The sequence below is a fragment of the Coregonus lavaretus genome, assembly GCF_964263955.1.
Source record: "Coregonus lavaretus genome assembly, chromosome: 27".
Taxonomy (NCBI): domain Eukaryota; kingdom Metazoa; phylum Chordata; class Actinopteri; order Salmoniformes; family Salmonidae; genus Coregonus; species Coregonus lavaretus.
Window position 1 is genome coordinate 19,906,962 of NC_140014.1, and position 144,179 is coordinate 20,051,140.

Sequence of the window (144,179 nt, forward strand, 5' to 3'; positions counted from 1 at the left end):
TATCTATTTTTTTTTTATTGATAATGAGCCTAGTTTAGCCAAGGTGAAAACACTAAGCTATATAGTAGAGGTCTTCACGGATCTATCCAACCAGGTCTGATCCCACATTTTGTAATTAACCCTCGGATCCCGGGTCGGATCCCGCTCGGTGGACACCGACCTCGGATCTGTGTGAAAATATGTGAAATACAGACCGGATCCGAAATTATATTTGAAGAGTTTAATTAAAACAGCATCAACGCAAATTTCACACCTTTACATTTTATTCTCTTAAATGATTGCTCATCAAACCAAATGGATCAAAATATAATTTTGTGACAAAACGGCATATTCGCAAGAAAACGGCATATTCGCTTTCTGAAAACGAGCCACTTGTGGGAGAGGAGGAGGACGCAGCGGAAAAGAGTGATAGCCTAGGCCAGAGTTCCCCAACTGGCGGCCCGCGGGCCAAATTCGGTTTTATTTGCCCCCCCAAAAAAGTTTTCTCAGCAAAAAAAATTACAATAAAAAGTAACATTTTGGAATTTTCATTGTTGTACATAAAACACTGTAAAAACACCAGGAAATCAGCTCCAAGTGATTTTAATTTAGGAAATCTGTTCCCAAGTATTTCAACGCATAATAGAGAGAAATATGTGACCATATAGAAATAATAATAATTAATAATAATTGATTGGATTTATATAGCACTTTTCTAAAAACTGATGTACTCAAAGCGCTTTACATAGGTCACCTCATCCACCATCAATGTGTTGCACCCACCTCAGTGAAGCACGGCGACCAATTTTGTGCCAGAACGCACACCACACATCACCTATCAGGTGGAGAGGTGAGGAGTGATATATACCAATTAGGAATGAGGGGGATGATTAGGTGGCAATGATGGAATGTGGCCAGGTTGGGAATTTATCCATGACACAGGGGTGAACACCTTTAATCTTACAATAACTGCTATGGGATTTTGAATGACCACAGAGAGTCAGGACACTTGTTTTAACGTCCCATCCAAAAGACAGCACCCTACGCAGAGCAATGTCCCCAAATGTAATCAAGGTTTGAAATGATTGTGTTTTAGTCAATTAGATCTGTTTAGGCTTCTTGTGGTCAATTTCCAGTCTAAAAATATTTGTTTTATTATGTTCCGGCCCCCCGACCATCCGCTCAAAAAAAATTTGTCTCGCGGCTGAATCTAGTTGATGATCCCTGGCCTAGGCTATATAAAGTGAGTTTCTGAAACATCGAGTCGTTCTTTGCTGGTGTGAAAAAGAAACTGAATGAAACTGAATGAAACTGAATGAAACTGAATGAAACTGAATGAAACTGAATGAAAGAGAGTACAGGATAGTCTGTATTGCAAATCGTCTGTATTGGCCTCATTTATGCACAATGTGGATACGGAGGGGGAAAAGATTGCCCATATTTTCAAGACCTGAGCTATTTAATATAATTGTTTTATTTATTCAATTTACTAGTTTATTTAGGCTACTTCATTTATTTGTTTAGACTTGGCCTACTTAGTAAGCTATTTTGCTATTTTATTTGGGCTATTTTCTTTATTTAAAAGAACAGTTTGTTAACAAATGTTGAATGACTCGAGTCAAGTGTGATATTTGTCAGCATAAAGCTGAGTGACTCATATGTTTCATTCAAAATAAATAAATTATAGGCCTACTATAATACAGAGTTACTGACACATACTTTCTGATCATCTGTAATAAAGAAAATGTTTGACCAAGTGTGCGTGTGCGGTAGAATGATAGCCATAGGCTTATCTACAGAAAATATTGTAGGATGCAAATGTATTGATTGTGTAAGGCATGGATAGGTAAAATAAATGTCAGAACAACTTCTCCCTTCAATGATGAATCTTTAATTAACTCTCTGAACGGTAGGCCTACACAGACGTGGCGTGGATGACTTTTCAAACTCGCATCCAAACCAATCTCAGGCTGTATAGGCTAATTCTGCAAAGGATACACTATCTATCTACATTTAGAACAATACATATTAGGTTATTATAATGAGATTGACCTGAGTTATAGAAACAGCCTACCAAAATATGTCTAACACTGTCTTAACACACAGTTCTCGCTGACTGTAGCCTATTTAGCGTCCTAAAATCACCACATAAAAATCCTGTAATCTTAAAAATGTGTTCAACAGAAACAAAATTAACAGATCTCTGAAAACCTCTAAATATTCTACATCGAATTATAGTAGTGTTGTCATAGCGGGAATAGGCTTCTAACCTAGACCTACAAATCCCAATTGTTGGAAATGACACAGGAATGCAGATGGTAGACTCCATCCTTCCGTAGGAAGCTTGCTGGTCAAACAGGCAATAGTCTACCTTTAGTAAAAATCTATGTTTATCAAAACAGTTTATCAAAACTATGTAATAGGCTAGTGTTAATGTTGTTAGTGCTAATGTTGCACAGTAAAATAATAGGCCTACAGAATATTAGGTTACAGACAAAAGTGAATTAACTATTCGCTGCTATTTCTCAAAACCTCATAATGTTCTCCATCTAACTACAGGTATGTCATTATGAAAATACTAAACTGTAGACCACAAATCAATTATTTTAGATACAACCGAAAATGCATGTTAAAGTTCACTGCCAGACAAATCCAAACTATTTTACTGGCTTGCACAGTAAGAAAGCAATTAACTTTATTTTAAATACTGTTGCATACACATAAAACCCAAGTGTTTTTAAGACTAGCTCATTATCTCATCGACCCACTGTCATTCTCCCTGCTTTCACCGGTGGGTTTCACTACCTGCTAACTCCAGAGAGGGTTAACAGAACAGAGTGGGGCTGTGAGGGAGGATGAGGACTCTCCATGCCCCATACAGTAGTGCCCAGGGGGGATACATACTGTGGTGTGTACATGTTGCTGTTACAGTACAAATAGGTTTTCTGTCTTAGACATGGCAGTGTTGTGCCACATGGTCAGATATGTGACACAATGTAAAAATATGAGGGAGCTGTTCTGGTATACACTGAGTGTACAAAACATTAGGAACACCTTCCTAATATTGAGTTGCATCGCCTTTTGCCCTCAGAACAGCCTCAATTCGTGCATGGACTCTACAAGGTGTTGAAAGCATTCCACAGGGATGCTGGCCCATGTTGACTCCAATGCTTCCCACAGTTGTGTCAAGTTGGCTGGATGTACTTTGGGTGGTGGACCATTCTTGATACACATGGGAAACTGTTGAGCGTGAAAAACCCAGCAGCTTTGCAGTTCTTGACACGAACCAATGCGCCTGGCACCTACTACCATACCCCATTCAAAGGCACTTAAATGTTTTTGTCTTGCACATTCACCCACTGAATGGAACACATACAAAATCCATGTCTCAATTGTCTCAAGGCTTAAAAATCCTTCTTTAACCTGGCTCCTCCATTTCATCTACACTGATTGAAGTGGATTTAACAGGTGACATCAGTAAGTGATCATAGCTTTCATCTGGATTCACCTGGTCAGTCTATGTCATGTATACTCTGTGTGAATATATTTTTTGTTTTAATGACCAGATCCTGTCGGGGTCAGGTAAGAATTTGACGGATCCAATTCTGTTTAGATCTCAATTTCAGGATTCGAGAAGACCTCTATTACATAGTCCCTTGCGGAATGACATTTCAGAGTGGCCTTCGCTTAAAAAACGAGAATAGTACTGTTTGTCCATTTCGTGAAGTATACACTTCCTCAAAATAGTCCGAATTAATCTAAGGTTGCAGTCCAAATTCAAAGTAGACAGCCCTCGGCCCTAAACCCTCAGCCCTTGAATTACGTTTTACATCGTCACATCCAAGTGTACCTTAAATGTCCCTTGACCAAGCGAGGGAGAGTGATGATCGGAGAGGCAACGTCCTTGGTGGAAATCTTGAAATTGAGATTAAAAACAACAAACCTAAAACTATTAATGTACCTAGCAAGCTAACGTAGCTAGCTAGCTACAGTTACCCATAGCTGGCTAGCAAGTTTTTATAGTTTGGTCATTTATTCCAATACATTTCAGAATTCCCCAAAAAATGTTTATGAAGCTAGATACATTTTATAGGGTCCTCACTACAAGAATAAGTCAATTTGCCAATGCTAAAATCAATGTAATCTATATATACACTACAAGTCAAAAGTTTGGACACACCTACTCATTCAAGGGTTTTTCTTAATTTTTACTATTTTTTACATTGTAGAATAATAGTGATAACATAAAAACTATGAAATAACACATATGGAACCATGTAGTAACCAAAAAAGTGTTAAACAAATCAAAATATGTTTTATATTTTAGATTCTTCAAATAGCCACCCTTTGCCTTGATGACAGCTTTGCACACTCTTGGCATTCTCACAACCAGCTTCATGAGGTAGTCACCTGGAATGCATTTCAATTAACAGGTGTGCATTCTTAAAAGTTAATTTGTGGAATTTATTTCCTTCTTAATGTATTTTAGCCAATCAGTTGTGTTGTGACAAGGTAGGGGGGGTATACAGAAGATAGCCCTATTTGGTAAAATACCAAGTCCATATTATGGCAACAACAGCTCAAATAAGCAAAGAGAAACAACAGTCCATAATTACTTTAAGACATGAAGGTCAGTCAATACGGAACATTTCAAGGACTTTGAAAGTTTCTTCAAGTGCAGTCGCAAAAACCATCAAGCGCTATGATGAAACTGGCTCTCATGAGGATCGCCACAGGAATGGAAGACCCAGAGTTACCTCTGCTGCAGAGGATAAGTTCATTAGAGTTACCAGCCTCTGGAATTGCAGCCCAAATAAAAGCTTCACTGAGTTCAAGTAACAGACACATCTCAACATCAACTGTTCAGAAAAGACTGTGTGAATCAGGCCTTCATGGATGAATTGCTGCAAAGAAACCATTACTAAAGGGCCAAGAAACACGAGCAATGGACAATAGACCGGTGGAAATTAGTCCAAATGTAAGATTTTTGTGTCCAACCGCCGTGGCTTTGTGAGACGCCGTGTGGGTGAATGGATGATCTCTGCATGTGTATTTCCCACCGTAAAGCATGGAGGAAGAGGTGTTATGGTGTGGGGTTGCTTTGCTGGTGACACTGTCTGTGATTTATTTAGAATTTAAGGCACACTTAACCAGCATGGCTACCACAGCATTCTGCAGCGATACACCATTCCATCTGGTTTGGGCTTAGTGGGACTATCATTTGTTTTTCAACAGGACAATGACCCAACACACCTCCAGGCTGTGTAAGGGCTATTTGACCAAGTGGGAGAGTGATGAAGTGCTGCATCAGATGACCTGGCCTCCACAATCCCCCGACCTCAACCCAACTGAGATGGTTTGGGATGAGTTGGACCGCAGAGTGAAAGAAAAGCTGCCAAAAAGTGCTCAGCATATGTGGGAACTCCTTCAAGGCTGTTGGAAAAGCATTCCAGGTGAAGCTGGTTTAGAGAATGCCAATAGTGTGCAAAGCTGTCATCAAGGCAAAGGGTGGCTATTTGAAGAATCTCAAATATAAAATATATTTGGATTTGTTTAACACTTTTTTTGGTTACTACATGATTCCATATGTGTTATTTCATAGTTTTGATGTCTTCACTATTATTCTACAATGTAGAAAATAGTAAAAATAACGAAAAACCCTTGAATGAGTAGGTGTGTCCTAACTTTTGACTGGTACTGTATATATTTTTTTTGCAAGCTAGCTTCATAATTTTGTCTGACATGTCGAAAATGCAGCCATGTTGATTAAATTTGACACTTCGCGGCCACCAGAGTATGACATGTGACTACAGTTTCCATTGAATTGTGGGTCATATAACCCCACAAATTCTTCACTCGCTCCCTCATGCTAAATCGAGGGCCGAGGGGGCAACGTTAGTGAATTGGACCTCCACTTAAGATCGCAATCAAAACTAGTCTGGGTAGCCAATGCAATAATCTGGGTAGCCATTCTGTTAGAGAAGTAATGTAAGCCCATTACTTCTCTAACAGAAACGCTATTATGAACATCTCCCTTTGAGCCAATATACCAGTCATCTTCAAACTCCTTATGCATCAATAAATGAATGAAATATATATATGAATAATTTTTATTCAGTAAAGGTCCCATTCATAATTATAAGAGAGCAAATCTGTGCACAAGGACTCATTTATCCTTTGCTGAATCCAGTATTAAACCCCAGTAGATTATTTCTTAACACTTGTTGAGTTTTAGTGAGTAGCACTGTTTTCTGTTCATGAGCACAAGCAGGGAAACAGATTCTCACCAGGAGTCATAGTGGGCTGAAAACGATTCAATAACCTTTGGTGCTTGCCGACAAGGAACATAAACAAATGAAATATTGTGCGTTACGAGACCTTTTCTGGCCCAATATCTGATATGCCGTCGTAACGTAAACAATGTGAATAAAAACAACTGTAGCTAAGTGAAAGCGGCCTGTCCTCTGTGTGAGTATCATTGAGTCCAGGACCCTGACTGTATGACATGAAGCCGGGGCCCCCAGGGGCCATCAGGGACCCCGCTCTGAGCTACAGCAGTGGACTCTCAAGAGACCCAGCATGTTTCAAAAGCACCGAATATCCAGTCTTAAGGAGTTATCTTTAACGGTAGCTACGTTTTACTGAACAGCTCAAGACAATACACATGACTAGGGCCTATAGCCAACATGTCTTAACTCTGGCGAGCTAAACAGCTAACAGGGGATGTTGTAGGCTACTTTGTAAACAGTATTGTAAACGGTATTGTAAAAAATATGACCTACCTCATATTGACTTGACCCCCGTGTATACTGGTCATTGGCACTACTACTCTAGGTCTCCACTGGTCACTGCACTGTCTTTCTATTAAAATAGAAAACAGCATGAAAATGTGAAACATTTTTAAAACTATGCATTTGTCATTAAGTTAAAAAATATAAAAGAAAAGTAAAAGTGGAAAGAACATTTCGTTCAACGGGACAGTCAGGGTTATATTGAGAATACGTACCTATTGCGTAACAAAATGAGCGTACCAGCCGAACGATTAAGGGATATCTAAATTCAAATCCTCCCTCCGTTCGCTACTTGTGACTGGGTGGCGTCCATGTCAGTCAAGAGGAAGGGGTGCTGCTAATTTCTATATGCCTGTAATGTCAATTTGGGTCTCAGATTGCATCCCCGTGTTTTGGTGTTAGGGCATCCTCACTCCTCTCCAAACGCAGAAGACAGACATACGCGCACTGTGGATGTCATAGGACGCTGCGTGAGAGTAGCCTAATATTATTTTAATTTAAACGACACTGAAAGTACACGTACCTACTGGCATTGAAGCTTTATTTTTTTCCTGATGATGGCCTATTGACAGTGGAAGGTAACCTACCGGAGAGACCAGACCAGGAGCATCCGTGCACTTTTCCGCGGTAGCATATTCTAGACTGGGCTATATGCTGCCTAGTCTGCTGTAGTGAAAGCACTGACAGCGCAAGGCACCAACAACTTTTCTAATTCATTTTTCAACGTCAACTTTTAAATTCTGGAATAACATCCAACGGACCTCGCGGATTTCATGTGGCGATTCACTTGACAGAAGAAAATAGTCTGCTTACATTTTTTAACATACCGAACTTGTTGGGCTCATCATCAGTTTTGAAATATGTTCAGTAAGTGTTTGGTCGCGTTCTTGAATTTCTCAATTCTGGTGCGTGTGTTGATGGCTCATGAATGTATGCCATGTGATATCCGGACGTGTCTGCCGAAAGGCTGCGAGAGCGGCCGGACTCTGGCCAAGGACCCGTGCGGATGCTGCGACCAATGTAGCCGGCTGGAGTGGGAACCGTGCGGCGGCCAGGACTGGGAACTAGGCTACTGCGCCTTGGGACTAACCTGCGCGGCTGTCAGCCAAACGGGAGCTGTAACGCTCCCTGATATAGGAGTTTGTAAAGGTGGGTAGCCTATCTCTAAAATAAGACTTTTATCACTTTACAGTAGTCCCAATTAAATGTTGGTATTGTTTCCCATTCTGAAATGTGAGCATAACCTAGAGTGGCACAATCATCTTTATTTTATATTAAGGCTACTAGGCAATTATTTCTTATTGATTGATGGAAGAATATGAGGTTTGGCTTTGAGGTTCCAACAACACGATTATTCATCAAGATCACTCTCAGCTCAGGGCATAAAAGTTTCATCTCCATAGTAAGTGATTATTGTCATTTGGCTTGAGTACACCACAGTGTGCCAGCCAGTTCATGATTCCATTGACTGTGCTGTGTTGACATTGGGCTGGTTGGACCAGGTTTCAAGGTTTAAGTAGCTCTTGACTGCCAACAAAGGACATCTCATGTTAGATAGACTGTTCACTTTCCCCATTTAAACTCCAGCTCTCTTCGCTTGCAGGCATGACAATAGGTTTGGCAACAGCTTTGGCACCATGCCTCCACGTCAGTCTTACTAGAGTTCAGGCTTTACTGCCAGAGCCCAACCTGACATCTCTAAAAAGTCATTGAATTGAGATTAAACAAAATGACAATTTTCATTTGTCTGATTTAAAAAGCATGGGCGGTCTAACAATGGGAAATGTGTTGACTGTAACTGTGTGTGTACACTTCAAGTACTCTGTCTTAATTTGATCCTGAAACAGATTGGCTGTCCTTGTAGAAAGTGTTTTGCTGTGATGTGGTTGCACAATCAATGGGCTTGTGATGTGCCTCTGAGGGCTCCGTTGGGGTCAAGGCAAAATTGCAAAGGTCTCACCAGCAGGTTTTCATTGGCAGATTTTTTCTGAATGACCTAACCATGAATCACACTGTAGTGTCCCCGCCTTCCCTTCTATCAGACCCATGTCCTATACCAGTTGTATACTAACAGTCTATTAAGCTGTTGTGCACATGATATCCCTGGCTCCCAGGAAAATTATACTCCAGAGGATGGCTCTCTAAATCTCTTATAGGGCCTCTAGGGTACCCATCCATCACCATTGTGTGTGTGTGTGTGCGTGCAGGCGTGCGGGCACGTGCATGTGTTCTAGCCAAGATTAGCTCTTCACACAGTTGGTGAGGGAGGACAGAAGTTGCCCCCTGAGAGAGGTGGGCATGGGGCATGGTCAGGATCACATCAAACACCCTGCAAGTCAGTCCCTCACCAGGTCTCTGTCCAGACTGAAATAAAGTGATTGCATGGGGCTGACATTACCAGAGGTGAGAGAAAGCAGTCCCACGTTGGGGCCGGATCTACATGACACTGCCTTCCATCATCACTCTGTGGGGTCTGGAGGTCCGGGGGTCTACAACCCCAGGGTGTCCCAGGAGACAGTGACCCTGATTGGGCTTTATTTAAAGGTTGTGCTCGGAGGCCTTAATCCCCCTCCATACCCCCAGCTACTTCCTCTGTCAAATTAACAACTTTGAATGGGTCTAAAAGTGAATGGCTTCCATGATTAGGTCGTGCCTCTGGTCCCTTAGCGGCGGGCCCCAGCGCATGCACGCGACCCCCCAGCAGAGTTGGCTGGGTGCGGGTGTAACAGATGTTAATCGTACTCTCCTTGCTTTGTGTTTAGTTCAAAGAAATCACCCCAGCCAGTGGTCCCAGTTTAACGTTATTTATTATCTGTGATTAAATAGGAAACAGCACGTTAGTTGTGCAGGGCTTAATGATGTTGATGGCTGTCGATGGTAAAATCTGTAGCATGAAAACAATTGTGTTAGCAGTGAGCTTATGTGACCATTACGTCGGTGCATGCTTAGCTAACACACTTATATACAGCGATCATATACGTCGCTCTGTATAAGAGTGTCTGCTAAATGATGTAAATGTAAATATACCAAAGCACATCCCAGAAAGCCCCTCAATCGCTAACAGGTACCATATACCCACACGTATGAATCACGAATGTACAGCAAACTTGTACACATTGTAAAATATAAAAATAGAATACAGTATTCAGAACGTGACCTACCCCTTGCATCACATTTTCATACTGGGGAGACCTGACGTTCACGATCTCCCCCTATCTGCTAGTGGGGCCAATAACAGCACGCCTTATTGTCATCGTAATTGAACCAACCAATAAGAGTGCTTGAACATTAAATACACATTTCATTAGAGGCAAGTGGAAACATAAACACCTCCCTCTGTGTTTGCAGGGCCCACACAGGGCCCAGGTTGATCCGGGATTTCCCTCCCAAGCTAGGGGTAGTGTCTTAAAGTGATTTGGTCGCAATCAGGAGTAGGGGGTAAATGTTTCCGCTCTCTGATCCCTGCTCCTATACTCCTCTGCTCCTTGTTCTGGGTGGTCAATATGGAAGGGTGATGGAGTTCGAAGGAAGTAGACCAAGTCTTCAGGTGACATCTGTAGTAGACACATGTGTACAGTGTATGAGAAAATAATTGGTACAAATGATATTGAACAGAATTCAAAATATCCAGTAAGTGCATACTGTACATCAAGTACGGTCATTTTGAAGGACAGTTTTCACGTTAAAGTGGTTGTTTATTGTCATGACAGCTGTGATTAGGGAAAGTTGCCTGTGAATCCGAACACGTAGATAAGTAACTTCACCCCCAAAGGGTATAGCACCACTTGAGTGATATCAATGTTTAGCCAGGGTGTTTTTGTTTTAGCTGTCTCGCTGTGTTAGTGCCCCCTCTTCTCTCTTCAAAGCTCCCACCTTCTCCAGAGCACTTCCATACCACCTCACAGAATGTCTGTCCTCAAGAGCACAGACTGGACACTGCGTCTTGTCCAGTCCAGTACTCCTTCACATGCTGTCCACTTCCCTCTTCCTCTAGCATTATCTAATGTTTCAAAGACTTCCTTTTTAGCTCGCTATCAGCCACAGGGTCTCAGAGGTCAACTTTCCCATCGCAGCTCCGGATGCCAAGACAAGCAGTCTCCATGGCTGAGAGGACTCCCCCAGAGACCCAGCTGTGATCCAAGCCCTGGCCAGTCAGAGCATGACCAGGCCAGGCGAGCTGAGTGGGGTCATATCACAGCCAGGGGTTCAACCTAATCATTAGCTACAGTAATTAGAGGTTCACCCCCCCCCCCATCCTCTCATTATGCTTTGTCAACCTCCTGCCTCCTACTCCTGGAGGTCCCATTTAGTACCCCACAGACTCAGACACCCAGATTCAATGGCCGCCGCGTAAAAATACTCTCCCAGGCACAGGAAGGCCCAGAGATGGAAAAAAGGTGGAGGTGCGGATCATTTAGAAGTGACAGGAAATAAGAAGGAGAGTTTTGGCGAGGCAGGAGAGGTCTGTTTGAAAAGCCTGCTTGTCCTTTCTCTCTACCAGCCAGCTGGTCTACCCAAGCTGCCTGATAGACAGAGGAGTTTTCTATGAGATGACATTTCAAGCCAAAGTTAATATGGGTAGTGGGTACCTCTTCCTCCCCCCTCTACTCTCCCCAATGTCACAGCTGGTTTAGCTCATAGGGACAATGACTGTCTGCCACCCAAGATTCACCTTGCTCTCTTTCAACTCTGGAAATAATCATTTTTAGAGTCTCCAGACCGAGAAATATTATGTTTGGCCACATTCACACTTTGAGCTCCAGAATTAACATATCAGAGAGAGACATGGGTTAGTCTGGGTGACCACTATAGGCTACATACGGACCTCTACTTCAAGGACCACTTCTGAAAGGAATAGAAGTTCATCCCTGCTTTCCCTCAACATCTAATACCACAATTCTCTGTCTCTTATTAATAAATTAACGAAGTGATTTTTCTTAAGTATTTTCTTCAAAGCCAGCCAAGACGTTCCATCCATACACCATCATAGTTAACCAAGATGGCGTAGCAGTGCGGTCGTGTTTTCTGTAGTGTCCTCATGTAAATAGACTGTTTTTTTTTGTTGTTGTCTTTTTCGTACATATTTCTCAATCTCACGTTCCATCCTTTAACTAAATATACTTTCCTGCAACCCGCCTCACCCAATGTGGAACGGATTATATTATTTCTTTATAAAGCACATTTTTATCTAGAACATCCGGCTGAAACTAGCCAGCTAGCCAGCTAACTAGCTACTTGCTATTAGCCACCGTTAGCTGTCTTCACCATTGTCCGTGGCCTGCACTACCTACCAGCCAGCTCTAGCCTGGACAATTATCGGCCAGTCTGCACATCGCACTATCGAGCCAGAGCATATCGGATTTTCTGCTGGAATCACTGGACCTTAACACCAGATCTTCGCAACTAGCTAGCTGCAACCAAATGGCTGTTGTTGTTGTTGTTGGCTAATCACCACTGTCCCGAAGCAAGCCCCAGTAAGCCTTGAGCCAGCCTCGAGCCAGGCCCATCTCCCGGCTATCTACCTCTCTATCAACCGGACGGGACCTCCTAGTGTTGACACGGAGCCCCGCCGATCCACCACGACTGGTCTGCCGACGTAATCGTCTGATGTGGTTTCAACAGGCTTCCCGTTGCGACGACCACGAAAATCCATCTGCTAGCCCCGGCCCGCTAGCACGCGCAATCAACAGCCGTGCCTCCTGCTCGTCTGTGGTGTAGCAGCCTACGAACTGCTCCCGGACTTACCTATTGCTGTTCACTGGACCTTATGATCACTCAGCTACACAGCTAATGCCTGCTGGACTGTTCCTTTACACGGTACCCCATCCTGTTTATCTGTTTAGCCTCAGCTCAAACTTTCGTCGCCATTACCAGCTGTTGTCTTAGCTCTCTCGAATAACACCTGGGATTGCTTTATGCCTCTCTCCCATCTCAATATGCCTTGCCTATTGCTGTTTCGGTTAGTTCTTACTGTACTTTTTCACTGTAGAGCCCCCAGTCCCGCTCAACCTACCTCAGATAGCTCCTTTGTCTCACCCCCAACACACACGGAGACCGGCTCAATCGGTGCCTGCAGTGATGCTATCTCTTTTATCGTTACCCAACGCTTAGGTTTACCTCCACTGTACTCATATCCTTCCATATCCTTGTCTGTACATAATGCCCTGAATCTATTCTACAACGCCCAGAAATCTGCCCCTTTTATTCTCTGTACCCAACGCACTAGAAGACCAGTTCTTAAAGCCTTTAGCCATATCCTTATTCTATTCCTCCTCTGTTCCTCTGGTGATGTAGAGGTTAACCCAGACACTGTAGCCCCCAGGATCACTCCTACTCCCCAGGCGCTATCATTTGTTGACTTCTGTAACCGCAAAAGCCTTGGTTTCTTGCATGTTAACATCAGAAGCCTCCTCCCTAAGTTTGAGTTATTCACTGCATTAGCACACTCTGCCAACCCTGATGTTCTAGCAGTGTCTGAATACTGGCTTAGGAAGGCCACCAAAGATTCAGAAATGTCCATTCCCAACTACAACATTTTCCGTCTAGATAGCACTGCCAAAGGGAGTTGCAATCTACTGTAGCGATAGCCTGCAGTGCTCTATCATACTATCCAGGTCTGTGCCCAAACAGTTTGAGCTTCTACTTCTAAAAATCCACTTTTCCAGAAATAAGTCTCTCACTGTTGCCGCTTGCTACAGACCCCCCTCAGCCCCCAGCTGTGCCCTGGACACCATATGTGAATTGATTGCCCCCATCTATCCTCAGAGTTCGTATTGCTTGGTGACCTAAACTGGGATATGCTTAACACCCCGGCCGTCCTACAATCTAAACTAGATGCCCACAATCTCACACAAATTATCAAGGAACCTACCAGGTACAACCCTAAATCCATTAACAATGGCACCCTCATAGATATCATCCTGACTAATTTACCCTCTAAATACACCTCCACTGTCTTCAACCAGGATCTCAGCGATCACTGCCTCATTGCGTGCGTCCGTAATGGGTCCGCGGTCAAACGACCACCCCTCATCACTGTCAAACGCTCCCTAAAACACTTCAGCAAGCAGGCCTTTCTAATTGACCTGGCCCGGGTATCCTGGATGGATATTGACCTCATTCCATCAGTAGAGGATGCCTGGTTGTTCTTTAAAAGTGCTTTCCTCTCCATCTTAAATAAGCATGCCCCATTCCAAAAATTCAGAACTAAGAACAGATATAGCCCCTGGTTCACCCCAGACTTGACTGCCCTTGACTAGCATAAAAACATCCTGTGACGTACTGCATTAGCATCGAACAGCCCCCGCGATATGCAACTTTTCAGGGAAGTCAGGAAGTAAAATACACAATCAGTTAGGAAAGCAAAAAAGCTTTTTCAAACAGAAATGTGCATCCTGTAGCACTAACTCCAAAAAGTTTTGGGACACTGTAAAGTCCATGGAGAATAAGAGCACCTCCTCCCAGCTGCCCACTGCACTGAGGCTAGGAAACACTGTCACTACCGATAAATCTACGATAATCGAAAATTTCAACAAGCATTTTGCTACGGCTGGCCATGCTTTCCACCTGGCTACCCCTACCCCGGACAACAGCTCTGCACCCTCCACTGCAACTTGCCCATGCCCCCCCCCCCCCCCCCCCGCTTCTCCTTCACCCAAATTCAGATAGCTGATGTTCTGAAAGAGCTGCAAAATCTGGACCCCTACAAATCAGCTGGGCTAGACAATCTAGACCCTTTCTTTCTAAAATTAGCCGAAGAAATTGTCGCAACCCCTATTACCAGCCTGTTCAACCTCTCTTTTGTATCGTCTGAGATCCCCAGAGATTGGAAATCTGCCGCTGTCATCCCCCTCTTCAAAGGGGGTGACACTCTAGATCCAAACTGTTACAGATCTATATCCATCCTGCCCTACCTTTCGAAAGTATTTGAAAGCCAAGTTAACAAACAGATCACCGACCATTTCGAATCCCACCGTACCTTCTGCGCTATGCAATCTGGTTTCCGAGCTGGTCATGGGTGCACCTCAGCCACGCTCAATGTCCTAAACAATATTATAACCGCGATCGATAAAAGACAGTACTGTGCAGCCGTCTTCATCGACCTGGCCAAGGCTTTCGACTCCGTCAATCACCTCATTCTTATTGTCAGACTAAATAGCCTTGTTTTCTCAAATGACTGCCTTTGCCTGGTTCACCAAATACTTCTCAGATAGAGTTCAATGTGTCAAATCGGAGGGCCTGTTGTCTGGACCTATGGCAGTCTCTATGGGGGTGCCACAGGGTTCAATTCTCGGGCCGACTCTATTCTCTGTGTATATCAATGATGTCGCTCTTGCTGCTGGTGACTCTTAGATCCACCTCTACGCAGGCGACACCATTTTGTATACATCTGGCCCTTCATTGGACACTGTGTCAACAAACCTCCAAACGAGCTTCAATGCCATACAGCACTCCTTCCGTAGCCTCCAACTGCTCTTAAACGCTAGTAAAACTAAATGCATGCTCTTCAATCGAACGCTGCTTGCACCCGCCCGCCCGACTAGAATCACTACTCTCGGCGGGTCTGACTTAGAATATGTGGACAACTACAAATACCTAGGTGTCTGGTTAGACCGTAAACTCTCCTTCCAGACTCACATTAAGCATCTCCAATCCAAAGTTAAATCTAGAATCGGCTTCCTATTTCACAACAAAGCCTCCTTCACTCATGTTGCCAAACATGCCCTCGTAAAACTGACTATCCTACCGATCCTTGACTTCGGCGAAGTCATTTACAAAATAGGCTCCAACACTCTACTCAGCAAACTGGATGCAGTCTATCACAGTGCCATCCGTTTTGTCACCAAAGCCCCATATACTACCCACCATTGTGACCTGTACGCTCTCGTTGGCTGGCCCTCACTACATATTCGTCGCCAACTTACCGATCACTGCACCTGTACACAGCCCATCTGTAATTAGCCCACCCAACTACCTCATCCCCATATTGTTATTTATTTTGCTCATTTGCACCCCAGGATCTCTATTTGCACATCATCTTCTGCACATCTATCATTCCAGTGTTAATACTAAATTGTAATTATTTTGCACTATGGCCTATTTATTGCCTTACCTCCATAACTTACTACATTTGCACACACTGTATATAGATTATCTATTGTGTTATTGACTGTACGTTTTTATTTATCCCATATGTAACTCTGTGTTGTTGTTGTTTTTATCGCACTGCTTTGCTTTATCTTGGCCAGGTCGCAGTTGTAAATGAGAACTTGTTCTCAACTGGCTTACCTGGTTAAATAAAGGTGAACTAATTGTTTAAAAAATAATTGTATTTAATGAATCATCACCGCATTGTCTCCTGGCCCCTAGCAGAGTATGAAAGCAAGGCCTCCCTTTCTGAAAGGAAAGAATGAAAAGTACACCCACACTGATTACTGCACAGGCACTCATTTTCTACAACAGTTGTAAACGTGTCTGTGAGAGAAGCCAGAGTATTTTGATAAGCAGTAATCAAGTCTCTACATTGTTGATTGAGGCCCAGGTGCTAAGCCTTTGGAGGGAGAGGAGAGGAGAGGAGCAGAGCGCTGTGGCGTGTTCTGTTTGAGCCTGTTTACTCTGTGGCAGGCAGCACTGCATCAGGCATGAACAGAGCCACCCTGTGGGGGTCCCTGAGGAGCAGAGAGGGGGGCTCGCCCCAGCAGCTGACGTGGTGGGTCTTCTGATCCCAGGGGTTTGGTGGTAATTAAGCCACATGGTGATAGGGGCCCTGTCTCCCCTCCGTCCTCCACCCACCATTGTCATTAGATGTGTTTGTGTAGAGCTCAGCCTGGAGAAGCTGGGTCGTTCCACGGAATGAGTCCCTTTTGGGTAGTGAATTATAAAAAATGTATTTCACATATGTCACGACTTCCTCCGAAGCTGCATACTCTCCTTGTTCGGGCAGGCTTCAGTGTTCGTCGTCACCGGCCTTCTAGCCACTGCCGCTCCTCATCTCATCATTCCATTTGTTTTGTCTTGTTTTTACACACACCTGGTTCATATCCCCTCATCAGTCCCTGTATAAGTGTTCCCTCTGCCCCCCATGTCTTTGTGTGTGATTGTTTCATGTGGAGGTGTCGATAGCTCGGTGAAGCTTTATGTACTGTTATCGGCGGGATATTCACCCGTGTGTTTTTTTTCCTCCAGTGCACCGTTATACCGCACTGTATTTGTTCTACGCATTGCTGCAAACCGCTGTATTGGCTGAATAAACAATTTATTCTGTGATCTTCCCCTCCTGCGCCTGACTCCGTCCAAATCACCCGCTACAACATCATTTTTACATTCTGTCATGATGAGCACATGTTCACCTTAATAAAAAACACGTTTTCCCATCTCAAGAGGTTAAATAAATAAAATACTATTGTAAGTGACTATTAAGTGCCAAATAAAGTAACAGGGTTGACCGTAACAGGGTTGACGATTTCATTTTAAATCATTCATAAATCCCCTTGTGACAGGGGGAATGGAAGCTTGTTGTGGCAACAGGGAGGGGCAACTGAATGAAGTTTCAGCAAATTATATATATTTGTAACATTACTAGCCTGTCTATCTATGGGTAACAAGGTTGACGTGTTAGACTCGACCCACTCAGTTTTCCACCACAAAACACCAGAAAAGGGCCAAAAAGAATAGAACCAGCTAACCTACTTTTACACCATGATTTGACTATCAGATGTTCAATGTTTCTTTTGTAGAAAATAATAATTAAAATGAATAGTTTCACTATATTAGAATGAGAGTTCAGTTCATGTAACATGGTTGACCTGAAAATGAGGGAAAGGCGCTTTTTAAAAAACCTTAAAATGAAACACTAATCACAAGGTTTGGCATAGGCCATGGTGTAGGTGGTGGCACACAGACAGCAGAGGAGGAATCAGGACAGCCAGCAGAGGGGAACCCTGGGAGGGACCTTCGCTGTGGAACAAAAGCAAACACATCAGCTCAACTGCAGTGGCATGGCACGATATGCAGGACAGGAACAGATCAGGGAGGGATGGCTGATGCAGCCCAGGCCCCACTACACTGCACTGCATCGCTCTGATGATGCTTCTCTTCTTCTTCTCTCCTCTAATATCACATCTCCTCTTCTCCACAGTTCTGCCTGACAGCCCAGAGGCTGGGTTGGAGGATGAGCGCTGCCCCCTGCAGACGGGCTGTGACAGAGCGGGGGCCATGTGTGTGTGTGACTCCCGTCAATCCTGCCTGGGCTCCTTCTCCTACCCTGACATGGAATCCTGCATGAGGGCCAGCAAGACAGGTGAGTCTCCCACAACTAGCAGTCAGGAGCAAAGAATGCAATTCATTGAACGTTGCTAATCCATACCAGATGTTGAACGCTGGTGACTAACGCTAGTAACATATCTTAGTGATGACACACATGCTCAGGCTTTGTCTGAGGGTGCCCCAGCGTGGATCTGTGTAGTGCCATTGTCAGTGACTCACGATGACTGACTATGTCCTGTCTCCCCTTCTCTTTCTTTTAGAGAGCCGTAGACATGAGCACCGGGACAGGCACAGGGAGAAGTTTGTGGGCCCCTCCAACCCAGCCTGCATGTTTTCTGGGTGCAACCTGACAGCACAGGGCTGTGTGTGTGAGTCCCAGAGCTGCCACCACCACTTCGCCTACATCAACCGCAGCCAGTGCCAGGAGGCTGCAGGTAACCTTGAACTAACCCAAAACTAACCCAAAACTAACCAACAACTGCTCAAGTCATGTTGCAGAAAGGGGGCTGATATAATAGCTGATACAGTGAACAAAAACAGAGCTGACCTTTTTTATCCTACAAAATTATTGTATCGCTGTCTTTTACGCGATCTCTATTTGAGTTGATCTTAGCGTATTAAGCATATGCGGTAATAGTGAAAGGTATGTACCCTAATATTTACATAGAGTAATGTGCTACCTGACTCATACAGTACAGCGAGTCAGCACAACCTGTGAAAAATCACAGAGGTGTAGTAGACAACCAGTCAGTCTATTTCAAAGTCCTTTCCATGCCAACACTGAGACAGACAGAGAGGCAGAGAGAGGTTCCATTATGAGGAGAATCCACTGTGGAAATATGAAGTGTTAGAAATCTACTTACACAGTGTTCAGGCTGTAAAGTGTAACAGTATAGTGTGTTGGCTGAATGCTGTCCCTGTCCAGTGTTAAAACACTGAGTGAGGAGGAAGATGGAACTCCACAGAGCTCAGGTACCAGAGTGACTATTATGGGCTGTTTGTTTAAATGTGTTTCATAGAGAGGCCAAGGGTAAGTATCCATGTAGCTGCCTCTCTGACTGGCACTTCTAAGTGAGAATTGTTATTGAGGTGGGTTCTATTTCGCCCCTTTGACAGAACTGTGAGAGAGATGCATAAAGCCAATATGGCAGCTCTCTCTGTATGTATGAAGAACATTGGTCTCATTGAAAAAGTGCCAGTGAGTGAACTCAGATACTCTCTCTCTCTCGTTGTGTTAGTGGGAAGATCTCATTATCTGCTTTATAATAATGCACAACCACATTGTGCCAGAAAGCTCGACTCACGTCAGTTTACTGAGGACTGGAGCACATTTGTTCGGCTTAGTAGGCCCAATTCAAGACATGTTTTTATTCTTATATTTTTTATTCATATTTTTATTATACTTTTTTTACTCTGCATCATTGGAAAGGGCTCATAAGCAAACATTTCACGGTATAGTCGCATGTGACAAATACAATTTGATTTGATTTGACTAGATTCAGAACTAAAAAGTTTGTTTTAGATTTGATTATATTTGTGCTTTCATTCCTTTTTTTTATTTGATAGTTCAGTTGGAAAATGACAAAAATCTGTTGTTGCAAATCTGTATCATTCCTGATAATATAATGATGTATGGGGTAGAGCAGCCAGTGTAGCTGTAGTATGGTAGCCGGCGACGTGCCATAGAGGCCTATCTGAGGTTATTAGATCTACAAAGAAATGCTGGGGTTGTTACAGAGCATTTACAGTCCCTTGGCTGTGTATTTGGATATTTCTCCTAAGCCAAATTTGTTCAGTAAATCCCTCTAGACATGTGGGAAACAGTGCTCATATTGTATTGTTGAGCGAGAGTGTCATCACCCTCTCCTGTGTCACTATGAAAAATATACACTAGTCGTCTGCTGCATTTCGCAACTTCTTGTCGTCAAACGCGGCCAAGAGAGGATGACAGCGTGAAATTAAAACACTGAAAACAGTAAACAACAATTTTCAGCAGCTTATGGGTTTTCACCACTCCACACACACCCTTCCGACAGCCCATAATTAAGTAAGGGGTGTTTGCGTGTGTGTGTGTGTGTGTGTGTGTGTGTGTGTGTGTGTGTGTGTGTGTGTGTGTGTGTGTGTGTGTGTGTTCAGGGCAGTCATAATTAACTTGTTTTGTTTGACTGGCTTGGTGGAGATCTTGCTGTCTGTCGTCAGTGCTTTTATTATGATAAGTAACCCTGGTTGCAGTGCTCCTGCTAGCATAGTGGCAGGTTGTTTAGAGGGGCCATTGGCCTACCCATCTCATCAAGTAGTGATTTAGCTCTGGGTGAATGTGTCCCTTAGCACGTGATGTCTACGTATAATATAAGCTCTGGTTTGGCTGCATGAGAGTTACAGTGATTCCAACCCCTCTTCACACACAGTTGAAGAAGAATGCTGACCTTGTTGCCAGTACTTTAAGTACTTTTTCCGCCCTGTATTTGAACATAGCATCCCCTGTCGTTGCTTGGGGCATGTACATTTACACATGGTAGTGGTTTAGGACTGGCTCTTAATGCTCAGAGAGTAGCGTAGCCTTCTGAGGCCAGCCGACCGTCCTGACTAGTGTTCCTGTTTACTGTTTGTTTGAAGACTTGGGGCACAAACCTCATTTGCTACTTCACTTTCTGCAGCACTTGATCACCAACAGCCATCTCTTAGTATCTGTAAAGGCTCTCTATATATGTACTTTAGGTATGCTGACGCACGGCGGTCAATGTCATGATGGGAGCTGTTAGGTGACATTGACACAGGCACCATGGAGGAAGGAGGAAGTATTAGACAGAATCTGAGGATTGATCAGATTAGGCGAAGAGGAAGAGGCCAGGCCAGGCAGCCAGCTAGGGAGCCGGCTAGGGGAAGTCAGGGAAGCCATCTTGACAAGTTATTTGTGTCAAGTGCAGGAAATGGCCTGGGGTCTGTGCTTAGTTCTCCGGCCCTGTGTGTGCTTTTATGGCTTTGATTAATGATAAGGCTTTGAGCTGCTGTGCGCAAGGAGTTTCCCGATGTGGCCTTCAGAAGAGGGGCTTGTTCTGTAGCTCTTAATACTTTGATTTGATTCATGTTGCTGATATGACCTAATGTTGTAATGGCCTACAGAGAGCAGCTCTGGGAAAATGGAAGGTGGATTTTGCACAACTACTGTATATCACGTTACATCAATGTACTTTAAACTCCCAACCATGCGCTGGTCCTCATGGCTAACCTCAGAAGGTTAATATGGTTGAAATGCAATTACATATATACTGACACACTGTTTTGAAGTCACCATGCCTCCATGTTGGTACTCCTCCTCCATTGTTAAAAATATATTGGAAGCTAAAGAAATGCATTTATTAATGTAAACATTAATTTTTGCCAGATTTATTATATTACAGACACCATCATTCATAAGTTAAAATTATATTATGTGAGCTAAACATAAAGAATATATACAGTGGGGAAAAAAAGTATTTAGTCAGCCACCAATTGTGCAAGTTCTCCCACTTAAAAAGATGAGAGAGGCCTGTAATTTTCATCATAGGTACACGTCAACTATGACAGACAAAATGAGGAAAAAAAATCCAGAAAATCACATTGTAGGATTTTTAATGAATTGATTTGCAAATTATGGTGGAAAATAAGTATTTGGTCAATAACAAAAGTTTCTCAATGCTTTGTTATATACCCTTTGTTGGCAATGACACAGGTCAAACGTTTTCTGTAAGTCTTCACAAGGTTATCACACACTGTTGCTGGTATTTTAGTCCATTCCTCCATGCAGGTCTCGTCTATAGCAGTGATGTTTTGGGGCTGTCGCTGGGCAACACAGACTTTCAACTCCCTCCAAAGATTTTCTATGGGGTTGAGATCTGGAGACTGGCTAGGGCACTCCAGGACCTTGAAATGCTTCTTACGAAGCCACTCCTTCGTTGCCCGGGCGGTGTGTTTGGGATCATTGTCATGCTGAAAGACCCAGCCACGTTTCATCTTCAATGCCCTTGCTGATGGAAAAAGGTTTTCACTCAAAATCTCACGATACATGGCCCCATTCATTCTTTCCTTTACATGGATCAGTCGTCCTGGTCCCTTTGCAGAAAAACAGACCCAAATCATGTTGTTTCCACCCCCATGCTTCACAGTAGGTATGGTGTTCTTTGGATGCAACTCAGCATTCTTTGTCCTCCAAACACGACGAGTTGAGTTTTTACCAAAAAGTTATATTTTGGTTTCATCTGACCATATGACATTCTCCCAATCCTCTTCTGGATCATCCAAATGCACTCTAGCAAACTTCAGACGGGCCTGGACATGTACTGGCTTAAGCAGGGGGACACGTCTTGCACTGCAGGATTTGAGTCCCTGGCGGCGTAGTGTGTTACTGATGGTAGGCTTTGTTACTTTGGTCCCAGCTCTCTGCCGGTCATTCACTAGGTCCCCCCGTGTGGTTCTGGGATTTTTGCTCACCGTTCTTGTGATAATTTTGACCCCAAGGGGTGAGATCTTGCGTGGAGCTCCAGATCGAGGGAGATTATCAGTGGTCTTGTATGTCTTCCATTTCCTAATAATTGCTCCCACAGTTGATTTCTTCAAACCAAGCTGCTTACCTATTGCAGATTCAGTCTTCCCAGCCTGGTGCAGGTCTACAATTTTGTTTATGGTGTCCTTTGACAGCTCTTTGGTCTTGGCCATAGTGGAGTTTGGAGTGTGACTGTTTGAGGTTGTGGACATGTGTCTTTTATACTGATAACAAGTTCAAACAGGTGCCATTAATACAGGTAACGAGTGGAGGACAGAGGAGCCTCTTAAAGAAGAAGTTACAGGTCTGTGAGAGCCAGAAATCTTGCTTGTTTGTAGGTGACCAAATACTTATTTTCCACCATAATTTGCAAATAAATTCATAAAAAATCCTACAATGTGATTTTCTGAAAAAAAAAATCTCAATTTGTCTGTAATAGTTGACGTGTACCTATGATGAAAATTACAGGCCTCTCTCATCTTTTTAAGTGGGAGAACTTGCACAATTGGTGGCTGACTAAATACTTTTTTTCCCCACTGTATATATATATATATATATATATATATATATATATATATATATATATATATATATATATATATATATATATATAGCACCAGTCAAAAGTTTAGACACACCTACTCATTCCAGGGTTTTTCTTTATTTTTGTACTATTTTCTACATTGTAGAATAATAGTGAAGATATCAGAACTGTGAAATAACACATATGGAATCATGTAGTAATCAAAATATATTTTATATTTGAGATTCTTCAAAGTAGCCACCCTTTGCCTTGATGACAGCTTTGCACACTCTTGGCATTCTCTCAACCAGCTTCACGAGGAATGCTTTTCCAACAGTCTTGAAGGAGTTCCCACATATGCTGAGCACTTGTTGGCTGCTTTTCCTTCACTCTGCGGTCCAACTCATCCCAAACCATCTCAATTGAGTTGAGGTCGGGTAATTGTGGAGGCCAGGTCATCTGATGCAGCACTCCATCACTCTCCTTGGTCAAATTGCCCTTACACATCCTGGAGGTTTGTTTTGGGTCATTGTCCTGTTGAAAAACAAATGATAGTCCCACTAAGCGCAAACCAGATGGGATGGCGTATCGCTGCAGAATGCTGTGGTAGCCATGCTGGTTAAGTGTAGCTTGAATTCTAAATAAATCACAGACAGTGTCACCAGCAAAGCACCCCCACACCATCACACCTCCTCCTCCATGCTTCACGGTGAGAACCACACATGCAGAGATCATCCGTTCACCTACTCTGTGTCTCACAAAGACACTGTGGTTGGAACCAAAAAATCTCAAATTTGGACTCATCAAATCAAATCAAATTGTATTTGCCACATGCGCTGAATACAACAGGTGTAGACATTACAGTGAAATGCTTACTTACAAGCCCTTAACCAACAAAGCAAATAATTAAAGAGCAGCAGTAAAATAAAATAACAGTAGGGAGGTTACTGTATATACAGGGGGTACCGGTACAGAGTCAATGTGCGAGGGCACTGGTTAGTCGAGGTAATTGAGGTAATATGTACATGTGGGTAGAGTTAAAGTAACTATGCATAAATAATAAACAGAGTAGCAGCAGCGTAAAAGAGGGTGTTGGGGTGGGGTGGGGGGGGGGGGCAATGCAAATAGTCCGGGTAGCCATGATTAGCTGTTCAGGAGTCTCATGGCTCATCAGACCAAAGGACAGATTTCCACCGGTCTAATGTCCATTGCTTGTGTTTCTTGGCCCAAGCAAGTCTCTTCTTATTATTGGTGTCCTTTAGTGTTGGTTTCTTTGCAGCAATTCGACCATGAAGGCCTGATTCACGCAGTCTCCTCTGAACAGTTGATGTTGAGATCTGTCTGTTACTTGACTTCAGTGAAGCATTTATTTGGGCTGCAATCTGAGGTGCAGTTAACTCTAATGAACTTATCCTCTGCAGCAGAGGTAACTCTGGGTCTTCCTTTCCTGTGGCGGTCCTCATGAGAGCCATTTTCATCATGGCGCTTGAAGGTTTTTGCGACTGCACTTGAAGAAACGTTCAAAGTTCTTGACATTTTGTGGATTGACTGACCTTCATGTCTTAAAGTAATGATGGACTGTCGTTTCTCTTTGCTTATTTTAAAAAATCCAGAAAAACGCATGTCAAAAATGTTATAAATTGATTTGCATTTTAATGAGGGAAATAAGTATTTGACACCCTCTCAATCAGAAAGATTTCTGGCTCCCAGGTCTCTTTTATACAGGTAACGAGCTGAAATTAGGAGCACACTCTTAAAGGGAGTGCTCCTAATCTCAGCTTGTTACCTGTATAAAAGACACCTGCCACAGAAGCAATCAATCAATCAGATTCCAAACTATCCACCATGGCCAAGACCAAAGAGCTCTCCAAGGATGTCAGGGACAAGATTGTAGACCTACACAAGGCTGGAATGGGCTACAAGACCATCGCCAAGCAGCTTGGTGAGAAGGTAACAACAGTTGGTGCAAATGGAAGAAACACAAAATAACTGTCAATCTCCCTTGGCCTGGGGCTCCATGCAAGATCTCACCTCGTGGAGTTGCAATGATCATGAGAACGGAGAGGAATCAGCCCAAAACTACACGAGAGGATCTTGTCAATGATCTCAAGGCAGCTGGGACCATAGTCACCAAGAAAACAATTGGTAACACACTACGCCGTGATGGACTGAAATCCTGCAGCTCCCGCAAGCTCCCCCTGCTCAAGAAAGCACATATACAGGCCCGTCTGAAGTTTGCCAATGAACATCTGAATGATTCAGAGGAGAACTGGGTGGAAGTGTTGTGGTCAGATGAGACCAAAATGGAGCTCTTTGGTATCAACTCAACTCGCCGTGTTTGGAGGAGGAGGAATGCTGCCTATGACCCCAAGAACACCATCCCCACCATCAAACATAGAGGTGGAAACATTATTCTTTGGGGGTGTTTTTCTGCTAAGGAGACAGGACAACTTTACCGCATCAAAGGGACGATGGACGGGGCCATGTACCATCAAATCTTGGGTGAGAACCTCCTTCCCTCAGCCAGGGCATTGAAAATGGGTCGTGGATGGGTATTCCAGCATGACAATGACCCAAAACACACAGCCAAGGCAACAAAGGAGTGGCTCAAGAAGAAGCACATTAAGGTCCTGGAGTGGCCTAGCCAGTCTCCAGACCTTAATCCCATAGAAAATCTGTGGAGGGAGCTGAAGGTTCGAGTTGCCAAACGTCAGCCTCGAAACCTTAATGACTTAGTGAAGATCTGCAAAGAGGAGTGGAACAACATCCCTCCTGAGATGTGTGCAAACCTGGTGGCCAACTACAAGAAATGTCTGTCCTCTGTGATTGCCAACAAGGGTTTTGCCACCAAGTACTAAGTCATGTTTTGCAGAGGGGTCAAATACTTATTTCCCTCATTAAAATGCAAATCAATTTATAACATTTTTGACATGCGTTTTTCTGGATTTTGTCTCTCACTGTTCAAATAAACCTACCATTAAAATTATAGACTGATCATTTCTTTGTCAGTGGGCAAACGTACAAAATCAGCAGGGGATCAAATACTTTTTTCCCCTCACTGTACATGATTCCATATGTGTTATTTCATAGTTCTGATGTCTTCACTATTATTCTACAATGTAGAACATAGTAAAAAATTAAGAAAAACCCTTGAATGAGTAAGTGTGTCCAAACTTTTGACTGGTAATGTATATAAAACCATTTCCGTTAAAGTATCATTTTTAGAGAGTACTAATGTTACTGTCCCCACTACAACAACAAAATACTTAAATACATGTAATTTTGTTCTTGAAACATTTAATTGAAATTCTGTAGAATTCCATTAATTCCTATTGAGGGCTGCTCCTTCTGAGGAGTGCCAATATGGCTGACTGGTGGCTTCAAAGCCTCTCATTGGCCAATACATAGCATTAGCAATCTGGTGTTTGTATACATCATTGGTGAAATGGGGCAGTATTAAAGTTTAGTATAAGCGTATGAGTACTTTTTAAAAGGGAGGAAGTGGAGGGAGGAAAAAGGGAGGAATTGGAGTTGATGCGGTTCAGACACGGGAGCCGTGCCCACCATGATGCCATGGTACAAACGAAGCTGCGCACTACAGAGTTGGCCCACCTGTAGCACCACACTCCCTGCCGCCCGGCTCTTTCCCCTGAAAGCATCATTAGTTCTACTTGGCTGCAGCATCTTTGTGGTATCGCTATTACTTGCCAGTCCAGACTGCCAGCAGCTGGCAGAGGTGCTAGACTTCTCCTCGCTCTGTGTTTGTGTGTCATTTGTGGAAACTACGGCCCCTGTCGTGCCCAGTGAGCCTGCTCATGTCCAAGTGTGTGTGTTGTGTGTGTTTGGGTGTGTGTGTGTGTGGGGGTGGGTGTGTGTGTGTGTCTCACCGCATTGATTTCAGAGGGGAAACAAAACACAGCTTGTGTGACGTCTCAGACAAAGAGCGTCCCCGCTAGGCGAGGTGGGATCACTGTCTCAGCCTGTCAGTCCTCTCACTGCTCCCAGTCACCTAACTGATAGCCCTGATCACCAGACACCACAACTCTTCCCAAGACCCAGCCTCAACCCACGAGCCCTGCCCTGCTCCAGCCATCAAGCCCTGCCCCAACCCAAGCCCCAGCCCCTGCCCCCAGCCTCAGATCCATCCCTGCCCTCCTGCCCTTGCCCCAGCTCTCCACCTCTAGCCCGGCCACAAACTGGGCAGCTGCAGAGTGTAACAGCCCAAATAATGTTTTATGTTCAGTGTCTTCTAAGGCTGATCCAGAGACCGTTAACTCTGTTTGAAGCTCCCCTCATGGCCCCTTTGTTCCTGTTTCATACAACTTGGACCATACTTGTGCCATCCTTCCACTCCCATGCATTCTGTGCCAGCTCATTTGTAGACAATGGCCCATTGAAAAGAATCAGTCCCCTTTTCTCAGACATTGTTCAGCCCTTTCAGCATCATAAAAGCTCAGCCTCTCACTCACTTTCCCTGGCCCAATCTCATTGGAGATCTGACAATACGGGGAAGGGTATGTGTTGAGCTACTCTGAGCAGAGAACACTCGACCCGCAGCTGCAGCTCTGCTGCCTGGGACACCAGGATCCCATTTTTCAGCGTGAGAGAGCGAGGAGCTGTGAGGTCTGTGTGTGTTTTTGAGTGTGGATGGTGGGCTGCTGCTGCTCTCCCTCCTAACTGCTCTAACCAGAGTGTGAGGTTCAGACATCTTTGTTTCTCTCTCCTGTGACCCTGTGCCTTTTGCCACCTCCCAGACTTAGTTCTTTAACATAGAGAACAACGCAGACGTTTTCAGACCCCTCCGCCAGTGGGCACGTGGCCAGACCTCCACAGCTTTTGTGAGAGAGAGACAGGCCTGATGTGTCCCTTTGCGGACAAACTGTATAAAACCTGAGGACGGACCAGAAGCCCATGTACTAAGACAGCTTTGTTCTCTGCTGACTTGCTTCCAAAGTCAGTCACTGAACAGAACTCACATTGTGTGCTTTTTCCATGAGTAAACTCAGGCTGTCAACACAGCCTCCTCTGCCTACCAGAGCTGCTGTAGTCAGACAAATACTGTGCATCTGTGCCCTCTGTAGAAAAAAAGCTCATTTACAAATAGTTATTTTTTCTTGAATGGGCTTCTGAGATGCCAGAAATATGCATTGTTTACAATAGCCCATTATGTGGTAATAAACCAATTTCTGGATTCCACCTCAAGCCCGGCTTCCGGTTGTGTGTGTGTGTGTGTGCGTCTGCGTGTGTGTGTGTTTGTGCGTGTGTGTGTATTAAGGCTTTGCTAGGGAGTTGCTAGGTTTTCCATACTATCTCACCACCCCAACAAGAGAACATTTTGGCCATTCTACAGACTGAATTGATCAAGCATGCCAAATTAGGCCTTTGTGTTTTTGTTTTGAGCTGGAGAATAGCAACCATTGTGATACAGAGATTGCTCTAGTGACCACTGACTCTCTAATTACCCTATTGGTGCTTCTAAATAGAACACAAACGTGCTGAAATCTATCCTCCAGTGAGTTTACCATGCTGTTTCCAAGCTTTGTGTCTGCCCATTGTACTCATAAATGTATCCTTTAGAAAATTATATTAATTGGACCTCCAAAGTTTGGAGCATTTCCACGAATGGATACAATATCATTCATTTGAATGACAATAGTATGTCTGCCAGCTGGTTTTCCCAGCGTACTCCAGTCCACCCATTGTTAGAAGTGAATAAGCAATCTGTTTTCTTTGACTGGAGCACATACAATACACTGAAAGTTTTATTCAATGCAAACATTGCACAACATTTAATTCATGGTTTAAAAAGTGTTCATATGCAAATCACTCTGTTGGACAGCAGTACACGTACACACACTCACACATAGACACACTCTTCACATACGCTGCTGCTACTCTGTTTATTATCTATCCTGATTGCCTAGTCACTTTTACCCCTACCTACAATTACCTCAACTACCTCGTACCCCTGCACATTGACTCGGTACTGGTACTCCTTGTATATAGCCTCATTATTGTTATTTTATTGTGTTACTATTTCCTTGTTTGTTTTTTTGCTAATCTTTTCTTACTTTTTAACTCTGCATTGTTGGAAAAGTAAGCATTTCACGGTAAAGTCTACACCTGTTGTATTCGGCACATGTGACAAATACAATTTGATATGATTTGATTTGACACTGACTTAGAAATAAAACCTCTGAAAATCAGCCTGTCTAACTGAAGTTTATTTAACTCAAATGCAGGGATTAGGCCAAAAACCGTTAAAAGTGTTTTTGCTCGCCTTAATTCAGCGGAATTTTCCACCTTCTCTATGACACTATTCAGTAACAAAGTTTATCAATGCGAGCTTTGTGCCTGCCCCCACTGTTCACAGGTTCCTATAGCAAACCGTACAGTACAGATACCTCACGCTAAAGGTATTTTAGGATCCAAAAAGTTGGATTCGGAACCAAATGGCCTGAGGACCACCAGACCCGGATCCGAACGGACCCGAGGACAATCAGACCTGGATCCGAACGGACCCAATATATTTTTTTAAAGGGGGACTCGGCCCCGAACGGACCAGAAAACAATCAGAACCAAACCCGAATGCACCCAACAATAACCAGACCTAGGCCCGACCCATAACCTAACTGGTCCGTTTCTAGACCAGACCCAATTGGACCCGTGTGACAATTGTTTTTATGTTTATCAGCGAAGTTGCTCTTTTGGTTAAGAAATATACAGTGAGGGAAAAAAGTATTTGATCCCCTGCTGATTTTGTACGTTTGCCCACTGACAAAGAAATTATCAGTCTATAATTTGAATGGTAGATTTATTTGAACAGTGAGAGACAGAATAACAACAAAAAAATCCAGAAAAACGCATGTAAAAAATGTTATAAATTGATTAGCATTTTACTGAGGGAAATAAGTATTTGACCCCCTCTCAATCAGAAAGATTTCTGGCTCCCAGGTGTCTTTTATACAGGTAACGAGCTGAGATTAGGAGCACACTCTTAAAGGGGGTGCTCCTAATCTCAGTTTGTTACCTGTATAAAAGACACCTGTCCACAGAAGCAATCAATCAATCAGATTCCAAACTCTCCACCATGGCCAAGACCAAAGAGCTCTCCAAGGATGTCAGGGACAAGATTGTAGACCTACACAGGGCTGGAAAGGGCTACAAGTCCATCGCCAAGCAGCTCGGTGAGAAGGTGACAACAGTTGGTGCGATTATTCGCAAATGGAAGAAACACAAAAGAACTGTCAATCTCCCTCGGCCTGGGGCTCCATGCAAGATCTCACCTCGTGGAGTTGCAATGATCATGAAAACGGTGAACTACAGCCCAGAACTACACGCAAGGATCTTGTCAATGATCTCAAAGCAGCTGGGACCATAGTCACCAAGAAAACAATTGGTAACACACTACGCCGTGAAGGACTGAAATCTTGCAGCGCCTGCAAGGTCCCCCTGCTCAAGAGAGCACATATACAGGGCCATCTGAAGTTTGCCAATGAACATCTGAATGATTCAGAGGAGAACTGGGTGAAAGTGTTGTGGTCAGATGAGACCAAAATTGAGCTCTTTGGCATCAACTCAACTTGCCGTGTTTGGAGGAGGAGGAATTCTGCCTATGACCTCAAGAACACCATCCCCACCGTCAAACATAAAGGTGGAAACATTAAGCTTTGGGGGTGTTTTTCTGCTAAGGGGACAGGACAACTTCACCGCATCAAAGGGACGATGGACGGGGCCATGTACCATCAAATCTTGGGTGAGAACCTCCTTCCCTCAGCCAGGGCATTGAAAATGGGTCGTGGATGGGTATTCCAGCATGACAATGACCCAAAACACACAGCCAAGGCAACAAAGGAGTGGCTCAAGAAGAAGCACATTAAGGTCCTGGAGTGGCCTAGCCAGTCTCCGGACCTTAATCGCATAGAAAATCTGTGGAGGGAGCTGAAGGTTCGAGTTGCCAAACGTCAGCCTTGAAACCTTAATGACTTGGAGAAGATCTGCAAAGAGTAGTGGAACAAAATCCCTCCTGAGATGAGTGAAAACCTGGTGGCCAACTAAAAGAAACGTCTGACCTCTGTGATTGCCAACAAGGGTTTTGCCACCAAGTACTAAGTCATGTTTTGCAGAGGGGTCAAATACTTATTTCCCTCATTAAAATGCAAATCAATTTATAACATTTTTGACATGCATTATTCTGGATTTTTTTGTTGTTACTCTGTCTCTCACTGTTCAAATAAACCTACCATTAAAATTATAGACTGATCATGTCTTTGTCAGTGGGCAAACTTACAAAATCAGCAGGGGATCAAATACTTTTTTCCCTCACTGTATCTTTATATGTTGGCTAGGCCTTCTACACTGAAAAAATATATTAATGCAACATGTAAAGTGTTGGTCCCATGTTTCATGAGCTGAATAAAAGATCCCAGAAATGTTCCATTCGCACAAAAAGCTTATTTCTCTCAAAAGTTGTACAATTTGTTTCCGTTCTTGTTAGTGAACATTTCTCCTTTGCCAAGATAATCCATCCACCAGAAAGGTGTGGCATATCAAGAAGCTGATTAAACAGCAGGATCATTACACAGGTGCACCTTGTGCTGGGGACAATAAAAGGCCACTGTAAAATGTGCCGTTTTGTCACACAACACAATGCCACAGATATCTCAAGTTTTGAGGGAGCATGCAATTGGCATGCTGACTGCAGGAATGTCCACCAGTACTGTTGCCAAAGAATTTAATGTTCATTTCTCTACCAACGCCATTTTAGAGAATTTGGCAGTACGTCCAACCGGCCTCACAACCGCAGACCACGTGTAACCACACCAGCCCAGGACCTCCACATCCGGCTTCTTTACCTGCGGGATTGTCTGAGACCAGCCACCCGGACAGCTGATGAAACTGAATAGTATTTCTGTCTGTAATAAAGCCCTTTTGTGGGGAAAAACTGGCTCCCCAGTGTGTGGGCATGGCTCCCAAGTGGGTGGGCCTATGCCCTCCCAGGCCCACCCATGGCTGCGCCCCTGCCCAGTCATGTGAAATCCATTGATTAGGGCCTAATGAATTTATTTCAACTGGCTGATTTTCTTACTTGAACTGTAACACAGTGAAATTGTTGCATGTTGCGTTTATATTTTTGTTCAGTATATAAGTCAATAAATTCCCCTTATTAGCGTAAAATAAATATGCTATAGGCTATGCAGAGCCTTGGTCGGATCCATTCAGGTCCACTCTGATCTATCAGCTGTAGTTACATAGACCCGATGACAGTCAAACAGGACCCGACCCGTACCTAAGGGAAAAGCTAGAATTTTTGACCCGGACGGCTCAGTTCCCGGGTCGGGTCTGGGGTATTCGGCTCGGGTGGACCTGTGAAGACCTCTACCTCAAACTCCTGCACTATTTATTCAGAGAAGGAAAAATCCAACACCTTCATCCTCAATTTCATCTGTCAGATATTCCCCTACCCCAAATATGATTCTCTTGCTCAAGTCACAACTTAATGTTTCAACCTTTCTGGGTAAGGCAAACTTCAGACGATTATCATGACGGGGAGCATTGGGTCGGACCGATATGTTCAACCTCAGAGGGTTTGACCACTGAAAGTAATACTTGAGGCATTGGCTGTATGTGGAGTTGGACTGTGCCCTGGGCTCCAGACCCTCCATTTGTCATTTCAGTTTCCCATCTGGTGGGAAAAACCTCAGGGATCTTCTTACAGGTGCTCAAATGTTAGGGATGAGACACATCCTCTGCTAGAGTCGTGTTGCACCAGGGAACCGCCAAAAGTCTGGGAAGGACATCAACAAACCAGCTTCTGGACGATCCATGAACCCCAAGCTTTTTCAACCCATTTTATTCTCTCTCCACCAAAACCATAATGCATGCAGAGATTGTCAAGTATTCCTCTCATATTCAATCATAGCCATTACATTTCCCTCTCTTATGAGGCAATAAGATATTTATCAGCTTCATGGCGTTCCCTTTCCTAAAGGCCCAAGAAAATACATGAAATAGAAACATAATTACCCATTTTCTCCACAGTCATCAATCATACACTGCTTTATTCCACCCTTCCACTCTCTCTCCCCCAGTCCTCCGTAACAGCCATAGATCTACACTCTAGCCTAGTCCTAGTAGGAGATCTGTGAAATGACTTAGCCATTGACAATTATAGGACAGGATGTGAGTCTGCAGCACCCAATCCCTTGATTCTGTATACATTACAGTGACATGGTAGAACCAATAAACAGTGGTTAAGGATTGGGTAAGCCAAGCTTTGTAAGGTAGCTACTGTTCTTCGACAATATGAGTACAGAGGGGCACTCCAGTCCACTTTTATTTTCCTGAATGGTGTCCAAAGTACACCCCTGAGCCCCTGCACCCCCTAACCAGGGTATCAGGACCATTATGTTGGCTCTGGCATCTGAATAGACAAGCTCTTCCTGCTATGCTAAGTTTAGTGTGATTTCTAAAATAAGGCTCAAGGCAGGAGAAAAAGGCCAGTGTTGAACATGGCCTTGTATTAATGGGTGGTGAGATGGAGAGGCTGTTTGGATTGAGAGCTGGATCCAGTGGGCAGGCAGGGATCAGGGCAGGCATTAGACAGGATGTGCTGAGAGGTTTGTCGTGTCTAGAGCCGAGCGTAGCTCTCACTCTCCGTCCTAACAGGATGCTGTAAAGCTGCCACGGAGTGAAGGGGATCTGAAGACTGTACTGAGCTGTGAACTCAGCCCCCAGCCTGCAACATGAGCACCACTGTTCCACACTGTTCCACTAACACTAGCATGCAGGCCAGGGAGACCCACTCCTCTACCCCCTTTTTCCCTGCCGCCCTGCGAACAGTGTGGGCACTGTTGTAGCCTGGAGCCGGGTGGAAGGTGGTGTTACAGTATGCCTTAGTGAAGGTTGTTATTGTATGTGACTGACTCGGTGTGTGTGTATTTCAGAGGAGCTGAAGTGTGCCGGGATCACATGCCCTGCTATGCCCGTGCCTTCCTGCCCTGAGGGCTCGGTTCTGAGCAAGAGCTACACTCCCCCTGCTGGCTGCTGCCCCACCGTGCCCCCCCAGTGCACCTGTGATCTCCGCGCTTGCCACAAGCCCCGGTGCCCCTCCGGCCAGAAGCCTGTGCCACTCAGCCAGGCCACCGGCGAACCAGGGGACTGCTGCGACGTGTTCGAGTGCCTGAAAGGTAACGTATATAAACCTAGCAAGCCATAAATTGGTGTAGGCTTCTTTGTTTTCTTGCTGAGAGAAGTGGTGCTGGTGTGAAATGTAATGCCTTTGCGGAGGTAATTATTTCAATCAGAAAACAATTTTCCCCCAAAGTCCCAGTTGACTAAATGTCCTGTGATGAAAAGGAGAGTTGGTAATTAGATGGTAATTACGGTTGGGTTGTTTATCAGCCTCTCCGCCACTGCAGAGTGTGACGACGGTTCATATATTTTTTTCAGGGGTATATCTGCAAATAATCATAATGAGCCTCGTTATGCAGATTGTGTCTGTGGAGTGTGTTCGCAACTGGTGTGTGGGTGTGTGTTTGTATGTGTGTTTGTTTGTGAGAGAGAGAGAGAGAGAGAGAGAGAGAGAGAGAGAGAGAGAGAGAGAGAGAGAGAGAGAGAGAGAGAGAGAGAGAGAGAGAGAGAGAGAGAGAGAGAGAGAGAGAGAGAGAGAGAGAGAGAGAGAGAGAGAGAGAGAGAGAGAGAGAGAGAGAAAGCGAGAGCAGATGTTGGTAGTGCGGCCAGGTCACTCTCCTCCTCCAACAGCCCAGAGTTAGACTTCACATTCACAGCAGCTAGCCAGTCAGGGAGGCACAGAGTCAGGGAGAGAGGGAGTTAGTCAGGGAGGGAGGCAGGAAGGGGACCTGAACCTGGCTGTTTACTCTGCGCTCCCAGCAAATATTTGCTGTTTTACCAACAGAACAAATTCCCATTCTGGCCCCTCTGTGTCCATAAATGTGTGCCGTGTCCCGGAATGAATGGACTTAATGAGTGCAGTGACCAGAAAAGTGCTTAGGCTACCAATATGCTCAACAGAAGTGCAGTGTCAAAGAGTTCCTGTCTGGTCACACGTCCAAAAGGAAAAGGTTCAACAGTTCATTGATGGGAATGCTTTTTATGTGCTCCAGTCTGCCAGGGGGAGTGTAATCGAGTCAGGCAGGCCGTCGAGGGCTGAATGGCGGCTGCAGAGGCTAGGGGATCAGTGTTTTGATAACAAGTGTCTGCTGCTCTTTGGATCCGGACTTGACACCCTTTGTGCCTGCCCTACTGGCGGTTAGCCCTGCATGACTGCGCCCACATCAGAAAGCACACAGAGAGGGACTGGGGATGAAGACATGGCACCTACCCCCTAGTATCCCCCCTAGTCTCCCACAAGAACTCCTCAGAAAATATGTTGGGTCACTCACAAACACCAAACCCCATCCACAAAACACACTATTATTAACAAAGTTTTGGATTCCTATAATATTTTTCAGTGAAACACATAATAGTACCCAACTGTCAGTGACCTTAGGTATTGAGCACATGTTATTATAGACCAGAGGTTGGCTTTTGGTGGGTATTTGGTCAGTGTACAGACTAATGTGACAATGGGCCTGACCTGTGTGTTTTGCCCATGTTTGACGAGAGACCGTTTCCAGCTCTGGCTGAAGAATGAGTCTGAGTGGCTGGGCAGGAGCTTGCATGGTCTTCCTGACCTGATGTTATGTGACATTACAGATGGTCCCAAATGACCATGCTAACAGCAGCCTACTGTTTATCATCCCTTTGACAAGCAAACAGTCTGGACTCGCGTGTAGCATGGATTTAGGTCAGGACAGGACACTCACTGGAGTTTAACCACGACTTGATGTAGACTAGTATGGTACATGCTTTCCAAGAACTTTAAAGCTGTAAACTGAGAAAAATCCCCTCAGAATTCTTGTTTATAATTTGGGTTTTGCATTTTTGTTTGCTGGGAAAGAGAAGTTACACCATGTCGGTTTGTAATGAATGTTTTAGGGTGGGCCAGTGTCAGGGTTTTATGGCACGTTCAGCCCCAGCCACTATCCCATCCTCAATTTGGATAGTACTGGAAATCAGAAAGCATGAATGGAATTTAGTGTCCCTGCCACAAGTTTGTTTTAGGGATTACCATTAACAAATACTGCGGAAATCACATGTGAACATCCTGTCATGTGACTTCCTATTGTTTCCCAAGCGTTAAAAATGTTTCCATGCCTTTTGATTTCTTCCTGGCAAAGTATTTATTGCATTTTCTCTGCTTGGTTATGCTTCACGCAAGGCAGGCAGGCAGGCAGAGAGACAGACAGACAGACAGACAGACAGACAGACAGACAGACAGACAGACAGACAGACAGACAGACAGAGAGAGAGAGAGAGAGAGAGAGAGAGAGAGAATGAGAGAGAGAGAGAGAGAGAGAGAGAGAGAGAGAGAGAGAGAACAAATCCTCACTTTACTTTCAACTCAGTTGGCCCACCTGCTTTGTATTAGAGTGCAGGGCTGGTCCAGGAAGCAGGGAGAAAGGTGAGGGGTCAGAACAGCACTCTACCAGGGTATGGTATACAGATGCTGCCTCCCCCCATGGAAACCTTAATGGGGATAGCTACATCTGTTAGCATCTGGGCACCCTTGACTGCCAGAGCCAGACTTCTCCTGTGTGTGGTGCTGGTACCTCTCCCTCTGCTCCGCCATATATTAAACCATGGCCAGGGTCTACTTACGTAACCATTCTCCTGCAGTAACCTAATGGTCATGGTTTTAATGAGAAGCTAATGTGGTCTTTCAAGATCCTGAGTCACTGAGTCATAGGCATAGCCAATGACAGTGTCATAGACAAATGGTTTATCTGGTAATCCAATAAAATGACATATGGCAATCACTGAAATTATGGAACTTCATGGCGATAAAGCTGTCTTTGATTAACAAAATACTAAATAGATAGAGTGCTTTTCCTTTACCACTCTCTTTCTCACACACATACAAACAGCCACTCTCTCGGGGTGTTACAGGAGCATCGCGTGCAGTGGCTGGACGGTAGTGTCTGCGAGGCGGCTGCTCAGGGCTTGTTATGGGTCTCTAATGATCCGTACAGTAGTCATTGTTCTGTGGGTTGGCGCTTGGAGACAGACAGCGGAGGTTTCCGGTACTTACGCTGGCTTTACATCGCCTGTCTGCTGTCTGCAGCTCAGCTCTCAAGACTACACTGTGCCAGCCCATTGCTGTTTTCTTTTACAGAGCACTGGGCTGAGCTGAGCTACGCTGCGAGTGCCGCCTCCACCAAGACTCCACAGATCTCTGCTAAATTCCACCTAATGGAGCTGGCTTCATTGTCTAATGCTGTTGGAGCCCAGTCCCCAGGGCTCTCGGCTCAAGTGCCTAGCTCAGCACGACTATACACAAATACACTTCTGTTCCATCCACAGCTAGCTACACTGTAATTATTGCTTCTGAGTTAATGCACGGATACAGAAGCAACAAACTCATTCTGACCTGGGGTGGATAAGCTATTTAATACATACCAAATGGGATGGTTTAGCATAGTATGGTCATTCACAGCCGTGAATGTATGTTAGCCATCAAGAGCCCCACATGTCGTTCAGGTTGACAGCGTCTGTTTCCCCTTCCACTTTTCCCAGTTTCCCCCAAGTGTGTCCACAACGGGAAGGAGTTTTCCGAGGGGGAGGTGTACCGTATGGACCCGTGCTGGCTCTGCCAGTGTCGAGGAGGGATATCCTTCTGCTCCAAAGCGGAATGTGCGGAACTGGACTGTGAGAACTTCTACATCCCAGAGGGAGAATGCTGCCCCGTATGCATAGGTACACACATCATTTTAAAGTTATACAACAGTATCTATTACAGATAGATAAATAGATGGTTTTATAGATATGTTAAATTTTGTATGACATGACTAGATTGGTGGAGGTGAGCTGGCACAGTCCGGGAGGCCGTTTGTCATTAGTGTTGCTCTGAGTGTGGCCAGACAGGCAGGGAGGCTAGCAGGGAGGTTAGCAGGGAGGCTAGTAGGGAGGCAGGCAGACGTACGGAGCAGACAGGGCTGTAATACATTCCCCCAGGGCTCCCAACACGCTGTACAATATCCTTACCTTAATGGCTTCCGTTTACATCCAGCTGGACTCAACACTCATTAACATGCTTCACATACAAGGACCGGTCAAAAGAATGAGCAATGGGTAGGAGGTCAGGAACATGAACCTCCTTTGAGTGAGTGCTTTGGCTTCATTATATCTGGTTGCCTTAATGGAGGGAGACCCCTTTTGTACCTGACCTCGACACTAAAACACATGCCCTCAGAGGCAGGTAAAAACACTGGTACCTGCGGTTGGAGCTGTTAAAAGGCTTCAGTTTGGGCAGCGCATATGGCCAACAAATGACGGTCTCGTGAAGCATAGTGGTGGTGGTGGAGAGATTTGGCTGTTTGTGTTTTTGTAATTGATCAGACACAAGAGAGGGAGGGAGACTGAGGGAGGTTATTGGAGGTCAGTGTTGGAGGTACACCTGGAATGTTCAGCCCCTGAGATTTTGGGGAATGCTTTCATCTTGTGTCCCTGCTTGGCCATGGAAAGCTCCAGTCATTGATGAGGCCATTGTCAGTGTTACTGTGCTAAGCTGGGGATGGTATCTGGTTCGTGGTCGTTATTAAGAGCAACCTAAGCTGCACACCTGTTCTAATCCATTTGTAGACAGGTCAAGTCACCTACAGCCCTAAAAGTGCTTAAAGGCTGTGTGTGAAGGCATCACAATTTGTATTTTTAGGCTTGCTATTGATAGTGTGAGAGATGGATGGAGAGAGAAAGAAAGGGATGGATTGAGAGGAAAGCAGTATAATCACACACAGATTGAGGAATCACAGCAGCCAAATCTCTGCTGGAATCAAATCGGGCAAATAGGACTCTGTCTTTAGGGAGACCCACTCCTTCACCACACACACAAACACACACACACACACACACCTCAGCCATGAGGTGGTCATTCAAAAATCCTGTTAAACACTATTATTGCACACAGAGTGAGTCCATGCAACTTATTATGTGACTTGTTAAGCACATTTTTACTCCTTAATGTATTTAGGCTTGCCATAACAATGGGGTTGAATACTTATTGACTCAAGACATTTCAGCTTTTCATTTGTAATTAATTAGATTTTTATTCTACGAAAAACATAATTCCACTTTGACATTATGGGGTATTGTGTGTAGACCAGTGACCCAAAAATTTCAATTTAATCCATTTCAAATGTAGGCTGTAACACAACAAAATGTGGAAAAAGTCAAGGGGTGTGAATACTTTCTGAAGGCACTGTAATGCTCTTGCTATGGAGTGAAATATATGGCGCTGAACCCTGAACTGTTCTTTGGCCTTTGGGGGCACGGATGAAACTGTATCTGTGTAACATGCACGTGGCTGAGGTTAACTCCTCTTAAGGGAAATTACTGGACACTGCAGAGACAGGAAATTAGATATGTATGTCTCGGTGTGCTTTTAATGAACTCATCTCTCTCCAATATGACATGCTCTTCCATCCAGCTCTATTACGTACCACACAGCATTTACAAGTAAGGATGGTATACCAAACAGCACAGTATAGTTGCCACACTTCTCTCCTTCTGATCCCAGCCTCTGTCTGTCTCCCTCTCTGTGTCCAGATGTGGAGCTACTGTCTATGGACAGCACGGAGGCCAGCTGCTGGCTGAACAACAAACTGCGTGGCCACGAGGAACAGTGGAAGGAGGATGATTGCACCTTCTGTCAGTGTGTGGATGGAGAGCCCCACTGTACCGCCATGGCCTGCAAACAGAGCTGTCAGAACCCCGTCAAGATCCCTGGAGAATGCTGCCCCTTCTGCGAGGGTACGTATGGAGATACACACACACAATAATAGCTGTATGCACATACTGTACCTGATCACATACAGCCTGTAGCAGGGAGTACAGTTGGCTTATAGCTGCCTTACACATACAACTGACAAAAACTGACTGGCTAAGTTGAAGTAGTTGGAGATTTAAGTCTGAAAATAGCAAAGAACAGGTCAAACGTAATGCTAAATATGTTCTAGGCATAGCCCACATAGTCATAAGAAGTCAATTTCCTCACAAGGAAATATCTCACGTCACGCTTCTTCTGAAGTAGCCTTATATTGCATGTATAGCCAATGGACATACCAAACGTTTTGATGGAAGATTGAATTTTCTGTTCATGTAGCCTAATAGTGCAGGAAAGACTGTTACATGAACTCACAGTTTTAATCTAATTACAATGTCTAATTCAATGTTTCTGATGTATTGTATAAGGTTCAGGGGCACCACCATCAATCGCATCTGGCATTCCATTGAACTCTTCATATAGCCAACAAAGTGTTTCTGTCAAAGCTGATAACATAAACAACTTGCAACTCACCAGCTGAATTTCAGGAAAACACCCCCATTAATGCCACACCCTCACATGTCAATGTAGCTACATCCGATGTATAACAAGTCAATGTACATCTGGCAATTGACGTCTTCATCGGTAAATGGAACTGTTCCTACTGCGTTGGACCAAACTATAAAAGAATTTGTGTTTGACAATACAGTCAGTTTGAGCTTGGAACCTGACTGGTGGAACTGAACTGTAGGATAGTCTCTCCCCCTGAAGCTATGTGGAGGCCATGTTGGCGGCTCATTAAAGGGGAGGCCACGGAGCATTCTTCAGCTGCAGGCTCCTTTGTGATTTTTTATTGGCCCAGCCCGCAATATGAGACCCACCTGCATGAGGCATGGTTTAGACTGAGGGCTTAAAGCCGATTTATGGTAATTCCGGAGTCTGTATTGGCCGTACAGTTTTCACTGTGATGCGGCCTCTGCAGAAGTCAGGGCATTCATATTTATTGCGCTTCGCGGAGCAGAGCATAGCTGTTGTGAAGGAAGTTGTCAACCAATCATGTCAATGCGGAGCTATACGGTGCTCTCCGCATTGTTACAAAATTTGGGAGGCTCACGGTGATGCGGTACGGAGCTTGATTTGGCCTCCGCAAGCCTCCAGAGGCTCTGCAATTGCGTCACAACTTCCATACGGAGCCTCCGGACTGCATTGCCGGATCAAGCTTAATTGGAGTGCATCACTGTTTTTTCGTTTGGAGCTATTCCCGCTGAACGTGGCAGGATAATGGAGGGGGCCCCCAACTAGACCCCCACCTAGCTTCCCCTGGTTGTGGCTTGTACATGTGTGACTCAGGCCAGCATTACACCTCGTCCCTGGTGGGCTCCAGTGATGATGTGGCCCTCTGGGTCTGTCCAGTGCCAGCCTCTGACTCACCAGACTCCCACACAGGGGCTTCTCTGTTAGGGCTAGAGCCAAGCCAAGCCGTGCTCCTGCACTCCTCCAGGTCGTTTAGACAACATGTGAGATGCTCATTCATCAAAGCCCTATGATAGAGAGCACCTATATCTGGTGTAATGGCCCTGCATTTATCTCTAATCACAGCTCTCTCTCTCAGATGGGAGCAACGTGAACACTGAACCATTTATGTTGGCATGGAGATGGATGTGTAATATTATGTGTCTAACTATACTGTTCTATACTCTTTACTCTCTACTCTCATAAAAGCCTCATTTGAGAATAGCATGACATGTCTCTGAGTGTTATAGGTTTCACAGAGGCAAGTATAGTATGACATGTATAGAGAGTTATAGCAGCATCATATGAAGGTTATAACCTGCTTTTCTGTCCCACAGAGCCTTCGTATGAGACAGTGAGCCCTATGCTGTGTCCTCGTCTGGAGAACTGCACTTTCTCAGGGAAGGACTGCCCCTACGGCTTCCAGCAGGACAACAACGGCTGCCTGCTCTGCCAGTGCCTCAACCGTGAGTCTCACACCAGACACAAAGAGTTAAACACAGATACATAAACACACATATACAGTGCCTTGCAAAAGTATTCATCCCCTGTGGCGTTTTTCCTATTTTGTTGCATTACAAGCTGTAATTTAAATGGATTTTTATTTGAATTTCATGTAATGGACATACACATAAAGTGGTGTGTGCATACAGTGAGGGAAAAAAGTATTTGATCCCTTGCTGATTTTGTAAGTTTGCCCACTGACAAAGACATGATCAGTCTATAATTTTAATGGTAGGTTTATTTGAACAGTGAGAGACAGAATAACAACAACAAAATCCAGAAAAATGCATGTCAAAAATGTTATACATTGATTTGCATTTTGATGAGGGAAATAAGTATTTGACCCCCTCTCAATCAGAAAGATTTCTGGCTCCCAGGTGTCTTTTATACAGGTAACGAGCTGAGATTAGGAGCACACTCTTAAAGGGAGTGCTCCTAATCTCAGTTTGTTACCTGTATAAAAGACACCTGTCCACAGAAGCAATCAATCAATCAGATTCCAAACTCTCCACCATGGCCAAGACCAAAGAGCTCTCCAAGGATGTCAGGGACAAGATTGTAGACCTACACAAGGCTGGAATGGGCTACAAGACCATCGCCAAGCAGCTTGGTGAGAAGGTGACAACAGTTGGTGCGTTTATTCGCAAATGGAAGAAACACAAAATAACTGTCAATCTCCCTCGGCCTGGGGCTCCATGCAAGATCTCACCTCGTGGAGTTGCAATAATCATGAGAACGGTATCAGCCCAGAACTACACGGGAGGATCTTGTCAATGATCTCAAGGCAGCTGGGACCATAGTCACCAAGAAAACAATTGGTAACACACTACGCCATGAAATACTGAAATCCTGCAGCGCCCGCAAGGTCCCTCTGCTCAAGAAAGCACATATACAGGGCCGTCTGAAGTTTGCCAATGAACATCTGAATGATTCAGAGGAGAACTGGGTGAAAGTGTTGTGGTCAGATGAGACCAAAATCGAGCTCTTTGGCATCAACTCAACTCGCCGTGTTGGGAGGAGGAGGAATGCTGCCTATGACCCCAAGAACACCATCCCCACCGTCAAACATGGAGGTGGAAACATTATGCTTTGGTGGTGTTTTTCTGCTAAGGGGACAGGACAACTTCACCGCATCAAAGGGACGATGGACGGGGCCATGTACCATCAAATCTTCGGTGAGAACCTCCTTCCCTCAGCCAGGGCATTGAAAATGGGTCGTGGATGGGTATTCCAGCATGACAATGACCCAAAACACACGGCCAAGGCAACAAAGGAGTGGCTCTAGAAGAAGCACATTAAGGTCCTGGAGTGGCCTAGCCAGTCTCCAGACCTTAATCCCATAGAAAATCTGTGGAGGGAGCTGAAGGTTCGAGTTGCCAAACGTCAGCCTCGAAACCTTAATGACTTGGAGAAGATCTGCAAAGAGGAGTGGAACAAAATCCCTCCTGAGATGTGTGCAAACCTGGTGGCCAACTACAAGAAACGTCTGACCTCTGTGATTGCCAACAAGGGTTTTGCCACCAAGTACTAAGTCATGTTTTGCAGAGGGGTCAAATACTTATTTCCCTCATTAAAATGCAAATCAATTTATAACATTTTTGACATGCGTTTTTCTGGATTTTTTTGTTGTTATTCTGTCTCTCACTGTTCAAATAAACCTACCATTAAAAGTATAGAATGATCATGTCTTTGTCAGTGGGCAAACGTACAAAACCAGCAGGGGATCAAATACTTTTTTCCTTCACTGTATGTATTCACCCCCTTTGCTATGAAGCCCCTAAATAAGATATGGTGCAACCAATTACCTTCAGAAGTCACATAATTAGTTAAATAAAGTCCACCTGTGTGCAATCTAAGTGTCACATGATCTGTCACATGATCTCAGTATATATACACCTGTTCTGAAAGGCCCCAGAGTCTGCAACACCACTAAGCAAGGGGCACCACCAAGCAAGCGGCACCATGAAGACCAAGGAGCTCTCCAAACAGGTCAGGGACAAAGTTGTGGAGAAGTACAGATCAGGGTTGGGTTATAAAAAAATATCCGAAACTTTAAACATCCCATGTGTCACGCGTGCTGTAGGTGGGTGTAGTGGTGGAATCAAACGCAGGACACCGAAGTATAGTCCAACAGACTTTAGTAAATCTCCAACAAGGAAATTACGACAACACTTGCCCGAAGGCGAAATTACGCACGAAGGCGAACAAAACAAAAGCGCACTAAACAGGTGCGTAAACACTCCAACGCAGTGGAGGGAAGCTCAACCGAGCTAAATAGCTAAATAAGCCCTACACACGACAGACCAAAATCAATAACACACAACACTAGACAAACACAACGAGAAACTTATAGGACACTAATTACGCTAAACGAGAACAGGTGTCACAACAAACAGACAAAAGCAAACGAACATGAAACATACAACGGTGGCAGCTAGTATTCCGGAGACAACGAACGCCGAAGCCTGCCCGAACAAGGAAGAGAGGCAGCCTCGGCCGAAACCGTGACAGTACCCCCCCCTTAACGCGCGGCTCCAGACGTGCGCCGACTCCGGCCTCGGGGACGACCCGGAGGACGCGGAGCAGGGTGCGTCGGGTGCCCACGATGGAATTCCGTCAGGAGAGACGGGTCCAAAATGTCTCCCCTCGGCACCCAGCACCGCTCCTCCGGACCGTACCCCTCCCACTCCACTAGATATTGGAGACCCCCCATCCGACGTCTCGAATCCAAGATGGACCTCACGGAGTACGCCGGTGCCCCCTCGATGTCCAATGGGGGCGGAGGAGTCTCCCTGATCTCACTTTCTTGGAGTGGGCCAGCTACCACCGGCCTGAGAAGGGACACATGGAACGAGGGGTTAATACTTTTATATTCAACAGGTAGTTGTAATTTGTAACACACCTCGTTCAACCTTCCCAGGACTTTAAATGGCCCTACAAACCGCCGACCCAGTTTCCGACAGGGCAGGCGGAGGGGCAGGTTTCTGGTAGAGAGCCAGACTCGATCACCGGGTGCGTACACCGGTCCCTCACTGCGGTGGAGATCGGCGCTCGCCTTATGACGTCGGAGGGCCCGCTGCAGGTGGACGTGTGCAGCGTTCCATGTCTCCTCCGAGCGCCACGCCCACTCATCCAACGCAGGAGCCTCGATCTGGCTCTGCTGCCAAGGTGCCAGAACCGGCTGGTAACCTAACACACATTGGAAAGGGGTTAGGTTAGTGGAGGAATGGCGTAGGGAATTCTTGGCCATTTCGGCCCAGGGAACGTACCTTGCCCACTCCTCCGGCCGGTCCTGGCAGTATGTTCTAAGAAACCTACCCACATCCTGGTTCACACGTTCCACCTGCCCATTACTCTCCGGGTGGTAACCCGAGGTGAGGCTCACCGAGACCCCCAACCGCTCCATAAAGGCTCTCCAGACTCTGGAGGTAAATTGGGGACCTCGATCAGACACAATATCCTCGGGTACCCCGTAGTGCCGGAACACATGGGTGAATAGGGCTTCGGCAGTTTGCAGGGCGGTAGGGAGGCCCGGCATGGGGAGCAAACGACAGGCCTTAGAAAACCGGTCCACAACGACCAGTATAGTGGTATTCCCCTGTGAAGGAGGAAGGTCAGTAAGGAAATCCACCGAGAGGTGGGACCATGGTCGTTGTGGAACGGGCAGGGGTAGTAACTTACCCCTAGGCAGATGTCTAGGCGCCTTACACTGGGCAGACCACTCCATCAGAGCCCTCTCCTGCCACGAAATAGATGGGTTATGGGTACTCAACCAGGGCATGCCCAGCACCACCGGATACGCAGGAGAGTCAATCAGAAATAGCTGAATCATCTCCTGATGACCCCCCTGCGCACACATCCTAAGTGGCGCAGTGACTTCCCTGATCAAGCCCGCACCCAACGGACGGCTATCTAGGGCATGAACGGGGAAAGGGATATCAACAGGAAGAAGGGGAATCCCTAAGGCTAAACAAAACTTCTTATCAATAAAATTCCCAGCCGCGCCTGAATCTACCAGCGCCTTATGCTGGGAATGAGGTGCTACCTGTGGAAAACTCACAGGTATACAGAAATGTGCAACAGAGAGCTCTGGGTGAGTGGGGCGCCTACTCACCTGGAAGGAATCCCCAGTGCGGGACCTGTCGTCCTCTCCCCTAGGAGGCCATCCCCAGCACCTAGCCGCGGTGTGTCCTCCCCGACCACAGTTGGTGCAGGGGATGGACCCCCTAGTAAGCCGACCCCTCCTCTCTCTAGCGCCAGCGCCCCCGAGCTCCATGGGGCACGGCTCGGAGGCGCTGGAGGGTGAAATGGACGGACCCCCCTCGGGACGTCCGCAGGTAGCTAGCAGGTTATCCAGCCTGATGGACATGTCGACCAACTGGTCGAACGTGAGGCTGGTGTCCCTACAGGCCAGCTCCCGACGGACGTCCTCTCGTAGACTACATCTGTAGTGATCGACGAGAGCCTGATCATTCCACCCTGCATCTGCCGCTAGAGTACGGAATTCGAGGGCGAACTCCTGGGCACTCCTCCTCCCCTGCCGGAGGAAGACCAGACGCTCCCCCGCCGCTTTCCCCTCCGGGGGATGGTCAAACACCGCCCTGAAGCGGCGGGAGAACTCGTCGTATGTTATGGTGTCCGCGTCGATCCTCCTCCACTCCGCGTTGGCCCATTCCAACGCCTTCCCGGAAAGGCAGGAGATCAGGGCGGACACGCTCTCATGTCCCGAGGGCGCCGGGTGCACGGTGGCCAGGTACAGCTCCACCTGGAGAAGGAAACCCTGACACCCGGCCGCGGTCCCATCGTAGGCCCTCGGGAGCGAGAGTCGGACTCCTCGGGGTTCCGGTGCGGGAATGGGCTGACTGGCCGATGGTGCTGGCAGGGAGGATGGCGGTGGAGGCGTCCCCCAGCCTCGGATGGTGGTGATCACCTCCTGCAGTGCGGTCCCCATCTGCAGGATCTGGTCACCTTGTTCCCGGACCTTGTCCTCCAGCGTCGCCTGGGCTGCTGCGGCTCCTGCTGATTCCATTCTTTAGGTGTGTTATTCTGTCACGTGTGCTGTAGGTGGGTGTAGTGGTGGAATCAAACGCAGGACACCGAAGTATAGTCCAACAGACTTTAGTAAATCTCCAACAAGGAAATTACGACAACACTTGCCCGAAGGCGAAATTACGCACGAAGGCGAACAAAACAAAAGCGCACTAAACAGGTGCGTAAACACTCCAACGCAGTGGAGGGAAGCTCAACCGAGCGAAATAGCTAAATAAGCCCTACACACGACAGACCAAAATCAATAACACACAACACTAGACAAACACAACGAGAAACTTATAGGACACTAATTACGCTAAACGAGAACAGGTGTCACAACAAACAGACAAAAGCAAACGAACATGAAACATACAACGGTGGCAGCTAGTATTCCGGAGACAACGAACGCCGAAGCCTGCCCGAACAAGGAAGAGAGGCAGCCTCGGCCGAAACCGTGACACCATGGAGCACTATTAAATCCATTATTAAAAAATTGAAAGAATATGGCACCACAACAAACCTGCCAAGAGAGGGCCGCCCACCAAAACTCACGGACCAGGCAAGGAGGGCATTAATCAGAGATGCAACAAAGAAACTAAAGATAACCCTGAAGGAGCTGCAAAGCTCCACAGCGGAGATTGGAGTATCTGTCCATAGGACCACTTTAAGCCATACACTCCACAGAGCTGGGCTTTACTGAAGAGTGGCCAGAAAAAAGCCATTGCTTAAAGAAAAAAATAAACAAACACGTTTGGTGTTCGCCAAAAGGCATGTGGGAAACTTCCCAAACATATGGAAGAAGGTACTCTGGTCAGATGAGACTAAAATTGAGCTTTTTGGGCATCAAGGAAAACGCTATGTCTGGCGCAAACCCAACACCTCTCATCACCCCGAGAACACCATCCCCACAGTGAAGCATGGTGGTGGCAGCATCATGCTGTGGGGATGTTTTTCATCGGCAGGGACTGGGAAACTGGTCAGAATTGAAGGAATGAAGGAGGGAGCTAAATACAGGGAAATTCTTGAGGGAAACCTGTTTCAGTCTTCCAGAGATTTGAGACTGGGACGGAGGTTCACCTTCCAGCAGGACAATGACCCTAAGCATACTGCTAAAGCAACACTTGAGTGGTTTAAGGGGAAACATTTCATGTCTTGGAATGGCCTAGTCAAAGCCCAGACCTCAATCCAATTGAGAATCTGTGGTATGACTTAAAGATTGCTGTACACCAGCGGAACCCATCCAACTTGAAGGAGCTGAGGCAGTTTTCCTTGAAGAATGGGCAAAAATCCCAGTGGCTAGATGTGCCAAGCTTATAGAGACATACTTGCAGCTGTAATTGCTGCAAAAGGTGTCTCTACAAAGTATTGACTTTGGGGGGGTGAATAGTTATGCACGCTCAAGTTTTCAGTTTTTTTGTCTTATTTCTTGTTTGTTTCACAAGAAAAAAAAATGTGTATCTTCAAAGTGGTAGGCATGTTGTGTAAATCAAATGATACAAACCCCCAAAAAATCCATTTTAATTCCAGGTTGTAAGGCAACAAAATAGGAAAAATGCCAAGGGGGGTGAATACTTTCGCAAGCCACTGTACCATAAACACACACATACTGGAACTGGTTCCAAATGACGAATCCCTGGCACATCATCTCCATAACACTAACATAAAGCACACACATTAACAAATATCTGTCGCACCTCATTTGTTTCCATGGCTGCATGGTATTTGCCGTTTTTTCTGTCATTGGAATTCGCTCATGAAAAGCCCTTTAGCAAACTAACATGGTGTTGATGGATGAGCCAGCCAATGGTAATGTCACCTCCATGTGAACTGTTTCAGATGACTCCTGCCCTGACCTGGGGAAATACTGCTCCCTGCAATGCCCTGTGGGATATGAGAAGGATGACTTTGGCTGCGAGGTGTGTGAGTGTAGCTCTCCAATGCCCAAGTGCCGACCCCTGACATGCAGCAAGACCTGCCCCTACGGATATGTGTAAGTCCTCTGAATGGTCTCCATATCTTCAAGTTAAACACTGCTCATTGTTCACCCCTTAGTTTCCACCCTGCTCAAAGGCTGTTACAGCACCACTGGTTACGACTGAAAGGCCAAAGCCTGAAGGAATGGTGATTTGTGTGGTTTATTATTGACATGGGCCCTGACATACAATCCGCCCTCTCTTTAGCTGGAAAAACACAATACGTTTCTACGCTGTAGTTATAAATAGTCCTCCTTCACTCATTGTTTGCATTTTTCAGTCATGTAATTTTTTATGATGTAAACTTCAACTGTGTAAACTCTTGGTTATTTGACAAGTGCGCTATTCGCACTGTGAAATATTTGGCTCTGACAATGGAACACCAGTGCTGTATCTTGGCTGACAGTACTATCTGTTGATCTACATGTGTGTACAGACAACATCATATTACTCCAGGTGTAGTAGTTGGCAAGGGACAGTGCCAGGTCTGACTGGGCAGAGAGGAAGTATCGTTACACACCTGGCAGCCTCACCCTCGCCCCACCTGCAAAGATCTAATGGGGCCAACTGAGGGGCCAATCAGGGCCCTAATCTGTGTCTCTGTGGCTGCGTTTACACAGGCAGCCCAATTCTAAACTATTGGTCTTTTGATCAATCACATCAGATCTTTTCACACTTTTTCAGAGCTGATCGGTTTAGTCAAAAGACCAATTAGTGCAAAAAATATCATAATTGGGCTGTCTGTGTAAACGCAGCCAGAGTGACCAGTGCAGTTTGCGGTCCGCCCCTGCCCCTCTACCCCCTCCCCCCTGCACCCCTCTCATAACCCCCCTAACTCAATCAAACATCTGGAAGTGATCTACTCTCCCCAGCAGCACTTTCATTTCATAAATCATCTTTCCGTCTCAAAACAACGATAAAAATCACATCTGCACAAAAGCGGCCTTTATGAATTGTATACAGTGGGATTCTTCTGGTATCTGAACCATGCTCTCTGGAGCCTCCGCTCAAGATGGGCCTGATATGTCTGCACAGGATGCCAGCAGAGAGGCACCCCGAGGGGGAAGAGGAGCAGGAAGCGGTGGCTTCATCACTCATAAGCACCGGTTCAGGACTGGCTTCAGAAGTCTGAATCCTCGATGAGCTAAGTAATGCATCCCTCTTCTAGCAGAGTGGTGCTTCTAACATGGATCAGTGAAAAGACACAGAGACGGCTTCGTATAAATTGGCTGCATTTATGACCTCTGCAGAGAACTCATTTGTGGCGAATGTGCCTAAACCACGATTAATACAAACCTCATAAACTATACTTGCTTTGAACAGTCCAGTTTTCTTATCTCAACAGTGTAGAGGGGAGAAACGTGAGCACTGAGCAGTGGGCTATCAGAGTGGGTCAGAGCCCTAAAGGTGTGTTTACATTGACATTTGGCACAGTTGAGCGCCTCGGGCAGGACACAAAGGAGGACTTAAAGCGTTTCCCCTCCTCAATAGGCCTAAATCACCATCGGACCTGACAGGACGTGCACGGCATTCTCCTGCTGCCCTGCCCGGCACAGAGAAAGCAGCCCCAGAGCCAAGCACGGTGCACCAAATTCCACACACCACCTTTAAACAAAGCCCAGCTCCCAAGGTGGCCAGACTTTCTGTCTCTGTGTTTGTACACTGAGGGCCCAGCCAGCTCAGAGCTCAGCCTGGCCTCTCCATACTGCCTTTACTGCTGTTTCAGCAGAGATTTGCCCTCTGCTAGTGGATCGGCTGCTGTGGGACACAGGGTTAATCTCCTGTTTTATTTATGTGGCCGACAGTGACTAATAGTATAATTAATCCCACCAAACGAGATCAATGTTTAATTGAAAAATGTCTTATGGGTTACTTGTTCCAGAAAAAGCGAGAGCGTGGGAGACACAAATAGAAAGAGAGACTGGAGTGATGGATCAGCATAATTTCTCAACCTGCTACTCATCTACACTGAGTGTACAAAACATGGCATAGACTGACCAGGTGAATCCGGTGAAAGCTATGATCCCTTATTGATGTCACTTGTTAAATCCACTTCAATCAGTGTAGATGAAGGGGAGGAGACAGGTTAAAGAAGGATTTTTAAGCCTTGAGGCAATTGAGACATGGATTGTGTGTGTGCCGTTCAAAGGGTGAAAATATTGAAGTGCCTTTGAACGGGATATGGTAGTGGGTGCCAGGTGCACTGGTTTGTGTCAAGAACTGCAACGCTCTGGGTTTTTCACTCTCAACAGTTTCCCATGTGTATCAAGAATGGTCCACCACCCAAAGGACATCCAGCCAACTTGACAAAACTGTGGGAAGCATTGGAGTCAACATGGGCCAGCATCACTGTGGAACGCTTTCAACACCTTGTAGAGTCCATGCCCCCACGAATTGAGGCTGTTCTGAGAGCAAAAGGTGGGGGTGCAACTCAATTTTAGGAAGGTGTTCTTTTTTTGGGGGGGTTCTTTTTCTTTTGTAATTTTAACCCCTTTTTCTCCCCAATTGTTGTGATTACGATCTTGTCTCATCGCTGCAACTCCGCATCAGGCTCGGGAGAGGCGAAGGTTGAGTCATACATCCTCCGAAACATGACCCGCCAAACCGCGCTTCTTAACACCCGCTCGCTTAACCCGTAAGCCAGCTGCACCAATGTGTTGGAGGAAACACAGTTAAACTGACGACCGAAGTCAGCCTGCAGGCTCCCGGCCTGCCACAAGGAGTCGCTAGAGCACGATGAGCCAAGTAAAGCCCCCCCGGCCAAACCCTCCCCTAACTCGGACGACGCTGGGCCAATTGTGGCCGCCCTATGGGACTCCCGGTCACGGCCGGTAATGACACAGGATCGAACCCCAGGCTGTAGTGACGCCGCAACACTGCGATGCAGTGCCTTAGACCGCTGCGCCACTCGGGAGGCCAGGAAGGAGTTCTTAATGTTTTATACACTCATTGTGCGTTTTATGACATCCATAGCTGGATTCAACTAGGTCACATGTTCTGTGTCTGTTCCTAGCTAAATTACGGGCCGTTTTCTCTCTGTGTGTATCCTCCATAGCTTTAGGCCATTCAGTGGGGGTTTAGTTTAATTTCAGGTCCCTGTGTAGATCGTCTCTCAAACTCCTCAGGGTTTGTTTTTCCTCTGGTACAAACTCATCCCTGTGTCTGGGGCTGTATCTGCTCTCCACAGTTTAACTCCCTGCTCTGTTTACAAATCAACCATGATGAGCTCATAGTTAATAAAGAGCAGGGCCCCTCAGTCCTTATGTTCCTTAATCAACCGGGCTGCATTAATATAATCTGGCCCTGCTCTGGGGCTCACATGTCAGCCAAAGGCTTTGGTAGGGAGTTTTTCCTAGCCACCGTGCTTCTACATCTGCATTGCTTGCTGTTTGGGGTTTTAGGCTGGGTTTCTGTATAGCACTTTGTGACATCTGCTGATGTAAAAAGGGCTTTATAAATACATTTGATTGATTGATTGATTGAGTACCTATCTGAATAGGTTGAATCAAATGGAAAGCATCCGAATTGGCATTAAACCCAGTGCCCTAGACTCTAGCATTGGTATGGTGTTTGTGCTGTGCACCATGGGGCTCTCACGTGTTCCAGGGTGCTGCTTTTATCTGGCCTCTTCAAAGGCAGCTAATATAGCAGGGGGGAAAAAGAACCATATATCTATTATACCAGACCTGACCATCTGGCTCTACGGCAGCACTCCACCAGACCGCTCACAAGACCACTGGGTACTGAACTTTCATTGAATAATGCATTTAACATGCACCATTTGAGCTGTAAAGATGGCCTTCTTATCTTGCCCTCTCACATTACATATCTGATAAAGACATTTGTGTGCTCTATCTATGCCACAGGAGGAATAAGCACGGCTGTGAGATGTGTCGCTGTGTCAAGTGTCCCCCCTTCACCTGTGACAAGCACTGCAGCGATGGCTACCGGCAGAACAGGAAGGGCTGCTCCATCTGCATGTGCAAAGGTATGGTGCTCATCTGTCTGTCTGTCTCATCTGGTCCACATCAATGTTCATCCCTCTGGGTCAGCCAGTCACATGACTACAGTTCCATAACAACAAAAGTAGTGTGTGTGTGTTTGTTTGTGTGTGTGTGTGTGACCATGTGTGTGTGATTGTGAAAGTGATCGTGTCTGTGTCCTGTAAAATGGTTCAGTGTGAGGAGGAGATGATATACTGTACATTAGAGAGATAAGACTCTCTCTGAGGTGTTTACTTTCTCCTACTATGTAGCAGATGTGATTTGCTGTGACCTTTAGCTGGTCTGCTGTGAAGCCTGTTATGAATGGATGTTTTGATTCTTGTTTTTATTTAGCTCTCTGAGGTCTGTGTGTGCATGTCTGATTAGATTTGCCAACCACACAAGTTAAAGAAAGTTTGTGGACAGCGTATTTATACACTGCCAGTTTTATTTGATGTGTTTATTTAATTTTTTCAGTAATATTATAAATATGTTAGCTTGGCATATATTTTTGGTTTCTTGCTTAGCACCCCATTTCCACACAGACACTCATGTCTATTCCAGGGTCCTGATGTTTACCTTATTTTGATACTCTTGGATCAGGTACTCAGTGGACTGTTCAAGTATTTATGGATAGGAAACTTTTGGGTAACTGTACCTTTTTCCCTGTGTATAACAGTGTGTTATAACAGTGTTGTTAAGAGAGAAGAGACACAAACATCCGCACCGGATGTGGAAACATGGTGCGATTCACTGAACTACTACAGTACGTTCTATTCTAAAACACTGTTCTACCCAGACTTAACAGCCACACTGGGTTTATAACACATTGGAGGCCAGTTATTGGCATTTGTGGGGTTTTATAAACGAAACCTGTCCCTCAAAAGAAACACAGGACCTCAGTTTTGGGTCCGGTGCCAAAAACCTCAGAGAAATGATTAAACTGTATTTATTTGTGGTGCTGTTGTAAATGGATTATTGGGAAATAAAGGGACTTTAAAAGGAAGGTCACATATTGGTGTTTGATGAAGGTGGAGCTGAGAGGATCCAGGGACTGTAACAGAGCCAAGACAATAACATTGGCTGCCTTAAATAGTTATTCTTAATGAAATGTCCACTTTGAATTTACTCCTGTGTTTCTCATGCCCTGAAACATCCCTGGTGACTGTTTCTCACAGGTTCAAGTCACCAGCCTCCCTCCCTGCCTAACGTCTTTTTGTCTGTGTTCATGTTTGTTTTCCAGAGAGTGGCCACATGCCAAGCACCACTGCCCCCACCCCTATGCCCAGCTACTGCCTGACCTCCAACGGGCACCGCTATGAGAAGGGCGAGAGCTGGCACGACGGCTGCCGCGACTGCTACTGCCACACTGGGAGAGAGATGTGTGTGCTCATATCCTGCCCTGTGCCCAGTTGCCCCAACCCCGTGGTCAGGCCTGACCAGTGCTGCCCCACTTGTGAAGGTACATCTCGTCTATCAACACACACCTACACAGACAGATCTGGCAGGTCACAGTCCCCCAGGATCTCACTCTCCTAAGAACCCCAGTCCACTTACTGCCCCAGCAGTCAACCCAGGCCTCAGGCTCCATAAACACTTTGTGTTTCTGTAAGGAGTAACACACACTGATACACAGTTACACACCCACGCCTTTTCATCCACACCCCTCCCAGTCACTCAGGATATTTATAGGGGAGTGACTAAGTGGACTGTTCAAATATTTAGGAGTGAAAGAATGTCTACAACTTTCAGTCGCCCGTTTGTCAGGAGACAAGACATTCCTATTGGGGAGTCAAATGTTTTATCTGTACAGTTGTACTAGACTAGAGGATACTATGGTCAACCACAAATAGTTGTGTAACTGCCAGGCTTTAGTCTTTCACCATTGATCTCACATCTAATTGTAGTAAGATGTGAATCTTGTTCTTTGTAGTCTCTGCACTCTTTGAGTGTGTTGTTGTGTTGCTGTTATCTGTCTCTCCTAACCTATGTGTCGTCTGTCCAGATGAGTCAGGCAGTGGTCAGCCGGAGGGCATGGACCTGGTGGTGTGCCGGGCCCCTGGGGGGGAACTCTATGTGGAGGGAGAGACCTGGAACCTGGACGACTGTACACGCTGCACCTGCAGGAAGGGCCGCGTCCTGTGTGACACTGAAGTGTGTCCCCCTGCTGTGTGTCAGGCCCCAACCAGGAACAAGGACACATGTTGCCATGTCTGCCCAGGTACAGTACCTTACATCCCCTGCATCTGTCATAGGCTGCTTTACTAGGAAACATGTAGTGCCAAGCCAATTTCTTCTCTGTAAATGTAGAACTCTATCATCATATTAGCCTTGACAAGAGCAAATTCAGATAATATCAAAAGCCCTTACAGTACATCCAGGAATAACTCCAGAAGGAAATGTCAGTTTGTGGTCAGTCAGAGTGGGATAAATCTGAGCTGGAGCCATTATCAGCAGCATGTGGTTGTGGACTGAGGGGCCTTTCCTGGGTGCATGATGCACGCTGTCGGAGAGTTTAATGTCAGGCTTTTAAAGAAACCAGACCAAACCGGCTGGGTTTACATGGGGATATATCCTCCAGACAGGAACACGTGGACAATCCTGTCTGTTTACACTGGTCATTTGTAGGGCCAGGAGTTTTTCCCGGCAATGTGATATTACTAGGAAAAACTTTGGGCCCTAGTTATAGCCTATATAACTAGTTTATCGTGGTCAGGTCTGCACTATTTCAATACCCCCGCCCCTCTCTCCTCCCACTGCCCTACCACCTCCCGCTCCTCACTCCTCCCCCCGCCCCACCACCACCTCCCGCTCCTCCCCCCGCCCCACCACCACCTCCTCCCTCCCCAACCGCCGCCCAACCACCTCCTCCCTCCCCAACCGCCGCCCAACCACCTCCTCCCGCCCCTCACTCCTCCCTCAGCCCCTCAAGCATGAGCCCCACAAATAAAAAATGCATGACTGCCCCTGAAACCCACAGAGCCTCCTTGGGAACGCTCGGCTAGCTGCGTTATCACCACATCTCCCCCCAGAAAAGCAGATTGTCATAGGCAGCCCTTTGATATATGTATGGGCCTAGCTCTAAGGAATGTGGGAATAACACACATTTCAATGACAGGCCCCATGATGTATGTGTACAGTACTGCTGAGATGTACAATCTAACTAAAGCTTTGGTCACAGGAAGGCCATTGATCTATGGGCCTGGGGGAAATGAGATACAGAGATAAGCCTGAGATTTAACTGACAGACAGCACAGAAGCCATGTGTTCCCTAGTCATTAAATAGCCTCCTGCTAGTTTTTACCGTCCAGTAAAAAACATCTTATCTCAAACACAGACCTACAGTCCCAATAACCACTCTGGATTAACATGCTATACTGCCGGTGATAGCCTGGGAGCCAGGGGAATATCTGTGATAAAGTTAACCCTTGGTGTGCCTCTCTCTCCATCCCTCCGTCCACAGAGGGTCCCCTGCTCCCAGTGAGCACCAGTCAGCAGGAGTACTGTATCTCCAGCGAGGGAGACGTGCTGTTGGCTGGGGACACCTGGAAGGCCAACACCTGCACCAGTTGTTCCTGCAACAACGGAACCATTCAGTGTTTCTCCCAGCGCTGCCTGCCTGCCAACTGCAGGGTGCCCGTCCTGCGCAAGGGCCAGTGCTGCCCTCACTGTCTGGGTAAGTGTGGGGGTGGGGACGGACCCATATTAAGTATGCATTAAAACAAGTTGTTCCTTTGGGACAAGGTACAGCTTGTTATTGAGAAAAGTATTATTCACAGTGTAACTTGTAGGAAGGGAGGAAAAGTCTTCAGATTTTTCGGTTAGCTAGAATAAAGCAAGTGTGTACGAGTCGCATCCTGAGTGCCAGTCTCGCTGGCGCTGCATGGGAAAACACAGTTACTCACAGCAACATTCCATGTGACACAACCCACTCCGAGCAAAAACATTCCCCAAGCATCCGCACATTCACACGTGTTTCCTGTCTCCGGCTGAGCCGGCCCGCCACTCTCAATGCCGTCACAAGAAGGCAATGCTCTGTCAGCTTTTCCTATAGAGGAAAACCTTGGCACAGGCCTGCATTGTTCCCTGTGATTTGTAGCCGTTTCATCTTGGCTTTGTTTTGGTTATTTACTCAGTGGAAAACAGCACTTTTACATAAGACTCTTGACAAAGGAGGGTCATGGAAGCTTAGGGAACACGTCCTGCAAACACACCTTATCTACAGACACTTCTGTGACATTGACTTATGTGGGATTTGTTTTTAGTTCAAGTGTGTTTGACATGAGTGACTAGGTATGTGAATTATGGTTGTGATATCCTGATTTACAGAAATGACAACAACGTCTGTTCCAATGATGGTGTCGACCAAGGCCCCCAAGACCAGTGCTACTACCACAGTGGACAACACAGTCTGGATCACCACTGCCACTGTGCCTCCTATCATCGCTGCTACAGGTAACACTAACTCTGTCTGCCTGCCTGTCTCTCTTTCACCCTCTCTTTCACTTACTCACTCACTCCTCCTATGGCCCACAGCGATGGTTAACTAATAATAATATGGGACTGGGTGGTAACAACTGCCTCAGCTCAGCCCTGTGACTTGGCATCATTGTCCATACTTTCCCATCCAGCATGTTGAGGATGTTTCCATTGTTGGGGGGGATATAGGGACACTTTGACAAATGAGCTAAATGCACACTGACACATGATAAATCGATGTGGCCAAAATCATACTAACCCGTAAGAGTCCTGGGACAGAGACCATTCATCTGAAGACTGTATCTGACGTATTGGCCAGGGAAAACTGCCAAACACTAAGGAAGGACATGAGCTGCTTTTCATTTCAATTGATTAGAAGGGGAATAATGTAATGGAGATATTGGCCCGTGTGACAGCAGTGTGTGTAGTCTAGTCTTTGGGGGAGAGCTGATATTGATACTGCTTGATTCTCCTTGCAGACGGAAACAGCCTGGGAGAGAACTTCCCCAGCCAAACTGAGATGGCTCTCATCTACCAATCAGCAGCCTGGATACTGGCCTGTCTACTCCTGGCCATTGTCATCTTCCTCATCGTGGCGCTCCTCATCAACAAGAAAAAGAAGTGGGTGCAGATGTCCTGCTACAGCGCCCCCAAGAAGGTGAGAGGCAATGTGGGTAAATCAGCTCATTAGGCCCGTACTGTACGCACAGCTTCACCAATGAATTGCAACATTTCCATTTGAGCAGACGCTCTTATCCAGAGCAACTTCAGGGTTAAGTACCTTGCTCAAGGGCACAGACAGGTTTTTCTCCTAGTTGGCTCGGGATTCGAACCAGCGACCTTTCGGTTACTGCCCCAACGCTCTTAACGGCTAGGCTACCTGCTGCAACCCAGCGCAGACATTACTTCCTTTTTTTACGGCATTGCTGCCCAAACTTAGACCCCTGTGGTGATAATCATAGCACCATAGCGGGGCGGGCGGTTGTTTTGGGTTTTAATCTGTGGGTGGGTCGTGGGTTTTCCTTGATCTTCCAGCTCCTGCTACAACCCGTGTTCAGGGTGTCATAAAGTAGGGATTCATGTCTTTTCCAGCACTTAATTCTGAAGGAGCTCTTTGAACTGTGTCAAGTTTATCATAAAATGTGATAGTTTTACAACACCGCCATGAAATTAGGCTAGTGGAACAGAAAATCGTAAATCGTCACATACTTTCTGAACAGTCTCTCCCGTCCGAACTAGACATAGTGCACGCTAACACAAAGCAGTAGGATTCAATCAATAACTGGCAAGATAATTGATATTTGAAACCCTGGGAATCTTCCCTTTCTCTCTTCTCCTTTCTTAGACTGTGATCCTGAAGAAGCATGTGAATAAGAACTCGTTGGTGTACATGGAACCTTCAAAGGAGAACAAGTTCCAGAGCGTGAAGAATGACTGCGGCATCAACTTCTCCCCAGAGATGAGCTCACCGTGTGTGGAAAGAATGAGCATCCCTCGGGCTAAGCTGAGTATGGGCCAGGGCAGGGGGCAGCGCTAGATCCCTCCAGGCCCCCTGACCACCAGCCCTCTAACCGGACTCCCAAACTCTACTCCGCCCACAGGGCTACCCAGCACTTCCTCTTCTCTCTTTCACACATTTCCATGGTGATCGATCCACAAACTATACATTGTACTGTACAGCCACACACATGCCTGGGATTCCCCCCCTTCTCTCTCTCTCTGGCAGTAAAACTGATGATCCACAACGAAACACAAAACAATGCAACTTCCTGTTGCTTTATCATACTGCTATATCCTGCGTTTGGAGCTTTACTGTGGCCTGGCTGCTGGTGCAGTGAGGAGAGACAGGGGAGGCAGGAGGATGTGGCCATTCTGGGACTTTGCCATACAGTTCACCACAGACAGAGTGACAGTCAGAGAGACTACTACTCAGCCAGAGAGCTCTGGACTGTGAACATTATCATTATTGCTTCTCGCCTCCTCTGGAACTGGAACATGAAGCTAATAGGAGGAATATAAAAAGCTTTAGGACAGCGGTTTGGGTTCTAGTCTAGAGGGTCTCCAGTCTGCTGGTTTCCATGTGCTGCAGCGCAGCACTCAATTGATCAACAATTGTTTTAGATGTGAAGCCAATTTAACTTGTCTTCCTGTTGTAATCAAAATTGGATGGGAGGGATTAGCAGATATGGCTAGATCCATGACTCTCTCCTCTCCACAGTCAATGACTGAGCAACATCAAAACCCAGCAGACTCAGGGAAAAGAGACCCATACTCCTGCTTTAGAACGTGTGGTTTCCATCTTAGCTTCTTTTTTTTTGTATTTCTATGTGTACTAGTTGTAGTGTATTTCTTGGTTTTGTTATGGTCTCCATGGTGGCAAGATTAAAACATTGTAAACGCCAGACTAAACATTACCCATTAACGCAGAGGAAGGATACTCTTCTCTTCCCACTTACTGTAGTGGTTTCTGTCTGCCTCAAGGATGATGACCAAGTCATTCCATTCAGAAAACAACCAACCACCCTGGAGAGAGGGAACAAATACAGTATGAGTGAATGTAGTCTTCCTCAGCTGTGAAGCCAGTGTGTCTGTAATACAGGAGGGTCCTTCATCCTTCTCTACATTTTACATTTTAATCATTTAGCAGACGCTCTTATCCAGAGCGACTTACAGTTAGTGAGTGCATACATTTTCTTTTTCATACTGGCCCCCCGTGGGAATCGAACCCACGACCCTGGCGTTGCAAGCGCCATGCTCTACCAACTGAGCTACACAGGGCTGACTCTACTCAATAACTCTTAGTCCGGTTTCCTTCAGAAGGAATCATCCCATTGACTGAACTTCATCATGTAGAAATGGAAATGGACTTCAAGAGTAAGTGGACTAACATGATTCCAGACTTATTTTATAGCTTGCAGATAAGAGGACTCGTTACAAGAAACTACAGAAGCAGTGCCAGACCTTCTGGAGTGACTCATGAGGAATGTCGATATACAGTAAACCTCACTTATATGTTAATTTACAGCCGTGCGCAAACAGGAGCTACTGTTTCCAGAGAATGTTAACATGTACATTAGTAGCCTTAATTTTATAGCCTTAAATGTTTATCATATTTCATTGTTTCTCCTATAATGACATATGCTAGCCCAATTCAGTACATTTTGAAGAGTTCAACTGATGTGCTATGTATTCCATGTCCAGGTAACCTGACTGAAGGTCTCCCCATTCCCACCAGTTTATAACGTATTACAGCGAACAGGGCCAAGGGGCTCAAGGAGACTGCTATGAACTATAAATACTAGTCCATTACAACATCAGCGCATGTTCATGAAATGTAGCACTTTTGTTAGGATCCAGTGTTTTAAAAAGCTGTGGGGGAGAATTCCTAGAGGGATAAAGGCCTAATCGGGGATTTGATAGGCATATTTAGCACATAATGATAAACCACTCAAGTTAACATACTGTTGCAGCACAGTCTTGGCTTGTTAACAATCTGATCTATCTAGTGAAAGAGCTGTGCTTGGAGCATTACAAAACAGACTGGGGTTTAATAAGAAATCTTTGGACCTGATTCTGTAGATACATTGCCACTCTCTCGATACAAAGACCATTGTGATGACAAAACTGGGTGGAGACAAATGTAGATTTCTATTGAAGAGTTTTAAAAGTAATTCAGTAGATTTGTTTGAATCACAACCATGAAGTGAAGAGGCGACTTGTAAAAGCTTACGCAGTTATTTGTTTTTCCTATGTGTAAAAAAGGTAGATAAAAGTAGTGGACAGCAGAGTACCTTATTTATTTTTTCACATAGCTTTATTTATTAATACTAATCTATAGTTTGAGATGTGTTTTTGGCAAATGAACTTGGTAGCCAAAGCTGCTGTACATTTTCGATATTGTAAACCATTTACCATTTCTATCTGCTTTGTTTTTCAAGCTTATTTATTTTACTGTTGCAAACTGTAAATACATTTTTCTTAGATGTTGAACTGTAACATTTACACTTATTTTGAAAAAATAAAATGTGTGAACAAAAATAACTTCGCCTTTAACGTTTAGGAAGACATTTCAGGGTTTGTGTCATTTTCATGGTGAGATCATGTTTGCAATTATGAAGTGTGCTGTGCTTATAAAAAGACTGGACTGGAAAACCCTCCAAATAAAATAAATATCCATATCCATAAATATCAACTTACCAACAGATGGGTTCAAAAGAGGAAAACATATCATACTATGGTTAGATGTGACATCTGTTCCTTTAACTACTCTTGCCCAGTGCTGCCGAAGGTGATCAGCTTTCCCTCTCCCTTAGTTTGCAGAAGGTTTTAATGTTCCCTTTTCTCTTTAGCATTGTTGCTCTGCTTATCTGTGTTGTGTTAAGAGGATGTGGACGGCCAGGGATGTGTGTGTGGTGTTTCTCAAAGCCTAGAGCAGGGTTCCCCAACTGGCGGCCCGCGGGAGGTTTTATTTGGTACGATCTTTGCCCCCATGTGCAGTTGCAAACCGTAGTCTGGCTTTTTTATGGCAGTTTTGGAGCAGTGGCTTCTTCCTTGCTGAGCGGCCTTTCAGGTTATGTCGATATAGGACTCGTTTTACTGTGGATATAGATACTTTTGTACCCGTTTCCTCCAGCATCTTCACAAGGTCCTTTGCTGTTGTTCTGGCATTGATTTGCACCAAAGTACGTTCATCTCTAGGAGACAGAACGCGTCTCCTTCCTGAGCGGTATGACGGCTGCGTGGTCCCATGGTGTTTATACTTGCGTACTATTGTTTGTACAGATGAACGTGGTACCTTCAGGCGTTTGGAAATTGCTCCCAAGGATGAACCAGACTGGTGAAGGTCTGCAATTTATTTTCTGAGGTCTTGGCTGACTTCTTTTGATTTTCCCATGATGTCAAGCAAAGAGGCACTGAGTTTGAAGGTAGGCCTTGAAATACATCCACAGGTACACCTCCAATTGACTCAAATTATGTAAATTAGCCTATCAGAAGCTTCTAAAGCCATGACATCATTTTCTGGAATTTTCCAAGCTGTTTAAAGGCACAGTCAACTTAGTGTATGTAAACTTCTGACCTACTGGAATTGTGATACAGTGAATTAATTATAAGTGAAATAATCTGTCTCTAAACAATTGTTGGGAAAATTACTTGTGTCATGCACAAAGTAGATGTCCTAACGGACTTGCCAAAACTATAGTTTGTTAACAAGAAATTTGTGGAGTGGTTGAAAAACAAGTTTTAATGACTCCAAGTGTATGTAAACTTCCGACTTCAACTGTGTGTGTGTATATATATATATATATATATATCCCCTGCTGATTTTGTACGTTTGCCCACTGACAAAGAAATGATCAGTCTATAATTTTAATGGTAGGTTTATTTGAACAGTGAGACACAGAATAACAACAACAAAATCCAGAAAAACACATGTCAAAAATGTTATAAATTGATTTGCATTTTAATGAGGGAAATAAGTATTTGACCCCCTCTCATCAGAAAGATTTCTGGCTCCCAGGTGTCTTTTATACAGGTAATGAGCTGAGATTAGGAGCACACTCTTAAAGGGAGTGCTCCTAATCTCAGTTTGTTACCTGTATAAAAGACACCTGTCCACAGAAGCAATCAATCAATCAGATTCCAAACTCTCCACCATGGCCAAGACCAAAGAGCTCTCCAAGGATGTCAGGGACAAGATTGTAGACCTACACAAGGCTGGAATGGGCTACAACACCAACGCCAAGCAGCTTGGTGAGAAGGTGACAACAGTTGGTGCGATTATTCGCAAATGGAAGAAACACAAAATAACTGTCAATCTCCCTTGGCCTGGGGCTCCTTGCAAGATCTCACCTCGTGGAGTTGCAATGATCATGAGAACGGTGAGGAATCAGCCCAGAACTACATGGGAGGATCTTGTCAATGATCTCAAGGCAGCTGGGACCATAGTCACCAAGAAAACAATGAGTAACACACTACGCCGTGAAGGACTGAAATCCTGCAGCGCCCGCAAGGTCCCCCTGCTCAAGAAAGCACATATACAGGTCTGTCTGAATAATAATAATATGCCATTTAGCAGACGCTTTTATCCAAAGCGACTTACAGTCATGTGTGCATACATTTTTACGTATGGGTGGTCCCGGAGATCGAACCCACTACCCTGGCGTTACAAGCGCCATGCTCTACCAATTGAGCTACAGAGGACCACAAGTTTAGCAATGAACATCTGAATGATTCAGAGGAGAACTGGGTGAAAGTGTTGTGGTCAGATGAGACCAAAATCAAGCTCTTTGGCATCAACTCAACTCGCCATGTTTGGAGGAGGAGGAATGCTGCCTATGACCCCAAGAACAACATCCCCACCGTCAAACATGGAGGTGGAAACATTATGCTTTGAGGGTGTTTTTCTGCTAAGGGGAGAGGACAACTTCACCGCATCAAAGGGACGATGGACGGGGCCATGTACCGTCAAATCTTGGGTGAGAACCTCCTTCCCTCAGCCAGGGCATTGAAAATGGGTCATGGATGGGTATTCCAGCATGACAATGACCCAAAACACACGGCCAAGGCAACAAAGGAGTGGCTCAAGAAGAAGCACATTAAGGTCCTGGAGTGGCCTAGCCAGTCTCCAGACCTTAATCCCATAAAAAATCTGTGGAGGGAGCTGAAGGTTCGAGTTGCCAAACGTCAGCCTCGAAACCTTAATGACTTGGAGAAGATCTGCAAAGAGGAGTGGGACAATAGAAAATCTTTGGAGGGAGCTGAAAGTCCGTATTGCCCAGCGACAGCCCCGAAACCTGAAGGATCTGGAGAAGGTCTGTATGGAGGAGTGGGACAAAATCCCTGCTGCAGTGTGTGCAAACCTGGTCAAGACCTACAGGAAACGTATGATCTCTGTAATTGCAAACAAAGGTTTCTGTACCAAATATTAAGTTCTGCTTTTCTGCTGTATCAAATACTTATGTCATGCAATAAAATGCAAATGAATTACTTAAAAATCATACAATGTGATTTTCTGGATTTTTGTTTTAGATTCCGTCTCTCACAGTTGTAGTGTACCTATGATACAAATTACAGACCTCTACATGCTTTGTAAGTAGGAAAACCTGCAAAATCGGCAGTGTATCAAATACTTCTTCTCCCCACTGTACATACATATACAGTGGGGAGAACAAGTATTTGATACACTGCCGATTTTGCAGGTTTTCCTACTTAAAAAGCATGTAGAGGTCTGTAATTTTTATCATAGGTACACTTCAACTGTGAGAGGCGGAATCTAAAACAAAAATCCAGAAAATCACATTGTATGATTTTTAAGTAATTAATTTGCATTTTATTGCATGACATAAGTATTTGATCACCTACCAGCCAGTAAAAATTCTGGCTCTCACAGACCTGTTAGATTTTCTTTAAGAAGCCCTCCTGTTCTCCACTCATTACCTGTATTAACTGCACCTGTTTGAACTCGTTACCTGTATAAAAGACACCTGTCCACACACTCAATCAAACAGACTCCAACCTCTCCACAATGGCCAAGACCAGAGCGCTGTGTAAGGACATCAGGGTTAAAATTGTAGACCTGCACAAGGCTGGGATGGGCTACAGGACAATAGGCAAACAGCTTGGTGAGAAGCCAACAACTGTTGGCGCAATTATTAGAAAATGGAAGAAGTTCAAGATGACGGTCAATCACCCTCGGTCTGGGGCTCCATGCAAGATCTCACCTCGTGGGGCATCAATGATCATGAGGAAGGTGAGGGATCAGCCCAGAACTACACGGCAGGACCTGGTCAATGACCTGAAGAGAGCTGGGACCACAGTCTCAAAGAAAACCATTAGTAACACACTACGCCGTCATGGATTAAAATCCTGCAGCGCACGCAAGGTCCCCCTGCTCAAGCTAGCGCATGTCCAGGCCCGTCTGAAGTTTGCCAATGACCATCTGGATGATCCAGAGGAGGAATGGGAGAAGGTCATGTGGTCTGATGAGACAAAAATAGAGCTTTTTGGTCTAAACTCCACTCGCCGTGTTAGGAGGAAGAAGAAGGATGAGTACAACCCCAAGAACACCATCCCAACCGTGAAGCATGGAGGTGGAAAAATCATTATTTTGGGATGCTTTTCTGCAAAGGGGACAGGACGACTGCACCGTATTGAGGGGAGGATGGAAGGGGCCATGTATCGAGAGATCTTGGCCAACAACCTCCTTCCCTCAGTAAGAGCATTGAAGATGGGTCGTGGCTGGGTCTTCCAGCATGACAACGACCCGAAACACACAGCCAGGGCAACTAAGGAGTGGCTCCGTAAGAAGCATCTCAAGGTCCTGGAGTGGCTTAGCCAGTCTCCAGACCTGAACCCAATAGAAAATCTTTGGAGGGAGCTGAAAGTCCGTATTGCCCAGCGACAGCCCCGAAACCTGAAGGATCTGGAGAAGGTCTGTATGGAGTGGCCCAAAATCCCTGCTGCAGTGTGTGCAAACCTGGTCAAGACCTACAGGAAACGTATGATCTCTGTAATTGCAAACAAAGGTTTCTGTACCAAATATTAAGTTCTGCTTTTCTGATGTATCAAATACTTATGTCATGCAATAAAATGCAAATGAATTACTTAAAAATCATACAATGTGATTTTCTGGATTTTTGTTTTAGATTCCGTCTCTCACAGTTGAAGTGTACCTATGATAAAAATGACAGACCTCTACATGCTTTGTAAGTAGGAAAACCTGCAAAATCGGCAGTGTATCAAATACTTGTTCTCCCCACTGTATATACATACATACATACATACATACAGTGGGGGAAAAAAGTATTTAGTCAGCCACCAATTGTGCAAGTTCTCCCACTTAAAAAGATGAGAGAGGCCTGTAATTTTCATCATAGGTACACGTCAACTATGACAGACAAATTGAGAGAAAGAAAATCCAGAAAATCACATTGTAGGATTTTTATGAATTTATTTGCAAAGTATGGTGGAAAATAAGTATTTGGTCACCTACAAACAAGCAAGATTTCTGGCTCTCACAGACCTGTAACTTCTTCTTTAAGAGGCTCCTCTGTCCTCCACTCGTTACCTGTATTAATGGCACCTGTTTGAACTTGTTATCAGTATAAAAGACACCTGTCCACAACCTCAAACAGTCACACTCCAAACCCCACTATGGCCAAGACCAAAGAGCTGTCAAAGGACACTAGAAACAAAATTGTAGACCTGCACCAGACTGGGAAGACTGAATCTGCAACAGGTAAGCAGCTTGGTTTGAAGAAATCAACTGTGGGAGCAATTATTAGGAAATGGAAGACATACAAGACCACTGATAATCTCCCTCGATCTGGGGCTCCACGCAAGATCTCACCCCGTGGGGTCAAAATGATCACAAGAACGGTGAGCAAAAATCCCAGAACCACACGGGGGGACCTAGTTAATGACCTGCAGAGAGCTGGGACCAAAGTAACAAAGCCTACCATCAGTAACACACTACGCCGCCAGGGATTCAAATACTGCAGTGCCAGACATGTCCCCCTGCTTAAGCCAGTACATGTCCAGGCCCGTCTGAAGTTTGCTAGAGTGCATTTGGATGATCCAGAAGAGGATTGGGAGAATGTCATATGGTCAGATGAAACCAAAATATAACTTTTTGGTAAAAACTCAACTCGTCGTGTTTGGAGGACAAAGAATGCTGAGTTGCATCCAAAGAACACCATACCTACTGTGAAGCATGGGGGTGGAAACATCATGCTTTGGGGCTGTTTTTCTGCAAAGGGACCAGGACGACTGATCCGTGTAAAGGAAAGACTGAATGGGGCCATGTCTCGTGAGATTTTGAGTGAAAACCTCATTCCATCAGCAAGGGCAATGAAGATGAAACGTGGCTGGGTCTTTCAGCATGACAATGATCCCAAACACACCGCCCGGGCAACGAAGGAGTGGCTTCGTAAGAAGCATTTCAAGGTCCTGGAGTGGCCTAGCCAGTCTCCAGATCTCAACCCCATAGAAAATCTTTGGAGGGAGTTGAAAGTCTGTGTTGTCCAGCGACAGCCCCAAAACATCACTGCTCTAGGGGAGATCTGCATGGAGGAATGGGCAAAAATACCAGCAACAGTGTGTGAAAACCTTGTGAAGACTTACAGAAAATGTTTGACCTGTGTCATTGCCAACAAAGGGTATATAACAAAGTATTGAGACACTTTTGTTATTGACCAAATACTTATTTTCCACCATAATTTGCAAATTAATTCTTTAAAAATCCTACAATGTGATTTTCTGGAAATGTTTTCTCATTTTGTCTGTCATAGTTGACGTGTACCTATGATGAAAATGACAGGCCTCTCTCATCTTTTTAATTGGGAGAACTTGCACAATTGGTGGCTGACTAAATATTTTTTTCCCCCACTGTATATATACATACACATATATATATATATATACACATATATATATGTATATGTGTATATGTATATATACAGTGGGGAGAACAAGTATTTGATACACTGCCGATTTTGCAGGTTATATATACACATACACATATATACACTGCTCAAAAAAATAAAGGGAACACTTAAACAACACAATGTAACTCCAAGTCAATCACACTTCTGTGAAATCAAACTGTCCACTTAGGAAGCAACACTGATTGATAATACATTTCACATGCTGTTGTGCAAATGGAATAGACAACAGGTGGAAATTATAGGCAATTAGCAAGACACCCCCAATAAAGGACTGGTTTTGCAGGTGGTGACCACAGACCACTTCTCAGTTCCTATGCTTCCTGGCTGATGTTTTGGTCACTTTTGAATGCTGGCGGTGCTTTCATTCTAGTGATAGCATGAGACGGAGTCTACAACCCACACAAGTGGCTTAGGTAGTGCAGCTCATCCAGGATGGCACATCAATGCGAGCTGTGGCAAGAAGGTTTGCTGTGTCTGTCAGCGTAGTGTCCAGAGCATGGAGGCGCTACCAGGAGACAGGCCAGTACATCAGGAGACGTGGAGGAGGCCGTAGGAGGGCAACAACCCAGCAGCAGGACTGCTACCTCCGCCTTTGTGCAAGGAGGAGCAGGAGGAGCACTGCCAGAGCCCTGCAAAATGTCCTCCAGCAGGCCACAAATGAGCATGCGTCTGCTCAAACGGTCAGAAACAGACTCCATGAGGGTGGAATGAGGGCCCGACGTCCACAGGTGGGGATAGTGCTTACAGCCCAACACCGTGCAGGACGTTTGGCATTTGCCAGAGAACGCCAAGATTGGCAAATTCCCCACTGGCGCCCTGTGCTCTTCACAGATGAAAGCAGGTTCACACTGAGCACATGTGACAGACGTGACAGAGTCTGGAGACGCCGTGGAGAACGTTCTGCTGCCTGCAACATCCTCCAGCATGACCGGTTTGGCGGTGGGTCAGTCATGGTGTGGGGTGGCATTTCTTTGGGGGACCGCACAGCCCTCCATGTGCTCGCCAGAGGTAGCCTGACTGCCATTAGGTACCGAGATGAGATCCTCAGACCCCTTGTGAGACCATATGCTGGTGCGGTTGGCCCTGGGTTCCTCCTAATGCAAGACAATGCTAGACCTCATGTGGCTGGAGTGTGTCAGCAGTTCCTGCAAGAGGAAGGCATTGATGCTATGGACTGGCCCGCCCGTTCCCCAGACCTGAATCCAATTGAGCACATCTGGGATATCATGTCTCGCTCCATCCACCAACGCCACGTTGCACCACAGGCTGTCCAGGAGTTGGCGGATGCTTTAGTCCAGGTCTGGGAGGAGATCCCTCAGGAGACCATCCGCCACCTCATCAGGAGCATGCCCAGGCATTGTAGGGAGGTCATACAGACACATGGAGGCCACACACACTACTGAGCCTCATTTTGACTTGTTTTAAAGACATTACATCAAAGTTGGATCAGCCTGTAGTGTGGTTTTCCACTTTAATTTTGAGGGCGACTCCAAATCCAGACTTCCATGGGTTGATAAATTTGATTTCCATTGATAATTTTTGTGTGATTTTGTTGTCAGCACATTCAACTATGTAAAGAAAAAAGTATTTAATAAGATTATTTCATTAATTCAGATCTAGGATGTGTTATTTTAGTGTTCCCTTTATTATTTTGAGCAGTGTACATATCCGTATATATGTCATGTGTATGTATGTACAGTGAGGGAAAAAAGGATTTGATTCCCTGCTGATTTTTTACGTTTGCCCACTGACAAAGAAATGATCAGTCTATAATTTTAATGGTAGGTTTATTTGAACAGTGAGAGACAGAATAACAAAAAAAAAAAAAAGAAAAATGCATGTCAAAAATGTTATAAATGGATTTGCATTTTAATGAGGGAAATAAGTATTTGATCCCCTCTCAATGAGAAAGATTTCTGGCTCCCAGGTGTCTTTTATACAGGTAATGAGCTGAGATTAGGAGCATACTCTTAAAGGGAGTGCTCCTAATCTCAGTTTGTTACCTGTATAAAAGACACCTGTCCACAGAATCAATCAATCAATCAGATTCCAAACTCTCCACCATGGCCAAGACCAAAGAGCTCTCCAAGGATGTCAGGGACAAGATTGTAGACCTACACAAGGCTGGAATGGGCTACAAGACCATCGCCAAGCAGCTTGGTGAGAAGGTGACAACAGTTGGTGCGATTATTTGCAAATGGAAGAAACACAAAATAACTGTCAATCTCCCTCGGCCTGGGGCTCCATGCAAGAGCTCACCTCGTGGAGTTGCAATGATCATGAGAACGGTGAGGAATCAGCCCAGAACTACACGGGAGGATCTTGTCAATGATCTCAAGGCAGCTGGGACCATAGTCACCAAGAAAACAATTGGTAACACACTACACTGCGAAGGACTGAAATCCTGCAGCGCCCGCAATGTCCCCTTGCTCAAGAAAGCACATATACAGTGGGGAGAACAAGTATTTGATATACTGCCGATTTTGCAGGTTTTCTACTTACAAAGTATGTAGAGGTCTGTAATTTTTATCATAGGTACACTTCAACTGTGAGAGACAGAATCTAAAACAAAAATCCAGAAAATCACATTGTATGATTTTTAAGTAATTAATTTGCATTTTATTGCATGACATAAGTATTTGATCACCTACCAACCAGTAAGAATTCCAGCTCTCACAGACCTGTTAGTTTTTCTTTAAGAAGCCCTCCTGTTCTCCACTCATTACCTGTATTAACTGCACCTGTTTGAACTCGTTACCTGTATGAAAGACACCTGTCCACACACTCAATCAAACAGACTCCAACCTCTCCACAATGGCCAAGACCAGAGAGCTGTGTAAGGACATCAGGGATAAAATTGTAGACTTGCACAAGGCTGGGATGGGCTACAAGACAATAGGCAAGCAGCTTGGTGAGAAGGCAACAACTGTTGGCGCAATTATTAGAAAATGGAAGAAGTTCAAGATGACGGACAATCACCCTCGGTCTGGGGCTCCATGCAAGATCTCACCTCGTGGGGCATCAATGATCATGAGGAAGGTGAGGGATCAGCCCATAACTACACGGCAGGACCTGGTCAATGACCTGAAGAGAGCTGGGACCACAGTCTCAAAGAAAACCATTAGTAACACACTACACTGTCATGGATTAAAATCCTGCAGCGCACGCAAGGTCCCCCTGCTCAAGCCAGCGCATGTCCAGGCTCGTCTGAAGTTTGCCAATTACCAACTGGATGATCCAGAGGAGGAATGGGAGAAGGTCATGTGGTCTGATGAGACAAAAATAGAGCTTTTTGGTCTAAACTCCACTCGCCGTGTTTGGAGGAAGAAGACGGATGAGTACAACCCCAAGAACACCATCCCAACCGTGAAGCATTGATGTTGGAACATCATTCTTTGGGGATGCTTTTCTGCAAAGGGGACAGGACGACTGCACCGTATTGAGGGGAGGATGGATGGGGCCATGTATCGCGAGATCTTGGCCAACAACCTCCTTCCCTCAGTAAGAGCATTGAAGATGGGTCGTGGCTGGGTCTTCCAGCATGACAACGACCCGAAACACACAGCCAGGGCAACTAAGGAGTGGCTCCGTAAGAAGCATCTCAAGGTCCTGGAGTGGCCTAGCCAGTCTCCAGACCTGAACCCAATAGAAAATCTTTGGAGGGAGCTGAAAGTCCGTATTGCCCAGCGACAGCCCCGAAACCTGAAGGATCTGGAGAAGGTCTGTATGGAGGAGTGAGCCAAAATCCCTGCTGCAGTGTGTGCAAACCTGGTCAAGACCTACAGGAAACGTATGATCTCTGTAATTGCAAACAAAGGTTTCTGTACCAAATATTACGTTTTGCTTTTCTGATGTATCAAATACTTATGTCATGCAATAAAATGCAAATTAATGACTTAAAAATCATACAATGTGATTTTCTAGATTTTTGTTTTAGATTCCATCTCTCACAGTTGAAGTGTACCTATGATAAAAAATTACAGACCTCTACATGCTTTGTAAGTAGGAAAACCTGCAAATTCGGCAGTGTATCAAATACTTGTTCTCCCCACTGTACATGCCCGTCTGAAGTTCGCCAATTAACATCTGAATGATTCAGAGGAGAACTGGGTGAAAGTGTTGTGGTCAGATGAGACCAAAATTGAGCTCTTTGGCATCAACTCAACTCGCTGTGTTTGGAGGAGGAGGAATGCTGCCTATGACCCCAAGAACACCATCCCCACCGTCAAACATGGAGGTGGAAACATTATGCTTTGGGGGTGTTTTTCTGCTAAGGGGACAGGACAACTTCACCGCATCAAAGGGACGATGGGATGGCGCCATGTACCGTCAAATCTTGGGTGAGAACCTCCTTCCCTCAGCCTGGGCATTGAAAATGGGTCGTGGATGGGTATTCCAGCATGACAATGACCCAAAACACACGGCCAAGGCAACAAAGGAGTGGCTCAAGAAGAAGCACATTAAGGTCCTGGAGTGGCCTAGCCAGTCTCCAGACCTTAATCCCATAGAAAATCTGTGGAGGGAGCTGAAGGTTCGAGTTGCCAAACGTCAGCCTCGAAAGCTTAATGACTTGGAGAAGATCTGCAAAGAGGAGTGGGACAAAATCCCTCCTGAGATGTGTGCAAACCTGGTGGCCAACTACAAGAAACGTCTGACCTCTGTGATTGCCAGCAAGGGTTTTGCCGCCAAGTACTAAGTCATGTTTTGCAGAGGGGTCAAATACTTATTTCCCTCATTAAAATGCAAATCAATTTTTGACATGCGTTTTTCTGGATTTTTTAGTTGTTATTCTGTCTCTCACTGTTCAAATAAACCTACCATTAAAATTATAGACTGATCATTTCTTTGTTAGTGGGCAAACGTACAAAATCAGCAGGGGATCAAATACTTTTTTCCCTCACTGTATATATGTGTGTATATATATATATATATATATATATATATGTGTATATATACAGTGGGGAAAAAAAGTATTTAGTCAGCCACCCATTGTGCAAGTACTCCCACTTAAAAAGATGAGAGAGGCCTTTAATTTTCATCATAGGTACACTTCAACTATGACAGACAAATTGAGAAAAAAAAATCCAGAAAATCACATTGTAGGATTTGTTATGAATTTATTTGCAAATTATGGTGGAAAATAAGTATTTGGTCACCTACAAACAAGCAAGATTTCTGGCTCTCACAGACCTGTAACTTCTTCTTTAAGAGGCTCCTCTGTCCTCCACTCGTTACCTGTATTAATGGCACCTGTTTGAACTTGTTATCAGTATAAAAGTCACCTGTCCACAACTTCAAACAGTCACACTACAAACTCCACTATGGCCAAGACCAAAGAGCTGTCAAAAGACACCAGAAACAAAATTGTAGACCTGCACCAGGCTGGGAAGATTGAATCTGCAATAGGTAAGCAGCTTGGTTTGAAGAAATCAACTGTGGGAGCAATTATTAGGAAATGGAAGACATACAAGACCACTTATAATCTCCCTCGATCTGGGGCTCCACGCAAGATCTCACCCCGTGGGGTCAAAATGATCACAAGAACAGTGAGCAAAAATCCCAGAACCACACGGGGGGACCTAGTGAATGACCTGCAGAGAGCTGGGACCAAAATAACAAAGCCTACCATCAGTAACACACTACGCCGCCAGGGACTCAAAATCCTGCAGTGACAGACGTGTCCCCCTGCTTAAGCCAGTACATGTCCAGGCCCGTCTGAAGTTTGCGAGAGTGCATTTGGATGATCCAGAAGAGGATTGGGAGAATGTCATATGGTCAGATGAAACCAAAATATAACTTTTTGGTAAAAACTCAACTCGTCGTGTTTGGAGGACAAAGAATGCTGAGTTGCATCCAAAGAACACCATACCTACTGTGAAGCATGGGGGTGGAAACATCATGCTTTGGGGCTGTTTTTCTGCAAAGGGACCAGGACGACTGATCCGTGTAAAGGAAAGAATGAATGGGGCCATGTATCGTGAGATTTTGAGTGAAAACCTCTTTCCATCAGCAAGGGCATTGAAGATGAAACGTGGCTGGTTCTTTCAGCATGACAATGATCCCAAACACACCGCCCGGGCAACAAAGGAGTGGCTTCGTAAGAAGCATTTCAATGTCCTGGAGTGGCCTAGCCAGTCTCCAGATCTCAACCCCATAGAAAATCTTTGGAGGGAGTTGAAAGTCCGTGTTTCCCAGCGACAGCCCCAAAACATCACTGCTCTAGAGGAGATCTGCATGGAGGAATGGGCCAAAATACCAGCAACAGTGTGTGAAAACCTTGTGAAGACTTACAGAAAACGTTTGACCTGTGTCATTGCCAACAAAGGGTATATAACAAAGTATTGAGAAACTTTTGTTATTGACCAAATACTTATTTTCCACCATAATTTGCAAATAAATTCATTAAAGATCCTACAATGTGATTTTCTGGATTTTTTTTCCTCATTTTGTGTACCTATGATGAAAATTACAGGCCTCTCTCATCGTTTTAAGTGGGAGAACTTGCACAATTGGTGGCTGACTAAATAAAAATTTTCCCCACTGTACATACAGTACCAGTCAAAAGTTTGGACATACCTACTCATTCAAGGGTTTTTCTTTATTTGTACTAAACTCAGCAAAAAAAGAAACGTCCCTTTTTCAGGACCCTGTCTTTCAAAGAAAATGTGTAAAAATCCAAATAACTTCACAGATCTTCATTGTAAAGGGTTTAAACACTGCTTCCCATGCTTGTTCAATGAACCATAAACAACTAATGAATATGCACCTGTGGAACGGTCGTTAAGACACGAACAGCATACAGACGGTAGGCAATTAAGGTCATACTAAAGAGGCCTTTCTACTGACTGAAAAACACCAAAAGAAAGATGCCCAGGGTCCCTGCTCATCTGCGTGAACGTGCAAGGAGGTATGAGGACTGCAGATGTGGCCAGGGCAATAAATTGCAATGTCCGTACTGTGAGACGCCTAAGACGGCGCTACAGGGAGACAGGACGGACAGCTGATCGTCCTCGCAGTGGCAGACCACGTGTAACAACACCTGCACAGGATCAGTACATCCGAACATCACACCTGCGGGACAGGTACAGGATGGCAACAACAACTGCCCGAGTTACACCAGGAACGCACAATCCCTCCATCAGTGCTCAGACTGTCCGCAATAGGATGAGAGAGGCTGGACTGAGGGCTTGTAGGCCTGTTGTAAGGCAGGTCCTCACCAGACATCACCAGCAACAACGTCGCCTATGGGCACAAACCCACCGTCGCTGGACCAGACAGGACTGGCAAAAGGTGCTCTTCACTGACGAGTCACGGTTTTGTCTCACCAGGGGTGATGGTCGGATTCGCGTTTCTCGTCGAAGGAATGAGCGTTACACCGAGGCCTGTACTCTGGAGCGGGATCGATTTGGAGATGGAGGGTCCGTCATGGTCTGGGGCGGTGTGTCACAGCATCATCGGACTGAGCTTGTTGTCATTGCAGGCAATCTCAACGCTGTGCGTTACAAGGAAGACATCCTCCTCCCTCATGTGGTACCCTTCCTGCAGGCTCATCCTGACATGACCCTCCAGCATGACAATGCCACCAGCCATACTGCTCGTTCTGTGTGTGATTTCCTGCAAGACAGGAATGTCAGTGTTCTGCCATGGCCAGCGAAGAGCCCGGATCTCAATTCCATTGAGCACGTCTGGGACCTGTTGGATCGGAGGGTGAGGGCTAGGGCCATTCCCCCCAGAAATGTCCGGGAACTTGCAGGTGCCTTGGTGGAAGAGTGGGGTATCATCTCACAGCAAGAACTGGCAAATCTGGTGCAGTCCATGAGGAGGAGATGCACTGCAGTACTTAATGCCGCTGGTGGCCACACCAGATACTGACTGTTACTTTTGATTTTGACCCCCCCTTTGTTCAGGGACACATTATTCAATTTCTGTTAGTCACATGTCTGTGGAACTTGTTCAGTTTATGTCTCAGTTGTTGAATCTTGTTATGTTCATACAAATATTTAAACATGTTAAGTTTGCTGAAAATAAACGCAGTTGACAGTGAGAGGACATTTATTTTTTACTGAGTTTATTTTCTACATTGTAGAATAATAGTGAAGACATCAAAACTATGAAATAACACATATGGAATCATGTAGTAACCAAAAAAGTGTTAAACAAATCAAAATATATTTGAGATTTGAGATTCTTCAAAGTAGCCACCCTTTGCCTTGATGACAGCTTTGCACACGCTTGGCATTCTCTCAACCAGCTTCATGAGGTAGTCACCTGGAATGCATTTCAATTAACAGGTGTGCCTTCTTAAAAGTTAATTTGTGGAATTTCTTTCCTTCTTAATGAGCCAATCAGTTGTGTTGTGACAAGGTAGGGGTGGTATACAGAAGATAGCCCTATCTGGTAAAAGACTGTCCATATTATGGCAAGAACAGCTCAAATAAGCAAATAGAAATGACAGTTCATCATTACTTTAAAGACATGAAGGTCAGTCAATCCGGAACATTTCTTCAAGTGCAGTCGCAAAAACCATCAAGCGCTATGATGAAACTGGCTCTCATGAGGACCGCCACAGGAAAAGAAGACCCAGAGTTACCTCTGCTGCAGAGGATAAGTTCATTAGAGTTAACTGCACCTCAGATTGCAGCCCAAATAAATGCTTCACAGAGTTCAAGTAACAGACAGATCTCAACATCAACTGTTCAGAGGAGACTGTGTGAATCAGGCCTTCAAATTGCTGCAAAGAAACCACTACTAAAGGACACCAATTAGAAGAAGAGACCTGCTTGGGCCAAGAAACACGAGCAATGGACATTAGAACGGTGGAAATCTGTCCTTTGGTCTGATGAGTCCAAATGTGAGATTTTTGGTTCCAACCACCATGTCTTTGTGAGACGCAGAGTAGGTGAACGAATGATCTCTGCATGTGTGGTTCCCACCGTGAAGCATAGAGGAGGTGGTGTGATGGTGCTTTGCTGGTGATTTATTTAGAATTTAAGGCACACTTAACCAGCATGGCTACCACAGCATTCTGCAGCGATACGCCATCCCATCTGGTTTGGGCTTAGTGGGACTATAATTTGTTTTTCAACAGGACAAAGACCCAACACACCTCCAAGCTGTGTAAGGGCTGTTTGACCAAGAAGGAGAGTGATGGAGTGCTGCATCAGATGACCTGGCCTCCACAATCCCCCGACCTCAACCCAATTGAGATGGTTTGGGATGAGTCGGACGGCAGAGTGAAGGAAAAGCAGCCAACAAGTGCTAAGCATATGTGGGAACTCCTTCAAGACTGTTGGGAAAGCATTCCAGGTGAAGCTGGTTGAGAGAATGCCAAGAGTGTGCAAAGCTGTCATCAAGGCAAAGGGTGGCTATTTAAAGAATCTCAAATATATTTTGATTTGTTTAACACTTTTTTGGTTACTACATTATGTATTATTTGGCCAACTACAAGAAATGTCTGTCCTCTGTGATTGCCAACAAGGGTTTTGCCACCAAGTACTAAGTCATGTTTTGCAGAGGGGTCAAATACTTATTTCCCTCATTAAAATGCAAATCAATTTATAACATTTTTGACATGCGTTTTTCTGGATTTTGTCTCTCACTGTTCAAATAAACCTACCATTAAAATTATAGACTGATCATTTCTTTGTCAGTGGGCAAACGTACAAAATCAGCAGGGGATCAAATACTTTTTTCCCTCACTGTACACGATTCCATATGTGTTATTTCATAGTTGTGATGTCTTCACAATTATTCTACAATGTAGAAAATAGTGAGAATAACAAAAAACCCTTGAATGAGTAGGTGTGTCCAAACGTTTGACTGGTACTGTATATGTATTTATTTGAGCATTTTCATTGTTGGACATAAAATACTAAAAACACCTGGAAATCAGCTCCAGATGATTTCAATTTTGGAAACCTGTTCCCAAGTATTCATACGCATAACAGGGAGACTAAAATGTAAATGTAAATGTGATCATATACAAAAGTAAGCAAGGTTTGAAATGATTATACGTTTTAGTCAAATATAAAATCGGTTTAGGCTTCTTGCTGTCAATTTGCAGTCTATAAATTGTTTGTAATTATGTTACGGCCCCTGACCATCCTCAAGAAAAAATAAGAAAAAATCAGTCCGCAGCTGAATCTAGTTGATGATCCCTTGCTTAGAGGACTCTATGGATGAGGAATGGGGAATGCAGTGGCCAGACCTCAGTCTCACAGTCAAGGCTTCATAAAACGACAGACAGAAAAATGCTGAGCCAGGAAGGCTTGAACGGACAACCTGAAGAATTCACACTGCGGACCGTGCCTCTGTTTCAACTTGTCTGTCACCATTTGCTCATAAACCTCAACATTAGGAAGTGAAGACTGCTCTGAAAACTCAATCACCCATTTGAGGTGCCTTTCTTCTTTAGTTTCTTACAGCATAACGTTTTTTTCCATACCATCGGAGTTCACATTCAACAGGAAAATGTTGGGAGATTCATAGTAGTCAAAAAACTCAGTAATAGAATATTCAGAGTCCATAGTTATTCATCAAGTTTCTCAGCTATGTCCAAGGTTGGAGCTGCTTTGTATTATTCATTGTTCCCGCAGAACAATCTCACAGAAGAGAACCACAAACTGAGGGAAAATATGTGATTTATTGCTATTATTCATCATGTCACAATATGGAATTGGCCATTTATTTGGAAATATAGCAACACATCTGCAATCAAAAAAAAAATCCTCCTCAGAATGTATATTAACCGTTACATTAAGGCAGGTACAGTAAGAAGATTAGAAACCATCTTTTTGTCTTGTAGTTGTAGGGAGGAGCACAAAATGCTGTGAGGTTCAGAGATGATTGTAACTGGATCACAATTTAACACTAAAAGTTAACTTTTGCCGTTAGGTTCAGAGTCTCAAAAGGAAAGCCATAATAAAGCTGTCATCTTTCTAAACAGATACTGTTTCTCTATAAAGAAAAGTGCCACAGGAAGCCTGCTGTGCTGGGAGCAGCTTGGAGCTTGTCCTGAGCAGTAACACATCTTCGGTTTCACAGAAGAATCTTGTAGTAATCGTCCTTGTAGCTGTACAAAACCACCACAGCAACTCTGCAAAGACAACACACTCATCAAGTCCCAATATCAAAGCCCATTTCTCAATAACGCAATGTTTGTCCAAAACAACCCCAACCCCATATGGCCATTAGCAGGCTATGTTGAAGTACACAAGTGTACAATAGATTATGAACACCTGCTCTTTCCGTGACATAGACTGATCAGGTGAATCCAGGTGAAAGCTATGATCCCTTATTGATGTCACTTGTTAAATCCACTTCGATCAGTGTAGATGAAGGGGAGGAGACAGGTTAAAGAAGGATTTTGAAGCCGAGACAATTGAGACATGGATTGTGTATGTGTACCATTCAGAGGGTGAATGAGCAAGACAAAAGATTTAAGTGCCTTTGAACGGGGTAGGGTAGTAGGTGCCAGGTGCACCGGTTTGTGTCAAGAACTGCAACGCTGCTGGGTTTTTCACATTCAACAGTTTCAAGAATGGTCAACCACCCAAAGGACATCCAGCCAACTTGACAACTGTGGGAAGAATTGGATTTAACATGGGCCAGCATCCCTGTGGAACGCTTTTGACACTGTGTAGAGTCCATGCCCCGACGAATTGATGCTGTTCTGAGGGCAACTCAATATTAGGAAGGTGTTCTTAATGTTTTGTACATTCGGTGTATGTTTCTATGTGTAAAGGGAATGCATAACAATTACTACGGACATCAATGACAGACAATAACCTATAACTGCTTTCTTGTGTAAGCCTACCACACCAGGTAAAGTCGGTTTAGTATGTTTTAACTGGCCGGTTCTTTGTGGAAAAACAGCCTAATTGGACTATTCTTATTCATTGTCACCATCATTATTGCCCTTTCTTTTCATTCTTTCACAGGGTATTTCAGATGATCTGGCGGGCATCAAGTTACGAGTCTGTTTTGAAGTAAATGAAAGAGCGGCTGTAGCTGCAGCTCAATGACTGTGGAGCCATATGGGCAGAGTAGTTTATAGGCACAGTGCAGCCAGGCGACTGTTTACTACTGTGGCCTTTGGCCCACTTACCATGCCTTCAGAAAGTATTCATACCCCTTGACTTATTCCACATTGAGTTACAGCCTGAATTCAAAATTGATTAAATATATTTTTTTTCCTCACCCATCTACACACAATACCCCACAATGACAAAGTGAAAACATGTTTTTAGACATTTTTGCAAACACCCGAGTGAATACTTTGTAGAATCACCTTTGGCAGTGATTACAGCTGTAAGTCTTTCTGGGTAAGTCTCTAAGAGCTTTCCACACCTGGATTGTGCAACATTTGCACATTATTCTTTCAAAATGTATTAAGCTCTGTCAAATTGTTTGATGATCATTGATATACAACCATTTTCAGGTCTTGCCATAGATTTCCAAGTAGATTTAAGTCAAAACTGTAACTCTGCCACTCATGAACATTCACTGTCTTCTTGGTAAGCAACTCCAGTGTAGATTTGTCCTTATGTTTTAGGTTATTGTCCTGCTGAAAGGTGAATTCATCTCCCAGTGTCTGGTGGAAAGCAGAATAAACCAGGTTTTCCTCTATGATTGTGTCTGTGCTTAGCTCCATTCCGTTTCTTTTTTTATCCTGAAAAACTGGCCAGTCCTTAATGATTACAAATATACCCATAACATGATGCAGCCACCACTATGCTTGAAGATATGGAGAGTGGTACTCAGTAATGTGTGTATTGGATTTGCACCAAACATAACACTTTGTATTCAGGACAAACAGTTAATTGCTTTGCCACATTTTTAGCAGTTTTACTTTAGTGCCTTGTTGCAAACAGGATGCATGTTTTGGAATATTTGTATTCTGTACAGGCTTCCTTCTTTTCACTCTGTCAATTAGGTTAGTATTGTGGAGTAAAATGTTGTTGATCCATCCTCAGTTTTCTCCTATAACAGACAAACTCTGTAACTCTGTTTTAAAGTCACCATTGGCCTCATGGTGAAATCCCTAAGCGGTTTCCTTCCTCTCTGGCAACTAAGTTAGGAAGGTCCCGTGTGGCTTAGTTGGTAGAGCATGGCATTTGCAATGCCAGGGTTGTGGGTTCGAGTCTCACGGGGGACCAGAACGAATGAAAATGTATGTACTCACTACTGTAAGTCGCTCTGGATAAGAGCATCTGCTAAATGACTAAAATGTAAAATTAAGGATGCCTGTATCTTTGTAGTGAATGGGTCGATTGAGACGCCATCCAAAGTGTAATTAATAACTTCACCATGCTCAAAGGGATATTCAATGTATGCTTTTTTATTTTTACCCATCTACCAATAGGTGCCCTTCTTTGTGAAAACCTCCATGGTCTTCATGGTTGAATCGCCGTTTGAAATTCACTGCTCCACTGAGGGACCTTACAGATAATTGTATGTGTGGGGTACAGAGATGAGGTGGTCACTCAAAAATCATGTTAAACACTATTATTGCACACAGAGTGAGTCCATGCAACTTATTATGTGACTTGTTTAAGCACATTTTTACTCCTGAACTTATTTAGGCTTGCCATAACAAAGGGGCTGAATACTTATTGACTCAATACATTTCAGCTTTTCATGTTTTATTAAAAACCTAATTCCACTTTGACATTATGGGGCATTGTGTGTAGGCCAGGGACTAAAATAAAATAAAATGTAATCCATTTTAAATTCAGGCTGTACCACAACAAAATGTGGAAAAGGTCAAGGGGTGTGAATACTTTCTGAAGGCACTGTATCTGGCCCTCTCTGTGACCTAGTTCAAGCGAAAACAAACAAACATGCACATAAAATCCACTGTGAATATCTCCATTGTTAGCAAATGATGGTAATTTATCAGTAAACACTTTTCCCTCATCAGTGAATGACACACACATTAAATTAAAACCAACTGCTCTGGATGGTCTACGAAGAGCCCTGTTAGAGCCAGAGAAATGGGCTCTTGCTTTCTTCTATGTTATACCCATTCATGAGAGAGAATCCATCAAATCCTACATAGGCTCCTTGTTCTGAGCATCCAAATAAAACTAGGCAGTCTTTGAGCAGGGCTATAGGCAGTGAGGCTGATATTAGCCCAGTCCCCTGTACAGAAGGCCTGCAGTGGGGCTTTAACCCTGCCTGTGACCTGGTCTATGGCCCAGGGCTCTGGGTGTCACTCACAGTGAAGAAACTCAGACAGAAGTCAGACAGAGACAGGACAAATCCTTACCCCAAATGGAAATCTGATCATCTGAGGAGTTGGTGTTTTACAGACTGTAGTTATCTTTGACCTGCTCTGTTTGAAGAGTTGACTGACATCCACACACCTGGGGTATGGGCTGGGCTTTTCTGGTGTTTGCTGGTCATAAAAGGAAGTCTGGTTTTTAAAGGACCTTTAATGCTCTCGACCGTTTTCCTCAGGTTTCATGATTTTTAATAAAAAGGCGAGTTAAGGCCTGAGTCAGACCCCGGGAGCACACAGGGGCGAGGCGATAGGGTCTACTGCCCTGCTCTCACACTCTGGCTGGGCTGGGTTTGCCTGCCCTGGAACACCCAGACCCTGAATAAAAAAAAGAAAAAAAGAATGCCCAGTACACAGCTACAACTACGCACCTTTTTAGGATTTTGAAGTGGTGGATCTCCTCACAGATGGACTTGAGGTAGCGCTGCTTGGGGAGACGTGACAGCAGATGTTTAACGCTGATGTTGAACTGCTCATCTCCATCAAACTGGAGAGACAAGTGGCAGAAAGAGAGAGCGAGAAACCAGCAATCAGACATTCAACATAGCTGCTGCGATCAAACAAACAGGGCTGTTTATGTAGTTGTAGTTACCGTGTCGGAGACTGTGTAAACATTCACTCCACCATCTGCAGTTAATGGTGGGAAATATAAAAGAGATCTGCAGGTTGTGGATTTTCCACAATGTATATTTTTGCCTGTCGCGGCTGGCGGTGCAGTAAAGCTGCCCAGTGAGAGAGGCGGCTGGGAGAGTTAAGAGTCCCAGTCCCTCACTGCTCTGTGGGGTAATTAGTCCGTGTGATGCATGGTTTCCTGTGAGTCTGGGCATTGTAATTTGTTTTATACAGTGAAAGTGTTTTCTCTGACACTCACTCACAAAGCCACATGTGTGATGTGAGAGGGGAACTGTATAGGACCGCCATTCATTTGGCGCGAGCGTCTGCTTAGTTATGCAACCCTGCTTGTGTTCAGAGCATTTTTTATCTTTCCTATGTTTCTTAACACCATATAATTGACGTTCTCATTTTTTGTTGTTGATGAAAACCAGGGGTTCCGGCTTCGTTTGGCAGGCCCTGCGATCAGGAGTTTGGAATGTGAGTGTTCACACCTTGTCCCAGCTGGTAAGTCTGTGGTGTTTGTGGGAGGGGGACTCAGGGCAGGTGACCTAAAGGGTCCTGGCAGGACTGCTGGAGGAGGAGAGTGAAGGTGTTCCCCCAGCTCCCCAGACAGGACTCCCTCCATACCCTCCTCCATCCTGCCAAGATGTCCTTTATTGACTGTGCAGACAGAGTTAATGATAAGCAGAGCTGGGTACAGACCTCCAATGATAGGAAGTTGATGAGGGTTTCCTTCGGCAGGTCCACCTGGGACAAAAAACAACAGAGGGAGGTGCGTTAGACTCCACAAAGACAATGGATGTTATTTCACCATGTACTCCCAGACCATACCGTACATAGCATGCTGTCTGTTTTCTAAGGAAGTAAATGTGACCTCAGCCACAGTATCCAAATATAAACTATAAATATCAAGACACATTGCACATTGGCAACACAAAACAGAAGGTTCAGTTCCCTCAGCTTAAGGTCATTTGCACACTGTGCTGTATCAATGTACTCTGTGAGCAGAACATTACCTAATTATTCTTCATTCATGGTGCTCTCACCACCACTGACTGCACTACTGTAAAGGTCCTTCGCAGGAAATCATAGGACCATCATATGCCTTTATATTTTGGGAAAATTGGATTTCTCTTTAGTTAGGGGTATTACCTATGACAGACAGGTAGGATTACTGATGATGTAACCTGGAACCAAACTTACAGCTCTGAGTAAATACATACCGGCATCTAGGCGATTATGTCTGTAATGTTTCAATAACTTACACTCCAGCATCTAGCCTCTAACTCTCTGATGTGAACCAGACACAAACATATGGAATGACAAATGTATTTGGAGTATGTCGTATCAGTAAATACTACACTGTACAATTTACTCTGTGAATACCTCCTTTCAAATTTACTCCAAAACCACAAATAAACTAAATATGGTAGCAATTTAGCTCCAAATGACATGCCCTCTCCTTTTGTTTTTTGTTTATTGTTCTGGAGCAACTGGAATCACTTTGTAGCTATCTACCTCCAGGGGAGCTCTCTAAATCCCACTGCACGCTGATGTTTGCTATTATAGCTATCAGCTAACTTCTGTCCTCATTTCACTATTTCACACATGGATTCAACAGATAAGGTGTAAAGCGGGGAAAACAGCAAATTACTTACAGCCAGAACTTCGATGTCATTGCTCTTGTTCTGTAAATTGCTAGCAAGATAATGCAATCTGGTTTGTATCTGAAAAAGAGAGAGTGGGGGAAAAAAATAGTAATTGCTCCGATGAATCCAATGAAACTGGGAAACAAAAGCCACTTCATCTTCACATGCAATTGGTCTCCATGCGAGCCAATGGGGTTTAAAACTGGGCTGGCCGTGCGTAAAAGGCGTCGTGTTGTCTGACCTTGATGGATGCTACATTGCTTAAGTGAGACAGAGCTGGGAACCACAGCCAGAGAGAGTTGTCTCGTGGTCGGCTGCGTGACTGGGCTTAGCTCAGTCTGTCTGTTAAAGTCTACTTCAGGACAGGTTTGAGTGACCGGTGTGATTGACAAACCTGTGTCTCGTAGCGCCGTTTAGCACTGGAGGACACCTTCTCTGGAGAGATAAGTAACACGTTCATGTTACTGGAGGCGCTGCTCCCGTGCTGCTCTGATGATCCTGTCAAGCCACAGCGCGCGCACGCACGCACACACACACACACACACCCCTAATGAGACCATGGGAATATGGCTGAGCTGAGTTCCTCTACAGCCTTCTCACACCATCACCGACAGACACCAGTACACTGAGAAGCCATCATTGTTACCCAGCCTAATACGGCCAGTGTGTTGCATTAAGGTTTACATATACTGTGCGTGTGAGCCAGAAGTGGTGTGAAATGTAACACTAGCATTAATGACTTTGCAGCTCACATAATTCACCATCACCCTTTAAATTATCCATTCAACACAGCTCTACCACCATGTAGGAGCTCGTATGAAATCAAACCCAGAACCAAGTCAATGGTACTGAGGGTCATCCCTGGATACAGGGTCGAGAAGAGGCTGTTCAACTGTACCAGAGGTATTGACGAGTGACCCCTTGGGGTTCTGAAGAGAGACAGTCTCAGAGATTTCCCTGTTGGAGGAGAGACAAACACAGCTGTATTAGTCTCTTTCCCCAACAACACTAGAAGTCTATTACAGAGTTAGTGTGTGGGTTAGTAAACCGTGTTGTCACCGAATATTTCTCTCCTCAAAGAATTTGGTCCGACATTTCTGAACAATGTGATCCACAAGGTCAGACTCTGGAATCCTCTTCTCTGACTGCCTTTCCTTCTCAAAGGACTTGACCTGGGGACACACGGGGGATAGGGAGGGGAATCAGACCTGCTTCCAACACAAACTTTCATTCTACATTCTCATATTTTTCATATCAAACTAATGTATACATCAAACCATTTGGAATTCATATCAATACCATTTATATGCACCAAGCTTACAGCACAGGTGCAGTCCATTCATAGTACAAGTAGGAGAAACAGCCAACTAAGCCATATTCCATTTCACACTACATAGTCAGATGCTGGCCAAGTGAATGTATCAAAGTGCTGCATTCCACCCAGGACTTACAATCACATACAGTTGCAGTAAAGCACAGTTACTATGTAAAGAGCTTTGAGCATCTGGAAAAGCTCTATATAAAAATCAATTATCATTATAATTACCTTGATGTAGTTCCCCTCCTTGTCTGAGACCAGGGCCATGCAGGTGATGCCAGCCTGTCTACAGTGCTCCAGCAAAGTCTCCTGGGACTGGACACAACGACACAGTCAGACACAGAGGGGAACAAGAAACAGTGACACCAGAGCCATATTTAGAGAGTTACGCCAACTTTTAGAATATTGTTCTAATTCTAGAATTACAGCTACATAGCATTGTTTAAATATTCCCCATGTAATGTTAAAATGGGGAGCGTACACGGCTGTCATAGAACGTGTCGCTCAGTTGGTAGAGAAGGCGCTTGCAACGCCAGGGTTGTGCGTTCGATTCCCACGAGGGACTAATACGAGAAAATACACAAATGTATGCACTCACTACTGTAAGTCACTCTGGATAAGAGCGTCTGCTAAAATGTCAAATGTAAATGCATCATAATGCTCATTCCAGACGTTCATTTTTATAGTATTTTTTAAATATTCCCCATGTAAATGTTAATTGGGAGCTAACATGGCTGGCATAGAACGTAAAAGTGTCATGTAAATGCATCATAATGCAGAATCGCACCGGCCCTACTCTAGATGGCTCTGATTGACTGTAGAAAGAAAACACTACTTTGTAATAGCCAAGTGTAAAAACAGTATATCCTGCTCCCAACATCACAATGGGCTCCAGATCCTGCAACCCATTTCTAGACCCAGACTAACATTTACAGCAACTGCTACTATGTGGATTAACCAACTGTGTGGTTTTGGTGAACTAGAACCTGCCTTGCATGTTATTGCACAACATGTGCTTGCTATAGGGGTTGTGGTTACAGTGGGCTACAGAGTTAAGTGGTTACAGTGAGCAAGTGGACCCCCTTCAACACTTTACAGTGTATTAGCTTGAGGATAAACTCTCCCTCAGCCCCATGTTTCTTATGTACGATGACAGTGGGATTATGGGAAAGATAGTTTGATGTGATGTGGCCTCCTGTAGCTCAGTTGGTAGAGCATGGCGCTTGCAACGCCAGGGTTGTGGGTTCGATTCCCACGGTGGGCCAGTATGAAAAATGTATGCACTCACTAACTGTAAGTCGCTCTGGATAAGAGCGTCTGCTAAATTACTAAAATGTAAAATGTGTTTAGTAAAGGTGGGCTGTCTGTCTAAGAGTACGAGTTGGAAGCAGTCCTGGTGGTTTAGGGGTGTCCTGAAAGCTGGGTTCTGGCAGGTTTCAGTGGCTTTCCTACATCTCATCAGTTCCTGTGCAAACAGAGAGCGTGTGCCGTACGTGTTGGACAACACGAGTGGAATGTCATAATAAAAGCAGAAAACTCCCCCATTTCACACTGAGATCAGAGTGGGTGCTGTGGTGGGGATAGGAGAGAGAGACCAGGGAAGGTTGAGATACCACTGGGCCATGGCAGCGAAAGGTCTGGATAATTCAAATGTGTGCTGGTGGAATGCTTCACTTGTGCCTCAAATTCCTCAGGCGCGGCGGAGAACCAAGTTTTGCTTGGAACGGAGAGCTGCTCTCCCCAGTGCCCAAACCGGGGCCTGTCCAGGTAGTGTACTCACCTGTGGCTGTGTGTGAGCAGCAGAGCTGATTTATCCTAATCAAATACTGCCAGACAGGTTTCCTCTGGCAGGCAGAGCTGGGTCAGACCAGAACAGTAGACTGCTGAGGTACAATCTCTTTACTGTTTATGACCTCTGCTCTGCTCTCCAGGAGTCTCGCTCCCCACCAGCTTCCTCACAGCAGCTCTCTCACTGACAGACAGAGCGAGCGAGCTAAGGCTACAGGTCCACCACTGTGGATGACTGAGGGCCGACCAGCTTTCTGCCATATGCCTCCCAGCTGACCGCATGTGGAAAGGGTTCACCATATTTGTCTAGTAAAAGCTAGAGGGGCTTTTATTTCACTGTACTTGTGCACGTGACAAAACTTTAAACTTTACCATCTCCAGACTATAAATTAGCACTTACTGGAGATTTGGCCAGTAAAAGCAGTGCATGTGAAAGGTGTTAACAATAGACCAGGAGGGGAGCAGCTTGACACTTTAAAAATAAACTGAACACGGCCACCTGACCACTGGATGTTGTCTCGCTCACTACAGAGGCAGTCTGAATCAGGCCATCACATAAACATGAAGAATGTGAGAGGCATGGCCCAGCACAGTGACACTACACCATTCACATTCACCAGGGAGATAACTACACATCTCAGGTGAGAATTGGTCAACAGACTTCACCTACAAACTGAAAGTAAAAACTGCTAATATAACTCTTTACAGTAACAGAGATGAGGAAAGTCGATCAAAGAAACAACTGGGCATCGTGTTTCTTAAACGAGCTACACTAACAGACTTATAAAAGGAACCTCAAAATGGATCCCATTCCCCTGAGTGTTTACAGTTCCATATACGGTAAAGGTAAATAACTTTACAGTAGCTTGCGAAAGTATTCACCCCCCTTGGAATTTTTCCTATTTTGTTGCCTTATAACCTGGAATTAAAATTGATTTGGGGGGGTTGTATCATTTGATTTACACAACATGCCTACCACTTTGAAGATGCAAAAACATTTTTGGGGTGAAACAAAAAGACAAAAAAACTGAAAACTTGAGCGTGCATAACTAATCACCCCCCCAAAGTCAATACTTTGTAGAGCCACCTTTTGCAGCAATTACAGCTGCAAGTCTCTTGGGGTACATCTCTATAAGCTTGGCACATCTAGCCACTGGGATTTTTGCCTATTCTTCAAGGCAAATCTGCTCCAGCTACATCAAGTTGGATAGGTTCCGCTGGTGTACAGCAATCTTTAAATCATACCACAGATTCTCAATTGGATTGAGGTCTGGGCTTTGACTAGGCCATTCGAAGACATTTAAATGTTTCCCCTTAAACCACTCAAGTGTTGCTTTAGCAGTATGCTTAGGGTCATTGTCCTGCTGGAAGGTGAACCTCCGTCCCAGTCTCAAATCTCTGGAAGAATGAAACAGGTTTCCCTCAATTCCGACCAGTTTCCCAATCCCTGCCAATGAAAAAACATCGGGGTGATGGTGTTCTCGGGGTGATGAGAGGTGTTGGGTTTGCGCCAGACATAGCGTTTTCCTTGATGGCCAAAAAGCTCAATTTTAGTCTCATCTGACCAGAGTACCTTATTCCATATGTTTGGGGAGTCTCCCACATGCCTTTTGGCGAACACCAAACATGTTTGCTTATTTTTTTCTCTAAGCAATGGATTTTTTCTGGCCACTCTTCCGTAAAGCCCAGCTCCTTCAGGGTTATCTTTGGTCTCTTTGTTGCCTCTCTGATTAATGCCCTCTTTGCCTGGTCCGTGAGTTTTGGTGGGCGGCCCTCTCTTGGCAGGTTTGTTGTGGTGCCATATTCGTTCAATTTGTTAATAATATATTTAATGCTGCTCCGTGGGATGTTCAAAGTTTCTGATATTTTTTTATAACCCAACCCTGATCTGTACTTCTCCACAACTTTGTCCCTGACCTGTTTGGAGAGCTCCTTGGTCTTCATGGTGCCGCTTGCTTGGTGGTGCCCCTTGCTTAGTGGTGTGGCAGACTTTATTTAACTAATTATGTGACTTCTGAAGGTAACTGTTTGCACCAGATCTTATTTAGGGGCTTCATAGCAAAGGGGGTGAATACATATGCACACACCACTTTTCCGTTATTTATTTTTTAGAATTATTTTAAACAAGTTATTTTTTGTCATTTCACTTCACCAATTTGGACTATTTTGTGCATGTCCATTACATGAAATCCAAATAAAAATCAATTTAAATTACAGGTTGTAATGCAACAAAATAGGAAAAACGCCAAGGGGGGATGAATACTTTTGCAAGGCACTGTACATGCAGTTTGGTCTGCCTATCCATGTGGGGTAGAATAGAATGGAGGTGTTGCCACCTGTTGGTTTGGTATTTTCACAGCAGACGGCACTACGGGCTGCTCATCACTGACCTGTGACACGTCATAGACAATGTCAGCAGAAACACCGGCTGTCCACAGCTTCTGGACCACGTTGATGGCTCGGCCCATGGAGGTGTGACCTACTGGCACCACCAGCACATCACACAAACTGATAGAGGGCTAGCAGACACAGAGTTAGGTTAAAACATGCTCACACAAAGAGTTCCACACAAATTCTCAGTTAACTACAGAGGGGGTAGACCCATCAACTGTCATTGTACAGTATATACAAATGGGAGCCTTTCCAAAACAGCTAAATTTTAGAGGCTGTATAATAACAGACATTAACTTTCATGGAGGCTCAAAGTAATAAGCCATTAACAAATATGACCTTCTGTGTCTGTGGGTCATTAACACTGATGAATTGTTAATAGTACTCACCGGCTCCTCCATGCTGGCCAGGGCAGCACAGATCTTGTCCAGAGCCACACTGGCCCCTACTGCCGAAGGGACAGGAGCAGAGGACGCTGGGCCACGGAACTCAAGGATCTACAGGAAGAGAACCCTGATAAGGACTAAATCCTGATAGTTCAACACTTCCAAGGACCTGAGCAGGAGGGTGGTAGGATGGGGACATTACCAGGTGGTCGTATCTTCCTCCTGCAGCCATGATGTCTGGCACTGTGCGTCTGCGTTTCTTGATGAAGGCCACAAACTGGAAGATGACCCCACAATGGTGTTGCACCTTATAAACCAGACCCAGATTTACAACCACCTACAAGACACACAAAAACGAGAGAGAATCAATAAATCCGCAGGAAACACACACAAAATGCCATTCTCTTCATACACCAGACTCGGAGTAAGAGTTAGGAAGTGGGAGATCTAGTAGTAGTGGTACCTGTAGCTTGACTCCCAGCCTCCTGAGCAGGCCAGTGAGTTCCTCCAGGTCTTTGAGGCCCTGCTTGGCCAGCTGGGTGACGGCAGTCTTCTGTTTGGTCAAAGAGGTGATGAGGGGGACCAGGTCCTGCAGGTCTCCTTTCTGCTCTATGTACTTATACAGAGTCTGTAACTGACAGGGAGACACAGACAACATCGGACATGGACAGAGAAAATACAGTATCGGTTCAAAAAAGGCTGACCTTGAGCAGAGAAAAGTGGAGACACTGATGAATTCACCAGACCAGTCATAAGCACCAGATGCCAGAGACAACAGGAGGTACTTACACTGTTGTTGGACAGGGACAGGTTACAGAACTTGGCCTCCACCTCTCTTCTGGTCAGCTTTTCACTCTATGAACAGAGACAGGATACCATTATACAATTTTATAGTTCCAGTTGTAGAACAAAAATGTAAATGGACAAAACTTATTTCACACAATGTACGCATGCATAGTGTGTTTAACTTGCACATGAGCGCCGTGTGTAGAGTACTAACCATGGCGTCACAGAGGATGCTGGAGGCGTGGCTCAGTTTGTCCTCGGGGACGCCGCTGTGTAGCAGAATGGCCTTCAGCAGGCTGGTGTGGTTCAGGTAGATGTGGTAGTTCCTCTCCTAACACACCATCCAACAACACACCATTACACCACCCAACAGTGTCTCTCCTGGTAGAGAGTGGTAGTTCCTATCCTAACAGCATCATCAAACACAAACACAATAACACCTGAGCACAATTACAGTCCAGCCTCATCCCTAAAGCACTACTGTAGGACTGCTCAGTGAATAATGGCCACAGGCTGGATGCTGCCCTCTCATTCAGAGTGACATACATTCTTAAAAGCTTTCACACACAGAGAAGGGGGGGGGGGGTTATACAGTAAGTGGTGCAATCAGGGAGAGGGAGGGCCTTTTAGAGGTGGCCTGGCGGCATGCTGGTCTTCTAGCTGTAGTAGAGCAGGCCTGGGTTGGAATGGGTTCGTGCTGGGTGAACTGTGCCTCCTGCACTGTCTAGAACCCAGGGAGTGAACAGGTCTGTGACCAGAGCTAGACAGAGAGTGGACAGTAGTGTCTGGGGCCGAGTTGAGACAGGGAGTATACTGTAAAGGACAGTATGGTCTGTGACCTTAGCTAGACTGACAGGGGAAGTAACATGGTAAGAGGAATTACTAGACGGAGTGGTAACAGTGTGGTACCTGCAGGACACTGAACTCCTCGATAATCTCTGAGATGGTGAAGATGGTCTCAGCGTCAGGCAGCAGGCTGTTAGTGACAGGGACAATGATGTCAAAGGCACACTCCAGCAGCTCCCTGGGGTGGGCCCTGTCCAGCTTTCTGGGCCGGAACACACGCTCAATGCTCCACCTGCACACACACACCATTAAATTAAGCTGGTTTCATTACATTACACTGGGCATAAACACATGCTCGATGCTGTACACACACACACACATACGTACACACACACACACACACACGCACGTACACACGCACGTACACACGCGCACACACAGGATGACATCCACAGGTTTATCAAAGACTGAACATGCATATGAAATGGTTAGATTCAAGTACTCAGTGATTGACTCCTGACTATGAGATTTACCTCTTGAAATGGGTAATATTATTTCTGGCCACAAATCTTGCGAATGCCATCTGGAATGGAGACAAGAGAGAGAATAAGTAAAACAGTGCATGCAGGACTACAATACATCACTATGGAAACACACAGTCCCGAGGTTGTCCCAGGGTTGTCCCGGAGTTATCCTGGCCCTAGTCCACTGAGTGCTGGGATCATTGAGGGCTAGTTAACGGAGCGTGTAGTACTTCCTGCTTCCTGATGCTCACCCGGAGGTCATAGGGCAGGGTGACCAGCATGCCACTGTGGTCCATGAAGCAGGCCGGCTCACTGCCCTCATACAGCTTCCTGTTCCTGGGGAGGAGCAGGGGGGTCTGGAGACGCACAGCCCCTGGAAAGACAGCCACAGAGACACTAATGTAAATGTATGATAATAAGTTTAATGTACACTAAACAAATTATAAACGCAACATACAACAATTTCAAAGATTTTACTGAGTTACAGTTCATAAGGAAATCAGTCAATTGAAATAAATTAATTAGGCCCTAATCTATGGATTTCACATGACTGGGAATACAGATATGCATCTGTTGGTCACAGATACCTATTTTTTTATTTATTTTTAAGGTAGGGGCGTGGATCAGGAGACCAGTCAGTATCTGGTGTGACTACCATTTGCCTCATGCAGCGCGACACATCTCCTTCGCATAGTTGATCAGGCTGTTGATTGTTGCCTGTGGAATGTTGTCCCACTCCTCTTCAATGGCTGTGCGAAGTTTCTGGATATTGGCGGGAACTGGAACACGCTGTCAATCCAGAGCATTCCAAACATGCCAGGTGAGTATGCAGGCCATGGAAGAACTAGGACATTTTCAGCTTCCAGGAATTGTGTACAGATCCTTGCGACATGGGGCTGTGCATTATCATGCTGAAACATGAGGTGATGGCGGCGGATGTAGTCCCCTGTAGCTCAGTTGGTAGAGCATGGCGCTTGCAACGCCAGGGTTGTGGGTTCGTTTCCCACGGGGGGCCAGTATGAAAATGTATGCACTCACTAACTGTAAGTCGCTCTGGATAAGAACGTCTGCTAAATGACAAAAAAAAATAAAAAAATGACAATGGGCCTCAGGATCTCATCACGGTATCTCTGTGCATTCAAATTGGGTTCGATAGGTTGTGGGTTCGATTCCCACGGGGGGGTATGAAAAAAATAAATAATGTATGCACTAACTGTAAGTCGCTCTGGATAAGAGCGTCTGCTAAATGACTAAAATGTAAATTGCCATCGATAAAATGCAATTGTGTTCGTTGTCTGTAGCTTATGCCTTCCCATACCATCACCCCACCATGGGGCACTCTGTTCACAACACTGGCATCAGCAAACCGCTCGCCCACACGACGCTATACATGCTGTCTGACATCTGCCCGGTACAGTTGAAACTGGGTTTCATCCGTGAAGAGCACACTTCTCCAGCGTGCCAGTGGCCATCGAAGGTGAGCATTTGCCCACTGAAGTCGGTCACGATGCCGAACTGCAGTCAGGTCAAGATCCTGCTGAGGACGACGAGCACGCAGATGAGCTTCCCTGAGACGGTTTCTGACAGTTTGTGCAGAAATTCTTTAGTTGAGCAAAGCCACAGTTTCATCAGCTGTCTGGGTGGCTGGTCTCAGATGATCCCGCAGGTGATGAAGCTAGATGTGGAGGTCCTGGGCTGGCGTGGTTACAAGTAGTCTGCGGTTATGAGGCCGGTTGGAAGTACTGCCAAATTCTCTAAAACGACGTTGGAGGTGGCTTATGGTAGAGAAATGAACATTCAATTCACTGACAACAGCTCTGGTGGACATTCCTGCAGTCAGCATACCAATTGCATGCTCCCTCAAAACGTGAGACATCATGTTGTGTGACAAAACTGCACATTTTAGAGTGGCCTTTTATTATCCCCAGCACAAGGTGCACCTGTGTAATGATCATGCTGTTTAATCAGCATCTTGATATGCCACACCTGTCAGGTGGATGGATTATCTTGGCAAAGGAGAAATGCTCACTAACAGGGTTGTACACAACATTTTAGAGAAATACGCGTTTTGTGCATACAGGAACATTTCTGGGATCTTTTATTTCAGCTCATGAAACATGGCACCAACACTTTACATGTTGCGTTAATATTTTTGTTCAGTATACATACAAATATAAACATTAAAAGACACAATCTGGAAGTTCAACTTCAACCAGTGTGCCTGCCAGCCAAATACAGCATCTACTTTGCATATTGCATAATTTAAAAAAAGTAATCTAAACCTGGACAGACCAGAAACTGAATAAACAACTCCAATAAAGAACCGCAGCGAGTTAAAATGTCTACAACATGTATCAATATACACAAAAGTATGTGGACACACCTTCAAATTAGTGGATTTGGCTATTTCAGCCACACCCGTTGCTGACAGGTGTATACAATCGAGCACACAGCCATGCAATATCCATAGACAAACATTGCCAGGAGAACACTACCTGCCCGAATGCATAGTGCCAACTGTAAAGTTTGGTGGATGAGGAATAATGGTCTGGGGCTGTTTTTCATGGTTCGGGCTAGGCCCCTTTGTTCCAGTGAAGGGAAATGTTTACGCTACAGCATACAATGACATTCTAGACGATTCTGTGCATCCAACTTTGTGGCAACAGTTTGGGGAAGGCCTTTTCCTGTTTCAGCATGACAATGCCCCCATGCATAAAGCGTGGTCCATACAGAAACGGTTTGTCAAGATCGGTGTGGAAGAACTTGACTGGCCTGCACAGAGCCCTGACCTCAACCCCATCGAACACCTTTGGGATGAATTGGAACGCCGACTGCGAGCCAGGCCTAATCGCCCAACATCAGTGCCCGACCTATTTGAAGAATCTCAAATATGTTTTGATTTGTTTAACACTTTTTTGGTTAATACATGATTCCATATGTGTTATTTCATAGTTTATGTCTTCACTATTATTCTACAATGTAAAAAATAGTAAAAATACTGAAAAAGCCTTGAATGAGTAGGTGTGTCCAAACTTTTGACTGGTAGTGTATGCGAGCAGATGTTCAAATCAAGGCCCCAGTGAGGTCTTCATAACAGCAACTTTAAAGTGGAATGGGTCAAGTCATTTGCACAAGAGAGTAAACTTCACTTCAGCTCTTAAAATGAGACTCTGAATCTGGACTCACCATGTTTCTTGAAGATCCTGGTGATTGTTTCGTACACATACTGTTGCAATTTGGCACTGTTTAAATTAAAGTTGCCCTGCAGCAAAACAAAGACAGTCTGTTAGGAATCAAAAGGCATCGATTAAAGCTCAAACAGTCCCGCCAGATATGAACCAGATGACAGGAGAACTGCATAATCACAGAAGCAGCATCATTACTGTGTCTACAGTGACACCTACAGGAGGAGATGGGTAGCTCTTCCTACTCTGGACCATTCTATTCTTGGAGTTCAACAGTTTCTCCAAGACTTGTCTGTCATAAACAATAGTTTGAGATGCTATGATGTGGTAGAGAGGATAGTGACGCCCAAGTATTAATGTCTGGTTGGCTTTGGGTTGTGTTTGTCTTTGTATGGTAGGCCGCTAGGACAGGTTTGAGGGTCTGCTCCACTGTGTTGGCCGGAGCAGTAGGCCTGGTACCTTGTGGAGGTCAACATCGTAGGTGTAGTCCATGACGGGGGAGGTGTTCTGGGAGAACAGCTTGTTGACCATGGTGCGGTAGGCCTTGCCGTTGACGTTAGCCATGGTGTGCTGCAGGACCTCGTGGAGCTCCGACTCCTCCATCTGGGGCGGGGGCAGCAGATCACTCTTCAGGAGCTCCTGGGCCGTGGGACGCAGGGCCGGGTCATGGTTCAGCAGCCAGCCAATCACCTTCCTCTGAGATAGACACTGGGCTAAGGATCAGTCAATCAAAGTAAAACTGCCTATACTGTGTAATGTCACTCAGTTTGGTTTCATTACAAACTTCCCATTGTGGGACTTTAAAGTGACCTACTACTTCAACTTTTTACATAGTTTCACAAAAATTCAGAGAGCTGAGAGTATAACTTGTGTAACATGAATTGAATACGTCCTTCCTCACCTGCGTTCCACTCTTACACTCAGGGAAGTCTTCAGGGAAGTGGATGTCCTCCTGCAGAGTGGAATGACAAGAGTAATGGGACAGTGATGAGAGATGAGTGAGTGAGACCCTTCCCGTTGCCCCCCCAACCCCACACCTGTGCTGGACAGACTCACCGTGCGCAGCTGGCTCAGGACTGAAATGCGTTCAGAGCCAGTGGTCATGGGTCGGTAGGACATCTCAAACAGGATGATACCCAAGCTAAACAGATCCACTTTCTAAGGAGAAACACAGATCACGGATGAACCCTCTTCCCTTTACATCTGGTTTAAACAATCAATCCTGAATTATATATCTCCTACTAAGGATACAGTAACACTGTTGGAAAACCTTGAACTACCTCAAAACAGATGGAGGACACTAGTATATGCTCCACCAAGGAGTCAAGGCCCTTAAATCATTACAAGTTATTATAATTCCTAGACTACTTTGAGATTACTTTTTTGGATGAATGACTGTACTGAGACAGTGTCTCTTTATTTTATTCTTCTCAATTGACGTTGGTGTGTGTTCCATTCATATTTCTTGCCTGGTTGTAAGTGGCTTTGGTATTTCCTTGCACCTCTGGACTGACATATAGGGCAGTACCAACCATACCAGTCATATTCCCTGTTCAGAAATAAAACATAATCAGTTTTGCAAATATATAGTCACAGACCCTGAGACACGTTATAAGCCAGTTAGAGAAGAATGGATTTTGCTTCTCAGTACCTGTTGGGTCCGGTTTGAGAATCAGAACAGATCCACTCTCCTCAATATCCAGTTTACCTGCTGCGGCCTGAGGGGAGGAGATGATTTCTACAGTCAAAACCAGTTCTTTGTTAATTATTGAGTTATTTGGACACAGAATAAAAACACAAGGAATACACAAACTTTTTTTAAAAGCTTCAACATTCCACTTTAGCCAGAAGATTCCGACCCTACCGTTACGCTTGTTTACACTGAGCTGCACCGGGGTTGGAACACCATCATGGTTAAATTAAGACTTGTGACTAATTACTTGAAATGGTCTTGATTGTTGAACAATGACCAGTCATCAGCATTGGCACGCAAAGGCAGGCTTGCATATCCAGAGATTATGGACCAGAAAGCACTTGCTTCATTTTCTCAGGTTTTGCTTGACAAAAACAGAGTAGGCCTATGTTATATAATCCATATAAACATATACAGTGCATTTCGGAAAGTATTCAGACCCCTTGACTTTTTCCACATTCTGTTCCATTACAGCCTTAATCTAAAATTGATTAAATTGTGTTTTTTTTCCTCTCATCAATCTACACACAATACCCCAGAATGACAAAGCAAAAACACGTTTTTAGATATTTAAAAAAATATCACATGTAGATAAGTATTCAGACCCCTTACTCATTACTTTATTGAAGCATCTCTGGCAGCAATTACAGCCTAGAGTTTTCTTGGGTATGACGCTACAAGCTTGGCACACCTGTATTTGGGGAGTTTCTTCCATTCTTCTTTGCAGATCCTCTCAAGCTCTGTCAGGTTGGATGGGTGCGTCGCTGCACAGCTATTTTCAGGTCTCTCCAGAGATGTTCGATTGGGTTCAAGTCTGGGCTCTGGCTGGGCCACTCAAGGACATTCAGAGACTTGTCCCGAAGCCACTCCTGCGTTGTCTTGGCTGTGTGCTTAGAGTTGTCGTCCTGTTGGAAGGTGAACCTTCGCCCCAGTCTGAGGTCCTGAGCAGGTTTTCATCAAGGATCTCTCTGTACTTTGCACCGTTCATCTTTCCCCTCGATCCTGACTAGTCTCCCAGTCCCTGCCACTTGAAAAATATCCCCACAACATGATGCTTCAGCTTAGGGATGGTGCCAGGTTTTCTCCAGACGTGACGCTTGGCATTCAGGCCAAAGAGTACAATCTTGGTTTCATCAGACCAGAGAATCTTGTTTCTCATGGTCAGAGTCCTTTAGGTGCCTTTTGACAAACTCCAAGTGTGCTGTCATGTGCCTTTTACTGAGGAGGGATTGTTGGAGTGCTGCAGAGATGGTTGTCCTTCTGGAAGGTTCTCCCATCTCCACAGAGGAACTCTGGAGCTCTGTCAGGGTGACCATCGGGTTCTTGATCACCTCCCTGACCAAGGCCCTTCTCCCCCGATTGCTCAGTTTGTCCGGGCAGCCAGCTCTAGGAAGAGTCTTGGTGGTTCCAAACTTCTTCCATTTAAGAATGATGGAGGCCACTGTGTTCTTGGGGACCTTCAATGCTGCACACTTGGTACCCTTCCCCAGATCTGTCTCGACACAATCCTGTCGTCTCGGAGCTCTACGGACAATTCCTTCGACCTCATGGCTTGGTTTTTGCTCTGACATGCACTGTCAACTGTGGGACCTTATATAGACAGTTGTGTGCCTTTACAAAACATGTCAAATCAATTGAATTTACCACAGGTGGACTCCAATCAAGTTGTTGAAACATTTCAAGGATGATGAATGGAAACAGGATGCAGCTGAGCTCAATTTCGAGTCTCATAGCAAAGGGTATGAATACTTATGTAAATAAGGTATGTTTTTTATTTTTAATACATTTGCAAAAATGTCTTAACCCGTTTTCGCTTTGTCCTTATGGGGTATTGTGGGGTATTTATTTAATGCCTTTTAGAATAAGGCTGTAACATAACAAAATGTGGAAAAGGTCAAGGGGTCTGAATACTTTCCGAATGCACTGTATACAGTTTAGAAATCTACTATGGAGGCACCTTTGCCAGAACAATACATCGGTTACCTGGTGATTTCATTGATCCTTTTCATATTTCAGATATGCCTAGTTTGGTCTGCTACTGGCTGGCTATATGTCTAAAGATAGTTGTAACATCGCACTGCCTTCAATATTATGGGATGAAGATAACATATTCTGGCAAATTAATTACGGTATATGTGAGGAAGAAAAGGTCTACCCAGTTCAGTTGGCAACGAGCATTCTGTGGGCAGGCCGCCCTCCAAAGTGATAGCGGGCGGTGTAGACAGATCATGCTTTCCAGCCAATCCTGCAACCTCCACTGCATACAGGTAGGCCGTATGATCCTGCTTGCTCTGGACTCCAGAGAAGTGACATGATATCCGTAGTTGATATTGACTGCTAACATGAATGACTTTCAGCTACAAATGCAGGTGAAAAAAACCGCAGTTTATTTCTGTACCTTGCATTTTGAAAATGCATAACCGTTTATGGCTATAATGAGGTTACATTTGCGCAGCTGTTATGCGCGCATGGTTGCGAGCTTTGAAGCACTGCTTTTTGAGTGTTGCGAGAAAAAATAAAAAGTTTGAGAATCAGCAAGTTTCAGAGCTAGCAAACAGATTGCTAATTTGCTGTACAGCTATAGGATCAGGTGCAGCGCAAACATCAAATTGTAGAGAGAGAGTATTGCCATAAATATATAGCTCAAAAAATTGTTTGGTGATCAAGAATACTTTACAAGCTCACCAGCAGTGGGGCATCAAGCAACAATTACTAGCATAGGCCTACTGGTCTTTTGGTATGTCATAATTGCTTGAAATGAATAATATACTTATGAAGCTTGCATTTGGAATTTGTTATTAACATTATTACATAATCTAAATGTGTTATAGACAAAATAATGAGAAGGGCTGTCTGGTTCCTCAATAAACAGACAAAGATTTGTAGTTGAATGTACAGATTATTTTTTTTACTTGATTTAAGACTTGACTTGAAAGAACTTGTGGCTCTACTCGACTTGACTTGCGCTTAGAATGCACGACTTGGACAGGACTCGAGACTCAACCCTTTCTACTTGGGATTTGACTTGAGACTCTGCCCTTGTGTCTTGAGACTTGCTTTTGACACAAATATTAGTGACTTGTTCCCACCTCTGAACAAGCGAAACGGTAGGGTCGGAATATTTTGACTACATTCCACTTAGGCTGCGTTCACACAGGCAGCCCAATTCTGATTTTTTTTTGTTGCACTAATTGGTCTTTCAACCAATCACATCAGATCTTTTTCCGAGCTGATCTGATTGGTCAAAAGACCAATTAGTGAAAGAAATGATCAGAATTGGTCTGCCTGTAAACGCAGCCTTAAGCTTTTTCACACTGCAGGCCTTAATGCTCAAATCAGTTTTGTTTTTCAAATCCGTTTTGGACTACTGACAGCAACAAGTTACCAAATCGGATGTGTGTGTTCAGACAGCAGTCATTTGCTGACAAGGCTATGCTAGTTGTCATAGTAATGACGGGAGTGTGTGCAGTGGTGTAGGCTGATTGATGGTGGTGCTTGTGCTTCATATCACTCAGAAGTAATGTAGCAAGCTAAGGTGACAATGCCTGCCATTTCCCAGTTGCTTTGAATGTTCAAAATCATAGTGTAAGAACACTTAAAGCCTCAAAGGATGATCCAACTTTCAAAACGAGTCCTTTTTGGATAGCCACAGAAGTCAACTAGCTAGCTAGGTAGCTGTTTAGCTTTATAGCACATTCACTAATTTGTTTGTAAACAATTAAAAAGCTAGTTAGCTACCACATGTTCTTGTCAAACTGTCAACAGAGTAGCTAGCAAGCAACAAAATATGCCAAATAACCTAGTCTAAAATCCACTTAAATCAGATTTGACCGTTCAGACAAGTCGCATGGCCAGGAATCAGATTTGTATCCGACTTCAAACCACCTACGAAGGTGGTTTGAAATGTGGCTTGAAATATCTGATTCCATGTGCTTTTTGGCTGTTCAGACTGCAGGAAAAAGAACAAGATTCAAATTGGATATGCAAATAAATAGGATTTGAGTCACTTCAAACTGCCAATGTGAACACGGCTTTAGAGACCTCAACATGAACTTCAAGGTATCAGTTAATTAATCTCCATCACCAGGAGACAGCGGAGCCGAGGACATTAATGCATACCACATTAGCAGGATGGTCTGTGGCCAGGCCAAAATCTCCAATTTTCACATGGTCCTGAGAGTCCAAGAAAATGTTGACGGGCTTGAGGTCTCGATGAATCATCCCCTGTTGGAAAGATGGAGGTGATCAATTAGTGCTAATTGGAACCATTGCTGAAAGCATGCCATGCATGCCATCATTGTTGTTCTGGGCTGTGCTGTGACAGCTTGGAAGGAAGGAACATGCATACCAAAACATTTGAGTGTTTGAGAAAAAGAGAAGAGGATCCTTTAAATTTACAATTTTGCAAAGGTGGATAATGAGTCATCAATAATTCCTACAGGACAAATTATATCCCACTTCAATTTCCACTATGAACCTTTCTTTGACATTGGGATCTGAAGATTTAGCAGATACTTGGAGTGGAACAGCAGAATCACAAGCAGTGACTGTCTTGGACTCCCTCCTTCCTAACCGAATGTGACAGGACAGTCCCACCTCTCTCCTCTCTTCTCAAATTCTCTGATCTTCACATTACATCTCTGTTCCACACCCTAAAGCAGACATTTAACCCTGCAGTACACTCTGAGGAGGACATTAATTAGGGGAGGCGGAGGGTTCACAGACAGACCTGTTGGTGGATGTAAGCCAGTCCATCCAGGACCTCCCTGAAGAATCTCCACAGGCGACTTTTGTCCTGATGGAGGCCCTGGTCAATGGTGTCTCGTAAAGTGCTTTTTTCACAGTATTCCATCTGGAGGGAGAAGAGAACACAGGTTAGATATTAGACATAGAACAGTGTCCTCTAGTGGGGTATTAGTTGAGTGCTAGTGAACTGAGCCTTACCTGGATGTAAAGATAATGGGCTATGAGCTGTGGCCTCTCAGAGTCTGTGCTCTCTATCATGTCACCACCCATTCTCTTGCTTGGCTCTTCCTGAGGGATGGAGATTACATTGATTAAATTGATGAAAGTAACACACAGTATGATGATAATATGTGACTGAATTCAGGAAGGAGAGCTTATGTCCAATTTTCAAGAATGACTTTTTCTATTTTTTATTATTCATTTTATAAAAGTACACTCAGAGCTTCAAAATGGTATATCATACACTGTAGTTGAGGGAAACATTGGAAAGTTATGCTTCTTTTAAATCTGATTATCTTGTTATCCCACTTTGGAGAAAAGTAGGAGAATAATGCCCTTGAATGATTTTCACGCTTTCTAGAGAGCGCTTCTTTGTTTACGCTCCCATTCAGCATAGTTTACAACCTCTTATGCCTCAGCCCCAACCATCTCTTTAAGAAATCACATGTAAAAGCACAAGTCAGCATGACATTGTCCTCCAGAAATTAGTCTCTCAATTATCTTCCTTCATTATCTCAACCAATCATGGATCCTGCCTTTCTCCCTAAATACAGTGCTTTTCCATGGCTAAACTAGGCTCATCATTAATTTCTCTCATCAATATTTACAGATCTCATACAAGTTTGTAATTAAGGCATATGAAAGTTCACATGTTCAAGGAGGCGTTTCTGCACAGAAAATACATAAATCAATAAATAAATAAATAACGGCCCTACTGTGAAGTAGGAAATGGCGTCAAATGCCTACGATTCTGAATCGGGTCACATCTAAACACTAACCTGGGATATGCTGCCATCTCCATTGTCAAAAATGATGTCACTCTCCGAGTCACTGTTTGATGGGCTAGACGCAAACAAACCAAAGCAAATACCAAAAGTCAATCATTGTAGTTCCATTTATCAAGAGTACAGAGCATATACTATGTGAAAAGAATCTCCGATAGATGCTATTATACCATCAAAGCTATTTTGTCCTGCACACTCCAATAGTTATGATGCCTTAGGAGAACTCACAGGAACGAGGCACAGAAAACATCATCATCATCATCATCATCCTCCTCCTCCTCCTCCTCCTCGTCGCTGGACTCGTGACCACTGCACTTGGCGCTAGAGGACCTCTCGATGGAGGTGCTCCACTCCACCGAGCTGGCCAGGGCAGGGGGTGGGGCGTTATCCTCCACGTTGTCAAGCATGCTGATTCCCAGCTCGTTGAGGCCTAGAGAAGGGGCTTGGACCTGAGGCAGTCTCTCCGCTGTGCTCCGGGCCTCGGAGCTGTCCGAGCTCAGTACCCCCATGGAGGTGGTCTCGTGCCTCTCGATCCAGGCGTTGTAGTAGCGGACGATGTTCTCATGGTTGAGGCGCGACAGCAGCGTCACCTCACCTTTGATCCTACGGAACTGCTTACTGGCCGGGTTCACCTGGATACGCTTCACAGCATAGTAACAGCCATCCAGCTTGTTCTGGACCTAAACACAACGACAGGATGGAAAGAGAAAAAGAGATGGGTCGGGAGACAAACATTATGTGAACAATAACCATGGACTTAATAAAGGGGAAGGCTATGAAAGCTACTGTCAGCTATGCTATATTAAACATGGGTTACCTTGATAACGGCACCAAAAGCTCCTTTCCCCAGCAGCTGTAACTCCTCAAACTCGTTGAAGTAGCGTGAGAACTGCCTCTGCAGCCCAGTGCTGAATGGAGCATTGAGGATGTGACTGTGAGGGATGACCGACGACACAAAGTCATCACCAATGTCTGGGAGAGGACAGAATACATCCGTTAGGATTCTACAGTGAGGGAAAAAGTATTTGATTCCCTGCTGATTTTGTACGTTTGCCCACTGACAAAGACATGATCAGTCTATAATTTTAATGGTAGGTTTATTTGAACAGTGAGAGACAGAATAACAACAACAAAAATCCAGAAAAACGCATGTCAAAAATGTTATAAATTGATTTGCATTTTAATGAGGGAAATAAGTATTTGACCCCCTCTCAATCAGAAAGATTTCTGGCTCCCAGGTGTCTTTTATACAGGTAACGAGCTGAGATTAGGAGCACACTCTTAAAGGGAGTGCTCCTAATCTCAGCTTGTTACCTGTATAAAAGACACCTGTCCACAGAACCAATCAATCAGATTCCAAACTCTCCACCATGGCCAAGACCAAAGAGCTCTCCAAGGATGTCAGGGACAAGATTGTAGACCTACACAAGGCTGGAATGGGCTACAAGACCATCGCCAAGCAGCTTGGTGAGAAGGTGACAACAGTTGGTGCGATTATTCGCAAATGGAAGAAACACAAAATAATTGTCAATCTCCCTCGGCCTGGGGCTCCATGCAAGATCTCACCTCGTGGAGTTGCAATGATCATGAGAACGGTGAGGAATCAGCCCAGAACTACACGGGAGGATCTTGTCAATGATCTCAAGGCAGCTGGGACCATAGTCCGTGAAGGACTGAAATCCTGCAGCGCCCGCAAGGTCCCCCTGCTCAAGAAAGCACATATACAGGCCTGTCTGAAGTTTGCCAATGAACATCTGAATGATTCAGAGGAGAACTGGGTGAAAGTGTTGTGGTCAGATGAGACCAAAATTGAGCTCTTTGGCATCAACTCAACTCGCCGTGTTTGGAGGATGAGGAATGCTGCCTATGACCCCAAGAACACCATCCCCACCGTCAAACATGGAGGTGGAAACATTATGCTAAGGGGGTGTTTTTCTGCTAAGGGGACAGGACAACTTCACCGCATCAAAGGGACGATGGACGGGGTCATGTACCGTCAAATCTTGGGTGAGAACCTCCTTCCCTCAGCCAGGGCATTGAAAATAGGTTGTGGATGGGTATTCCAGCATGACAATGACCCAAAACACACGGCCAAGGCAACAAAGGAGTGGCTCAAGAAGAAGCACATTAAGGTCCTGGAGTGGCCTAGCCAGTCTCCAGATCTTAATCCCATAGAAAATCTGTGGAGGGAGCTGAAGGTTTGAGTTGCCAAACGTCAGCCTCGAAACCTTAATGACTTGGAGAAGATCTGCAAAGAGGAGTGGGACAAAATCCCTCCTGAGATGTGTGCAAACCTGGTGGCCAACTACAAGAAATGTCTGACTTCTGATTGCCAATAAGGCTTTTGCCACCAAGTACTAAGTCATGTTTTGCAGAGGGGTCAAATACTTATTTCCCTCATTAAAATGCAAATCAATTTATAACATTTTTGACATGCATTTTTCTGGATTTTTTTGTTGTTATTCTGTCTCTCACTGTTCAAATAAACCTACCATTAAAATGATAGACTGATCATGTCTTTGTCAGTGGGAAAACATACGAAATCTGCAGGTGATCAAATACCTTTTACCCCCTCACTGTATATCTTGAATCAAGACTCTTAAAAAGGCAACCATTTTCCCACAACATTATAGGCTTGGAGACTGAAAATAGCTAGTGGCCCTGATCTGAACTTAGTTGTCACCTTCTGGACTAGCGTCCTGGCACTGTGGAGGGGTCTTTGGAAGTGGAGGGTTGAGGAAAGAGTGGTCCAAGAGCTGCTGGGTGTTCCAGCGGTCAGCATCATTCAGACACACACACCTATCGCACAGAACAGAACAGAGAACGGTGCATTAAGCATGGAAACTTCCAAATTAACAGAGCTGACATTCCTGGCATGGCCCACTGTGGCCCGTCAACATCTAATCCTCTGGTCCACATTGTGTTACTCTGTAAAGCACATTTTCATTTAGAATTCAACCACAGGAAAAATTTTAGTTTTAATAGAATGCCACCATTAAAATGTGAGGTACAGGCATGGAAGTGGCTGAGACTAGCTGTCTGGCTGACACTAAGTAATACCCTCTGCCCATTTCTTTGTAGATCCATGGAGCGGAGAGTGAGCAGCCAGGAGCTGGGTGGTGTGCTGGCGGAGGCGGTCCAGTGGGATGGGGTTCTATGTAAAAATGTATGCGCACATGACTGTAAGTCGCTTTGGATAAAAGCGTCTGCTAAATGGCATATTATTATTATTACACCGAGACTAGCTGTCTGGCCGACACCGAATCTAGCTGTCTGGCCAAACTGAATGGATGGTTCTTGTCAGGCAGGCATACCTGTTGAGGAAGTCCTGGAAGTCAGCGGGCAGGCTGGTGGGCACAGACACTGGGTACTCCCTGACCTCCTTCCCCTGGCTCAGTACCAGCAGCATCAGCCCCAGGCTCCACACGTCCCCTTTCTTCCCAGCCTTGGTGGGCAGCGCGTCCTCACAGAAGCGCACGCGGGCCTGCTCAAAGATGTCCTCCTTGCAGATGTCGCCCAGTCTCTTGGAGAGGCTGTAGTCTGTGAGACGCACATTGCCCAAGTGGTCCAGCAACACGCTGGAGGCGCCCAGCTGCTTGTGGACCACAGAGTTGGAGTGGAGGTAGTCGAGGGCAGCCAGGAGCTGGGTGGTGTGCTGGCGGAGGCGGTCCAGTGGGATGGGGTTCTGGCTGGACAGGCTCTGGCTCAGGCTGCTGCTGCCTCCCACATGCTCTACCAGCAGGTCCACCACCAGGCAGTCATCCCTCTCACTGGAGCTCAAGGCCTGGTAGTGCACCAGGTTAGGGTGTTTCAGCTTTAGCAGGGAGTTCAGCTCACTCTCCGCTCCATGGATCTACAAAGAAATGGGCAGAGGGTATTACTTAGTGTGTAGGCCTCTGTTCCAATATCTTGACATCTATTAGTCCTACATCTGATGTCAGGATCTCAGCTAGGAATTACTCACCTGCTTTTTACAATTGTCAATCTTCCCCTTTTCTTCACTGGTGAAGAACTTGCCAATCTTCTTGTTCCAGCGTAGGATCCACTCATATACTATAGCAAACTCTCCGTTGGTCGCATCGAAAGCATTATAAACATTACGGCCAAGTCTCTCACTCTCCCCTGCCAGAGACACAGACACATAGCATATTGAGGCACACAACTCAACACTGACAGTACAGTAAACTACAATGCAGAAACCATAATGAGAGATTTACAGAGAATTTTAAGCTCTTACCGAGGCACTTCCCTCTATGCACCATGAGGTCCCCAAGGGTACTGTTGCTGAAGTAAAGCACTTCCTGTGAGCGTGGGCTATCCTCGCTGTATGTGTCCCGTCTGGTTACAACAAAAACAACATGCAGTGTTAGCTATGGGTAGTTCAGGCACAGAGCTATATATTATTTACACATGTGGCTGGTCCGTGCCTGTGGCGGGTGTTGGAGTTGGTCAGTCTCCGGGGGTTGGCCCCTCTTCTGGGCTCAGTAAGCTCAGGTGGAGGCCCAGGGGAATAAGATGAGCTGCCCAATGCAGAACTGTCTACGGCAGGCTGGTCCATACTCTCAAGGCGCTCCTGGGCAGTCACAAAGCCAGATTATGGTGAAATCAAACAGTTATTTCAGGCTCTGTTTTGCATTTCAGGCTCTGTTTTGCATTAAAATGTTTCTTTTAAAAGGTGTATTTCAGGTCTAGTAGAACATGGCTTTCATATATTTGGTTTCAAATAATATATTAATTGATGATCAGTAGCCTAAAAACACACATAGTTAATCATTCCAAACAATTTTCCAGAGGTGTAATAAGAATTGCTTATCTACTAAAACAGCACGAGTTTGCAAAATGTACACATTTGAAGATTATGAAGGAACCTGTTTGGCCATTTCCTTTCTCCTCTTCTCCTCTCGTTTCTCCTCCTCTCTTCTTTTGATTTCAGCCATGATCTCAAATTGCTTTAGACAAGAATGAGTTGAGAGGTACAGTAAGGAGGACAGTAAGTGTTTGTTTGTGTGTGTGTGTGTGTGTTTGTTTGTTTGTTTGTGTGCGTGTATCAGCATGCATGCGTCCTCACCGTCTGCTCCTCCTGCCTGCGGCGTTGGTCCAGTTTCTCCTGCTCCTCCAGGGCTAGCCTCTCCTGATGCAGCCGCTGGTTCTTCAGCATCTCCTCATGGAAGGAGCTGGACGGAGGCTTGTTGTGTTCACTCAGGAAGCCCTGGACATGGTCGGCCAGCTCATAGATCATCACCTGGGAGAAGAGAGGGTAGATTATGGGAAGACAAATATTTTCTGTCACTGAGATGCGGCTATTGCAAAATGGCACAGGATTTCATGGGTCATCTACTCTTAACTACGAGTAGATATTATACTATTCAGATCTACATGTTTGGTTCAGAGTGGAGATGTCTGAATGTCTGTTGGCATCCGTCTGTCTGTCTGCCTGTATATGTCTTATCTCACCTCCCCACATCGCTCTGCAGCCAGTTTAGTGAGCTGTGTCTGGAGGCTCTGGAGGTTGTCATTGGAGAGACCTTTGGCATTCTTCAGCTCAAACTCTGGAGGTCTGTCGCCCAAGTAAACAACAAACAGGAATTATTGCTATGCATCTATAACATTTTGCTTAAAACTGATTAAATTATTAGGCGATTGTACCAAACCAAAAGACATGTTGACTGTACATTTGTGCCTAGCTCTCGAAAACCCAAGGGGTAACAAGGGGGCTTACAGCAGGTCCCCCTCTTGGGTTCTCATCTGAAGGTATGGACCACAGCTGGCTCCATGTGAACTATAATCCCGACGCTTTGTTTTAACGTTTAGAAACATTGTTAATCCTCACTTGTGATATGGTTTTGGAAACCTTTGGAACTTAACTTTTTATATAAGTGAGAAAATATATATAAATACAGAAGATACACTTACTGTACGCAGTTCAGCAAAGTTGCACCCGGCTTCGTTTTCACACGGTCTCGGCTACGACACATACTCCCACCTTGCGCTCCTATTGGACCATTCCATTTAACATTTCCATCTGGATCACGTTTTTCAAATTACAGCCGGGAGTAACTTTGCTAAACTGTGTACAGTAAGTGTATCATTTGTATTTGAAAAATAATGTCGCTCATATGAAAGTTAAATTCCAAATGTTTCCAAAACCGTATCGCGAGCGAGGCATATTTGCGTTTAGGCAGAGCATTTGGCCAGCGTCGGGCAGCATCAGAAGCTAGCGTCAGGGCATTTGCCTCAGGTGGCATATAGCTACAATTCCTTCAGAAAGTATTCATACCCCTTGAGTTATTCCAAATGTTGTTGTGTTACAGCCGGAATTCAAAATAGGTTAAATTGACTTTTTTCCTCACCCATCTACACACAATACCCCATAATGACAAAGTGAAAACATGTTCTTAAAAATTTGTGCAAATGTATTCAAAATGAAATACAGAAATATATCATTTTCATAAGTATTCACAACCCTGAGTCAATACATGTTAGAATCACCTTTGGCAGCGATTACAGCTGTGAGTCTTTCTGCACACCTGGATTGTACAATATTTGCACATCATTCTTTTTTTATATTTTTCAAGCTCTGTCAAGTTGATTGTTGATCATGGCTAGACAGCCATTTTCAAGTCTTGCCATAGATTTTCAAGCCGATTTAAGTCAAAACTTTAACTACTCAAGAACATTCAATGTCGTCTTGGCAAGCAACTCCAGCGTATATTTGGCCTTGGATTTTAGATGATTGTCCTGCTGAAAGGTGAATGTATCTCCCAGTGTCTGTTGGAAAGCTGATTGAACTAGGTTTTCCTGTGCTTAGCACTATTCCGTTTATTTTTATCCTAAAAAACTCCCTAGTCCTTGCCGATGACAAGCATACCCATAACATGATGCAGCCACCACCATGCTTGAAAATATGAAGAGTGGTACTCAGTGATGTGTTGTATTGGATTTGCCCTAAACATAACAATTTGTATTCAGGACATAAAGTTCACTTATTTGCCACAGTTTTTGCAGTTTTACTTTAGTGCCTTATTGCAAACAGGATGCATGTTTTGGAATATTTTCCGTATGTACCGTCAGTTAAGTTAGTATTGTGGAGTAACTACAATGTTGTTGATACATCTTCAGTTCTTCTATCACAGCCATTAAACTCTGTAACTGTTTTAAAGTCACCATTGGCCTCATGGTGAAATCCCTGAGCGATTTCCTTCCTCTCCAGCAACTGAGTTAGGAAGGACGCCTGTATCTTTGTAGTGACTGGGTGGATTGATTCACCATCCAAAGTGTAATTAATAACTTCACCATGCTCAAAGGGATATTCAATGTCCGCATTTTTTATTTTTTTGTACCAATCTAACAATAGGTGACCTTTGTGAGGCACTGGAATTACCAGACGGATTACCAGGACGTGTACTCCGAGCATGTGCTGACCAACTGGCAAGTGTCTTCACTGACATTTTCAACATGTCCCCTGACTGAGTCTGTAATACCAACATGTTTCAAACAGACCACCATAGTCCCCGTGCCCAAGGACTCTAAGATAACCTGCCTAAATGACTACCGACCCGTAGCACTGACGTCTGTAGCCATGAAGTGCTTTGAAAGGCTGGTCATGGCTCACATCAACACCATTATCCCAGAAACCCTAGACCCACTCCAATTTGCATACCGCCCCAACAGATCCACAGATGATGCTATCTCTATTGCACTCCACACTGCCCTTTCCCACCTGGACAAGAGGAACACCTACGTGAGAATGCTATTCACTGACTACAGCTCAGCATTCAACACCATAGTGCCCTCAAAGCTCATCACTAAGCTAAGGATCCTGGGACTAAACACCTCCCTCTGCAACTGGATCCTGGACTTCCTGACGGGCCGCCCCCCAGGTGGTAAGGGTAGGTAACAACACATCTGCCACACTGATCCTCAACACGGGGCCCTCAGGGGTGCGTGCTCAGTCCCCTCCTGTACTTCCTGTTCACCCATGACTGCATGGCCAGGCACGACTCCAACACCATCATTAAGTTTGCCGACGACACAACAGTGGTAGGCCTGATCACCAACAACGATGAGACAGCCTATAGGGAGGAGGTCAGAGACCTGGCCATGTGGTGCCAGGATAACAACCTCTCCCTCAACGTGACCAAGACAAAGGAGATGATTGTGGACTACAGGAAAAAAAAAAAAAGAGGACTGAGCACGCCCCCATTCTCATCGACGGGGCTGTAGTGGAACAGGTTGAGAGCTTCAAGTTCCTTGGTGTCCACATCACCAACGAACTATTATGGTCCAAACACACCAAGACAGTCGTGAAGAGGGCACGACAAAGCCTATTCCCCCTCAGGAGACTGAAAAGATTTGGCATGGGTCCTCAGATCCTCAAAAAATTCTACAGCTGCTGCACCATCGAGAGCATCCTGAATGGTTGCATCACCGCCTGGTATGGCAACTGCTTGGCCTCCGACCGTAAGGCACTACAGAGGGTAGTGCGTACGGCCCAGTACATCACTGGGGCCAAGCTTCCTGCCATCCAGGACCTCTATACCAGGCGGTGTCAGAGGAAGGCCCTCAAAATTGTCAAAGACTCCAGCCACCCTAGTCATAGACTGTTCTCTCTGCTACCGCACGGCAAGCGGTACCGGAGTGCCAAGTCTAGGTCCAAAATACTTCTCAACAGCTTCTACCCCCAAGCCATAAGACTCCTAAACAGCTAATCATGGCTACCCGGGCTATTTGCACTGCCCCCCCCACCCCATCATTTTACGCTGCTGCTACTCTGTTAATTATTTATGCATAGTCACTAACTCTGCCCACATGTACATATTACTTCAACTACCTCAACTAGCCGGTGCCCCCGCACATTGACTCTGCACCGGTACCCCCTGTATATATAGCCTCCCTACTGTTATTTTATTTTACTTCTGCACTGTTGGTTAAGGGCTGTAAGTAAGCATTTCACTGTAATGTCTGCACCTGTTGTATTCGGCGCATGTGGCCAATAAAATTTGATTTGATTTGAAAACCTCCCTGGTCTTTGTGGTTAAATCTGTGTTTGAAATTCACTGCTCCTCTGAGGGACTTTACCGATAATTGTATGTGTGGGGTAGAGATGAGGTAGTCATTCAAAAGTCATGTTAAACACTATTATTTAACACAGTCTCAATTTAATCAATTTTAAATTCAGGTTGTAACAACAAAATGTGGAAAAGGTCAAGGGGTGGAATGACCCAATGTAATGTAATTGGAGTCATGATAAGGGCCATACAGTCTTCCTAGTGTCAGAGGTTTATTCTAGGCAGGCAATATTATGCAACATTATAAACATCTGAATCTAGGGCAAGGAACACTGATATATCCATCCCATTGATGGATTGAGTAATGATACTCACACATCAGGGTACGTAGGTGGGCATTGGACCTGCAGATCCACTGTCACATAACTTTCCTTCCCATTGCTTAGCCCATTTGGTCGCAGACACAGGTATACCTCTGGTGGCACTTTAATCTGGATGAGGATAAAACAACAGAGAGGATATTGGAAACCTAGCCACAAATAGACATGCATGGCGTTGGTGTAATTAGCACAACTTTGCATCAGCAATAGTGATGGGCATTCCGAGTATTTTCGGTAAGTCGCCTCATTTGGCTCTGTTCACGTAAAAGAGCCGGCTCATTTGGCTCCAAAACAGCTATTCGTTCAAAATGCTTAAAAATGCTTTAAAAAATTGCAAATCTCCAATGTAAAGCGCAAAAGGTAGGCTACCATTATGTCAGATCGTGAAATGCTCCTTCAAATAATTTTTTACCTGAACAAATTCTTCAATTTCTTCTACTACGCTCTCCCCACTATTTATTGTTCCTGCAGTGAGGATTCACCCTCTTTCGACAATTATTTTGTAACTTATCAGCAGGAAAATGTTGTTTTGAACTCAAAAAGCAGTGGTAACAGTATGCAGCCAAATGAACGGCTCTTTTACCGATGCGATTCGGCTCCGTTCCCCAAAAAGAGCCGTTCAAAAAGAGCCGTTCGTTCGCAGCAATCAGGAACTCATTTTGGCAGAAAGTTGCTACTATCTATTCATACGTCAATTGTGTTGAAAGTAGGCCAACCTTCCATGGATGCTTATTCCGCAGATCCTGAAAATCTTCTCCAAAAATGGATGCAAGCGCTTCTAGTTCGTTTTCCTGTTGAACTGAATAGTCGTCTGTCCAGGTAGAAGTCTGATGACAACTCATCCTAGCCGCGCTACATGAGCACTCATGTCTCGCGCACACACCCCTCTCTAAATATCGAGGCGATTTAACTACAACGTAACACTCGTCTTTTGTTACTTCGAAACACTACAATATCAACATTGAATAAATTTACGCGACTGATAATGTATCTGGTTCCAAAACGTTGAACTTCCAGCATTGACTGCACCACGTATTCACAACATTGTTGCAATGCTGTCGCCAGAGACGTAAGAGGAAGTGATACATCCCACTCACCAATGTTTTCTAGTTCATATCCTGTCAATGAACTTAGCATTGGTGCCTATGAGAGAACCACCCCATTAAGCAGACCGGAACTTAATGGTAAGCGACCTTCTTCTTCCTCTTTGGTATCATGGCGCTCCGCAAACAAATGTTCTAGCTGCATGCCGCCACCTACTGTATTGGCTGTGTATCAGCCTACTATTCTGTGGTATGAATTCATTTCACTTTCTGAAAAAATTGCCCTACCAACTAACCTACACCAATTTAAATCTCATCACCGGTAAACGGCTTTCTTCTTCTTCTTCTTCAAGGTTTTATTGGTGGACTAGATCCAAAAAGGTGTATTGCCGCCAGCTATTGGGTGGGGTAAAAACGGACATACTTTAACTAATATATATTTTTAAATATATATATACAGTACCAGTCAAAAGTTTGGACACACCTACTCATTCCAGGGTTTTTCTTTATTTTTACTATTTTCTACATTGTAGAATAATAGTGAAGACATCAAAACTATGAAATAACACATATGGAATCATGTAGTAACCAGACAAGTGTTAAACAAATCAAAATATATTTTATGTTTGAGATTCTTCAAAGCAGCCACCCTTTGCTTGACGACAGCTTTGCACACTCTTGGCAATAAAAAACAAATATTTGGAATAAATTATTTTAGAATAGATATTCAATGGTATAGGCTATTGGTGTAAAATGCTCTGGGTGTGATGAGAGAGTTCAAAGAGAGGCCTGTACTCAGAACAAGCTGTGTGACATTGAGTTGTGTGAGATTCTAAAAATGATCTCTCCAATAACATCAGTGATCAATGCTGGTTTGGTCATTGGCTGGCAGAATAACATAATTGGACTGCAATGGAATCCTAAACCATAGCATCCAGCACCTATCTATCTGTGGAGAAATAGCGAGAAAGTAACACCTATAAATAGGCAGGCCTAACATCCAGTGGGACAGCCTAGAGGAGAAAAATGCTCTCATATAATCCAGCCATGGATATAATCTAACAGACTCCAAAGATAACCATCCGCCAGTGTCCCCCTGTCTGACCCGCCTAAAGGGTGTTGGAGGGGGTGGGACGAATAAGGATCTCAGTTTGCTAACTCAACACGACGGGACCCAACTGGATTGACACCTGTTACACGCCATGACCATAAAAGGAGAGAGCTGAACCAATCAGGGCTCAGCACGGCAGACACAGGCCAGTCAGACAGCCAGCTCGGAGGAAGGACAGGACTGTCATTACCCTCAGCTGTTCACCATGTTTAGGGGCTCAGCCCACATACCAGCAGCAGCCTGGTCCACTGACATATACAGTGTTCTACTGACTGGTGGACCAAAGCCTCTCTCATTTGTCTCCTTAAGAAGGCCCACAAATCTGTTTTTGCCACCCTGCATTCAAGGAAGGCCCTCATATTGATATGGTATAAGTGTCTCATACCTGTCAATGGATTTTATATCATGTGTCTCCTCCCTCAGACACCCATTGACTACTCCACCCACATCAAATGTGTATCAATGAAAACACTGTGACACATCTGCTCAGTGTTTTTAGAGATAATTGTATTAAGTACAATTTCAGTAAATGTCAGAATCCCTTTTCAGTTTTCTCACAAACTCTGGCTTTTAAAACAATAACACCATCAATCTACATTTACAATGACTAATGCACCTTTTTGTGTAATCTCAAAAATAATGATTGATCAGAACCTTTATTTTAATAATGTCTTATCAACAGTTTTCAGAATTCTTTAAAATGTCAAATTGAATTTCAAAATGAACTGGCTATAATTGAACTATCTTTAGCTTTGTGTAAAAAAAACTAACATTTAAAAATAAAAGCTAAACCTACAGTGTACAAAACATTAAGAAAACCTGCTCTTTCCATGACTTAGACTGACCAGGTGAATCAAATCGAATCGAATCAAATCAAATTGTATTTACCACATGCGCCGAATACAACAGGTGTAGACCTTACAGTGAAATGCTTACTTACAAGCCCTTAACCAACAATGCAGTGTTAAGAAAAATGAGTGTGAAGTAGAAAATAGATAAGTAAAAAATTAAAAATAATTAAAGAGCAGCAGTAAAATAACAGTAGCGAGGCTATATACAGGGGGTACCGGTACAGAGTCAATGTGCGGGGGCACTGGTTAGTCGAGGTAATTGAGGTAATATGTACATGTAGAGTTAAAGTGAAAGCTATGATCCCTTAATGATGTCACTTGTTAAATCCACTTCAATCAGTGTAGATGAAAGGGAGGAGACAGGTTAAAGAAGGATTTTTAAGCCTTGAGACAATTGAGACATGGATTGTGTATGTGTGCCATTCAGAGGTTGAATGGGAAATACAAAAGATGTAATTGCCTTTGAACGGGGTATGGTAGTAGGTGCCAGGCGCACCGGTTTGAGTGTGTCAAGAACTGCAACGCTGCTGGGTTTTTCAAACTCAACAGTTTCCCGTGTGTATCAAGAATGGTCCACCACCCAAAGGACATCCAGCCAACTTGACACAACTGTGGGAAGCATCGGAGTCAACATGGGCCAGCATCCCTGTGGAACGCTTTTGACACCTTGTAGAGTCCATGCCCCAACAAATTGAGGCTGTTCTGTGTGGGCAAAAGGGGGTGCAACTCAATATTAGGAAGGTGTTTCTAATGTTTTGTACACTCAGTGTATATGAAGTATTTTAATGAAGAAGACAATTTAAACGGACCTAACAACATGGCCTGACATTAAGAATACCATTATAACATCCAGACATCTTTAAAAAACAAAACAACATTCCCTTTTCACTTCTCTCATCTTATTTCTAAAGCAGATCAGTCTGGCATGTCTCAGGAAGCATCTCACCATTTTTGAGGAGTCCCATCCCAACCGGTCACATACATTTACTTCTAATGTTGTTTTCTTTTTTCTAGATGCTCTTATTTGGACTTGTGTGAACTCCAGGCTCCGCCCCTGATCCCCAGACCCCGCTCTTATTTAAGGGGTCCTCTCACCCTCGCCCTTTGTCCCAGTGGAAGCATCAGTCTTGCAATACAACTTGGTGAGTGCATATTACTTGCATATTATTACTATTTATTTCTATGGAAAACATCAGACTTTGTCGGGACTGGGAGTCCACATTTTAGTTATTTGAGTACATCTTGACCTGGCACTGGTCTCTGACATTGGATGTAGTTTTTTACCTGGATGAATTCTTTGTAGCTTTATTGAGGCATGAACTAGAAGTACACTTTAAACTGAAGTCACTGCTTATTGGAATGGATTGATGGTATCGCTCCAAAATAATAAGCAACACTCAGCTATTCAGAGATTTGTGAATGATAAATTACTTATCATCAGGTGATTGTGAGGAGGGTGCAGGTAATTATTGTGTAATAACTTAGTAAACAGTTACTGGTACACTGATCAATGCTGGTTTGGTCAGGTACATTGAGACAGATCTAAAAGTGTCTAATAAATGAAGCCATTATAGGGAGATGGGGTAAAGAGCCATGCTGTAAACAGAGGTGTTACAATGTGCCGACAGCTGCTCTCTGGGTTGGCTCCAACTCTCCCATGCCTGAAATAGCTCCAGATAGAGGTCCATGGAGGTCAATGTGGCACAATGTGTAAGCTGTGTTTGGAGCAGACAGGGTGTGGAGCTTAAAATAGATAGCTTGTCTTGCCTGCTGTTGCCAATGATATGGCCCTTTTTGGAGCTACCTCTGCGGCCCTAAAATGGCCTAGGAACCATCATGACAGCTGAGCTACAGTATCGGCAGAGGCGCAACTTTCACTGGGGACATGTCCACCCCACATTCTGAAATTGCATTTTTGTCCCCCGCAGTTTTATCATTGGAATGTGATACAAAACAAGGCAACGGTGTGATTTAGGACCATGCAGAAGCATCTGAGCGGTTGGGTTGGCTGTTTGGAGTGTTTATCTGACAAGAAAATGTAATTACAATAATTATTATTATTATGTCCCCCCTACTTCTAAAACCAAAGTTGCGTCCCTGAGTATCGGTAACTTCACAACAAGCTTGGATTAAAAAATAAATAAAAGCATACATTAGTTAGGATTCTATAGATAGCTGCTATTTTAAATACAAGGAATTGATAACATTTTCAAAATACGTTTTAGTCATTTAGCAGACGCTCTGAGCGACTTACAGGAGCAATTAGGGTTAAGTGCCTTGCTCAAGGGCACATCGGCATATTTTTCACCTAGTCAGATCAGGGATTTGAACCAGCAACCTTTCAGTTACTGGCCCAATGCTCTTAACCGCTAGGCTACCTGCCACCAAAATAGTTATAAGACAAGTTGTAAAAATGGTACTACAGTAGTAAAAAAATACAACTATATTAACCATTGTATGAAATAGAGAGCAGTATATTAACTTCCAAAAGACACACAAATGCAGGATATTGAAAAACCTGGATTCGCATGCAGACATTTTCCATAAATTGTCTGTGGTTGTGAACAAAAACCAATTAGGAAAGGCCTGCTTGAAATGCAATCAATGGTTGGGGGGGTTACAGCTGTTCCCACCACTCATTCTCAACCTTGTGTCTCTATGTCACCCACAGACCATACCAGTAAAGCCTAACCATGTGTGACGACGACGAGACTACCGCCCTTGTGTGCGACAATGGCTCTGGCTTGGTCAAGGCTGGATTTGCCGGAGATGACGCTCCCCGTGCTGTCTTCCCTTCCATTGTGGGAAGGCCCCGCCACCAGGTATTGTACTTAAGAAAAACTACCATGATGTAACTGGGGCTGGTATAGATTGTGTCATTGTACAGACACAGATTTTTAGGGGAGGGGTATCAAACTGTGTCAAAAAGAGTGCAATATGCTGCTGTGCCATCTGTCATGTAGGCTTTGATGATGATGTAATTCCTAACTTCTCTTCTCCAGGGTGTGATGGTGGGTATGGGTCAGAAGGACAGCTACGTAGGTGATGAGGCTCAGAGCAAGAGGGGTATCTTGACTCTGAAGTACCCTATCGAGCATGGCATCATCACTAACTGGGACGATATGGAGAAGGTGGGTCGTAGATTACAACATCTTGCACTGAAGGAAGAGTTTTGGTATTGATTTTGGCACAAGACTAGAAGTAAATGTGTGCAGCATAACAACATAATAAACAGAGAACTTCAACTCTCTCATATTTTTGCAGATCTGGCACCACACCTTCTACAATGAGCTGCGTGTGGCCCCTGAGGAGCACCCCACCCTGTTGACAGAGGCTCCCCTGAACCCCAAGGCCAACAGAGAGAAGATGACCCAGGTAATTTTAACTGCATTATTCCCCCACTTCAAATCCATGTTTTCTGTTAGAGGCAATGCTATGGATAACCGTCAAGCAAACTTCTGAAATGTCTCTCTTATTCTTATGTTATAGATCATGTTTGAGACCTTCAACGTTCCCGCTATGTATGTGGCCATCCAGGCTGTCCTGTCCTTGTACGCCTCCGGTCGTACCACAGGTCAGTATTCCAGGACACTGCCTCTTATATGTACCATTGTCAACCATGGATAGTTGATATATTACTGATACAATATGTAGTTTGCTGCCACACATTAGTGGTCAATATGACAATAGGAGACAACTCAAATGAAGTTGATGCACGTGTTACAATATGTTGAATAAGTGTGCTGTTTAGTTGTCAGAGACAGCTAGATGAATTGTGCCCTGGTTGTCGAGGACGTGTTAATCCCTGTCTGGCAGGGTATGTGGCACACCTGCCATTGATGTCAGCGGCATTGTTAGTTTATGATGTGACAAATGCTTGTAGTGATTCCCATATGGCAGCCGGCCATTCCTCTGTCTGTCATGTCTGTCTGACTAATGTGCCTTGTCTGCCCCCTATAGGTATTGTGCTGGACTCTGGTGATGGTGTGACCCACAATGTCCCCATCTATGAGGGTTATGCTCTTCCCCATGCCATCATGCGTCTGGATCTGGCTGGTCGCGATCTGACTGACTACCTGATGAAGATCCTGACAGAGCGTGGCTACTCTTTCGTGACCACAGGTAAGGATGTGTAGGAGAGCTAACTGTCAATGAGGTTATGCCTCATTTTTAAGATTATTGTAATTTCTGTATGTTTACGGCAATCTCTTGCTGTGCAGTTGTGTGAAAGTTCTTCCTCTCATCATTGAAACTTGCCCCCCTTAGCTGAGCGTGAGATTGTGCGTGACATCAAGGAGAAGCTGTGCTATGTCGCCCTGGACTTCGAGAATGAGATGGCCACTGCTGCCTCCTCCTCCTCCCTGGAGAAGAGCTACGAGCTTCCCGACGGTCAGGTCATTACCATTGGTAATGAGCGTTTCCGTTGCCCAGAGACCCTCTTCCAGCCTTCCTTCATTGGTGAGGCATGCTTATGCATTATACATTATGGTTGCGATACAATATGTTATTACAACAACAACAAAATGGTGTGTTCTGTGTCAATTAATGGACTGTAATATCTTCTACCAGGTATGGAGTCCGCTGGTATCCATGAGACCGCCTACAACAGCATCATGAAGTGTGACATTGACATCCGTAAGGACCTGTACGCCAACAATGTGCTGTCAGGTGGTACCACCATGTACCCTGGTATTGCTGACCGTATGCAGAAGGAGATCACAGCCCTGGCCCCCAGCACAATGAAGATCAAGGTGAGGGACAATCCCACCATATTAACCTTCTGGATGTCAACCATCAAGTTAATTTAAATGTTCAGGTATGCATATGCAGTGGGTCTACGTGAAACTAAGCAATTCTCTGTACTCTGTTCATCTTCTAGATCATTGCTCCCCCTGAGCGTAAGTACTCTGTCTGGATCGGTGGCTCCATCCTGGCTTCCCTATCCACCTTCCAGGCCATGTGGATCAGCAAGCAGGAGTATGATGAGGCAGGCCCCTCCATTGTTCACAGGAAGTGCTTCTAAACAATCAACCCCTTCACCCATACATTTGTAATGCGTCATTTACTGTATATACATGTTGTAATAAAAGTAGATCCTTGTAACAGCAGATTTGTTTTGACTCTTTTCTGCATTGTAGGGCGGCAGGTAGCCTAGCGGTTAAGAGTGTTTGGCCAGTAATCGAAAGGTTGCTGGTTGAAATCCCCAAGCCGACTAGGTGAAAAATCTGCCGATGTGCCCTTGAGCAAGGCACTTAACCCTCATTGCTCCTGTAAATCACTCTTGATAAGAGAGTCTGCTAAAATGTAAATGTAAAAATTATATAGACCTATTAAAATGCCATACACCAACTTGTAGATATATCTATCTATATTTTATTCAAATGTACAAGCGCATAGAAATATTTAATTTAAAACGTGAATATAAAATTTTTACAGTATTGTTGGTATTCATATTTTCCTAGCCATTAGATCATACTAGATATGATTCCACATATTCTGGCCCAGTTTCTAAACTTTACAGTAGCCTGTCTTGAGTCTAGCAATCAAGCTGTTGGCTGTTTTTTTATTGCATAATTTGGAAAATCTACATATTTGACAATTTAGGGATATTTCAATGATAATCCCACCATAGAATTACATATATTTCCACTTACATCAATGCGCAGTCTGAGACTGGTACAGTAGCTGCTCAACAGGCACTTATAAAGGCATCTGCATTTCCTTTGTGTGGGGCTTGATATTTGAACCCATTCTAGCCAATCAGAGCGCACCATGTAGAAGCGCTGCCGTTTGAAAGATAAGAAGAAAAAAATTCAGGGAAGCGTAGTCTGCTAGCAATGTAGCTAGCTAGGGCAATTACGATTAGATAAAAACAAGAGAATAGCCACATGTATTGAAGTAAATACAAGAATATAGATTTTGGCATACTGTACTATAAATGAGCAAGTATAGCTATGAGAATTGTTATTGAGCTAGCTAACTAGCTACACTACAGCAGGCTAGCTAACTGTTAACAGTAGCGAACGTCGGCTAGCCGTCACGAGAATTATAGCGATTCTGCTGGGTCTGGATAGTTGGCACAGCGGTTGTTTTTATTTGATGGTCGACCTAGCTAGTTGCAGGTTAAATGTAGAAGGATTTGGTTTGTTAAATTAACGTTAGATGGATTATTTTGAATGAGAAGAAGAACGTACCCGAAGAGTTGTTTTGATTAAAAGGAAGGGAAGTGCGGACGTGGGATAGTTAGCTAGCTGTTATACTAACGTTAGATTGAAGAAGGATACGCATAGATGATCTGCTAGGTAAATTGGTAGCTGTGTTGAACATTTGAAGAAGGCACAGTGAAAGTCATTGTTAAAGTGAAAGATGAAGATCATTGAAAGAAATGTGATGCGTCTGGCTGTTGTGCAACACCTTCGTGCTGCTTATGGGATAAAGACGAAGAATTGGAACAAAAACAAAGCACACACCAGCTGCAAGTTGACAGTTAACCATTCGGTAAGTCTGTTTTGTTTAGATTGCAAGCTAGATACACACGAGAAACGTGCATAATTTTAGACAGAAGTGTCAAACTTTGGTTGTAAAACTGCCTGGATTAGTCAGCTGGCTAAATTACTTGTTTGTGAACCATCCTGCCTGACTAATTTCCATCGGTCGGTGCACTTTCACCTAGCCCTTGGCTTGATCATGACTCAGTTCCATTACATGACACAAGTCATTGGACGAAGGCGTCTTCTGTAGTTTTTTTTTGTTAAGATCACGGAAGCTCAGTCTGAACATTAACATGCATCGCTTGCGGTACGGTTTTGGAAGAATAAGGACCTTATCTTTCATATCAGCGAGAAATAATAAAAAACAAACACGTTTAAATTGATACACACCTTGTTAGTGTTCCCACACAGCCATATATCCATGTTACATTGCATGTTAATGGAAGACAAGAGGCAACCACCTGTGATAATTAACGTTAGCTACAGTTGAAGTCGAAAGTTTACATACGCTTAGGTTGGAGTCTTTAAAACTCGTTTTTCAACCACTCCACAAATGTCTTGTTAACAAACTATAGTATTTCACTTTCAATTCACTGTATCACAATTCCAGTGGGTCAGAAGTTTACATACACTAAGTTGACTGTGCCTTTTAAACCGCTTGGAAAATTCCAGAACATGATGTCATGGCTTTCGAAGCTTCTGATAGGCTAATTGACATAATTTGAGTCAATTGGAGGTGTACCTGTGGATGTATTTCAAGGCCTACCTTCAAACTCAGTGCCTCTTTGCTTGACATCTTGGGAAAATCAAAAGAAATCAGCCAAGACCTCAGAAAAAATATTGTAGACCTCCACAAGTCTGGTTCATCCTTGGGAGCAATTTCCAAACGCCTGAAGGTACCACGTTCATCTGTACAAACAATAGTACGCAAGTATAAACACCATGGCACCACGCAGCCGTCATACCGCTCAGGAAGGAGACGCGTTCTGTATCCTAGAGATTAACGTAGTTTGGTGCGAAAAGTGCAAATCTATCCCAGAACAACAGCAAAGGATCTTGTGAAGATGCTGGAGGAAACCGGTACAAAGTATCTATATCCACAGTAAAACGAGTCCTATATCGACATAACCTGAAAGGCCGCTCAGCAAGGAAGAAGCCACTGCTCCAAAACCGCCATAAAAAAGCCAGACTACGGTTTGCATCTGCACATGGGGACAAATATTGTACTTTTTGAATAGAATAGAACTGTTTGGCCATAGGAAAAAGGGGGGAGCTTGCAAGCCGAAGAACACCATCCCAACCGTGAAGCACGGGGGTGGCAGCATCATGCTGTGGGGGTGCTTTGCTGCAGGAGGGACTGGTGCACTTCACAAAATAGATGGCATCATGAGGAAGGAAAATTATGTGGATATATTGAAGCAACATCTCAAGACATCAGTCAGGAAGTTAAAGCTTGGTCGCAAATGGGTCTTCCAAATGGACAATGACCCCAAGCATACTTCCAAAGTTGTGGCAAAATGGCTTAAAGACAACAAAGTCAAGGTATTGGAGTGGCCATCACAAAGCCCTGACCTCAATCCTATAGAAAATGTGTGGGCAGAACTGAAAAGGCGTGTTCGAGCAAGGAGGCCTACAAACCTGACTCAGTTACACCAGCTCTGTCAGGAGGAATGGGCCAAAATTCACCCAACTTATTGTGGGAAGCTTGTGGAAGGCTACCCGAAACATTTAAAGTTAAACAATTTAAAGGCAATGCTACCAAATACTAATTGAGTGTATGTAAACTTCTGACCCACTGGGAATGCGATGGAAGAAATAAAATCTGAAATAAATCATTCTCTCTACTATTATTCTGACATTTCACATTCTTAAACTAAAGTGGTGATGCTAACTGACCTAAGACAGGGAATTTTTACTAGGATTAAATGTCAGGAATTGTGAAAAACTGAGTTTAAATGTATTTGGCTAAGGTGTATGTAAACTTCAGACTTCAACTGTATCTAGCATCCTCTGAACACCTGTGTGTAAGCGTACAGTAACTCGGGAAGTGAAGCAGAAGTGTAGTTTTGTTGGATGGAGGCACCCATAGAGGTATGTACAGTATCTCACAAAAGTGAGTACACCCCTCACATTTTTGTAAATATTTGAGTATATCTTTTCATGTGACAACACTGAAGAAATGACACTTTGCTACAATGTAAAGTAGTGAGTGTACAGCTTGTATAACAGTGTACATTTGCTGTCCCCTCAAAATAACTTAACACACAGCCATTCATGTCTAAACCACTGGCAACAAAAGTGAGTACACCCCTAAGTGAAAATGTCCAAATTGGGCCCAATTAGCCATTCCCCCCCCCCCCCCCCCCCCCCCCCCCCGGTGTCATGTGACTTGTTAGTGTTACAAGGTCTCAGGTGTGAATGGGGAGCAGGTGTGTTAAATTTGGTGGCATCGCTCTCACACTCCCTCATACTGGTCACTGGAAGTTCAACATGGCACCTCATGGAAAAGAACTCTCTGAGGATCTGAAAAAAAGAATTGTTGTTCTACATAAAGATGGCCTGGGCTATAAGAAGATTGCCAAGACCCTGAAACTGAGCTGCAGCACGTTGGCCAAGACCATACAGCGGTTTAACAGCACAGGTTCCACTCAGAACAGGCCTCACCATGGTCGACCGAAGAAGTTGAGTGCACGTGCTCAGCGTCATATCCAGAGGTTGTCTTTGGGAAATAGACGTATGAGTGCTGCCAGCATTGCTGCAGAGGTTGGAGGGGTGGGGGGTCAGCCTGTCAGTGCTCAGACCATACGCCGCACACTGCATCAAATTGGTCAGCATGGCTGTCATCCCAGAAGGAAGCCTTTTCTAAAGATGATGCACAAGAAAGCCCGCAAACAGTTTGCTGAAGACAAGCAGACTAAGGACATGGATAACTGGAACCATGTCCTGTGGTCTGATGAGACCAAGAAACGTATTTGGTTCAGATGGTGTCAAGCGTGTGTGGCGGCAACCAGGTGAGGAGTACAAAGACAAGTGTGTCTTGCCTACAGTCAAGCATGGTGGTGGGAGTGTCATGGTCTGGGGCTGCATGAGTGCTGCCGGCACTGGGGAGCTACAGTTCATTGAGGGAACCATGAATGCCAACATGTACTGTGACATACTGAAGCAGAGCATGATCCCCTTCCTTCGGAGACTGGGCCGCAGGGCAGTATTCCAACATGATAACGACCCCAAACACACCTCCAAGACGACCACTGCCTTGCTAAATAAGCTGAGGGTAAAGGTGATGGACTGGCCAAGCATGTCTCCAGACCTAAACCCTATTGAGCATCTGTGGGGCATCCTCAAACGGAAGGTGGAGGAGTGCAAGGTCTCTAACATCCACCAGCTCCGTGATGTCGTCATGGAGGAGTGGAAGAGGACTCCAGTGGCAACCTGTGAAGCTCTGGTGAACCCCATGCCCAAGAGGGTTAAGGCAATGCTGGAAAATGATGGTGGCCACACAAAATATTGACACTTTGGGCCCAATTTGGACATTTTCACTTAGGGGTGTACTCACTTTTGTTGCCAGCGGTTTAGACATTAATGGCTGTGTGTTATGTTATTTTGAGGGGACAGCAAATTTACACTGTTATACAAGCTGTACACTCACTACTTTACATTGTAGCAAAGTGTCATTTCAAATCAAATCAAATTTTATTGGCCACATGCGCCGAATACAACAGGTGCAGACATTACAGTGAAATGCTTACTTACAGCCCTTAACCAACAGTGCATTTATTTTTAATAAAAAAGTAGAATAAAACAGCAAAAAAGTGTTGAGAAAAAAAGAGCAGAAGTAAAATATAATAACAGTAGGGAGGCTATATATACAGGGGGGTACCGGTGCGGGGGCACCGGCTAGTTGAAGTAATATGTACATGTGGGTAGAGCTAACGTGACTATGCATAAATAATTAAGAGTAGCAGCAGCGTAAAAAGATGGGGTGGGGGGGCAGTGCAAATAGTCCGGGTAGCCATGATTAGCTGTTCAGGAGTCTTATGGCTTGGGGGTAGAAGCTGTTGAGAAGTCTTTTGGACCTAGACTTGGCACTCCGGTACCGCTTGCCGTGCGGTAGCAGAGAGAACAGTCTATGACTAGGGGGGCTGTAGTTACTGACAATTTTGAGGGCCTTCCTCTGACACTGCCTGGTATAGAGGTCCTGGATGGCAGGAAGCTTGGCCCCAGTGATGTACTGGGCCGTACACACTACCCTCTGTAGTGCCTTGCGGTCGGAGGCCAAGGAGTTGCCATACCAGGCGGTGATGCATCCAGTAAGGATGCTCTCGATGGTGCAGCTGTATAATTTTTTTGAGGATCTGAGGACCCATGCCAAATCTTTTCAGTCTCCTGAGGGGGAATAGGCTTTGTCGTGCCCTCTTCACGACTGTCTTGGTGTGTTTGGACCATGATAGTTCGTTGGTGATGTGGACACCAAGGAACTTGAAGCTCTCAACCTGTTCCACTACAGCCCCGTCGATGAGAATGGGGGCGTGCTCAGTCCTCTTTTTTTTTTCCTGTAGTCCACAATCATCTCCATTGTCTTGGTCACGTTGAGGGAGAGGTTGTTATCCTGGCACCACATGGCCAGGTCTCTGACCTCCTCCCTATAGGCTGTCTCATCGTTGTCGGTGATCAGGCCTACCACTGTTGTGTCGTCGGAAAACGTAATGATGGTGTTGGAGTCGTGCCTGGCCATGCAGTCATGGGTGAACAGGGAGTACAGGAGGGGACTGAGCACGCACCCCTGAGGGGCCCCCGTGTTGAGGATCAGTGTGGCAGATGTGTTGTTACCTACCCTTACCACCTGGGGGCGGCCCGTCAGGAAGTCCAGGATCCAGTTGCAGAGGGAGGTGTTTGGTCCCAGGATCCTTAGCTTAGTGATGAGCTTTGAGGGCACTATGGTGTTGAATGCTGAGCTGTAGTCAATGAATAGCATTCTCACGTAGGTGTTCCTCTTGTCCAGGTGGGAAATGGCAGTGTGGAGTGCAATAGAGATTGCATCATCTGTGGATCTGTTGGGGCGGTATGCAAATTGGAGTGGGTCTAGGGTTTCTGGGATAATGGTGTTGATGTGAGCCATGACCAGCCTTTCAAAGCACTTCATGGCTACAGACGTCAGTGCTACGGGTCGGTAGTCATTTAGGCAGGTTATCTTAGAGTCCTTGGGCACGGGGACTATGGTGGTCTGTTTGAAACATGTTGGTATTACAGACTCAGTCAGGGACATGTTGAAAATGTCAGTGAAGACACTTGCCAGTTGGTCAGCACATGCTCGGAGTACACGTCCTGGTAATCCGTCTGGCCCTGCAGCCTTGTGAATGTTGACCTGCTTAAAAGTCTTACTCACATCGGCTACGGAGAGCGTGATCACATAGTCATCCGTAACAGCTGGTGCTCTCATGCATGCTTCAGTGTTGCTTGCCTCAAAGCGAGCAAAGAAGTGGTTGAGCTCGTCTGGAAGTCTTGTGACACTGGGCAGCTCGCGGCTGTGCTTCCCTTTGTAGTCTGTAATAGTTTAAGCCCTGCCACATCCGACGAGCGTCAGAGCCGGTCTTCAGTGTTGTCACATGGAAAGATATACTCAAATATCTACAAAAATGTGAGGGGTGTTCTTACTTTTGTCAGATACTGTATCTGTGCAAAACTGCTACAGTATCTTATTTATTTAAAAATTATTCCACGCTGATGAAAGATAAGGGCCATATGTTTCGAAAGCCATATTGCTATCGATGATTATTGACTCTAAAAGTTCAAACACAGCTTCCGGATTGTAGTTCATGTGAGGCAGTAGTGGGCGAAGCTAATGGCTGAGAACTGTACGGAGAAGGCAGAATGCTGCCTAGAATATTCAAGAGCTAACTTTTACCCAGCCCCATTTGTTAAGCCTGTCATTGTAATTGACTTTCATTGTTGGATTAATGTTAGTCTGTCTGCTAGCCCAAGATGTACTCTTAAGGAGCGTAATGTTACTATTAATCCTTAAGGTCCAAGGACCTTATGTTATTTTCAGAGGTAGACTGACTCTGGCAGCCAAATACTCAATATAAACGTGAATCGATTCTCAATTGCGATCGGGTTCTAGAAACATAAAGCCCTTTACTTTCATATCATGGCCGCGTTGGAACACTAACCCTATACATGTATCAATTTAATGGTTTGGGAAATGATTTCTCGCTGATATGGAAGATCCTTATGCTCCCAAAACCGTACCGCAATGCAATGCGTGTTAATGTTCATACCGAGCATCGAGGCTCTTAACAAAAGGACCCCGTACAGAAGATGCCTTCGTCCAATGACTCTTATGTGTAATGTAATGGAACTGCATGTCATGATCAAGGTCTAGTCTGTCAACCAGAAGTGAGTTGGAGGTTCACTCCCCAACAAGTAATGTTTTTAAGGGGTGGGCTAGCCATACTAGCTAGCTATCTATGATGAATGTATGTTGCTAGCTAAGTGAATTGTTCCTTGTTGTAAATGATTCAAATACATGACAATGGAAGACACATTTGGGGCTGTCTGCCCCGTGTTATGACAAATTCCTAAAAAGGCATTCATATTAGCACAGACTGTTTTATTGAGCTTGGTGATGAGATAGTGGTACAAGGAATGCTCGCTTTGGCAGGTAGACCCATTTTGATTTAAGGCAATTGGTTTTGTCCATTTAACTCTTACATTCTCTCAAATGTACTGGCAGGAAATCTACTAAATAAAAGGCACAGGACTGTAGTAGGCTATAGGCTGTTGTTTTTCAAAAGCACATTGAAGCACTTGTTTTCTAGTCTCTCCCTCTAAAATACTTAGAGAAATGTTTGGCACTTGGCAGGCACAACATACAGCTAGCTTATATTTGATCAGGTGATGAGTTTTAAACTACTGCCTTGGGCAGTGGAATGCGTAACGTTCTAAACCAGTTGTCATAGCCTGCTGCTGGAAAAGGACGATTAACATGTAAAGACTTGAGTGCCTTTTCACATATATTTCTGTGGTGTGGTTTGATTGATGGGATATCAAATCAAAGGTTATTAGTGAGCTAGGCCGATATAGGAGGATTAAACCAGCGGCCGTGCAAAGCCTTCTTTATTGAAATCAAACATGAAGTGGAAATAAGGACTTTTGTTTTTCCAGGTGAAAGTGTTTGGTGTACCGCTGGAGAGCCTTCCGCAGTACAATGTGGAGAATGGGAGTGTACCATGGTAAGATAAACACCTGTCTTAGATGGTCTAGCTATCTAACTCAATATTTTGTTGTCCTCTATTTGCGCGTATTCTGCCTATTATTTGTCCTTTTCAAGGTCTAATGTTTCTCCCATCCCCTTGCTCTCCCAGCTTTCTCATGGATGCGTGCACAAGTCTGCTAGAGCATGTGGATACAGAGGGCTTGTTCAGAAAGTCTGGTTCCATTGTCCGCCTGAAAGCACTCCGGGTGAGTGATGGCTGGAGGTTGACCCTGCTGGAGTTTTTTTATTTTATTTTTTATTTCACAGTTGACCTTTGACCTGGCTGCTGGAATAGTTTAACACAAGGCATCATTGTTTGTTTTGTCTCTGTAGGCGAAGTTGGATAAGGAGTGCCTGTCCGCTGCCCTGCCGTGTGATGTTGCTGGCCTGGTCAAGCAGTTCTTCAGGGAGCTACCAGATCCTGTCCTGCCCACAGAGCTGCATGATGCCTTCCTCAAGGCCCAGCAGCTGCCCACAGAGGAAGAGAGGACCTCTGCCACCCTGCTGCTGTCCTGTGTACTGCCTGACAGAAACATGAGCATCCTACATTATTTCTTTGGCTTCCTCCACAAAGTCTCTCAGAGGTACGATTTCACAAGTTTATGTCTCGTAATTAAATAGTATATCTGTACCAGTTCGGACTTGGTCAATCATTCTTTCTCACCCTGGTTTTGCTTTGTCTCAGGAGTGCTGTGAATAAGATGGACAGCAGTAACCTGTCTGTGATACTGGCTCCCAACCTTCTGCACGCTGGAGACGGGGCAGACAAGATGAACGCCAGCACAGAGAAACGCCTCAAGCAACAGGCAGCCGTGGTCCACTGCCTTATAGAACACGCTCTGGATTTCGGTAACAGTTCAAGCTTTGTTATTGTAGTTTCATCAATCAACTGGGGATTAAAAGTTAATGTCCATAGCTCACAGTTTCGAAATGTGTCTCTGTGTGTTAGGTGTGGTACCTCAGTACATCATGGAGAAGATTCCAGCCATGCTGGGCTGCGAGGCTGGTGTTCTCTCCCCTACTCTAGATGGACTAGACGAGTTAGACACAAACTCTGGGGCCAAGAGGAGACACAGGCGCAGTTTAGGAGGTAAGATACCATGGAAAAACTGGGCAGGATATTGCCTGGTGTAGAATTAATTTATTCTGTATAGCATTTGGTCATTGAAAATATCCGATGTTGTAGGCTTATCGCTTTCTCAGTAAAGCTCCACTGAATTTCAAAATCTGGAATATTTTTTGTCTCGCATTTCAGATATGGTCAATGGAGCTCGGAATAAGTTAAAAACAAATAGAACACCCACAAATACTCCCCAGTCAGACGGATATGGTAGGTATCTATTCAGGTTAGGTCACGCCTCCTGCTGTCAAATGAGAGCGTCAATGCCTCATAGCTCTGACACATATTCATCTCATCCAACTTATAACAAGGAATCAGCTACTTGACTTTCACAGAAATGCGCTTAAACTCTTAATAAACTCTTAATTTAAATTTGATCTCAGATTGTTTTCATTTGCTCATACAGTGGGGGGGGAAAGTATTTAGTCAGCCACCAATTGTGCAAGTTCTCCCACTTAAAAATATGAGAGAGGCCTGTAATTTTCATCATAGGTACACGTCAACTATGACAGACAAAATGAGAAAACATTTTCCAGAAAATCACATTGTAGGATTTTTAATTAATTAATTTGCTAATTATGTTGGAAAATAAGTATTTGGTCAATAACAAAAGTTTCTCAATACTTTGTTATATACCCTTTGTCGGCAATGACACAGGTCAAACGTTTTCTGTAAGTCTTCACAAGGTTTTCACACACTGTTGCTGGTATTTTGGCCCATTCCTCCATGCAGATCTCCTCTAGAGCAGTGATGTTTTGGGGCTGTCGCTGGGCAACACGGACTTTCAACTCCCTCCAAAGATTTTCTATGGGGTTAGATCTGGAGACTGGCTAGGCCTCTCCAGGACCTTGAAATGCTTCTTACGAAGCCACTCCTTCGTTGCCCGGGCGGTGTGTTTGGGATTATTGTCATGCTGAAAGACCCAGCCACGTTTCATCTTCAATGCCCTTGCTGGTGGAAGGAGGTTTTCACTCAAAATCTCACGATACATGGCCCCATTCATTCTTTCCTTTACACCGGATCAGTCGTCCTGGTCCCTTTGCAGAAAAACAGCCCCAAAGCATGATGTTTCCACCCCCATGCTTCACAGTAGGTATGGTGTTCTTTGGATGCAACTCAGCATTCTTTGTCCTCCAAACACGACGAGTTGAGTTTTTACCAAAAAGTTATATTTTGGTTTCATCTGACCATATGACATTCTCCCAATCCTCTTCTGGATCATCCAAATGCACTCTAGCAAACTTCAGACAGGCCTGGACATGTACTGGCTTAAGCAGGGGAACACGTCTGGCACTGCAGGATTTGAGTCCCTGGCGGCGTAGTGTGTTACTGATGGTAGGCTTTGTTACTTTGGTCCCAGCTCTCTGCAGGTCATTCACTAGGTCCCCCTGTGTGGTTCTGGGATTTTTGCTCACCGTTCTTGTGATCATTTTGACCCCACGGGGTGAGATCTTGCGTGGAGCCCCAGATCGAGGGAGATTATCAGTGGTCTTGTATGTCTTCCATTTCCTAATAATTGCTCCCACAGTTGATTTCTTCAAACCAAGCTGCTTACCTATTGCAGATTCAGTCTTCCCAGCCTGGTGCAGGTCTACAATTTTGTTTCTGGTGTCCTTTGACAGCTCTTTGGTCTTGGCCATAGTGGAGTTTGGAGTGTGACTGTTTGAGGTTGTGGACAGGTGTATTTTATACTGATAACAAGTTCAAACAGGTGCCATTAATACAGGTAACGAGTGGAGGACAGAGGAGCCTCTTAAAGAAGAAGTTACAGGTCTGTGAGAGCCAGAAATCGTGGTTGTTTGTAGGTGACCAAATGCTTATTTTCCACCATAATTTGCAAATAAATCCATTAAAAATCCTACAATGTGATTTTCTGGAGAAAAAAATTCTCAATTTGTCTGTCATAGTTGACGTGTACCTATGATGAAAATTACAGGCCTCTCTCATCTTTTTAAGTGGGAGAACTTGCCCAATTGGTGGCTGACTAAATACTTTTTTCCCCCACTGTATGTAGTGAATGACTAGCGACGCTGTCTTGTTAGCATTTTATTTCTATTATTACGTTAAATGATTTGATGCCTGCCCAAATTGTCTTGCCTACTCTTTGCCTGGGTGCTTGTCATTGGCTTTAATATTCTCCATCAATGCAAATCCAGAATCCTCACAAATTATTTCAGCTGACTCAGTTCTGAATAGGTTTTAGTGGGAGACTTGGGGAACCTAAACCTAAATTCACTCATGATTTTTCCCAGTTTTTTCTTCTTCAACTCCTGTGATAATTACTCCCAACTCCAAGAGAAAACTTCCTTTGGAATCTGGTCAAAGTTATGGCTCCAGCAAGAAACGGAGATCCATCAAAAAGAACCTTGGTTTAGAGTTACTACCGAATGCTCTGTTCGGTGGAAGTTTTACTCCTGGACCAGGTAACAAGGCCCTATATAATCAAAACGGGTGACAACATTTTTTTATACAGACAAAAAAAGAGTTGTGTGCTGAGTGTGTTCCTCTTTGTTCCTGTTGTTCAGGTTACCTGGACCCCAGTGCCTCAGATTCCCTGAACTCCCAGAATGCGTTGTCCTCAGTTGGGAGGTCCAGCAGGCAGTCTGCCAGCTCTGCAAGGAGAAAGAGCAAACGACTAAGTCACCGGCATGTTGTCAACAGGTACATACACTACCGGTCAAAAGTTTTAGAACACCTACTCATTCAAGGGTTTTTCTTTATTTTTTATTATTTTCTACATTGTTGAATACATCACTTTTCTCTCTGTTGCATCGGAGGAGAGGCCTTCTTGAATATTTGTATGTAATTATGTATAATATGTCTAACTTGACAATGGTTGAAACGGTATGCTCACATGTTCTTGTCTGTTTTTCAGAGTGGAGTCGGGGAAGGCTGGTTGCTTCTCTCCCAAGGTCACCAAGAAAGAAAACGTTTGCAAGTCCCTGCGCCTTCGCTTCAGCCTGGGCAAGAGCAGCAGAGACCCTGTAAGTTCAGATACCCATGTATGACATGCTGATTATCTGCTCCTCAAATTGGAGGGAAAGACTGCTCTCAATCCCAGCCTTGATGACCCCCCTTAGCCTATTGACTTGAATTGTATTAATCAAAGATTAATAATTTACAGTTATGCATTAGGGTGCAATTGTAAGGTACAATTTAGCACAGAAGCACTTTCTTATTTCTAATATTTTTATGTTGTATTTTTGGCTTTAATCTTTGGATTAACTACTTACATTTTGTCTGTCGATTTTATGGCAATTTGGGCATGTTCATGTTTACTTTCAATAATGCTTGCTGGGTTAATAAATTGAACGAAGCTCATTTAAGAGATTATGAATTTTTAATTTTTCCTTTAAATCAAACATTCTTGTTTTCAAGATGAGAATTCCGTTATTTCTGCATGACTGTTCTGTAACATTTGAAGGAATGTTTATACTAATAAACTAGTGAACCAAGATCTTTATATCCTCAATTCTAGGATATTAAATATTATTTTAGATTTGTGAAATCTAACATTTAAGACTTAAAACATTTTAATATATTAACCAAATATTATGTTAACATAAACTAAACTGTAACCTGGTTTGGGTACGACAGTAATTTTATAATGCGTCATACTGATGTATATTTGCAATTTAATAAAACAACATTGACCAACACATTTCTTCTGAGTAACTTTTTGCCATACTCCAAAGACCCTTAAATTACAATCCATCAGATTGTCATATAACTAAACAAGGTTCTAGTGCACGGCTACATTTATATGCTTTACTAAAAAGTAGACGCTTCCATCCCAACAATGTCATTTCTCATTCCATGCTGGTGATTCAGAAAGAGGGTTCAGAGTCCATTGGTTGGCGACTTGCCACTCAAGAGAGCACCACCGGTTTTCGTTTCACCAAAGAAGCCGAATTTAGCCTGGCTGTATTGCGAAACAAGAGCTCGTCGAATGGTGAGTACCTTTTTTAAAACCTAACTTTTCTAAATGTACTTTCATAATTAATGTGCTAAGAGCTAAACTAATGCATGAAATGGATCAGTGTTTGTTATGTGTTGTCCCTTGGTGGAAGCGATGTCTGCTACTGCCCCCCCATTGTGCTCCACAGGCTCCGAGTTCTACAGTAAGTCAGAGGACAACTTGCTGACCCCCCAGTGTGATGACGGCAGTGCCCTCCGGACATCCTGTAGCGAGGAGACCCCTGATGAGGGTCTTGTCTTGAGCGGGGGCTCCTTCACCGACACCCCCATGAACATGTGTCTGAAGAACAACTACTACTCTGAGCCTGCCATCGTGGTGGCTAAACCCCCCATGGTGGCCAGCTTCCCCAAGAAGCTGTGCTGTGCCTCCAGAGCTGAGAGCCTGGAGAGTGAGGGTTTGTTCAGCGAGTCCCAGACCTTGACCAGGCCCACCTTGCTCAAGATCAAAGGAGCCTTCACTGAGTCAGGCAGCGATCTGGAGGCAGTCTCGAGAGACCACAGCGCCCCCTCAGGAGAGGTCAAGCCATCACAGCCTGAGAACACTCAAACAGATTCAACTCCTTCTGAATCTTCAACACTCAAGGGTGCGTCACCAAACAAAGAGAGTTTTAGCATGCCAACACCTCAGAGGCGTCTGGCTGATGATCAGAACATCACATTTGGTCAGATCGCGTTTGTTCCTCTTTCTCCCTTGTCTATAGACAGCGCCCTGTTTGAAGTGGGAGGGTGTGGCAGTCTGTCAGAGAAGGCCTGTGACCGGTCGCTGTGTGCTGGTGACAGCGGTGACAGATCTGTGGAGGCAGAGACTGTGGCTGAGCAGGTGTACTGTAGTAGGCTGATCGATTCCCTGGACATCCAGAGCCCTACTCACTTCACACGCAGCATCGCTGCTGGGGTCCAGTCCACTCCATACAGAGCTTCCGGGCTGGAGTACTTTCAGGAGCTCAACACCCCTCTTCCCCCCATGGGTACAGTATCTGTAATGGTACATGATGATGAGTCTGTGGCATCCCCAGAGCCCAGTACCCACCCCCAGAGGCAGGAGAATCAGCAGGTGGAGCAGCCCTCCCCAGGCACCCTGGAGGCCCGCAGGGTAAGGGTGGCAGACCATATCCAGCGCTTCAACAAGCTCATCCTATATTCACCCAAATCACAGGCCAAAGCAGTCAGGTCCCCCCTCAAGTTCCAGCGTACCCCTGTGCGCCAGTCTGTCCGCAGGATCAACTCTCTGCTGGTGGACAGGAGGCCTGCACTGGCTGGGAACGCCTCCAGACGGGGCCAGGACACCCCCACCCCTGTAGGGAAGGCTGTCAGCCTGGAGAGTGGCCTGTCTGCTGGGGCTCAGCCCCAGCCTCACCAGTGCCAGGCAGACAACCATGGAGGCCCCACAAATGACAAGGGCCGCTCCACAAAAACCTGCCCTCCTCCGGTCCCACCCAAGAAGCCAGCCAGCGTAATCCGCAAACCCAGGAGTTGCGCTCTGGGTGACGTGACCAACAAGGTACAACCTAAGGCCAAAGGTGACACACCCGTTAAGAACAGTCTAGGAGTTGAAGGTCAGAAGTCTGTGGTGCAGCAGGTGGCTGAGAAGGATGTGTGTTGCTACAGAGGCTCCCCCAGGAACCCCCTCAACGATGGTAGACTGCTGTCAGCCACCAAGCCCATAGACCTCTAGTCAAGTAGAACGTCCCGTTTACCATGCAGGTCTCCCTATCTGGACATAGGCTGTCACTGTATTACTTCAAAACATTCCCTTCTATGTTTTCAGGGGTTTAAATTATTTTAATTTCTAGATGCTGTTCTCCGTGAGTTGTTTGGGGCGACTGATCTGATGTATGTCAACTTTTTTTTACTCTATTGTTGGTAAAAGTTTTGCAAATGCATATCAGTGTAAAGGAATGAGTGTGTTTGTAGTCTGTTAGACTAGTGTGAAAGCCAAATGCTGAACGGTTGGTTGTATGGCAGGAAGTTTCGAGATTTTATACTTGCTTTTATTTATCTTTTCATTGAGTTCGTCATTTGGTAAAGATCTACGAAGGAAACTATTTCCCCCCCCAAAAAAAACATTTAAATGTATTTTCTTTAAAAAAAACTGCTTTGGATTAAACATGTGAACCGATCAAGGCACCTTTTTAGGGGAATGTATTAATAAAACCTTTCAAGCAGTATTGATTTAATTCACCTCTGCATTTGCAGTCCTACAATTTCCAATCTCTTCAGAAGTAGTGCATTACCATGAATTTTTGATAAATAGAAAATAAATCAAAACATTCAGAACACTTTGTTTTTTTCTTGGGAACAATTCATAATACTGTATGCATTTGTCTGCACAAATGCTGAAATAGTACATGTTATTATAATATAAGGAAACAACACCTCGACATCACTACTGGTACTTACAGCTTCATTCCACAAGGGGGTGTACTAAAATCACTTGTTGGGGAAGCTGCAATGTAGCAGAAGTACTGTATGTAATTTGACACTACTCAGTGGCGAACCTTGACTATAGGGCCTAGGACTTCAGAGGGACAAAAAATCTGTTATGTATCAAATCAATTAAATAACATTACTTAATACTCCCAACATATCTTCTGTATTCGGACCGTTCTAGTGAAGGAGGAGCAATGCTTTTTGATGACATTATGAATTAATCAAACAGGCCTGGCCGTGCTTCGGGCTGCTGCACACACAGAGACAGAACCGGCATGGACACAATGCAACCAGCAAAACAAAAAACACTGTTTACACAACCTATGGTAGCCTAACACAACTATCACACCATCACCAATAGGCGACAACAACAGTGTCAGATCAAAGGTGACTCGTGGTGCTGAAAGGACATTGACCTTAATACCTGTGCACTCCATGGCACGGAAGGAGAGACCATTTTCGGCAACAACAAAATAAGACTGCTGATAGGGTGACAGCATCACACACAGTATCAAATAATGTTAAAGAATATGCAGCCAATTTACTCCCCATGAAATCATAACAAAAAAGCACAATCATTTAATTTCCAAAATGAAATTAACAAACCAGCTATCACTTCCCATTGCAAATATATTTTTATAATGTTATTCCCAATAACTGGTGATCTAAAGTTTAAATGCAACAATGTTTCACAGTCATTATTTTCAAATAGATAGCTAACAGCAAGTGAGCTGCAACAAAAAACATTGCCACTCACCATGTGATGATTTGTAAAGTAAGTTTGAAAGTTAATCTTGAAAAGGGTGATGCTAACAAATTAGCAACATCCACCTTGAAGTTGATAACAGCCACTGCAGCTGCTGTCGCCATTGTCACACTACTACAACACAAGCTAGCTAACACTGACCACATTTACATGCACACCAATATCCCGTTATTATTCATGATACTCAATTATTCTGTTTTTGAGTTGATGCATATAAACACCATATCCCATTTACAGTAACCCGAAAAGGCTTGTATCCCGGTTATGAGAAACCCGGATAAGACGCCTGGGATATGCTGATCTTAGAAGGGATACTGTGGCATGTAAACATCTTATCCCGTTTACTGTTTTTGTCTGCACAGACTCAATTTCAAATATAATGGGTGTTGTGTGATGTTTTCATCTGATTGTCAAACAAATCACTTCAAAAAGTAGGCTACCTGTGCAATTAGATCCACCATAATGCCATAACAATTAATTTAGCTGATACTCTGTACTGGACCATATAGCCTACTGGCTACTTTCACCCTTAATTTAGACAAGTTTCTGCCAGGCCCAGCCAATCAATTAATCAGTGTCCATATTTGAGTTACTATACCATTTAACCCAAATGAACTTAAATGAGGAATATTCTGTTTATTCATGGTTACAGGGATACTCGTGAAAGGGATATCAAAGGTGCATGTAAACAGCTTATCCCAAATAAGACCTTTAAAGCCAATTCATGCATGATCCGAAAATGTGGTCGGTGGCTCCATATGGAGGGTGTGATGCAATTGCGGAGGCTTGCAGAGGCCAAATTGAGCTCCGTACCGCATCGGTGTGCCTCCCAAATTTTGTAACAATGCAGAGGGCTCCATATATAGTAGCTTCATATAGCTCTGCATTGACATGATTGGTTGACGGTAGGTGGGGGCGGGAGGTCCTGTGTAAACACAAACTCACTTGCTTGACAACTTCCTTCACAACAGCTCTGTGCTACACCGGCTCCGACGCTCATCGGATGTGGCAGGGCTTGCAAACTATTACAGACTACAAAGGGAAGCACAGCCGCGAACTGCCCAATGACATGAGCCTACCAGACAAGCTAAATTACTTCTATGCTCGCTTCGAGGCAAGTAATACTGAAACATGCATGAGAGCATCAGCTGTTCCGGACGACTGTGATCACGCTCTCTGTAGACGATGTGAGTAAGACCTTTAAACAGATCATCATTCACAAGGCCGCAGGGCCAGACGGATTACCAGGACATCTCCGAGCATGCGCTGACCAACTGGCAAGTGTCTTCACTGACATTTTCAACCTCTCCCTGTCTGAGTCTACAATACCAACATGTTTCAAGCAGACCACCATAGTCCCTGTGCCCAAGAACACTAAGGTAACCTGCCTAAATGACTACTGACCCATAGCACTCACGTCTGTAGCTATGAAGTGTTTTGAAAGGCTGGTCATGAATCACATCAACACCATTATCCCAGAAACCCTAGACCCACTCCAATTTGCATACCTTCCCAACAGATCCACAGATGATGCAATCTTTATTGCGCTCCACACTGCCCTTTCACATCTGGACAATGTGGGAATGCTATTCATTGACTACAGCTCAGCGTTCAACACCATAGTGTCCACAAAGCTCATCACTAAGCTAAGGACCCTGGGACTGAACACCTCCCTCTGCAGCTGGATCCTGGACTTCCTGACGGGCCGCACCCAGGTGGTAAGAGTAGGTAACAACACATCTGCCACGCTGATCCTCAACTCAGGGGTGTGTGTTTAGTCCCCTCCTGTACTCCCTGTTCACTCATGACTGCATGGCCAGGCACAACTCCAACACCATCATTAAGTTTGCCGATGACACAACAGTGGTAGGCCTGATCACCGACAATGACGAGAAGGCCTATAGGGAGGAGGTCAGAGACCTGGCCGTGTGGTGCCAGGACAACAACCTCTCCCTCAACGTGATCAAAACAAAGGAGATGATTGTGGACTACAGGAAAAAGAAGAGGACTGAGCACGCCCCCATTCTCATCAACTGGGCTGTAGTGGAGCAGGTTGAGAGCTTCAACTTCCTTGGTGTCCACATCACCAATAAACTAACATGGTCCATGCACACCAAGACAGTCGTGAAGAGGGCATGACAAAACCTATTCCCCCTAAGGAGACTGAAAAGATTTGGCATGGGTCCTCAGATCCTCAAAAGGTTCTACAGTTGCACCATCGAGAGCATCCTGACTGGTTGCATCACTGCCTGGTATGGCAACTGCTTGGCCTCCGACCGCAAGGCACTACAGGGGTAGTGCGTACGGCCCAGTACATCACTGGGGCCAAGCTTCCTGCCATCCAGGACCTCTATACCAGGCGGTGTCAGAGGAAGGCCCTCAAAATTGTCAAAGACTCCAGCCACCCTAGTCATAGACTGTTCTCTCTGCTACCGCACGGCAAGATGTACCGGAGTGCCAAGTCTAGGTCCAAGGGGCTTCTTAACAGCTTCTACCCCCAAGCCATAAGACTCCTGAACATCTAATCAAATGGCTACCCGGGCTATTTGCATTGCCCCCACTCCCCCTCTTTACGCTGCTGCTACTCTCTGTTTATTATCTATGCACAGTCACTTTAATAACTCTACCTACATGTACATATTACCTCAATTACCTCGACTAACCTGTGGCCCCGCACATTGACTCTGTACCACCTATATGTATTTTACTGCTGCTCTTTAATTATGTTACTTTTATTTATTCTTTTTTTTTTAGGTATTCTTTCTTAACACTGCATTGATGGTTAAGGGCTTGTAAGTAAGCATTTCACTGTAAGGTCTACACCTGTTCTATTCGGCGCATGTGACAAATAACATTTGATTTGATTTTGCTGCTCTGCGAAGCACAATAAGTATGAATGCCCTGACTTCTGCAGAGGCCGTATCACCGTAAATGCTGCACGGCCTATGCAGATGTCGGATTGACCATTCAGCGTCTTTAAGCGGGATATGAGCTACGATACAGAATACTCGGCACATGTAAACTTGGTCACGGTCACACTACTACAACACAAGCTAGCTAATATTACTAGCGTTAGCATGGGAAAACAACTGCTTGAGCCACTGATTTTTCTTTTTTTTGGCTCTCAGTAGTGACGTGTCTAAGCCTTCACTTTTTTTTTTATGGTCCCGCCCATTGCAAGTGAAAATGTAATTGCTTCATTCCACTGTCACTCCAAAATTCTGCTCTAATACAGTTGATCGGCAGAGGCACAGATAGAACAATGAGACAGATATTTCACCGGATGTATAAATGTGAAGCATCCGGTTGGCGTTTCTACTCACTACCAAATATGGTGGTGAGAGGAAGCCCAGTGGCTGGCAGTGGGAGAAGATGTAGCGAAATGGATTTTGGCCGATATTATGCTAATCGATTAAACAGTTGATCTCAATACAGTTTTCTTTCCAAAACTAGAATTTGTTACGAACAGAGTGGAATAACTTTTGTAGACTTTACCCTTTGGAAAAGTTTTTAAAAATGGCTGACAGTCTGTGGTCTATCTTGGGTTCGTTATAAAAAATATTTGGCAGAGGCCTTCTGTCCAGCTTCTGAAGGCCTAGCCAATGGCTGGCTTAGGTAGCTAGATTTTTCTACCCAGAGACCACCAAAGGAAATCCTGATTGGATCGTTTCCTCTTCAGTATTAACCCTTCTCTTTCCAACACAAACTGAAATCAGAAGATAATTTATTGTAAAAGATTAAATAGAAATTAAAACGAAATGTAATTAAAAAACATACTTAAAAAAACAAATCCTGTGGCCTAGAAGGCCCTTAAGGTTTCCCACTGGGACTACTCCAGCGGATGGTGCCATGTCTTTTCTTTTTGAGAATGTGCAGGCCACAGGCTGACACTACTCTCAGGCCACAGGCTGTCACTCACCACCTTCCGGAGACATTTGAAACCCCACCTCTTTAAGGAATACCTGGGATAGGATAAAGTAATCCTTCTACCCCAACCCACCCCCCCCCCCCCACTGGCTATAAGGTATTTGTAAGTCGCTCTGGATAAGAGCGTCTGCTAAATGACGTAAATGTAAATGTAAATGTACAAGGGAAAGAGAGGCTCATTAAGGCATATCACTAGCTTGATCCATAGGAGTGTTGCATTGGATAACAGAATGCTATCAACATGATAGCAATAATTCCTCTGTTTAATCAAAAGTTAGAATGTCTGATAACCTCAGGCAAATGTGCACAACTTCCACTGCACACCTTTAGCACTGGTATAATGGAGTTTCCAGGTGAGGAGATCATCAAATCAAATTTTATTTGTCACATGCGCCGAATACAACAGGTGTAGACCTTACAGTGAAATGCTTACTTACAAGCTCTTAACCAAAAATGCAGTTAAGAAAAATAAGTGATAAGGTTAAATAAAAAAATAAGAAAAATAAAAAATAATTAAAGAGCAGCAGTAAAATAGCAGTAGCGAGGCTATATACAGGGGGTACCGGTACAGAATCAATGTGCGGGGGCACAGGTTAGTCGAGGTAATTGAGGTAATCTGTACATGTGGGTAGAGGTAAAGTGACTATGCATAGATAATAAACAGAGAGTCGCAGCAGCGTAAAGAGAGGGGGTGGGGGGGGAGACGATGCAAATAGTCCGGGTAGCCATTTGATTAGGTGTTCAGGAGTCTTATGGCTTGGGGATAGAAGTTGTTAAGAAGCCTTTTGGACCTAGACTTGGCACTCCGGTACCGCTTGCCATGCGGTAGCAGAAAGAACAGTCTATGACTAGGGTGGCTGGAGTCTTTGGCAATTTTTCGGGCCTTCCTCTGACACCGCCTGGTATAGAGGTCCTGGATGGCAGGAAGCTTGGCCCAAGTGATGTACTGGGCCGTACGCACTACCCTCTGTAGTGCCTTGTGGTCGGAGGCCGAGCAGTTGCCATACCAGGCGGTGATGCAACCAGTCAGGATGCTCTCGATGGTGCAGCTGTAGAACCTTTTGAGGATCAGAGGCTTTGTCATGCCCTCTTCACAACTGTTTTGTTGTGTTTGGACCATGAGAGTTTGTTGGTGATGTGGACACCAAGAAACTTGAAGCTCTCAACCTGCTCCACTGCAGCCCTGCGATGATAATGGGGGCGTGCTCGGTCTTTCTTTTCCTGTAGGCCACAATCATCTCCTTTGTCTTGATCACTTTGAGGGAGAGGTTGTTATCCTGGCACCACACGGCCCCGTCTCTGACCTCCTCCCTATAGGCTTTCTCATTGTTGTTGGTGATCAGGCCTACCACTGTGTCGTCAGCAAACGTAATGATGGTGTTGGAGTCGTGCTTGGCCATGCAGTCATGGGTGAACAGGGAGTACAGGAGGGGTCTGAGCATGCACCCCTGAGGGGCCCCATTGTTGAGGATCAGTGTGGCAGATGTGTTGTTACCTACACTTACCACCTGGTGGCGGCCCATCAGGAAGTCCAGGATCCAGTTGCAGAGGGAGGTGTTTAGTCCCAGGGTCCTTAGCTTAGTGATGAGCTTTGAGGGCACTATGGTGTTGAACGCTGAGCTGTAGTCAATGAATAGCATTCTCACATAGGTGTTCCTTTTGTCCAGGTGGGAAAGGGCAGTGTGGAGTGCAATAGAGACTGCATCATCTGTGGATTTGTTGGGGCGGTATGCAAATGTAAGTGGGTCTAGCCTGACCGGGACACGAACCCTGGTCCAGCGACTGTCAAGCCAGCAGATTAACCGTTACGCCAAGAGGTTCGGACATGTTGGCCTAACAGTTAAGGTGTTGGCTTGACAGTCGCATTTGCGCGTGCACCATTTTAAAAATGGGTTTTATAGTAAATTCATAATTGAACTGTAAAAATGTATTCCCTTTTAATGTGCCATGAACACAACCAGTCATGATGTTTTCATCTGATTATCAAACAAATCACTTCAGAAAGTAGGTTACCTTCGCACGTTCTTCCAAAATTATTCCAGCATCCAAACAGTGCACTGTGCACCTGCCAACTTCCCTTCAATTCGCAAGTGGCTGAAACTACAGTATCTCACCGGAGAAAGCATCCATACTCTTTTTGACATGCTATACTCTTCTTCGCCAGTCAGCATCAGATACCTGGGCTACACACAGACAACGATGGCAGTATTATCAGCAGCACCTATTGTATCCCCCTAGAGCCAATTCCACTGCTTTTTTCATTGTTCCCTCTAATCAGGGACTGATTTAGACCTGGGACACCAGGTGGGTGCAATTAATTATCAGGTAGAACAGAAAACCAGCAGGCTCTGGACCTTGTAGGGTAAGAGTTGAATACCAGTGCCCATAGCTGCGGGAAGTAGTTTGGGGGTGGGGGGGCTGAGAATTGTTTTGTCTGGGAAAATGTTTGCCCTCGCTACAGACGGCTATATCGGTCTGCTAATACAGGACTAGTAAAGGCCCAGTGCACTACTTTTGGGAGAAAAATATATATATTATATTAGTTTTTCATGATGATTTTTCAGGGAGTGCTTCAGCACCCCTACTTCCCACGGCTATGCCCCTGCCCTAGACTCCAAGGGCCAGGGGATGGGTTCCTACTAAGCTAGCCTCATCGAGAACCAGGCTTACCTAATACGGGTAAGCCTTGGGATGTTCATGGCAGAAAAATAGCGAAATAGGGGTGGAGACCCGGTGTTAATCAGTGACGCCTCGCTACATGTGAAACCAATCAAATGC

At 44.7% G+C, this 144,179-nt stretch overlaps 4 protein-coding genes across 6 annotated transcripts; 3 read left to right on the forward strand and 1 right to left on the reverse strand.

Annotated features, from left to right (window-relative positions):
* Window positions 1–7,630: 7,630 nt before the first annotated feature.
* On the forward strand, window positions 7,631–58,981 carry LOC311102494 (cysteine-rich motor neuron 1 protein; the record flags this gene model as incomplete). The annotated part of the gene is made up of 15 exons (XM_084143853.1): window positions 7,631–7,919; window positions 17,908–18,069; window positions 18,296–18,469; window positions 34,027–34,269; window positions 37,718–37,897; window positions 39,746–39,949; window positions 41,813–41,941; window positions 48,846–48,999; window positions 52,849–52,970; window positions 54,209–54,427; window positions 54,971–55,186; window positions 56,429–56,641; window positions 57,295–57,420; window positions 57,924–58,102; window positions 58,790–58,981. The coding sequence occupies 15 exons, from the start codon at window positions 7,631–7,633 to the stop codon at window positions 58,979–58,981; spliced, it is 2,802 nt and encodes a 933-aa protein (XP_083999979.1).
* A 19,531-nt stretch (window positions 58,982–78,512) lies between these two features.
* Window positions 78,513–113,484, reverse strand: LOC311103053 (eIF-2-alpha kinase GCN2-like). Of its 2 annotated transcripts, XR_014610058.1 has the most exons (40): window positions 113,146–113,484; window positions 112,425–112,540; window positions 108,496–108,598; window positions 108,110–108,283; window positions 107,910–107,990; window positions 107,469–107,614; window positions 107,279–107,379; window positions 107,006–107,163; window positions 106,356–106,894; window positions 105,725–105,840; window positions 103,859–104,013; window positions 103,270–103,721; window positions 103,036–103,099; window positions 102,236–102,325; window positions 102,021–102,143; window positions 101,411–101,515; window positions 97,250–97,316; window positions 97,068–97,147; window positions 96,655–96,756; window positions 96,500–96,550; window positions 96,058–96,294; window positions 95,600–95,675; window positions 92,665–92,786; window positions 92,423–92,472; window positions 92,013–92,181; window positions 91,318–91,434; window positions 91,107–91,172; window positions 90,781–90,951; window positions 90,520–90,654; window positions 90,321–90,428; window positions 89,931–90,059; window positions 85,981–86,067; window positions 85,494–85,606; window positions 85,333–85,391; window positions 84,829–84,932; window positions 84,444–84,512; window positions 83,488–83,532; window positions 82,542–82,657; window positions 82,159–82,287; window positions 78,513–78,984 (listed from the first exon to the last, which is right to left on the reverse strand). XR_014610058.1 is itself a non-coding variant. In XM_084144569.1 (39 exons), exons 1-39 carry the CDS (start codon window positions 113,269–113,271, stop codon window positions 78,927–78,929), a joined length of 4,980 nt encoding a protein of 1,659 aa, XP_084000695.1. In that variant the 5' UTR covers window positions 113,272–113,484; the 3' UTR covers window positions 78,513–78,926. The 2 variants fall into 2 exon arrangements, 1 of the variants encoding a protein (XP_084000695.1); XM_084144569.1 differs by lacking the exon at window positions 82,159–82,287.
* A 4,643-nt stretch (window positions 113,485–118,127) lies between these two features.
* Window positions 118,128–120,457, forward strand: LOC311102474 (actin, alpha cardiac muscle-like; the record flags this gene model as incomplete). Its single annotated transcript, XM_084143831.1, has 8 exons — window positions 118,128–118,256; window positions 118,437–118,565; window positions 118,699–118,809; window positions 118,924–119,008; window positions 119,395–119,556; window positions 119,701–119,892; window positions 120,004–120,185; window positions 120,314–120,457. The coding sequence occupies 8 exons, from the start codon at window positions 118,128–118,130 to the stop codon at window positions 120,455–120,457; spliced, it is 1,134 nt and encodes a 377-aa protein (XP_083999957.1).
* A 933-nt stretch (window positions 120,458–121,390) lies between these two features.
* Window positions 121,391–136,438, forward strand: arhgap11a (Rho GTPase activating protein 11A; the record flags this gene model as incomplete). 2 transcript variants are annotated; one of them, XM_084143854.1, is made up of 12 exons in its annotated part: window positions 121,801–121,932; window positions 129,090–129,157; window positions 129,290–129,386; window positions 129,514–129,764; window positions 129,866–130,029; window positions 130,130–130,270; window positions 130,436–130,510; window positions 132,553–132,723; window positions 132,826–132,961; window positions 133,176–133,284; window positions 134,132–134,252; window positions 134,407–136,438. In XM_084143854.1, the coding sequence occupies 12 exons, from the start codon at window positions 121,801–121,803 to the stop codon at window positions 135,951–135,953; spliced, it is 3,012 nt and encodes a 1,003-aa protein (XP_083999980.1). In that variant the 3' UTR covers window positions 135,954–136,438. The 2 variants fall into 2 exon arrangements, with proteins under 2 accessions (XP_083999981.1, XP_083999980.1); XM_084143855.1 differs by lacking the exons at window positions 134,132–134,252; window positions 134,407–136,438 and having other exon boundaries at window positions 121,391–121,932; window positions 133,176–133,955.
* Between the last annotated feature and the right edge of the window lie 7,741 nt (window positions 136,439–144,179).

Bases quoted from the DNA above. Each gene is read 5' to 3' on its own strand.
- LOC311103053 (XM_084144569.1), bottom strand. From the start codon at position 113,271: ATGAGTTGTCATCAGACTTCTACCTGGACAGACGACTATTCAGTTCAA. The intron at 96,551-96,654 runs GTGAGTCTGTCC...TCCACTCTGCAG, and splicing joins TCCTGAGCCAGCTGCGCACG to GAGGACATCCACTTCCCTGA. The intron at 78,985-82,541 runs GTGCGTAGTTGT...TTGTCTTTGCAG, and splicing joins CACTTCAAAATCCTAAAAAG to AGTTGCTGTGGTGGTTTTGT.